General features: G+C 36.7%; 1 protein-coding gene across 1 annotated transcript in view; it reads left to right on the top strand.

Annotated features, from left to right (window-relative positions):
• Positions 1–143, top strand: part of LOC107647089 (uncharacterized) — a 1,259-nt gene extending 1,116 nt beyond the window's left edge. Inside the window, exon 2 of the mRNA XM_016351213.3 lies at positions 53–143. Coding sequence (XP_016206699.2) covers positions 53–82 — 30 coding nt within the window. The 3' untranslated portion in view covers positions 83–143. The remainder of the gene's footprint in view (positions 1–52) is intronic.
• The last annotated feature ends 144,036 nt before the right edge of the window (positions 144–144,179 follow it).

The raw sequence follows: 144,179 nt of genomic DNA, 5'->3' as shown, positions 1-144,179 counted from the left end.
TCTATACCTATTCTATTAATTTTCTTTTTCTTTCATGTGCCCTTCTTTTCAGCCCAGGAAAGCAGAGGAGAAGAAGCAATAGTCATGTATTGTTGAACCTACCAACAGCCAGAAAATGTTCCAATTTTCTCACACATTCTCTCCTTTCTTTTTGGCAGGGAGAGTACATAATGATCACGGCTGTTTTGTGCTTTGCTGTATTTTAGAGTTGAATTATTGATATTGATTAAACAAATATGCATATGACTCGTGTATAATTATTGTTTCTGAATGTAAAATTTTGAAACTGCAGTAATTTCATCCTAGAATTTGGTAAGGAAATATGCTCATGGTGTTCTGTTTTAATTAAGGAAATATGCTGTTATATGCAGAAGTTGTTTTGGCTCATGGTGTTCTGTTTTAATTTTGATTTTATTCTGATTTTGTAATTGTGCATTCTGATTTTTATGCATTTATAATATGATTTATGTTAATTTTAGACCCTCATTAATTTTAATTTTATTGATATAGGTGTTTTCGAATTACTTCATGGCTAGTAATGCTAGAGAAGACACACAAAGTAACAGTGTTGCAAACTTTTAATGATGATGAAGATGTTAAAAGTGATCAAGATTAAGGGTTGAAGCTCCCTTTATATCTAATATTGTAATTTCTTTATTATGGTGTTAAATTTGTAGTGGTCTAATAATTTTTTTTTAATTGCAAGTTATTTTAGCTAATGACATTGTATTAATTTTATGTTTGTATTTTAATTTGTCTATGAATTTTAAATTTTTGTCTTAGTTTACATATGAATAGGTAAAAATTAAAATATTTAATTTTTATAGGGGCGGGTCGGGGTGGGGCGGGTACCCGCAGGGGCGGGTTCGGGTTCTGTAATTTACTACCCGCGGGTACTGATGGGGCGGGTAGTATATGCATAACAGGATGGCGGGGCGGGGTCGGGTAGGGCAAAAACCCGCCCCTACCCGCCCCACTGCCACCCCTAGCCTGGTCCCATGTGTAGGCCCACTCCTACCATACCATAAATCTACTCCTATCAAATGCCATGTCCATTCAACTCCAAAAACAAAGCCATGTCTTGTTTACCCGTAACTATCTTATTTATAAAAAGGTAAAATATTAAATTGGTCTCTTACGTTTGGATGTAATTCTATTTTAGTCCTTAAAATTTAAAGTATTCTGTTTGAATCTAAAAAAGTTTCATTTAGCTTCAATTTAGTTTCACCATGAGGTCAAAGTTAAATAATTAACGAAATGTCCTCCATGATAGTATAAGAACAAAGTCGATAATTTGGAGAATAAATGTAAGCTCCAAAGGTACAAAATCAACCGTAAATACATCAATACATGTATTTATCATTTTCCTTAGTTTTATAGAAAATATTTCATTTAAATTATAAGAAAAATGATAAATAAATGTATTGATGCATCCACGGTCGATTTTGTGCCTATAGAGTTTGTACTTATTCTCTAGATTATCAACCTTGTTCTTGTACTGCTGTCATGGAGGACATTTCGTTAATTATTTAATTTTGACCCCATGGTGGGACTACATTGAAACTAAATGAAACTTTTTTGGATTCAAATAGGACACTTTAAACCTTAAGAACTAAAACAGAATTACGCCCAAACGTAAAGGACCAATTTAGTATTTTTTTCTTATAAAAAATAGCAAATCCCAAAAATCTAATTTCTAAAAAAAAAAAAAAACAGAGACTTTCATTTTTATTTTTTACATTGAAATATTGGCTCACTCATATCAATAATTGGATGTGTGAGACTTGTTGTATACATGGAAATTTTTTTTTAAATTAATAAAATATAATATTAACCAAAGTTTGCAACGTATACAAAATTTATTATTAAATGATCGTCCCACATCTGGAGTACATTGTCTTGAAAATTATTAATAACATAAAATGGGTATTGTGTATCCGAAATATTACACATTTTAAAAAATATACATAAAATGGATACTGAGTATTCGAAATATGGTCAGTATAAAATTAAAGCCAATATATTTGGGATATGTATATATTTATCTAGGTGTCTCTAAATCTTAGAAAATTACATAAAAAAAATCTTATATAAAAAGTTTTGTCTCAATCATTAGTCATACTACACCCATTTCTTTATTCTCTATTTTTCTTTATCCTTCTTCTTTATACACAGCTAATAATCCATCTTTTGGAATAAATTATTCCAATGGAATAATAAAAAATGGTGATGAATGAGTAATATTTGAATGCAATTTATCTGTAATATTGCATACTTACCATGTTAATTCTCTAAATACGATAAAGAATGTCATATTGAGCAATATAGGGACAACAAGTTTCAAAGAGTTTGAGAGAGTTGCATATAAATTTTTATTCGTGTTACCGAGATGAGGATTTATTAACAAGACATTTTGGGTCGAAATTGATCAGCAAGTGAGAGTAATGTTTGATGCGTGAGCATCTTTCCTTCATTTTCTGTTTATTTTAAGTTAGAATTTATTGAGTTTTAATTAAATTTTAGTATTTGAACCTCTTTGGATGCTACTTTGAGTTGCTTTGGTGTTTTAATCATTTTAGGTAAAATTTGGATCAGTTTGGCAGAGTTCGTGTGCAAGAAAAGAGAAGAAATTCGAATCTACCAAGGTGGCGCTAAACGCGGACTTGGGCGTTTAACGCCAGCAACTCAGTAACGCAAGGGAGCTTTCTGCCTACTAGGGCGCTAAACGCCAAGCCAGCAAACCAGAATTGAAAGGAGAGCTTCTGTCCCCTAGGGCGCTAAACGCCGAATCTTATGTTTAGCGCTAGCAATGTGGATCACACTTCACCAAAGGAGCATCTTTAGTTGGATTTTAACTTTTAATTGTTGTATATTATTTTATTTTAGTTATTTTTAATTACAAACAAAATCTTTTAGGTTTAGAATTTATTATTTTATTTTAGTTTTAAATCAAATTAGGTTAGTTATAAAAGGAAAAAGATTCAACCCTTCGTGGATCTTCTCGCTTATGCACTTTCACATTTTCTGAACCCTAGTTTTTTCTCTGAGTCATGAGCCACTAAACCTCCTCGGTTAAGGTTAGGAGCTCTGTTTATCTCTATGTATTAAGACTATTATTATTCTATTTTAATTAATGTATTGATTTAGTTTCAAGGATTACTTTCGTTCTTCATTTTATGAATTTAGGTATATCGGAAGAACAACCCTTATTCTATATGCATTCTTGTGATTCTTGAAAGAGTTATCTCACTTGAATACCAGCTTAAAAGTAAATTCCTCCTAAATTGCTAATTACTTAGACTTAACGGGATACGTGACATATAATCCTCTTATACTTGGGTAATTAAGATTTTTGTGGCTAATAAACTAGAATTTAACCTAACTCTTTAATCTACATTAAGTGACCAAGACATTGGCAGTTGATTAGGTTAGAGGAGACTAAATCACTAAGGAATTAGGGTTTAGTCAATTACAGTTTGCCATGAAATGAATCTTGCATGATTAAAATAGTTGGTAAGAAAACTTGATCCAGACGAATAAATAACTCCGAAACCTTAACTGCTTTCTCATATATATTTCACACCAATTTCACTGTTTGTGTTCTCTACTATCTGAATTACTGTTTAATGCTTTTGAACTCCAAAACACAACTTTCTGCTTGCTTGACTAAGTGAGTCATTGACTTTTGTTGCTTAGTCCATCAATCCTTGTGGGATTGACCCTCACTCACCTGAGGTATTACTTGGTACGATCCGATGCACTTGCCGGTTAGTTTGTGGTATTCAAAATCCGCGACTAAGTTTTTGGCGCCGTTGCCGGGGATTGACTGTGATTGACAACTAGCTGTTGTCTGATTGCTTAGATTAGGCATTTTTAGCTTTTGATTTTTATTTGTTTTGTTCTTTAAATTTTTGAAAATTTAAGCGTTATTTTAGTCAAAGTTTTCCCTTAATTTCTGAAATTAAGTTTGTTGTCCCCCTTAGTAATTCTATTTTATTTTTCTGATTATTTGTCTTTTCATTATTTTCAATTTTGTGGTCTATTTTTCTGTGTGATTTTCTAATTGTTAGTATTGTTTATTTAGTTATCTTATTGTATTTCTTTTACATAGGATACCTCACTGGGAATTCTCTACACTCTGGCATAGAGATTTTCACATTTTCTTTATTTTCTGTTGTTTATGAGCAGGAACAAGAACAAAGAACCTCTTCTAGGTTTTGATCCTGAAATTGAAAGGACCTTGAGACGGCGTTTGCAACAAGCTAGAGCTTACAAAGCCGGTGAAAATCTCAGAGATAATCTTGAGAAGGAAGCTGAAGAGCCCATCATGGAGGTCAACAATAACAACAACGCGGTTAATGTCAATGTTGTTAACCCTCCTAATATTCTTACACAACCGAGGAGAACACTTGACTCTTATACTGCTCCTAGCCCGGATTTCTATGAAAATAGCATTGTTGTGTCCCCTGTTACTGCTAACAACTTTAAATTGAAGTCTCAGTTAATTTCTCTAGTGCAGCAAAGTTGTCAGCTTTATAGACTCCCACAGGAAGATTCCAACTTGTTTTATCTCTAATTTTCTGCAGATCTGTGACAATGTGAAGACTAATGAAGTAAATCCTGATGTTTACAAGCTACTTCTCTTCCCATTTGCAGTAAGGGACAGAGTAAAGCAGTGGCTTGACACTCAACCTAAGGAGAGCTTGGATACTTAGGATAAGGTCGTCAACAGGTTTCTGACCAAGTTCTTTCCTGCTCAGAAGCTGATTAAGTTGAGGACAGATGTTCAAACCTTCAGGTAGAGAGAGGGTGAGTCTCTTTTTGAAGCTTGGAAAAGGTATAAGTTGATGATCAGGAAGTGTCCTCCTAATATGTTCTTTGATTGGATACAGTTGCAGATATTCTATGAGGGAGTCTTTGAGACCGCTAGGATGTCCCTAAATAATTCTGTAGGAGGGTCACTCCATATGAAAAAGACCACTTATGCTATGGAGTTGATTGAGATGGTTGCTAAGAACCAATATTTATACTCTTATGAGAAGACCTTAATAAAGAAGGGAGTCATGGAGTTGGATACCTTGGATGCTATTCTTGCCCAGAATAAGGCTATGTCTCAGCAAATTAATACTATTACACAATACTTGAGTGGAATGCAAGTTTCAGCTGTCAGTGCTCAAGACACTTCCTATGACATGAGTAGTGGCTTTCCTCAAGGTAAGAATTATGACTATGGCCAGTTTACTTCTGAACAAGTTAATTTCATGGGTAATGCCTCTAGATCCTCCAACAATGATCTATTTTCTAAGACATAAAATCAAGAGTGGAGGAATCATCCTAACTTTGGGTGGAGAGACCAATCTCAGAGACAATAAAACTTCAATAATTTTCAGGGTGGTTTTAATCAGAACAATCTCAACAACCATTAGTTCCAAGCCTCTTAGCCACAGCAAGCATGCCCTCAGTCTAAGAGTAACCTTGACTTAGCCTCTATAGTTGCAGAACTATCCAAGAATACTCATAGTTTCATGCAAGAGACCAGAGCTTCACTTAGGAACTTAGAGATACAAGTGGATCAGTTGAGTAAGCAAGTATCTGAGAGGCCTCCTAACACTCTTCCTAGTGACACAGTGCCTAATTCAAGAGAAGAGTGCAAGGCTATCACAGTAGCAAGTGAATCAGTGACAAAGAATCAGAGAAAACAGAAGTTCCAGAAAAGACTGAGGGTACCATAGTACACACCCCACCCAAGGCACCTGAGCACAAGCCAAAGATGCCATACCCTCAGAAGCTCCAAAAGGAGACCAAGGACGAGCAATTCTCATAGTTCTTAGAAGTTCTTTGAAAGCTGCAAATTAATATTCCTTTTGCTGAGGTTTTGGAACAAATGCCTCTCTGTGTTAAGTTCGTGAAAGGCTTACTCTCTAAAAAGAAGACCTTAAAAAGAGATGAAACAGTGCTCTTGACCAAGGAACGTAGTGCAATAATTCAAAGCAAATTGCCAAGGAAGATGCCAGATCCTAGGAACTTTCAGATTCCATGCACTATTGGGAACATAACCTTTGACAAAGCCCTATGTGATCTTGGTGTAAGTATCAATCTAATGCCCTTGTCTTTGATGAAGAAGCTACAAATCCAAGAGGCACAATGGTGCACGAATCCCCACACTTCGTACAACTGAACCAGCAAGTGCACTAGGTCGTCCAAGTAATACCTGAGCGAGTTAGGGTTGATCCCACGAGGATTATGGTTTGAAGCAAACTATGGTTATCTTGTAGATCGTAGTCAGGTGAGTAGGAGATGTAGGTATATTGTTTGAACGCATAAAAGGAAAAAAAAGAAAATGTTACTTAGAACTCAGAAGTTATATAAACTATGATAAGAAGATGGTTAACGCTTGGAGATGCTTTGTCCTTTTGGATTAACTCTGGCCTTACTGTCTTCTTCAACTGTGAATGATTTCTTCTATGGCAGGCTGTATGTGATCAATGCCGGTTGAGAGGTTGCCAATGCTCCTCCAGATCTGAACCCTAGGGTTAGTGTGGATCCATTCTGATTGAGGGTGAAGCTTCTGCAGTCCATTCTCCTTAATAAATCTTCCGGATCAGAGAATGCTGCGCCTTTGGGTTCTAGCCTCTACCACAAGGACTCTAATCTCCCCATACCTCGGCTAAACTGATATTTCGAGAAGTCCCCAACGAAGTCGTGGATTAGCCATCTAAGAGATGTATAATCAAGCTAGTGGCTCAATGCTCTCCAGTTATGTAGTCACACGAACCCAAGAAGAACACGGGTGGTTGTCAGGCATGCGATATTAGAATAAAGAATGAAGATACATCTTAGAATAGAGAATCAAACACGGATTGAAAAGAAACAGTAATACTTTATTAATCCATAAAACCCAGCAGGGCTCCTCCCCTCAACCTAGGAGGTTTAGAAACTCATACTGATAGAAATATAATATGGAAAATGTGTAAAGTATCAAAAGGTTCTGAATAATATAAAAGTTCTCAAATAAATACTAGGCTAATGATTAAGGATTACATAAGAAGGGTAAAACAGTCTTTTAGTGTTAAAATCCACTTCTGGGGCCCACTTGGTGAGTGTTTGGGCTGAGATTGATTGAGATCCACGTGCTAGGAGGTCTCTAGGGCATTGAACGCTGGCTAGGGGGTCCTTTATGGGCGTTTGGACGCTGGCCTCTTCCTCGTGGGCGTTGGACGCCAGAATAAGGCAGGAGGCTGGTGTTGAACGCCAGTTTTGTGCCTTTAATTATGAAGCAAAGCATAGACTATTATATATTTCTGGAAAGCCCTGGATGTTAGCTTTCCATAGTCTTTGAGAAAGCTCAATTTAGACGTCTGTAGCTCCAGAAAAGCTCTTTTGAGTGCAAGGAGGTCAGATCCGGACAACATCTATAGTGCTTTCTCTGCCTCTGAATCAGACTTTTGCTCCATCTCCTCAATTTCAGCCAGAAAATACTTGAAATTTTCTAAAAATACACAAAATCAAAGTAGAATCCAAAAATGTGAATTTTTCACTAAAACCTATGAAAACATAATAAAACTTAAACAAAACATGCTAAAAACAATATGAAAATGATGCCAAAAAGCGTATAAAATATCTGCTCATCACAACACCAAACTTAAATTGTTGCTTGTCCCCAAGCCACTAAAAAAAAAGTAAGATAAAAAGAAAAGTAAGATACAATAAATCTCAGAGTTTCCAATGAAGCTCAGTTTCAATTTGATAAGCAGGACGTAGTAGCTTTTTGCTTCTAAATAGTTTTGACATCTCACTATCCATTGAAACTCAAAAGTGTTGGTCTTTTTAGGAACTTAGAATCCAGATGATATTATTGACTCTCCTAGTTTAGTTCTTTTTTATTCTTGAACACAGCTTTTTAAAGTCTTGGCCGTGGCCCTAAGTACTTTGTTTTCCAGTATTACCACCAAATACATAAATGCCACAGACATTTAACTGGGTGAACCCTTTTGGATTGTTATTCAACTTTGCTAGAATCTCCAGATAGAGGTGTCCAGAGTTCTTAAGCACACTCTTAGGATCTTTGGATCCTTTTACCCTTGCCTTTTGGTTTAAAGGGTTATTGGCTTTTTGCTCTTGCCTTTTGGTTTAAAGAGCTATTGGCTTTTTCTATTTATTTCTTTTTTTTTCTGCTTTTTCTCTTTTAAATTTGTTTTTTTTTTCGCATGCATATATATTCACTATTATATATTTTTTTCTGTTATTGCAACATGCTTTTTCTTTTTCTTTTTGTTGCTTTTTCTTGCTTCAAGAATCAATTTTTGGATTTTTCAGAATACCAATAATACTTCTCATTTTTCTTGTTCTTTCAAGAGCCAACATTCATAAACTCCAATTTCAAATATGCACTATTCATTCATACATTCAGAAAATAAAAGCAATGCCACCATATCAAAATAATTGATTATTATTATTATGAAACTCAAAAATTTATGCATCTCTATTTCTTCTAAAAAAATTCACTATTTTATTCATGTTTAATGATGATAAGGGGAATATTTTATATCTAATTGAAAAATAAAAATTAATTATTACTAATGCTTATTTAATTCGAAAAATTTAAAAGACAGAAAAAAATTAAAATAAAGACTTAAATACTACTAGTGATCATGTAAACCTAATTATGAGAGACAGGAATTAGAATAACAGAAATATGAGAAATAGGAATTGGAATAGTCACAAGATTGAAACTCAACAACCTGAGGGGCGCTGGGCTCTTTAGGGGAGAGCTTCTGGCGCTTCAACTCCTCTATCTCATGCCCTTGCTTCTCTTGCTCTTTGACCAGTTTACAAATCATGCTAATATGATCTTTTTGCTCCTCTCTGAGTTGATCCAGGGTGGTCTGCAGGTGCATCACAGATGCTTTCAGCTGATCCCAATATTCAATTAGAGGGATCTCTTGGGGAGGCTCAGGTGCCTTCCTTTTGGGATGATCCTCTAGTATCTTGGAGCTTTCCATCACCTGCTTGATGATTGGGCTTTCCACTGGAATAAAATTGTCCATGTGGATCAGGACCTTAGCCTCTTAGCATAGGCGAAAGATAAGGTCTGGATATGCCAGCATGGCATGAGTAGACATCCTATTTGCCAACTTGTACATCTCACGGGGGATTATTTGGTGGACTTCTACCTCATTCCCCATCATGATGCAATGAATCATCACAGCTCTTTGAATAGTGACTTCAAAATAGTTACTGGTAGGGAGTATAGAACACCCAATGAAGCCTAGCCATCCTCTAGCAATTGGCTTGAGGTTCATCCTTTTTAGCTGGTTTGGCTTGCCTTTTGCATCCTCAATCCATTGAGTTCCAGGCAGGAAGATGTCCTCTAGGACTTGATCCAGCTTAGGGTTGGCTACCACCCTTCTATTGTAGGAATCAGGGTCATCCCTTTGTAAGAGTAATTTAAAGATCTCTCTCACCCTATCAAGATGAAAATAGATGATCTTTCCCCTGACCATAGTGTGAAAAGTATGGAATGTTGTTCCATCTTTCTTTTGCTTATTTGTCATCCACATATTTGCATAGAATTCATGGATCATGTTGAATCCAACAGTGATCTCAGGATTGGCTAGAATCTCCTAGCCTCTCTTTCGAATTTGCTCTTGAATCTCCGGGTATTCTTCTTCTCCTAGTTCAAATCTGACCTCAAGGATCACTGGCCTCTTACTCATTATTTTGTGATAGTATTCTTTATGTTGCTTGGTGTAGAATCTAACAGGTTTGAAAACAACTGTTGGGTCATCTTCTTTTTTGTTTCTTAGAGCGGTCTTGCTACTTCTTAGAGACATGGGATTCGAATCTCAATGAGAGAACAAGGCTCCTTCCATACCAAACTTAAAATGTTTGCTCATCTTCGAGCAAAAGGTAAGAAAGGAAGAAGAAGAAAGTGAAGGAGAAGAGAAGAGGAGAAGTAAATTCGAATGAAGAGGGGGGTGAGTGAGGGAGAGGGGAGCATGGACACATATATATATAGGGAGGGGGGAGGGATTTTCGAAATTAATCTTTAAAGAAAGATAAAGAAGTTTTGAAAAAGATAGAAAAGATAGGTTGTTAAACTTGAAAGATATGAAAAAGATATAAAATATATAAAAGATATGAAGTAAAAAAAGGATTTTAAAGTTTAAAAGATATGAACAAGAATTACTAAAGATAAGAAAAGATTTTGAAAGAATTTAAAAACTAGTTGGAAAAGATATGAGGTTTTGAAAAAGATTTGAAAAGATTTAAAATTGTTTTTAAATTTGAAATCAATTGGAATTTGAAATATTTGAAAAAGAATTGATTGAAAAGTCATGGGATTTCAAAATTGAAATTTAAAAAGATAGGTTGAATGAAAAAGAGAAGGTTTGGAAATTACCTCCCTTGCTGCCTTGCTGGCGTTTAAATGCCCAGAATGGCTGCATTCTGGCGTTTAACGCTGCTGCCTCTGCTTGCTGGGCGTTGAACGCCTAGAATGGCACCCATTCTGGCATTCAACGCCATACTGCCCTCCTTTTTGGGCGTTGAACGCCCAGCTAGGCTTCCTGGCTGACGTTTTAACGCCAGGCTTGTGTTCCCCATTGGGCGTTGAACGCCCAGCCAGGCTCCCTGGATGGCGTTAAACTCTAGGCTTGCTGCCTCCATGGGCATTTGAATGCCCAATTTCCACTCTTTTCTGGCGTTTAACGCCAGAGAGATGCCTTCTCCTGGGTGTTCTTCTTTCTGTTCTGCATCATTCTATCTCTGTTTAAACACTATTCATGATCACTAACATTAAAATCAACCCAATTAAAAACTAATTATAAGGAAAAACTAATGAAAATAGAAATAATAAGAAAATTAGAAAATAATATACGATTAATCATTGGGTTGCCTCCTAACAAGCGCTTCTTTAATGTCTTTAGCTAGACTTCACTGTACTTAACTTAGTAGCAGTGTTGAGCCTCCTGGTTCAATATCTCCTCCAAGGTAATGCTTGACCCTCTGTCCATTGACAGTGAACCTTGTGTTAGTATCTTTACCTTGAAGTTCTGTGTGCCCGTAAGGTGATACACTGTTAATCACATACGGTCCCGTCCAACGGGATTTGAGTTTTCCAGGAAATAATTTGAGTCTCGAGTTGAAGAGCAGGACCTTCTGTCCTGGTTCAAAGACTCTAGAAAATATATCTTTCTGTCATGCCACCTTTTTGACTTTTCCTTATTGATCTTTACATTTTCAAATGAAGCTAAGCGTAATTCGTCCAACTCATTTAGTTGGAGAAGTCGTTTCTCTCCTGCTGCTTTAGCATCAAGGTTAAGGAATCTAGTAGCCCAATAGGCCTTGTATTCTAGTTTTACTGGCAAATGACAGGATTTCCCATACACCAACTGATATGGTGATGTTCCTATAGAGGTTTTGAAAGCTGTTCTGTATGCCCATAGAGCATCATCAAGCTTTTTAGCCCAATCCTTTCTAGAGGCGCTTACTGTCCTCTCTAGGATTCACTTTAGTTCTCTATTTGAGACTTCAACTTGCCCATTTGTTTTGGGGTGATACGGTGTTGCTACTTTATGGCGAACTCCGTAACTACTTAAGACAGAATCCAGCTGTCTGTTGCAGAAATGAGTACCTCCATCACTAATCAGTGTTCTAGGGACACCAAATCTCCTGAAGATGTTCTTTTGGAGGAACTTCATCACTACTCTGGTATCATTAGTGGGTGATGCTATTACTTTAATCCATTTAGATACATAATATAATGCCCTTAAGGTCACTTATAGTCCACCCAAGGGCGGTCTTATGTGTCTTGAGCACCTGAATTAGTGCTTCTTCTTCCTGTGGCTCTAAGGCAGAGCTTATGATTACAGGATAAGTGTCTCCATCTCTAAGAAATGCATATTTCAGTGAAGATGGTAATGGCTTGAGCTCAAGCTTTGGAAGTTTCTCCTTTTCCTTAGGAGTTTCCAAAAGTTACCTTAAATCAGGCTGGACATCAGTAAGGATGTCATTCAGCCCTTCTTTGAGTCCAGCAGCCATGTTTACTTTTTCCACCAGGGAATCAATGAGGTCAATGCTCATGCATTCCTCTGAGGTGTCTGGATGCTGCATAGCCTTGATAGCATTCAGTACGAACTTCTCCTCATTGACTCTCAGGGTTACTTCCCCTTTTTCAACATCAATAAGTGTCCGTCCTGTAACTAGGAAGGGTCTCCCTAGGATAAGGGATGCACTCTTGTGCCCTTCCATATCCAATACCACAAAGTCAGTGGGAAAACCAAAGGGTCTAACCCTGACAATCATGTCTTCAACTACGCTTGATGGTATCTTAATAGAACCATCAGCAAGTTGAAGGCATATGCGAGTTGGTTTGACTTCATCAGTCAACCAAAGTTTCTTTGTTAATGAAGTAGGTATTAGGTTAATGCTTGCTCCAAGATCACATAGAGCTGTCCTTGTGCAAGCATTCCCTAGAGTGCATGGTATCATAAAACTTCCAGGATCCTTAAGTTTCTCTGGTAAGCTATTTTGAATGATTGCACTGCACTCTTCAGCGAGGAGGATTGTTTTTGTCTCTCTCCAATCCTTCTTATGACTTACGTAAAACCCAGTTAATTAATGACTAATTAACTCATAAATTAAAATTTGTTCTAGAAAATAAAAAATGTGATTTTTTATGGTTTAGTATAATAGAGAAAATTAAAACGAGAATTTCGACATTAATTTTAAAGAATTTGGCCCAAGACTGGGCCAAACCGACCAAACCGGTCGAACAGGATCCAAATCGAACCTGTGGGTCCAACCCACTCACTTTATTAAAGTGAGATCATATCTCTCACCCCATTTTGGGATGCTGAAACACGTTGGAGCAGCCACGGGATTAGAGAAGAAGAAGCAAACCCTCACTTGACATTCAATCCACCATAACTTTTGATCCGGAGCTCCGATTGCCGCACCATTTGTGGCCACACGACCATGGCATCGAGCTCTAAAAAGCCCACAACTTTATTTAGGAGGTAAGCCATGATTTCAGTTCAGTTTTCTCAGCCCTTAAATTCGATTTTTTGGATAAAAAGTGTTGAGATTTTGAGCTCTTTGATGTTATAGGATCTAATTAGCTTGAAGAGAAGGCTCAATCTCACCCCTTTGATTCTTGGGTATGGTAAGATCTTTAACCATAAGTGAAACACTTAATATTTTGTGATTAGTGAATAAGTTGGTATGTGTGGGTGTATGTTTTGTGTATTAAGATATGTATGTATGAATATTGAAGCTTGATTGAGATATTGGAAAGCTTGGAGTGGGCTTGTGGCACTAGAAATATGACTTTGGAGGTGTTAGAGCCTTGAAAATTGAGGAAAAAGTGAAATTTGAAGTGGTTCCGGGTTGAGCGAGGAATCGACCAAGGTATGGTTTCGGTTTCCTGTATCTAAAATGTAATGTGGTGTGAAAACTTAGGCTAGTGACCCATAGGATAGAAATTGAATTTGTGATGATGGTTGATTGGTTGTTGGAATTGTGGCATGAGTATGTGAATATTGGTTTTTGGAAGTTTGATGAGATTTTGTATGCAAGATATGTATGCCTTGGGGTGTGTTTGATGGTTAGTGAAATGGAGTTATTGTTGGTACCATGTTGATAGTGAAACTGATGATGAAATTGTCATAAGAGATTGATGAGGTATTTTGTATGTCGTGGAAATTCAAGATATTGAATGTGGTTGAAATTTGAATGTTGAATGTGTGTTGAGATTGAATTATTGAGTTGTGACTGATGAAGGATGAGAATTTGTAGGTTGTGGATTGGGTTGGGAAGTTGGAATATGCTTGATGTGAATGGTTGAGTTTTGATTGGTCTAAAAGAATTTGAAAGATTGTATGTTGTAAAAATTGAGGCTTATGGGTTTCGGATGGAAATTGAGGAAATTTTTTACTTTTATTGAAATTTTGTAAAAATGAACTTTTGATGAACTTCAACGGATCATATCATGAGCTACCGTTTTTGAAAATTAATGTATTTTATATCAAATGAAAGATAATCTAACAAGCTTTAAAATGGTTTAAGTTTTGTGAAAAACTAAATTCTGTAGAAGGAGATATGATTGTTGAAAGCTGGGGCTGAAATCTGAATTCTGTGAATTCTGCAGAATTTGAGATTTCTGGTTTGTGTGCGCACGCACACCCCGTGGACTTTTGAACTTGTGCGCACGCACAGCCTTGTGCATACGCACACACAGGGAAAGGGCTACTGATGGGAGGGCTAGCACGCCCTGTGTGCACACACAACCAACGAAGTTTCGCGAGCTGTGCGTACGCACACGTTGGGAATGATATCCTGTTGATGGCGCTAGCACACCTTGTGCGCGCACTCAATAATGGAAATTTTACTTTCTGTGCGTATGCACAAGTCTGTGCGCACGCACACTTTGAAAAATACTTCTGGGTGTGCATACACACCCCCCTGTGCGTACGCACACGACTCGGTTCTCTTATAAAGCTTTTGTTTTCAAGTCTTTCACATTCCCAACAAGCTTGTAACCTTCCGAGATGTTACCTCACACTTATAAACTCCCAATTTTATCCTTTAAACCTTAGATCAATATAAAATGCCTAGTGATTGAGAGGAAGCTATGGAAGGGAGTAACTTGTGGATGAAGAAAGGGGATATAATGAGAAGTTATGATTAATGATGAGGTTATGACTTGTTGAGGAGGATGGTGGAGCGCTGTGCATATGAAGTTAGCCAAATGGCTGTGCATAAGATATGAGCCGAATGGCGATGTATATGATATGAGCCGAATGGCTGTGTGTGATGATAGTTTATGGATGATTATGAATTGTGATTTAAGCTGGATGGCTATGATAAATTGTGATTTATGGCTGGAAATGAAAATGTGAATGTGAATGATTATTTTATCTTGAGTCCTCTTTCTCGAAAGTGCGACCCCAGAGAGATGGTCGAAGGTGAGGATCCCTTTCCTTGTTCCTCTTGGTTTTGTAAAATCGCCCCCAGCGAGATGGTGGGAGGTTAGGATCCCCTCCTTGGTTCCTCCTGGGCTTATGAGAATGTACCTCCTGGGTAGATGCAAGGGTTGTAGTTTTGCCCCACTTGCTCCAGGTTGGTTAGTATAGAGTCTCCCCGGGTGGATGCAATGGTTGTGATTTCGTCCCACTTATCCCGGGTTATGATGAGTGATGATATGGTTAGAAGGAATGATTATGGAAGGTGTATGGATGGATGTGAAATGATTATCTGAGACACGAGTTTTCCTGAGTGAAAGCACTGACTAGCCACCACGTGCTCCAGGTGGAGACTCGATACTCTGCTGACCCTATGTTGTAAGTGTAGCAGGACACTGTGAAAGGTCCGGATGAGCTCGCCCCCGTGATAAACACCAAGAGTGGGTGTTGTATGATTATGATTATGATTATGATTATGGTTATGAATATGTTATGATTGAGAATTACTCGAGTTGGGGATGCACAACAGAGGGACCGTCCAATGGTTAGCTACCAGGACTTGTCGGGTTGGCTCTATAACCGACAGATGAGGCTCATCAACCACTAGGACAGGCATGCATCATATGCATCTATATGTCTTGTTTGGATTGCCTAAGTGATTGCTTAACTAAATGCTACTTGATTATCTGCTATATTTGAATCCTATTTGTACTTTCTCTGTTTGTAATAACTGTGTTTGTTGCATTTGGTTCCGTTGGCGGTTGGGAAGTTTGGAGGAGTTGGAACGGGGAGTTTTAGATAGCTTTGAAGACCCTTAGCTAGTTGCCTATTTTAATTTCATGGTTTAGTTTTGTTTTAAGTTTTAATTATCTGTTGGAAGTTCTAGGATTGCCTTCGGCTTTCCTAAGACATTATATGTTACATATGTGGGCACTGTTACCATGCTGAGAACCTTCGGTTCTCACCCATGCGGGTTTTGTGGCTTTCAGATGCAGGACAGGTGACACCTCGCTGAAGCATGCTGTAAGCTTCTAATGTTGCGAAGATCTTTACCTTTTGGGTTTATTTTGGTTATTTGTATTTGTTTAGATATTTATTATCTCCACTTATTATATATATGCTTTATTAATTCCTCTTAGAGATGATTTTGGAGATTCAAGTTTGTCACTCTGTATTTTGTGTTTTCTTCTGGGTTTTTCCTATATATCTATATATGTATATACACTTATTCGCTCGTGCCGGTTTATCTTCACGAGCTGAGTCTTGAGTTTTGTTATATGTATTTTGGAACTCTTGGTATATTAACTCCTTAGCTTGTTCTACCTTGTGACGTCTGCTTTTATCCCTTCGAGAGTGTTACGCTTTTCAATTTAACAATTTTTGTTTTATCCCTTTCTTCAAAGGCTCCTAGTTATAAACCTTTGTCACTGTATTATATATTAAATTTTTATTTTTAGAGGTCGTAGCGCCTCGCCGCATCTGTTATACATCCTAGGTGTAAAGCTCTGTGTGGTAAGGTGTTACATTATGGTATCAGAGCAGTTCATTCCTGTAGAGCCTAAGAGATGGACTGACTATGCTTCTGACCAAACTCTGAGTCGTGTTTATGTGTTATTTAGGATATCTGCCTGATATACATAGCATAAAGTACATGGGCATGCATTTGGAACTTTGAAGCACTAGACTTGCGATATTGAGACTGATCACCTTGATATCACTTGTTTGAGGTGAACAGGAACCAAATGGCACCTCGTGGACGCAGTCGGGGGGCGTAATCGGGGTCGAGGACAGAGAGGTAATGATGTAATCATACCGGTAGGTACCTTGACTGATCTCATGACCGCGATGGCGAGTGCTGTTGCTGCCATTGGTGCTGTGGCTGCTGCAACTAGTTGATAAACCCCAATTTTGTGGTTTATATTGTGTAGAATTTGAGGGGTTTTGTCAATATTTCTCGCACTTATTCACAAGAAATGCATGGTTTTGTGTTCTCTTCCTAATATTGCTTCATGATGAAAAACATGCTTATTTTGCCTTAAAATTACCATATTTTAATCCTCTTCTACTGCCATTCGATGCCGTGATGTATTTTTTGAGTGATTTCAGGAATTATAGGTAGGAATGGCCTAGAAGAGAGAAAGAAAGCATGCACAAAAGGGAAGAACATGAAGATTTAAATTTTGGGAAAATCAGCATTGGCGCGCACGCGCACTCCACGCGCACGCGTGGATGAGGATGGTTGGAAGCGGCGCGCAAGGATGGATGCATCCGCGCGCATCAGATTATTCCTATCGACGCGCACGCGCACTTGGCACACACGCGTGGATCACAAAAGCAATCGGCGCGCACGCACGCATGGCGCGCACACGCGGGAAGTAGCACGTGACCTCATTAAATGAAATCGTGCTTGGCGATTTCTGAGGCTCATCAGGCCCAAATTCAAGTTGTTTCTGCATGGGAAATACCCAAGGATGCTAGGGGAAAGGGGGAGATCAATTATTTTACACTAAGACATAATTTTTAGCTAGTTTTTGGTTCTTTGCTCTTCTAGAGAGAGAAACCCTTGTTCCTCTCTAGATCTAGTTTTAATTTGATCTTCCCTTGTTGAATTCTGAATTGGATCTTGTTAATTACTAATTTTGATAGTTTAATTTGAATTTCTTAGTATAATTTTGCTTAGATCTTGTGTTAGTTTTATGAATTCTTGTCAATTGTCATTTTATACCCATTTCATGCATGTTGTGAATCTTGACTTATTGATGTTACATTGATGATTTCTATGATTAATTGTGTTGTTTGGATGATTGTATGTTGATAATTGTTAGTGGGTACTTGTGATTTCTATTTGATTGCAATTTGAACATGTCTTTTATTAATGCTTACCATGTGTTCGATGAATTGTTTACTTTGATTATGGAGTGGTTCTCTTTACTCTTGGCCTAGGCTAAGGGAATTGGGTAACTTGAGTCATTGGGTCTAATATATTTGATGATTTGGGAGCCCTTAGTGGTCAATTTGATAGCCATTGATGCTAACCTTCTATTAAGTCAATTAGTAGTGAGGTTAGAACTTATGGGTTGATGTTGACCAAACCATTTGACGTATTTCAAGTATAGAAGTAGACTTAATGAGTTTGGTTCCTCATAATTGTCAAGATATGGTTATTAGACAAGGATGGTGACCCCAATTCCCATGCCTAGCCAAGAGTTGCTTTCATTATTCATATTTGAAAACCCAAAATTCTTGATTACTTGTCTTAGTTATAGTTACTTGTTTAGTTTAGAATAGAATCATATTGGATGTTACTTTGTTAATTTGGAATTGCTCATGTCTTGCTTAGTTATTTGAATTAGTTTCTTGCATTGTGAGATTGCTTGCTTGTTAAGATTCCCATTTATTTTCTTGCTCACGACTTACAACCCCGGAATTCTAACCAATGTTGAAGCACATGTTTGCCCATTCCTTGTGAGACGACCCAAGGTTTGAATACTTCGGTTATTTCTATTGGGGTTGAACTTGTGACAACAAAATCCCTCTCTAAATTTGATCCTCGAGGATTGTTGTTGGTAGAGCTATACTTGCAACGCAACTTTATTGAGAAAATCTTTACCGACATAGTCCACGAGCGCACATCAAATTTTTGGCTCCGTTGCCGGAGAATGGTTGCAACATATGCCTTGATAATGGTTATGTGAATATTGTAGATATTTTAATTGCTTTTAATACTTAGCTATAGTTTAGATTTCTTTAACACTTGTGCTATGACTTTCAAGTTTGATGACTCGGTCTCAACCGAATTCTAGCCTAGCCGATTTTGATCCCGAGATTGAAAGAACCTTGTTGTATACTCGGCAAGCTAGACGACGGTTGGATTATACGGCTAGTACTTCGGCCTCTCTTGAGGAACATACCGAATCACTAGGCAGTACCGAGAGTGACTTGGAGTCCGCTACTTCCTATTCTTCTATTGGCACTAATAATACATCTTTACATCCTACGGGTGAGCTTCACATGGCGGAGCCACGACGGATCACTTTGTATGAGCAAGGAGCTCCAGATATTATACTTCAACCGTTGCAAGCAGGTATCCTAACCTTGATCCAAACTTTGAATTGAAGAGTAGCTTGATACATCTACTTCCTAAATATCATGGGTTGCCGGGTCAAGACCCCATCCGACATTTAAGAGATTTTCAAGTTGCTTGTTCTACGGCTCGAAGGCATGGAGCCGATGAGGTGGCTATCATGGTTTTTGCCTTCCCTTTCTCTCTTGAAGGGCAAGAAAAGACATGGTTTTATTCGCTACCGGATGAGATTGTGAATAATTGGGATTTCTTGAGGAGAGAGTTTCTAGATAAATTCTTCCCACCGGAGAAGACCGACTACATCCGGAAGGAGATTTCGGGCATAATGCAAAGAGACCAAGAGAGTTTGTATGAGTATTGGTCTCGGTTCAAGAGGCTATTGGAATCTTGTCCACACCATGGAATGAACACTCACTTGCTCATTAGCTACTTCACCAGAGGTCTTTGTGTGGAAGATAGAAGATTTCTCACCGCTTCTAGTGGTGGTTCCCTTTCGAAAAACAAGACGGAGGGAGAAGCTTGGAATTTGATAAAGGATGTTGCCGAGGCTACACAACATACAAGGGTGAGAAGTAATCCTCTCAAGGGTGTGGTAGAACCATCCCCTTCCAAATCAAGCCTAACCAAAGCACTTGGGGATATGACCACCATCCTTACACAAATACAAAAGGATCAAAAGGAATACTACTCCATCCAAGCCGTCTAAGCCCCACCTCTAGTTGCTCAACTTGAAGGCCCTCCTAGGATTTATGGTTTGTGCTCTAGCACCACACATTACACCGATCAATGCCATCAAATTCAAGAGGAACATGCTCTTGTAGTAGCCAATGTGAATTACAACAACCGTCCACCCTATCCTTCTCAAGGCCAAAATAATTACCCCCAAGGTGGTAACTAACATAAAGGGTAGAGAGTAGTGCACGAAATTGTGATCATCAATGGTGCCAACAACTTGGTACGCACAATTGTAATCTCAACTCTTTGTCACAACTCCGCACAACTAACCAGCAAGTGTACTGGGTCGTCCAAGTAATAAACCTTACGTGAGTAAGGGTCGATCCCACGGAGATTGTCGGCTTGAAGCAAGCTATGGTCATCTTGTAAATCTCATTGAGGCAGATTCAAATGGTTATGGGGTTTAAGATAATTAAAAGATAAATAAAACATAAAATAAGATAGAGATATTTATGTAATTCATTGGTGAGAATTTCAGATAAGCGTATGAAGATGCTTTGTTCCTCCTAAACTTCTGCTTTCCTATTGCCTTCTTCCAATCATTCATACTCCTTTCCATGGCAAGCTTTATGTTGGGTTTCACCATTGTTGGGTTTCACCATTGTCAATGGCTACCTCCCGTCCTCTTAGTGAAAATGGTCCAAATGCGCTGTCACCGCATGACTAATTATCTGTCGGTTCTCGATCATGTTGGAATAGGATCCATTGATCCTTTTGCGTCTGTCACTACTCCCAACACTTGCGAGTTTGAAGCTCGTCACAGTCATCCCTTCCTAGATCCTACTCGGAATACCACAGACAAGGTTTAGACTTTCCGGATCTCAAGAATGCTGCTAATTGATTCTCGCCTATACCACGAAGACTCTGATCTCATGGAATGGAAGGCTCGGTTGTCAGGCGAGGCAACCATGCGTCATGAACCAGGAGGCTAAGAGATACGCACTCAAGGTATTGCTAGTAGAACGGAAGTGGTTGTCAGGCACACGTTCATAGGTGAGAATGATGATGAGTGTCACGGATCATCACATTCATCAAGTTGAAGAACGAGCGTATATCTTAGAGAAGAAATAGGCTTGAGTTGAATAGAAAAACAATAGTACTTTGCATTAATTCATGAGGAACAGCAGAGCTCCACACCTTAATCTATGGGGTGTAGAAACTCCACCGTTGAAAATACATAAGAACAAAAGGTCCAGGCATGGCCGTGAGGCCAGCCCCCTAAACGTGATCAAGGGATCAAAAGATGATCAAAAGATTTATGAAAGTATGAAAATACAATAGCAAAAGGTCCTATTTATAGAAAACTAGTAGCCTAGGGTTACAGAAATAGGTAATTAATACAGAGATCTTCTTCCGGGCCCACTTGGTGTGTGCTTGGACTGAGCATTGAAGCTTTCACATGTAGAGACTTTTTTTGGAGTTAAACGCCAGCTTTTATGCTAGTTTGGGCATTTTACTCCATCTTTTATGCCAGTTCTGGCATTTTGACGTTAGAATTTTTATGCTGACTTGGAACGCCAGTTTGGGCCATCAAATCTCAGGAAAAGTATGAAGTATTATATATTGCTAGAAAGCCCAGGATGTCTACTTTCTAACGCAATTGAGAGCGTTCCAATTAGGCTTTTGTAGCTCCAGAAATTCTACTTCGAGTGCAGGGAGGTCAAAATCCAATAGCATCTACAGTCCTTTTTCAGCCTCTGAATAAGATATTTGCTCAGGTTCCTCAATTTCAGCCAGAAAATACCTGAAATCACAGAAAAATACACAAATTCATAGTAAAATCTAGGAATGTGATTTTTATTTAAAAACTAATAAAAATATAATAAAAACTAACTAAAACATACTAAAAACATACTAAAAACAATGCCAAAAAGCGTATAAGTTATCCGCTCATCAGAGAGATAATGCACAAAGAAGTAATCAAAACCAAAGATGGAATAACTCTTGTTCTCACCACAACAACAACCAATCTTCATCCCAATACCACTATAACAACACCAACTTCCAAGCCAACCAAGGCCACTCCAACCAAAACCAAAACAACTACATAAAGTACCAAACACCACACCATAGACAACAATCCAACCAAACTCCTCCATCTTCCAACAATCAAGTTGATGAGTTTTGAGCCGCCATGGAGAAAAGAGATGAGAGCAACAAGGCTCAATTTGATGCCTTGGGCGCTCAATTGGCTAACCTCACCAACATGCTTTCAAAGATGACCATGTCAAACCCACCATCAACTCCCAACAACACCAACCAACCCTCAAGCTCTTCTAACCTTCCATCCCAATCCCAATCAAACCCAAAGGGCGGTCTCAATGCCATCACTCTACAATCGGGGACTACGTTGGAGGAGATACCTCCAAGGGTCATGGGAGACATTTATGAGGAAGAAGTGGTTATTGAAGCTCCACATGAAGAAGAGGTGGTAGAAGGAGTAAACCTCAAGGAACCCAAGGGGAAAGCTATAGTGGATGAGTCCATTCCTATTCCATTCCCTTCCATGGTGAAGAAGGCAAAGAAAATACCGGAATTTGATTTGAACATGCTTCAAGTGTTCAAGAAGGTTGAGGTAACCATACCACTTCTTGATGCTATTCAACAAATTCCAAATTATGCAAAATTTTTGAAAGACTTGTGTACACACAAAGATAGGATAGGAGAATTGGAGACATTATCATTGGGTAGTTCAATTTCTTCCTTGATGGAACCTATTCCAAAGAAATGTGGTGACCCTGGACCTTGTTTAGTGTCTTGTTGTATTGGTGGGCGCACTTTTCATGATTGTATGTGTGACTTGGGAGCTTGTGTAAGCATCATGCCGCTTTCTATCTATGTGCGGTTGAATTTAGCTCCATTAAAGAAGTCGGCGGCGAGGTTTGCCTTAGCCGATAAAAGTATGATCACGGTGATGGGAATAGCGGAAGATGTACTTGTGGCGATCAAGGATTTGGTTTTTCTGGTTGACTTTTACATCCTTGAAATGCCTCCAACAGAAAGTAGAAGCTCGTCCTCTGTTCTACTTGGTAGAACTTTCCTCAAGACCTCTAAATTCAAGTTAGATGCCTTCACCGGCACATATTCCTTTGAGGTTGGAGACAAAACTATCAAGTTCAATCTAGAAGAAGCCATAAAATATCCTCCCGAAGAACATTCCGTGCTCCGATGTGATGTAATTGATGAAGTGGTAGCAGAAGTAGAAGAAGAAGACCACAACAAGTTGTGCTACCCTATTGTTGAGGAGACGAATGACCAAGAGGATGAACATGAGAAAGTTGTCAAGAATGAACTCCATGAGCTTGATGAAAAGGAACCTCAGCTTGAGGTAAAGAGTGAACTGAAGCCCCTTCCATCTCATTTGAAGTATGCTTTCTTAGAGGACAACCAAAGGTTTCCAGTCATTATTGCTAGTGAGCTTTCAAGTGAAGAAGAAGAAAAGCTCCTAGATGTTCTAAGAAAGTACAAGAAAGCAATAGGATGGAGCCTAGCAGATATTGTGGGAATTGACCCCCGCAAGTGCATGCATAGGATATTTCTCCAAGATGGAGCTAGGCCGGTTAGGCAACCGCAAACGAGGCTCAACCCGACCATCCTCGATGTAGTGAAGAAAGAGGTCACCAGATTACTGGATGTGGGTATCATATACCCAATCTCCGACAGTGAGTGAGTGAGACCGGTTCAGGTTGTTCCCAAGAAGTTGGGCATCACGACGGTAAAAAAGGACGACGGTGAAATGGTCATTAAAAGAGTACAAAATGCGTGGCAAGTGTGTATTGATTACAGAAGATTGAACGCCGCTACACGGAAGGACCACTACCCCTTGCCCTTCATCGATCAGATGTTAGACCGTTTGGCGGGTAAATCTCACTACTGCTTTCTTGATGGATTTACTGGCTACTTCCAGATTCATATTGCTCCTGAAGATCAGGAAAAGACCACGTTTACTTGTCCATTTGGCACCTTTGCCTATAAAAGGATGCCATTTGGACTATGTAATGCACCCGCTACTTTTCAGCGGTGCATGACGAGTGTCTTCTCCGATCTAATGGAGAATTGTCTGGAAGTCTTTATGGATAACTTCAGCATTTATGGTATTTCATTTGATTGTTGCCTAGAGAACTTGGCCAAGGTCTTAGCTAGATGTGTTGACACTAACCTTGTCTTAAATTTTGAAAAATGTCACTTCATGGTACGACATGGTATAGTGTTAGGACATGTAGTATCTCATGAAGGCATTTCTGTAGACCCAGCCAAGGTCAATGTTATCACCACTTTACCTCACCCCTCATCTGTGAGGGAGGTCCGCTCGTTTTTGGGACATGCAGGATTCTATAGGCGCTTTATCAAAGATTTCAGCAAGATTGCTTTGCCATTGTCGCGCCTACTCCAAAAAGATGTGGATTTTGAGTTTGACAGTGAATGTGTGAAAGCTTTTGAAGAGCTAAGGAGAGTTATTACCAGGGCACCGATTGTGCGAGGCCCCAACTGAACGTTGCCATTTGAGATAGTGTGTGATGCGTCAAACCATGCTGTAGGTGCCGCGCTTGCACAGCGCGATGGTAAACTCCCTTATGTCATTGCTTACTCTTCTAAAACACTGGATGCAGCGCAATCCAACTATACCACTACTGAAAAAGAACTCCTAGCTATTGTTCATGCTTTAGATAAATTCAGATCTTATTTGCTAGGATCAAAGATAGTGGTATATACGGATCACGCAACTTTAAAGTACTTATTGACAAAGAATGAGTCAAAGCCTAGACTCATACGTTGTATCTTGCTTTTGCAAGAATTCGACATTGAGATTAGGGACCGGAGTGGATCTCAATACCTAGTTGCGGATCATTTAAGCCGCATTGAGAATTTGAAATTTGATCCATTTTTGATCAATGACTCATTCCCATTGGATAGTTTGCATGCTCTGTCGGATAGCTTTCCTTGGTTTGCCCCAATGGCGAACTACTTGGTTGCGAAAATCTTCCCTCCCAACTTTTCGAAAAACCAAAGGGAAAAGTTGAGGAGGGATTCCAAATACTATATTTGGGATGACCCTCACTTGTGGAAGAGGGGCGTGGACCAAGTGATTCGAAGATGTGTCCCAGAGTCTGAAATCCAACCAATTCTTGAAGCTTGCCATTCGTCCGAATGTGGTGGCCACTTTGGCCCACAAAGGACCACTAAAAAGGTGTTGGATTGTGGATTTTGGTGGCCAACCTTATTCAAGGATGCTAGCCGGTTATGTGTGTCTTGCCATCAGTGTCAGAAGTCGGGAAACACATCCCAAAGGGATGAAATGCCTCAGCAACCTATGTTGTTCTGTGAGATATTTGATGTATGGGGCATTGACTTTATGGGACCGTTTCCCAACTCTAGTGGGTATCTATATATTCTGTTAGCAATTGACTACGTGTCAAAGTGGGTAGAGGCCATACCTACCCACCTTGACGACGCTAATACCGTTGTTTCTTTTATTAGGAATAACATTGTATGCCGTTATGGGTCGCCACGAGCAATCGTGAGTGACCAAGGATCCCACTTTTGTAACAGGAAGGTAGAGGCATTGCTCAAGTGCTATGAAGTATCGCATAAGGTTGCTACTACTTATCATCCACAAACAAATGGACAAGCAGAAGTGTCCAACCGGGAAATTAAGAGGATTTTGGAGAAAGTGGTCAATCCACAAAAAAAGGATTGGAGCCTCCGGTTAGGAGATGCACTATGGGTGTATAGAACGGCCTACAAGACTCCGATAGGGATGAGCCCCTTCTGGATCGTCTATGGTAAGGCATGCCACCTTCCGGTGGAGATTGAGCATCGAGCCTATTGGGCGGTAAAGCAGTGCAACATGGATTTAGCCAAGGCGGGTGAAGCCAGGAAGTTACAACTAGAGGAGCTTGAGTGTTTGAGGAACGAGTCATATGAGAATGCCCAGATTTACAAAGAAAAGACTAAAGTATTCCATGACCATCACATCCGGAAGAAGGACTTTCAAGAAGGTGATGAGGTCCTCGTCTACAACTTGAGGCTTCGATTCATGCCTGGCAAGCTCCATTCTAGATGGGAAGGACCTTTCAAGGTGAAGGAGATAAAACCCTATGGAGTGGTGGAGTTATTTGATCCCAAGAGTGAAGTAACTTTCAAGGTGAATGGGCATAGAGTGAAGAAGTACCATGGCTACAAGCCCCCAAAAGAGCTAGAGGTGCTCCTGTTGAAGGATGCACCAAGGAGAGAGAAAGCTTAAGAAAAGGACCGTCCAACTTAAGGACGTTAAAGAAAAGTGCTTGGTGGGAGGCACCCCACCGTGGTAAGATCTTCCTTGTGTATAACATCTAGTTTGTAACCCTAAATTCTTGTGAATTTTGTGATTTCTTGATGATTGATTGATTGCATAGGAATGCTTGTTTTGTTCTTCTTGTTAATAGATAGGATGTTCATATAGTTTTCATCATTTTGGTATGGATGGATTGTTGAAGTAGGGAGAATGCTATGTTTAGGATAATGCATGAAATTGTGAATTATTCTCTTTGACTACTAGCTTAAGCACCTACCAAGAATGTGTTAGAATAGGTCTTGTTATGTTGAAAAAAAAAAAGAGAGAAGAGAAAAAGGAAAAATGGGCACCGACGCGCCAGCGCAATGTGCATGGGCGCGCCGGTGGTGCACTTCCTACTCTTGGGCCAAAAACCCGAGAGTCATGCCCACTTCATGCCCATCTCGTGCCAGGCACTCACGCGTCTGCGTACTTGCCGCCTGTGCGCACCTTTGTAATTCACCCATCGATGCGCAAGCGCACTGTGCGCGCGCGCCGATGGCGCTATGTGGACTCCCTGGTACAAAAACCAGAGAGTTATGCTACACTTATGCCACACTTGTGCCCACACCGACGCGTCCGTGCACTGTGTGCGTCCGCGCCGGTTGCCAACTGACTCAAGCACGCGCTTGCGCACTGTGCACGTCTGCGTGCCTGCGCCACTCACCAACTCTGGTACAAATTCCAGAGACTCATGCCAACCTTGTGCCAGTCTTGTGCCAGGGGCACAACAGACCTCGCGCGTGCGCGCCACTGATGCGCACGCGTTCCTTGCCAATATTTCACCGATGCACCAGCGCACTGTGGGCGCGCACGCCAGTTGCGCGAATCAGTTTTAAAGCCTCACGCCTTGTTCTGTTCCCCTTTCTCACCTCCTTTCATATCTTCTTTCTCCTTCTTCCTTCTCCATCACTTCTCCTTTCTTCTTCTCCTTCCACAATCCACCACCGCCGTCTTTGGCCACTCACCGGCGATGACCACCTCTTTCGGTGGCACTACATCTCTCCTATTTCTTTCTCATCTTCACAAAAGAAAATTCAACCATGTTCTTTTATATTCCTCAAGGTTCTACTTCCTCCATATCTCATCTATTATTTTCTTTGCATTATTTCTTCTTCTAGTTAGATTCTTCTTATTGCTTTACTTAGTTTCTCTTTTAGTTGCATGATGATATTCCTTACTTTTGTTTGCTTACTTTTCCTTTTCCTTATTTTTTTCCATGGATGTTGAATTTGAGTTTAATTTGCTTTAATAGATCTTTTGTCATTTTTTTCCTTATCTTTGCCAATATGTGATGTTTATGTGATGATTGTGTTTCATTTTGGGTTTTAAATTGATTGAGTATCTTATAATTGCTCTTTGCTTGATAATTGCACGCCAAGTGTTCGAGGAAATGCATGAATGCCATTTTGATTTCTTTTTATAATTTACTTTCAATTGGGTGCTTCTCCTCATTCACTTGTTGTCTTCTATACGCATTGAGTCCACTTTGCTTGTTGATTAGATACTCATTGAACATGACTTGCTCTTTGTTATGGATGCTTGAGACTATACTTCTCATGCCATTTTGCATGCTTCACTTCCTCTTGCATCCCATGCCAAGTGTTATGACCCATGTCTTTATGACTGGATTATTGTAATGTTCCTTTTGGGCTCTACCTTTCACTTGCATGTTTTTGTTAAAATGATTCTTTAGGTTTAATGTTTTCTTATTTCCCTTCCTTTCTTAGGATGGCCACCAAGAAAGGCAAGGCAAAAGCTCCAAGGAAATCGGCCGCAAAAAGGGCACCCAAAGATCAACTCCTAAGACGCACTCTTCATTGGGAGCCAGACCCCTAACTAAGAAGGCGAAGACACCCACTCCTATTGATGAGAATGAAAAGAGAAAACCGGCAAAAGATTCTTCAAGGTTCCCCAACCACTTCTGTGAACCTATGTTCCCCTCCATAGCTGTACGGAACTATCATCTTGAGCATCTACTTGCTCCGCCGGACAAGTTTGCTCCTTGTATTCTACCTCGCATTGAGCGGTGAGGATGGAAGTTTCTTTTGAGAAAACCAAGGGAGATCAACCTCTCTTGGGTGGAAGAATTCTACACTAACTACCATCTCTCCTCTCTTCAATCGGTATACATGCGCTGGAAGCAAGTCTCGGTTTCAGAAGAGGCTATTCAGCAAGTGCTTAACGTCCTACCGGTACCAAGTCACATGGATGGCTAGAAGTCTTACGTCAGCGAGAGAAGTTTGGATTTGATTGGGACTCGATTTTCCGAGTCATTGTTGAACCAGAGGCATTTTGCATCCATGGTCGACTCCGGATGAGGCCCAAGAGCATTGATGCTCACTTCCTCACTGTAAAAGCTAGAGCTTTGGCCCAGATCCTATCCCACTATGTGCTACCTAGCACCCACAAGTCGTCCTTCACGGCGGATCTCGCCTTGCTTGTTTGGTGTGTTCTCACGGAGAGGCCGGTGAACATTCCGTTTCTTGTCAATCAAGCGATGAGTCAAGTCCACGCCCGGGGTAATTTGCCATTTCCAGCATTGGTATCTGATTTAGTTGCTGCTGCGGGTGTTCCTTGGGAAGCCAAGGACAGGAAGATTATAGTTCCAGCTAAGGTCGATGTGGTCCCAAGCGGAAAATACTTACATCTTCCCATGAACAACCCAAGCCTTGACATAGCCCTCCCATCTACTATTCCTTCCAATTCATCATCACCACCATGGCAAAGATCCACACTTCAAAGGATAGAAGATCTACACCGGAAGCTTGATAGATATGAGTGGCGCAATCAACACCGATACACTTACATCAAGAAGCTTCTGCGTTGTGTTACCCCTAGCATGGAGGAACCCAAAATATTCACATCCACCTCAAACCCAAGTGATGGGAGCTCTGAAGGAGAGGATAGTGACGGTTCCGGTCCCGACCGCCCTTTGTGCATTGTTCGTAGCACGGAGGACCGTGCTAAATTCTAAGTGTGGGGAGGTCGTTCGACCGATCTCCATGGGTAACAATCTCTTCTTTTCAATACCCATGGATTTATCTTTTGCTTAGTAGTTAGTACATTGTTAGTACATTGCATGTGTAGTTAGTTTTGCTTGTAAATACTCCTTGCATGATAATTAGTTTCTATAGAGTTGCTTTGTTAAAATAATAACTTCTTCCCCAAGAAACTGTGTTTTGGGGTACCCTACCAAATTTTGAAAAATTTCTTGCAGTAAACTTGCTTTAAGAATGTATTTTGGAACATAGTGATTGAGCTAAGAACACAAGTATGTAAGTTTTGAGCCTATTGCATGGTTACATCTTCTAACCATTAATTCCCATTCTTGTGTGCATATCTCTCTCTCTATGATTGTGATCCTTGCTTTGTCTGATTCTATATGTCCATTACTTTGTGTATGAATGAATTTACATGATTGCGGCCATCATTTCAATAGTCACTTTTTCCAAATGGCCTTAACCCCTTTTATCTACCATTGCTAACCAATTTTGAGCCCACGATAATCCCTTTTTGTTCTTAAATAGAGCACATCAACAACCCTAAGCGAAAAACCATGAATGTTCCTAAATTTGGATCCTTGATTAGCTTATGTAAGTTAGGATGTGTATCATTCAATTAGGAGGGTATACTTGGGAAAATTTGGGTAGATATATAGGTGTGTAATTGTAGTGTAATTGAAATTCTAGGATTTGGGAACATGCTCATGTATTGAATGATTGAACTATATGCATTGAAATTTTTGTACATAAAGTCCCAAGAAAAGGGGATAAAAAAAAAGCAATAAAAGGGGACAAAGAAACCCCAAGACAAAGTAACAAAAACAATGCATATGGAATGTGAAGTGAAAAGAATGCATGAGTATGCAAAAAGTGAAACTCAAGGGTAGCTAGGTAATGTTTTATAGCTGTATAGGTTGTTCTATATGTCTAGTGAGATCCTAGGTTAATCAAGGACTCAAATTTTAAGCTCACTTGGCCATATACATCCTTACCTTCACCCTAGCCCCATTACAACCCATGAATAAGACCTCATGATACTTGTAAGCATGCATTAAGTAATTGTTGATTGTTAGATGAAAGACAAATCTTGGAAAACATGATTAGGAGAGGATTGAGTGACGAACCCTATACACTTGAGCGAATAGAGCGGATACACTTCCAGTGAGGGTTCGATGCTTAATTCTTTGTTCCTAGCTTTCACAAGCGTTCATCTAGCAAGTTATATGCACTCCTTAGTGATGTTAAATTTGGTAGGATTCATGAGCTGCATACTATTTTCACCCTATATGCTCACATGTGTTCTTGGAGGATAGATTTATCCTTGACCAAGTAGGTAAATGATTTTACATTAGTTGCATGCATTCACTTAGGTAGTTTGCATTTCATAAACCCTTTCTCACCATGATCTTTATCTTTTTATTCTAAGCATGAGGACATACTTGGTTTAAGTGTGGGGAGATTTGATAAACCCTAATTTTGTGGTTTATATTGTGTAGAATTTAGGGGGTTTTGTCAATATTTCTCGCACTTATTCACAAGAAATGCATGGTTTTGTGTTCTCTTCCTAATATTGCTTCATGATGAAAAACATGCTTATTTTGCCTTAAAATTACCATATTTTAATCCTCTTCTACTGCCATTCGATGCCGTGATGTATTTGTTGAGTGATTTCAGGAATTATAGGGTAGGAATGGCCTAGAAGAGAGAAAGAAAGCATGCACAAAATGGAGGAACATGAAGATTTGAATTTTGGGAAAATTAGCATTGGCGCACACGCGCACTCCACGCGCACGCGTGGATGAGGATGGCTGGAAGTGGCACGCAAGGATGGACGTATCCGCATGGATCAGAGGATTCCTATCGACGCGCACATGCACTTGGTGCGCACGCGTGGATCACAAAAGCAATTGGCGCGCACGCACGCATGGCGCGCACGCGCGGGAAGCGGCACGTGACCACATTAAATGAAATCATGCCTGGCAATTTCTGAGGCTCATCAGGCCCGAATTCAAGCTATTTTTGCATGGAAAAGACCCAAGGATGCTAGGGGAAAGGGGGGATCAATCATTTTACACTAAGACACAATTTTTAGCTAGTTTTTGGTTCTTTGCTCTTCTAGAGAGAGAAACCCTTGTTCCTCTCTAGATCTAGTTTTAATTTGATCTTCCCTTGTTGAATTCTGAATTGGATCTTGTTAATTACTAGTTTTGATAGTTTAATTTGAATTCCTTAGTATAATTTTGATTAGATCTTGTGTTAGTTTTATGAATTCTTGTCAATTGTCATTTTATACTCATTTCATGCATGTTGTGAATCTTGACTTGTTGATGTTACATTGATGATTTCTATAATTAATTGTATTGTTTGGATGATTGTATGTTGATAATTGTTAGTGGGTACTTGTGATTTCAATTTGATTGCAATTTGAACATGTCTTTTATTAATGCTTACCATGTGTTCGATGAATTGTTTACTTTGATTATGGAGTAGTTCTCTTTACTCTTGGCCTAGGCTAAGGGAATTGGGTAAACTTGAGCCATTGGGTATAATGGATTTGATGATTTGGGAGTCCTTAGTGGTCAATTTGATAGCCATTGACGCTAACCTTCTATTAAGTTAATTAGTAGTGAGGTTAGAACTTATGGGTTGATGTTGACCAAACTATTTGACGTACTTCAAGTATAGAAGTAGACTTAATGAGTTTGGTTCCTCATAATTGTCAAGATATGGTTATTAGACAAGGATGGTGACCCCAATTTCCATGCCTAGCCAAGAGTTGCTTTTATTATTCATATTTAAAAACCCAAAATTCTTGATTACTTGTCTTAGTTATAGTTACTTGGTTAGTTTAGAATAGAATCATATTGGATGTTACTTTGTTAATTTGGAATTGCTCATGTCTTGCTTAGTTATTTGAATTAGTTTCTTGCATTGTGAGATTGCTTGCTTGTTAAGATTCCCATTTATTTTCTTGCTCCCGACTTACAACCCCATAATTCTAACCAATGTTGAAGCACATGTTTGCCCATTCCTTGTGAGACGACCCGAGATTTGAATACTTCGATTATTTTTATTGGGGTTGAACTTGTGACAACCAAATCCCTCTCTAAATTTGATCCTTGAGGATTGTTGTTGGTAGAGCTATACTTGCAACGCAACTTTATTGAGAAAATCTTTACCGACATAGTCCACGAGCGCACATCACTAGCCAAGCAAGGGGTAGGGCGAAACAACAAGTTAGAGTTGGCAATGACAGTGGTGATGGAAATGAAGGCAGAAGTGATGTCCCGAGTATAGTGGCACTAGTGGAAATAGTGAGTTATCCAGAGTTAACTAACACGGGTCAAATAGCGGGCGAAAGCTCAAGAAGAACCGAGTTGGCTAGGAGTGACTGCCGAAAATCTTTCACCAAGAAAGAGGGAAAGAAGACAACGATTACACCAAGGGGCCAAAGTTTCAAGAGGGCCGTTATGCCACTTCACATTCTCAACGCCCAAATAATGACCGAAGGAACGACAACCGTCAGGAGTCCGGATTCAGAAGGACAGATTAATACTCAACCGGAAGACTTAAAGTGTCGAAGATGCAAAAAGTATCATCCAAATAGACCATGCAGGGCCGGACTAGGTGTATGTTACGAATGTGAGAAGCTGGGGCATATAAATCGAGATTGTCCACACAGGAAACGCTGGGAGGCAGCCGAATCTGATTCTCAGACCCAAGGTAATTGCAAATTAGCAGTTGAATCTTTAACTACATTGCATACCATTGACATGTAACATTCATTCGTGATGCATGACAAGTTTTGTTAATTGTGAAGTCCAAGTTGGCAATTAGTCGACGACTATTAGTTGTTGAGACGGAGCGATATTTAGTTAATTTAGAGGAGTGACTAGGCTCTTGAAGGTTAAGAATCAGAGTGACGAAGCAGAAGTGGGTTGGATTGCATCTAAGGGATCAGAAGTGTTGAAAACTGTGCGGAGTTATTATTCAAAACCCAGTGATAGTGAACTGCGAGGAAGAGGAATGGAACGATTCAACCTTTAGTTGCTAATCGTTTGAGAAGCGAGTGAAGATGAAACCAAATCACTATTGCGAGAGAGTTCTGAGACAATCCTGAAGGTGTACCAGAACCTCCATCTCAAAGAGAAAGTGAGTTTGTAATATACTTAGTGCTGGAAGCTGGATCAGTTTTGATCGTGCCATAACTGAAGACACCATTGTAATCGGTAGAGCCTAGGATCAAGTTGAAGGGAATAACTGCGGTGGATTCAGTATCGGGGGCCAGATCGGTTCCGATTGCATCACGTATAACAAAATTATTATAATCAATAGTATTTAGAAGCTAGATGAGGTGAGTAATAGAAACAAGTCCGTTCAGTTAAGCGTTCTCAGTGTGGAGCACCAGTTATGCCAGTGAAGAAGGAAGAGAACAACAAAAGACTTTCGATAATCAACTTACCACACATTTTAAATACAACCGTAGCCGTTATTTGTAAATACCCCATGTGTGTTTCATCTGATTAACTAAAATCTCCAGCAAACACTCACATAGAGATACGATCGTGTACTTGTTCTCAACTCACAACGCTTTTTGGCATAGTTTTCACATAGTTTTCAGCATATTTTATTTAGTTTTTTTTTTAAGTTTTTACAGGTTTTAGTGTTAAATTCATATTTTCAAAATCCACTTTGAGTTTGTGCATTTTGCACCATTTCAGGTGTTTTCTGGCTGAAACTGAAGAGCTAGTGCAAAAGTCTGATTTAGAGACAGAGAAAGCACTGCAGATGCTGTCCAGATCTGACCTCCTTGCACTTGGAAGTGATTTTCTGGAGCTACAGAAGTCCAAATGGAGCGTTCTCAATGGCTATGGAAAGCTGACTTCCAGAGCTTTCCAAAAATGTATAATAGTTCATATGTTGATTTTGGATTAGAAGGCCCAAAACTGGCGTCCAACACCAGCTTCCTGCCCTTTTCTGGCGTCCAGCGCCCAAGGAAGTAGAGCCCAATGTCCAAACGCCCAGAGAGGACTCCCTAGCTGGCGTTCCATATCCAAGAGACCTTATAGCACGTGGATATCATCAAGCTCAGCCCAAACACTCACCAAGTGGGCCCTAGAATTGGATTTTAGCACTAAAAAGACTGTTGTACCCTTCCTAGTCATTAGCTTAGTATTTAAGGGATTTTATTTATGTTATTCAAAGAAGACAACACTTTCACCATCATACACGTTTTACTTGTGTTTTTACTTCAGTATGAGTTTCTAAACCTCCTAGGTTGAAGGGAGGAGCCCTGCTAAGTCCTATGAATTAATAAAAGTATTATTTCTTCTTCGATCCGTGTTTGATCTATCTCTAAGATGTATATCCGATCTTCATTGTGGTGAACAGGATGATCTAACAAATCAGCTCTGTTCATCACACTAAGATGAACGTGCCTGATAAACACCCGCGTCTACTTGGGTTCATGTGAATAGTTGGAAGGAAAGCACGAGCCAACAGCTATGTTTATACATCTCTCAGATGGTTAATTCATGACTTTGTTGGGGACTTCTCGAGGCACCAGTTTAGCCGATTTTCGGGGAGATTAGGGTCTCCGTGGTATCAGCTAGATCTAAAGAAGCAGCGTTCTCTGATTCGGAAGATTCGACCTTGTGTGTGGCGTGTTGAGTAGGATCGCCAGGAGAATGATTTGTTAGAGCTTCACCCTCCGTTAGATTGAATGACCAAGTGCCCCGGCGTTCATTCTGTAGTAGAGAAGATCAATGACCACGGTCAATGGCTTTGATCACATACAGCCTGCTATAGAGGAACATCATTTACAAGCGAAGAAGATAGTGATACTAGAATTAATTTAGAAAGGAAAAGCAACTCTAACTCTCAACTCTATTCCCAGCATATAATTCCTATCAGTATTTTCTACCTCTTTTGCTTTCATAGTTTCATAATCATCATATTTCAACCAACTCCATATACAACCTTCTGATTCTGCCTGACTAAGACCTGCAAGACAACCATTGCTTGCTTCAAGCCACAATCCTCATGGGATCGACCCTGACTTACTCAGGTATTATTTGGACGACCCAGTGCACTTGCTGGTACTGCTGCTGTATGAAAAGTGTGGGGTTAGCATACACGCGCACCACCTGGCATTTCTCTGTTATCTGCTTAGATAACTGCTGCCTTGTTTGACTCAGCTGAGCTTCTACATTCCTATTAGAAGCCTAAGTTTCTCGCAAAGCCTCCTGCAATTCCGGTAGTTGTTGGGCAAATGGGTGCAATTGCTGAGTCAATGGGCCATCTTGTTCTGGAGGGTTAGGTTCAATAGATATTGCTAAGTCTCAACAGATGAGTACAGATGCTGATTAGTGAAAACTGTCTTAATAAGCTCGTGAGCCTCTTCAATGGTCTTTCTCATGTGTATGGAGCCAACAACAGAGTGGTCCAAAGACATTTTAGCCATGTCTGAAAGTCCATAGTAGAAGATGTCTAACTGTACCCATTCTGAAAATATTTCAGTGGGACATTTTCTTAGCATCCTTCTATAGCTCTCCCAGGCATCATGAAGAGATTCATTATCTCCTTGTTTGAAGCCTTGGATGTTCAGTCTCAGTTGGGTTATCTTTCTTGGACGAAGGTATTGATTTAAAAACTTGTCTACTAACTGTTTCCAAGTTTTCAAGCTAGCTTTAGGCTGGTTATCCAACCACCTCTTTGCTTGGTCCTTTACAGCAAAAGGAAAGAGTAATAGTCTGTAGACATCTTGGTCTACTCCCTTTTTGTGTACTGTGTCAGCAATCTTTAAGAAATCTGCCAGGAACTCAATAGGTTTTTCCTGTGAAAGTCCAGAATACTGGCAGTTTTGCTGCACTAGAGTAATGAGTTGAGGGTTTAGTTCAAAACTACTTGCTCTAATGTGAGGTATACTAATACTTCTTCGATAGAAGTCAGCAGTGGGGTTTGTATAGGACCCCAGAGTTCTTCTGAACTCTTCATTCCCATTTGGGTTCATGATGAAGAAAGGTAAGAGAAGAAGAAGAATTAAGGAATAGGATGTAAATTATGGTTAAAATATTTTTGTTTTTATTTTATTTATTAATTAAATTAAAAATAAAGGTTAATTAATTAAAAATAATTGAAAATTAAATTGTGAATTTCGAAAATAGAAAGGAGAGAAGTAGAAGAGAATTTTTGAAAATAAGAGAGAGAAGAGTTAGGAAGTTTTGAAAAAGAAGAAAGAGAAAATAAGTAACTAATTAAGAAAGATTTGAAAACAAGATAAGATAGAAGATTAGAAAAGATTTGAATTTAAAATTTGAAAAAGTCAACAAGATAAGATAAGAATTGAAAAGATTTGAAAAAGATTTAAGTTTAAAATTTAAAAGAAGATAAGATAGAAAAGATTTAAATTAAAGATAAGATAAGTTAGGTAAGAAAGATAAGATAAGGAAGTTAAGAAAAGATAAGTTTTAAATTAAAAAGATTTGAAATTAAAATAAAAAAGATAGTTTCTAATTTAAAAAGATTTGAAATTTAAAAATTTAAAAGAAAGATAAGATAAGAAAGAAATAAATTTTAAAAGAAAAGATTTGAAAAGAAGTTGAAGAAGATAAGATTTGAAAATTTAAATTTTAAATTTTAAATTTTGAATTTTGAAATTGAATTTTAAATTTTGAATTTGAAATAAGATAAGATAAGATTTTTAAATTTTGAATTTTAAATTTTTGAATTTTGAATTTGAAACAAGATAAGATGAAGATTTGAAAAAGATATGATTTTTGAAAAGATTTGAATTTGAAATTTGAAATGAAGATAAGATAAGATAATAATTTGAAATTAAAATTTGAAATTTTTGTTACTTTTTCGAAAATTCAAGTAAAAGATAGAAAAGATATTTTATTTTTTTGAATTTTAAATTTAATGAAGAAAGAGAAAAAAAACAAAAAGACACCAAACTTAAAATTTTTAGATCTAAGACACCTAATATGCGAAAATTGCAAAGAAAAACACAAAGAGACACCAAACTTAAAATATTTTAAGATCAAAGCAAGAAGAAAAACACGAACACTTTGAAGATCAAGAAGAACACAAAGAACAAAACTCAAAGAATTCAAAGAAAACAAGAACTTGCAAAAGACACCAAACTTCAAAATTTTGAAAACTAAGGGCACAATTTTCAAAAATTTAAAGTAAAGACACAAGAAGACACCAAACTTAAGATTGATACAAGACTCAAACAAAAGACACTATTTTTGAAAATTTTTAGAAAAAGACCCAAAGAAATTCGAACAAGAACAAGAACAAGAACAAAAGACTCAAACCAAAAACAAAGATTAAATAAAGAAAAGAAAAGGTTTTTGAAAAATTTTTGAAAAGAAAATAAAAGACTCAGATAAAATAAAACTAAACCTGTAAAGAAAAAGGAAATTTACCTAATCTAAGCAACAAGATAATCCGTCAGTTGTCCAAACTCGAACAATCCCCGGCAACAGAGCCAAAAACTTGGTGCACGAATCCCCACACTTCGTACAAATGAACCAGCAAATGCATTGGGTTGTCCAAGTAATACCTGAGCGAGTCAGGGTCGATCCCACGAGGATTGTGGTTTGAAGCAAGCTATGGTTATCTTGTAGATCTTAGACAGGTGAGTAGGAGATGTAGGTATGTTGTTTTAACGCATAAAAGGAAATAAAAAGAAAATGTTGCTCAGAACTTAGAAGTTGTGTAAACTATGATTAGAAGATGGTTAAGGCTTGGAGATGCTTTGTCCTTCTAGATTAACTCTGGTCTTACTGTCTTCTTTAACTGTGAATGATTTCTTCTATGGTAGGCTGTATGTGATCAATGCCGGTTGAGAGGTCGCCAATGCTTTTCCAGATTTGAACCCCAGGGTTAGTGTGGATCCATTCTAATTGAGGGTGAAGCACCTACAGTCCATTCTCCTTAATGATCCTACTCAAAACTCCATAGACAAGGTCGAATCTTCCGGATCATAGAATGCTGCACCTTTGGGTTCTAGCTTCTACCACAAGGACTCTAATCTCCCCATACCTTGGCTAAACTGATATTTCGAGAAGTCCCCAACGAAGTTGTGGATTAGCCGTCTAAGAGATGTATAATCAAGCTAGTGGCTCAATGCTTTCCAGTTACGTAGTCACACAAACCCAAGAAGAACACGGGTGGTTGTCAGGCACACGGTCTTAGAATGAAGAACGAAGATACATCTTAGAATAGAGAATCAAACACGGATTGAAAAGAAATAGTAATACTTTATTAATCCATAAAACTCAGCAAGGCTCCTCCCCTCAACCTAGGAGGTTTAGAAACTCATACTGATAGAAATACAATATGAAAAATGTGTAAAGTGTCAAAAGGTTCTGAATAATGTAAAAGTTCTCAAATAAATACTAGGCTAATGACTAAAGATTACATAAGAAGGGTAAAACAGTCTTTTAGTGCTAAAATTTACTTTTGGGGCCCACTTGGTGAGTGTTTAGGCTGAGCTTGATTGAGATTCACGTGCTAGGAGGCCTCTAGGGCATTGAACACTGGCTAAGGGTTCCTTTATGGGCGTTTGGACGCTGGCTTCTTCCTTGTGGGCGTTGGAAGCCAAAATAGGGCAGGAGGCTGTCGTTGAACGCCAGTTTTGGGCCTTCAATTATGAAGCAAAGTATGGACTATTATATATTTCTGGAAATCCCTGGATGTTAGCTTTAGCCATTGAGAACGCTCCATTTGGACGTCTGCAGCTCCAAAAAAGCTCTTTCGAGTGCAAGGAGGTCAGATCCAGACAGCATCTGTAGTGCTTTCTCTGCCTCTGAATTAGACTTTTGCTCCAGCTCTTCAATTTCAGCCAGAAAATACCTAAAATTGTCTAAAACACACAAACTCAAAGTAGAATAAAAAATGTGAATTTTGTACTAAACCTATGAAAACTTAATAAAACTTACACAAAACTTGCTAAAAACCGTATGAAAATGATGCCAAAAAGCATACAAAATATCTGCTCATCACACAACCAACAAGGATAGCACTACAAATGGATGACAAATCTGTGAAACAGGCACATGGAATAGTGGAGAATGTCATAGTCAAGGTTGGAGAATTTTTTCTCCCTGCAGATTTTGTAATCCTTAACATGAAAGAGGATGAAAATAACTCTATAATCCTAAGAAAACCATTTCTGGCTACTGGGAGAGCTCTGATTGATGTGAAAAAAGGAGAATTGGTTCTGAGGATGCATGAGCATTAGTTGGAATTCAAGGTTTTTAGACCCTTACATCACTCTGGTGAAGGAGGCACTTGCATGAAGAGTGAACTCACCAACCCAAGTCTCGAAGGATGCCTGACTGAAATAAAACAGAGTTCAAAACTCAAATCTCTTTTGGTAGGAACCAATACAATTCCCCTTGACATCAAACCTATGTTTGGTGTTGGTGTGCATCATCTCCCAAGGAGGAAAGTCCTAAGAGGAAGGTACCCAAGGGATGGACAAACAAGAAGATCCCCACTAAAGATTTCTCAACAAGAAAGAAAGTGGTGTTGACCAAAAGTCCAATCTTGCCTCATACAGTGAACAAGATCCTCTCTCTTGAGCATATAGAGTTAATCCACAAGAACATTGGAAAAAGATTCACAGTTAGAGGTGAGGAGCTAAGACCCTATGACCACCCCTCTCTTTAGCAGAGCTGACCATCAAGCTAGTGACGGTAAAGTGAAGCTTGTTGGGAAGCAACCCAACCCTGAGTATCCTTTGGTTTTTCTTTCATTTTGATTTTTCTTTATTTCTGATTTTTATTTATATTTTTCCATGGTTTTATGATGTTTATGGTCATGCAAAGTGTTTAGAACAGGAACGGAGGAGTCTGGAAGAAGAACCGAACACCCTGGAGAGGATTTCAATTCGGGTGCTCTGGCGCTAAACGTCAGAATGGGCGTTCAGTGCCAAAAAGGGCACTAATCTCAAGAAGCTCTCTGATGGGCGGCGCTAAACGCCAATGTAGGTGTTTAGCATTGAGGAGCACGTAAATCAAGGTAGAGTTATGTCGAGTTAGGCAATAAACACCAGGCTGGGCGTTTAGTGCCAGGACTGGCAGCCAGGGTGCTGGCATTAAACGCTGGGAGGGCGTTTAACGCCCTGGATGGCACAAAATGCAAAGCTTCCATGCTTCATAGTGCGCTAAATGCCACCTGGGCGTTTAGCTCCAGACTATTGTCCCAAAAAAAAAACATATTCAGTACTAGTGTTAAATGCCAGGGAGGGCGTTTAACGCCCCATATCGCACAAGTTATGCAATGTTCTGGTGCTAAACGCCGAGGCTTGTGTTTAGCGCTAGCAACACAGATTTCAAATTTGAAGAAAGGGTTTAACCGTTACCAACAGTTAACCCTGCACCCCTCCCCTTTGACCATTCAACCCCACTCTCTCTTACCCCCTACCCAGTTTTCCATCCCAATTATTCACCCATATACCAACCACCCTTTACATCACCAAATCATCTCCCATTAATCCCACCAACCCTCACTCTTACATTCAGAGGGTCAACACTGATCAGAGACTGGACCAGGTCCTCACAGATATATGCCTCCTCGGAGCACAATGGAGGAGGGATGCTAGAGGTCAGTCGTACCAGCTGGGAAGGCATGATCTAAAGCTGGTTATTCAAGGATTGTTGGAGTTCATTCAGCGCTCCATCATCCCTACGAGTAACCCGTCTGAGGTTACCGTTGATCGAGCTACGATGATTCACTGCATCATGCTAGGTAATAAGGTAGAGGTACAGGGTGTGATCCCTCAGGAGCTATACAGCATAGCCACGAAGGCCTCCACCTCTGCTAGATTGGCCTTCCCTCACCTCATCTTTCGCCTGTGTGAGGCCACCCAAATCTGCATTGATGGATATACCCCTATTGATATTGATAGACCGATTACTAGGAGGGGTATGGAGTATGCCAAGGAGCTTTGACAAGCACCACCTCAGAAGCCAATTCCCCCTCTTTAGCAGGAGCAACCTGAGATGCCTCAAGGATATTATTTCCCCCCTCGTGACTATTGGGATCAGTTGACTACATTTATCAGACAGCTGACGTTGTCTGTTGATCAGCTGAGGATAGAGCATCAGGACCACTTTGCCCCCCTTCATCAGCTGTTGGAGGAACAGCAGAGTTAGAGGCAAGAGTTGGAGTAGCTGAGGTGCCTGAGAGGATTCCCAGGAGTGAGCAGCCACTAGGACTGAGGTGATTGAGTTTCATTATCTGCTGCTTTATTTATTTTGTTTTTCAATATTTTATCTTATTTTATGTTATCTATTTGAAGCCTTTGCATGATTATTAGTAATGTTTTATTGATTTCTAGCTTAGTTATTTAATTTGATATTTTATGTTTATTTTGAAAAGTGTCTCATGTATTGCTCACTGAGCGTGAAAAAAATCAAAAGAGAAAGAAAAGAAAAACATAAAATGCATGAGACTTGAGTTATACATTCTGAGTTGTTCTAGTTACTTTGATGTGGTGGTAATATCTATGATTTTGAATGTATGAACTGAACTGAGCATAATTGATATTGAAGTTAAGAGTGTTGATTCCTGAGGTACAAGAACTTAGAGAAATATTATGGATTCTCTAAATTGAGTAAAACATTGATCCTTGAAGCAAAATAAATAGCAAAAAAATAAAAATAAAAATCAAGGTCCAAGTTTCTGAGCATCAATGGTTAGGAAGGTCAAACATGACTAAAAGCTCAAAGAGTTGTTTTCCTAACCATATGCTTGTGGTGTGAAAGTATCAAGTAACCCTTAAGACAGAGCACTAAAAGTCAAGACCAAGTGTAATTATAGAGTATGCCAAAGGCTCTGAGCACCACTGACTGGGAGGAATTAAAAAAAAGATTAGAACTCAAAGAGTTCCCCAGTTAAGTGCTTGTAGTGTTGCTGTGTCAGGTTAAGCCTGAGACAAAACACTTAGAGTCATGGCTAGGCTCAAGGTGCAAAGCACCAAATAAAAGAAAAGAAAAAGTTGTGTTCAAGGATCAATCAGAGCTTAAGGAGGAAGAGAATCCATAATCTCATCCAAGTTCTAGTTCTAAAGGATATCAACATTTCTGAGTTTCAAAGGATAGTAAGATGCCAAACCTATTCAGAATCACATTGGCATTAACCCCACTCAGTAACTGGAGTGGAGCTTAAATGAATACTCAAGTCCTAAGTATTTTCTCTTCTTAGTCCTATACTATTTTTAGTTGCTTGAGGACAAGCAACAGTTCAAGTTTGGTGTTGTGATGCGTGAGCATCTTTCCTTCATTTTCTATTTATTTTAAGTTAGAATTTATTGAGTTTTAATTAAATTTTAGTATTTGAAACCTCTTTGGATGCTGCTTTGAGTTGCTTTGGTGTTTCAATCATTTCAGGTTAAGTTTGGATCGATTTGGTAGAGTTCGTGTGCAAGAAAAGAGGAGGAATTCGAATCTGCCAAGCTGGTGCTAAACGCGGACCTGGGGTTTAGTGCCATCAACTCAACAATGCGATGGAGCTTTCTGCCTACTACGGCGCTAAACGCCAAGTCTGGCGTTGCGCTAGCAAATCAGAATTTAAAGGAGAGCTTCTGTCCCTTAGGGCGCTAAACGTCGAATCTGGCATTTAGTGCCAGCAATGTGGATCACACTTCACCAAAGGAGCATCTTTAGTTGGATTTAGCTTTTAATTATTCTATATTATTTTATTTTTATTATTTTTAATTACAAACAAAATCATTTAGGTTTAGAATTTATTATTTTATTTTAGTTTCAAATCAAATTAGGTTAGGTATAAAAGGGAAAAGATTCAACACTTCACGGATCTTGTCGCTTACGCACTTTCACATTTTCTGAACCCTAGTTTTTTCTCTGAGTCATGAGCCACTAAACCTCCTCGGTTAAGGTTAGGAGCTCTATTTATCTCTATGGATTAAGACTATTATTGTTCTATTTTAATTAATGTATTGATTCAGTTTCAAGAATTACTTTCGTTCTTCATTTTATGAATATGGGTATATTGGAAGAACAACCCTTATTCTATATGCATTTTTGTGATTCTCAGAAGAGTTATCTCACTTGAATACCAGCTTGAAAGTAAATTTCTCCTAAATTGCTAATTACTTGAATTTAACAGGATATGTGACAGATAATTCTCTTATATTTGGGTAATTAGGGTTTTTGTGGCTAATAAACTAGAATTGAACCTAACTCTCTAATCTACATTAAGTTACCAAGACATTGGCAGTTGATTAGGTTAGAGGAGACTAAATCACTAAGGAATTAGGGTTTAGTCAATTACAGTTTGCCATGAAATGAATCTTTGCATGATTAAAATAGTTGGTATGAAAACTTGATCCAGAGGAATAAATAACTCCGAAACTATAACTGCTTTCTCATATATATTTCAAACCAATATCACTGTTTGTATTCTCTTCTCTCTAAATTACTGTTTAATGCTTTTGAACCCCAAAACACAACTTTCTGCTTGCCTGACCAAGTGAGTTATTCAACTATTGTTCCTCAGTCCATCAATCCTTGTTGGATCGACCCTCACTCACTTGAGGTATTACTTGGTACGACCTGGTGCACTTGCTAGTTAGTTTGTGGTATTCAAAATCCGAGACCAATGTTCAACGTACATGCTAGGCTAATACCACAAAATATGATAGAGTGGTATGTTGCGGTTCGTGACATAGGTGGTGGTTGTGGGCCATAGTCTTCAATCCCATAAGCAGTCCCAGTAGTGGCAAGACTAATTCACTTCGCCAAACTTCGAGATAGTGTCAAAGAAGATGAGAGTGAGTCTGAGTCAGATTATGTTGCTAGAATCAGGTTGTCTAACAAAAGTGATTCCTCTAAAGAGTTTATGCCAGAGATTCCAACTAGTGGCGGTGCTTGGATGATCCTTTTAACCTTGGCAGAGGGGAAGATTACAAAGCGGATGGCGGCATTAAAAATTTTGGGTGGGCCATAAGTTTAGAAGTAGAGATGTTGTTCTGATGGCAATGAAAAATATAACACTCGAAGGAATAGTGAATACAAAATTTTGGAGTCGAATAGGCTGAAATACCATTGTCCCTATCACGCACGTATTGTCGGGGAGCCATATATGCTTCAAGTACTAAACTGAAGGTGTAACAAAGTTTCCAAAACTTAACAAATAATTAAAGATCTGAGTTGCACCCATTATATGTAGTCACTTATGCATATCTCAGGTACTAAGACTCCATTTCTATTGTGCACGTATCCCAGATACTATGTACCTGGGTATATCATATCCCAGGTGCACTTGAAATCTTTGTTATTTTGATGTGTCATATCCTGGTGACTGGGTACTCAAAATATTTATTTTACTTGATTTGGGATTCAGTACCTGAGATGTGTAACAATGCATATATCAATACATATTCTACATTTTATACGTTTCAGTAAGTATTATAATGTATTAATTCAAATAAAAAACCGTTATAAAAGAGAGTAAATTAGTTAAATTTTAAAGTAAGAATTTAATTTTTCATATAATGTTAATGTAAAACAAAATTCCACACAGACAATCACTTGTGCATTATTTCATTAATAAATATAATGAATTTTCAAATTCACTACTTGAAAAAATAATTATACGTATGAATCTAATTAAATGACTGTGTAAAATTCGTAAAATTAAATTCTGAAGAGTCAAAATAGTAACAACAACATCGCATTTTGTTACAAGTTATTTACATCAATCTCTCTCTCTCTCTCTGCCACACAATTAGCTCAAGGGTATTCTCTTTATATAAGAAAGAATATGTAGAAATTAGGATCATGCTTGTAATACACACAAACTTCTACGACAAAGAATAATCATACTATCATGCATTTACTTTTCTGTATTTTTTCTCAAAGCTTTTCACCATTCTCCCTAAGGATCATGTTCAATAAGAAAAGGTTCCTCTAAATTCAGCACTCTAGCAAAAGAAATGACTTGGACAAAATATGGAAAATACAAGGAATGGAGGGTTAAGGATCATTATCCATTACATGGTTACTCACATACATGGATTCTTCATTCAACAATAAAATGCTTGATTGTACTTTTGCATACCAAGTATAGGAAAATATTCAGGAGCATTTTGCTAATACTTCCAAGATTCAGATCAAGCAATTGAGCAATTGAAACAGACGAAGAAAGTAAGTCTCATAGCTTTAGAGTATTTGACAAAAATTCAACAAGTAATGGATTCTTTAGTTTCAATTGGATATGTTCTTCCTGTTGATGACCATATTGAGGCCATTTTTGAAGGTCTTAGTAATGATTATGCGATGTTTCTCTCTTCTGTAATGTTAAAATAAAATTTTATCACTCTTCTTGAGGTTGAGTCTCTTCTTATTGGCCATGAAGATATGTTTGAAATATTTCAAAAATATGATCATGAAATCATTCAGGCTAACTTCACTCAAACATCTTCATAGTCTACAGGACTTGGTAGAAGAATTTTTGCAAGAAGGAGGTGTGATTCAGTTAGAGGTTATACACGAGGCGGTCTCTTTTCATCTTAGTAGAACTCAAGACTTGAGTGCCAAGTGTGCAGAAAATCTGGACATGGCTCTTTCTCACTTTCATCAATTTAATCATCAAATTTGACCATAAAATTTCTCATTTAATTCTTTGAATAATTATCATGGTTTACTTCCTCCTCCACTATTTTTCCACGATCTAAGAGCTTACATGGTAACTCCTTCCACTATGAATGAAAGTTCCTTATTCTTGGATACAGAAGCTTTACATCGTATAGCTCATGATTATTCAAATCTAATCACTATCTCTAAATGGACTAGAATTAAATGACTGGAAATAAAAACAAAATGACAACAAAGTTTAGAAATGAATTAAGAACATAAGCAGTTAATAGATCTCAACTGCAGAATTAAATAATGAAGTAAAGAAAAGCAATAGTAATAAGAAGATAAGATAAGATAGAATGTTAAGGATCAGAGATGTTAAATCCTCCAAATCAATAAGTTTCACCTCTATCTCAATCATGCAGATCTCAGGCAAATCATAGGTAATAGAATCCTAATTCCTTGGGGATTCAATTTCCCTTAACCTAATCAATTACCAATTCCTTGATCAACTACTCATGAGAATAGATGAAGAGCATTCTCTGATTTGGAACCACACAATTCTTAAGATTTGAATTTAGTTAATTCACTATCACACATCAAATCAAAATTCAAAACCATAAGTATTGAGAGAGAGGATCTTCAGGCTCAATTCCTATATTCAATTTTTCAATTGATCATGAAAATAAACTCAGATTCAAACCATTTTCCAATGGATTTCAATCATTAAAATGAAGAACAAAAATTCTCTCTTAGAAACAATAATGCAATAATCAAAGATAGAGAAGAAAGACTAATTAATCCATTAGAAATAACAGAGCTCTTCTCCTCAACAAGAGAGAATTAGTTCCTCATTGCAAGGCAAAACTAAATTTCAAAAGAAAGAAAAGAATTGTGAAGAAGAAGAGAAGTTCAGAATGGGGTGTCGAGCTTCCCATCTCTGATTGTCTATCCCCTATGCTATCTCAATCCCTATTTATAACCTATTACAAATTCAAATGCCAAATCAAATTCAATTCAAATTACATTGAATTCAGAACTAAATTGAGCTTGATCCAAGTCCAATTCAACTTATGGGATTTAGTAGTGTCAATTCCTCCCATAGCCTCACCAAATTAGTTGAATTATTCAAGCATCCAGGGGTTGGAAGTGATTCTGTTACCTTTTCCCGTGGGGAGCCAAAAATTAGCCATCGAATGGCATGCAAATTTTGCTTCAATTGTAGCCCAGTGTGCTTCTACTTGGGTCCACCTTCCAACGCTATAAAGATGTCGTTGAAGGGTAGAAATTTTCATCCTAAATTGGCCCAAGTTTGTTCTCTGTTTAATTCTGCCGCTGCACGCACAATGAGGACAGTGGAATGCCTACTTCTATGCTCCAATTTAGGTTTTAATTGGCCTAATTAGCTCTCTGTCTTTCTTCAGCCGTTGGACGCCGAAAATTTCCCATTGGATTCAAACTGGGAATCTTGCATACACATGTGTTATGCGTACACTTGATCCCCTTATGGCACTGCTTGTGCGTACGTGATGCGTGGAAGAAGTTAGAACAGTTAAGAGATTATAATATAATAGAACAGCGTTGCGAGTATAGCTCTTAACCAGCAAAAATCTGCCTCATCAATTTAGAAAGGTTGTCACAAAAAGTTTAGAATAAAAATACAGGGAGTATGAGTCCCAGGTCGTCTCCCAACGAGTTGCTAGAAAGGATGCTAAGTTATTAATCAGGAGTTTTCCGAGAATTTTGAGAGTTGAATGACAGAAAATAAATAATTGTAAATTAAAAGAGAAATATATATTCTAATTAAAAAGCCTTGACTGGGAAAATGATTAACTGGAAGTTCTATCCTTGTTAGAATTTTCTCAAGTGTAGTATAAAGAGGTTGTTATTTTCACTTAGTTAACCCTTACTAAATAAAAAAAAGACAAGTGATTGAGCTAACTCTTATTCGCAAATCCTAGTCCTCTCCCTTGGGAAGGTCTAGCGTTAGTAAATATAGAATTAGCCAACAACTTCCAATTTAACTAACCACTTGAGCATTCCAACTCAAGTGTCTCCTCCTAATCAACCCCCATGTCAAGTAGGGAATCTACTCTATTGACATGGATACCATCTTTGTTACTGGGAGTTTGGAATAGAAAAGAGACATGATAATTTAAATAAAATAGAGATTCAAATTAATTAAAAGTAAAAGTAATCCTTTGCATTAACAATCCATAAAAATAATCCTAATCCAATTATAACTTTAAACAAGAATTAAGAATATGGAATAAATAAAAGAAGTAAGAAAACAAACTAGAATAGTATCTTCAACGGAGGTGATGACTCTTCAATATCCAAAAGCAAAAGCATAAAACTAATAGACTATGAATGTAAAGAGAACCTAGAGGGAGAGTAATTTCTCTCTAGATTCAAATCAAAAATCCTAAAAATATCCTAATGAGAATATGTGTATGTGTCTGTTGAGTCTCTACATGTTCCCTGGCTTTATTCTGTGTTTCTGGGCTGAAAACTGGCTCAAAACTCGGCCCGAAATCGCCCCCAACATTTTCTGTTAATTCTGGAGATCGCGCAGGTCACGCGTACACGTCAGTCACGCGTGCGCGTCATTTGGCAAATTTCCTTGTCACGCGTACATGTCAGGCACGCGCACGCATCATCTTGCAGAACTACAATCCATGCGTACACGTCAGGCACGTGCATGCGTCGATGCAAATTTCTCCATTCCGCGCGCTCGCGTGAGCCATGCGTGCGCGTCGGTGCTCACTGGTCATCTCCTTAGTTTCTTGTGTTCCTTCCATTTTTGCAAGCTTTCTCTCCATTCTCTAAGCCGTTCCTGCCCTATAAAGCTTGAAACACTTAACACACGGATCACGGCATTGAATGGTATAAAGGAGAATTAAAATACACAAATTCAAGATCTCTAGGAAGCAAGTTTTCAATCATAGAACAAAACTAGGAAGGGATTATAAAATCATGCAAATCATATGAATAAGTGGGTAAAGACTTGATGAAACCACTCAATTAAATACAAGATAAACCATAAAATAGTGGTTTATCAGTACGCATGTGGGATAAGTATGCACAACACCCCTTTTATGCCAAAAAAGTGCGTACGCATGTAGGATTTGTATGCATGTAGGATGCCTATGCATGACCTTTTCTGCTGTAGTTGTGCGTACGCATGTAGGATGCATATGCATAATTCCTTTTTTGCCGTTGGACGCCACTTGTTTGGTGTTGGATGGCAAATGAGTTCAGGGGCTTCAATTTGATGAATTTGAGCTTCAAAGTGTGTCCTAACCTTTGTCTTTTGTTCTTTTTATCCTTGTTTTGTCTATCTCCTCCTTTGTTATTGCCTAGCATCTTTTAATAATTTTCCATACTTATCAAAGCACAAAGTAAACTCCAAGAAGCATTTATCAAAGCCAAAAAAAATCTTAATTAAAGCAAAGAAAATCTCTAATTTAGTTCAAGGAAAGAAAAAAGCATGAAAAATCTTAATAAAAACAGGATATCACAACCTTTATTCAAAGAAATAATAACTAAAAATTACTAAAGATGTTCATGCATCACAAGACAACACTTAAGATCTTGTTTGTTTCAAAGTAAGAAAAGAACCATGCACAAAGGATTTCCTTGATTGGAATGGTTGAAGAATTTCATGTGATGTTTTAGTGGGTGAAGTGATTAAGTGATAGCGGGATTTACTCCAAATTGTATGCTCATGCAAGGATTCCAGTGCTTATTAGTCCTTACATTTGGAAGTCTTAGAACTTAGGAATTTCATTCGGATGATATTATGGAAGTCTCTTTATAGATTGTCACCTTGAAGTAGCATTCCACTTTCTTGCATCATTGTTTTCTTTTCTTAATTATTTTTGCACTTTGGCCTTGACTCTAAGTGTTCTGTCTCAAAGCGACTTTTAAGATAAGCTTTCAATCAACACTCCCAAGCCAGTTGGTTCAAGGTGTTACGTGTTAAAGCATCCCTTAGGGTTTATTTGCTCAAGTCTCTCTCTTTGACACAAGTTCACCACAAGCATTTAACTAGAACAATAACTCTTTGAGTTCTTGTTTTTTTTCTTAATCTTCCTAGTAATTGATGGTCAGAGTCTTGGGCCTTATTCTTTGTTTTTCTTTTTCTTTCTCTTTTCTTTCGTTGCTGCTTCTTGGTTATATACATTTTTGAAAATCTCCATAATACTTCTCAAAACTTTATTCCATGTCTTAGAGCTCCCATGCAAGTTTTACAAGCATGAAGCCTCATTACACAGTCACACTTTCAAAACCTCCTCTTATCTTAATCTTTACTTGTCCCAAATTTTTAAAAACTTCTTCAACTTTTTACTTTCAAAAGTTATTTGTTGGATAGGGCGACATGAAGATAAATGAATCATGATTATCAACCAATGACAAAAACATATATAAAAAATTAAAGCTAAAAAAAGTGTTACCCTCTTTTTGTCCTTCTAGGTGATGTTCTACATAGTCTCTAACACCAAACTTAGAGTGGTTGCTTGTCCTCAAGCAACAAAGAACAACAATGATGAGAAAATTATGAATAATCAATATTATCAATGAATGATTCAAAAGCTTATTCAAATGAAATAAAAGAAACTAAAGATTTTTTTTTGAAATAAAAAACCAAACTTATTGTCATAATATGCATGGAGCAAGCAGGATGCATGAAGTAAAATTAGCTAAAGAAACAATTAAACTAGACCAAGATACATGCATAAGTGTGAATGTGTGCAATGGTGTCAAGTTCCAGTAGACTTGGTGTGTACACCAAACTTAGTACCTTAGGAAATATGTAAATGCATCCATACTTACAACAATAGAACAGATGATCATGAGATCTTTGCATGCATATAAACACCAAATGAAAGCCTTGTATGCATGCATATAAACACCAATAACAATTAAGAGCCCTGCATGTATGAAAATTCAAGGAACAATTATGATGAAAATTTTTGAATATTAGAGACCACTAAAAAGTAACTAAATAAAAATAGAAGATGCAACTAATCAATGTGATTGTATAAAATAGAGATGCACAACCATGGACTACTTTGCATGAAGGAAGGGTGGCAACTAACACCATACTTGGTGTGGTGATACTAAACTTAGTGATGCACATTCAACTTGAATTTGTGCCAAGTACCCAGTGAGGATGAAATCTCATATTATTGTGTGCTAACACCATCTTATTCCATACAATAAACATCAAGATTAATTGAACACTAAAAGAGAAGAGTGAGAAAATGAGTTACCAAAGATTGGGTTGCTTCCCAATAAGTGCTCTTTTAACGTCATTAGCTTGAGTTGTAGTTCTTCAATTTTCTTCCTCTTCTTCTAGTTAGTTAAGAGAAATAAATTTAGTAGATATGAGGAGAAAAAGGATACCCACAAAAAAATAACCCCTATATAACTTGCTGATTCACTAGGACCAAGAAAAGCATATTCAAGTGTTAGGGGGAGAGATTTCAATTCAAATATGGCTAGTGCATTAAAATTTTTCTTCCTAGGAGCTTGCATGTGTAGAGTTGAAGGAGTTTATAAGGCATCCTCCTTATATGTTAGAATGTGCATGTATGGAGTGTGCATGGTATTCTCCTTTGGTGGAATGGATGTAGAGACTCTTTCCTCCTATTGGTTGTTGACTCTCTCAATGACCTCAACTTGTTCTTCATTGCATGTATCCTCCTTCTCTACCATCTTACTATTTCTTAGGGTAATAGCTTTGCATCCTTCTTTGTGGTTAGGATATGTACCACTAGAAAATGTATTAGTGGGTTTCTCAGAAAGTTGCTTTGTAATTTTTCCTATTTGAAATTTAAGATTCCTAATGGAGGCTTCTTGGGTTTTAAAGTTGGCTCTTGTTTCTTAAATGAAGCTATTGGTATTTTGCGCAAATGAAGTGGTAGATTGAGAAAGTTGTTCTAAGGCTAGCTCAAGCGATGAAAGTTTGGAAGAATTTTGTGGAGGTGTAGGTGCTGTGTTGAGGTTGTTTTGGGAGGTATGAAAGGTGTTTATAGTTTGAGAGAGTTGTGTTAAGGCAAGCTCAAGTGATGAAGGTTTTTGATATGAATAATCAGGAGATGAGGCTGAAATATTTTGCTAAAATGTAGCAACTATTTGTTGTAGTATTTTCATGGCAAGATCAAGAGATGATGGTTCTTGATGGATGGGATACGGAACACTAAAGTTTTCTTTCTCTTGAGTTTTCCAACCACAATTTAGATAGTTCCTCCATTCAGGAAAATGTGAATCATTTTATGGTTGTGATTCAAACTTGGTTCCTTATTGTTGACTCTCCCAACTAAAATCCAGATAGTTCCTCCATCTATGAAATAACACAAACAGGTAACCAACCATTAACTAAAAAAAAAAAAACAAGTAAATAACAAAAATAAAAAAAAAAAGTGTCTACTCTGGGTAATCAATTAACCAGTAATTTGTTAATCACAATTAATCCCTGGCAACAGTGCTAAAAACTTGATATGAAATTTTATAATATCTGCAAACTACCACCAAGTGCACTGGATCGTATCAAGTAATACCATAGTAAGTGGGTTGTCATTTCCACGAGAATCAACGGATTAAACAAACAATGATTAATTGATTATTATAGTTAGACAATTCATAATTGAATGGTGATTTAATCAGCGAATATAAACAAGGAATTAAATACTGGATAGTGAAATAAATGGACTAGAATTAAAGGACTCGAAATTAAAACAAATGACAATAAAGCTCGAAAATGAATTAAGAACATAAGCAGTTAATATATCTCAATTACAGAACTAAATAATGAAGTAAAGAAAAGCAATAGTAATAAGAAGATAAGATGAGATAGAATGTTGAGGATCAGAAACGTTAAATCCTCCATATCAATGAGTTTTACCTCTATCTCAATCATGCAATTGTTGATCTCAGACAAATCATAGGTAATTGAATACCAATTTCTTGATCAATTGCTCATAAGAAGAGATGAAGTGCATTCTCTGATTTAGAGCCACACAATTCTTAAGATTTGAATTTAGTTGATTCACTATCACACATCAAATCTAAATTCAAAACCATAAGTATTGAGAGAGAGAGGATCTTCAAGCTCAATTCTTATGATTCAATTTTCCAATTAATCATGAAATTCAACTTAGATTCAAACCATTTTCCAATGAATTTGAATAACTGAAAGAACGAAAATGATCTGTTAGAAATAATGATGCAATAATCAAAGATGGAGATGAAAGAACAATTAATACAATAGAAATAACAGAGCTCTTTTCCTCAACAAGGAAGAATTAGTTCTTCATTGCAAGGAAAAACTAAATTTCAAAAGAAAGAAACGAGTTGTGAAGAAGAAGAGAAGTTTAGAGTGGGGTGTGGAGCTTCCCCCCTCTGATTGTCTATCCCATTTTCTCTCTCAATCCCTATTTATAACCTATTACAAATTCAAATGCCAATTCAAATTCATTTCAAATTACATTAAATTCATAACTAAATTGAGCTTGATTCAAGTCCAATTCAACTCATGGGCTTTAGTAGTGTCAATTCCTTCCATAGCCTCACCAAATTGGTTGAATTATTCAAGCTTCCAAGGGTTGGAAGTGATTCTCTTAACTTTTGCTGTTGGGAGCCCAAAATTAGCCGTTGAACGGCATGCAAATTTTGCTTCAATTGTAGCCCAATGTGCTTATATTGGGTCCGATGTCCAATGCTCTAAAGATGTCATTGGACAGTAGAAAGTTTCATCCTAAATTGGCCCAAGTTTTCTCTCTGTTTAATTCTACCGTTGCACGCACACTGAGGACCGTGGGACGCCTGCTTCTATGCTCCAATTTTGGTTTTAATTGGCCTAATTTGATCTCTGGCTTGCTTTAGCTCTTGAACTCCCAAAATTTGCCGTTGGACGCAAACTGGGAATCATTCATACGCATGTGTGATGCGTACACATGATCCCCCTTATAGCACTGCTTGTGCGTATGCATGTGGGAACTGTATGCACAATACTCCTTTTATGCCAAAAATGTGTATACGCATGTAGGATTTGTATGCATGTAGGATGCATATGCATGACCTCCTTTTCTGCTGCATTTGTGCATTTGCATGTAGGATGCGTACACATGATTCCCTTTTAGCTGTTGGACGCCACTTATTTGGTGTTGGATGGCAAATGAGTCCAGCGGCTTCAATTTGATGAATTTGATGTTCAAAGTGTGGCCAAGGGCTTCAAAGTGTGTGATAAGCGGATATTTTATACGCTTTTTGCCATCATTTTCATATAGTTTTTAGTATGTTTTGTTTAAATTTTATTAAGTTTTCATAGATTTTAGTGAAAAATTCACATTTTTGAATTCTACTTTGAGTTTGTGTATTTTTATACAATTTCAGGTATTTTCTGGCTAAAATTGAGGAGCTGGAGCAAAAGTCTTATTCAGAGACAGAGAAAGCACTGCAGATGCTGTCCGGATCTGACCTCCTTGCACTCGAAAGAGCTTTTCTGGAGCTACAGAAGTCCAAATGGAGCATTCTTAATGGCTATGGAGAGCTAACGTCCAGAGTTTTCCAGAAATAGTTAATAGTTCATACTTTGCTTCAGAATTGAAGGCCCAAAACTGGCGTTCAATGCCAGCCTCCTGCCCTATTCTAGCGTCCAACGCCCATAAAGGACCCCCTAGCCAGCGTTCAACGCCCTAGGGGAGGATCACATCTTGTTCAAGATGCCTCACCCTAATTCTCCCTCTGAGAAAAGAGAAATAGCTGTGCAACACTTAGTGTTCCGACCATCTCTTTCAGTGCAGAGCTTTACTAAGCCCCCAAACATCAATTCTAAGTTTGGTGTTGTGCAGCCATCAACAAGCACTGTGAACAAAGGTACTAAGAAGAAAGTACCTAAAGGCTTGAGGGGCAAGAAAGTCCCCACTGAAGGCCTCTCACCTGGCATGAGAGTTGTCTTCACCAAGAAGCCAGTCATACCACATAGAGTGAGTCGTGTCTTGTCTCTCGAGCATGTAGAGCTCATTCATGAGAAGACAGGAAGAAAATTCACTGTAAGGGACAAAATTCTGAGCCCATATCCATCTCCGTAAGGAGCTAACCGTCAAGCTAATAACGTTAAAGAAGCGCTTGTTGGGAGGCAACCCAATCATATTTAGTTATTTCTATTTCTTTTAATTCCTTAAGTTTATTTTCTTTAAGTTATTTCTTTAGGTTCATGATCATGTGCAGCAGTCAAAACAGAGATAGAAAGGTTCAGTAATGAAAACAGAACACTCTGGATGGAGTGTCTTGCTAGCGTTGAACACCAGCCAGGGAGCACTGGCTCGGGGTTCAACGCCCAAATTGGCAGCATAGCTGGCGTTGAACGCCAGCTAGGGAGCACTGGCTGGGCGTTCAACGCCCAAAATGGCTGCAAAGCTGGCGTTGAATGCCAGCCAAGAGCATAGTATTGGGTGTTCAATGCCCATGCAGAGGGCAGAAATTCTGAATTCCCTAGCTTCTCAGGACCAGTGGGTCCCACAGCATCTTTACCTACCCTACTTCTTAACTCTTTTTTTCACACTTCCCCATACACTCTTCCCTATAAACCCTACCCAATCACATCGATATCACTTCCCCAAAACCATCATAATTCCCACCAACCCCCACCTACTTCAAAATCAAATTTCCCTCCCATTTACCCCACCCATGACCAAAACCAACCCTAGCCTACTGCTATAAATACCCCATCTTACTAACCCTTCAAACACACACTTCATACACTCTAAAGCCCCTTGGCCGAATTGATTTCTCCCTCCTTCTCCATCTATTTTCTTCTTCTTCTTCTACTCCATTCTTCTCTTTTATTTATTTTTGCTCGAGGACGAGCAAAGCTTTTAGGTTTGGTGTGGGAAAAGCATTGCTTTTTGCTTTCCATTACCACTTATGGCACCCAAGGGTTGAGAAATCTCTAGAAAGAGGAAAGGAAAGGCCGTAGCCGCCACCTCCGAATCTTGGGAGATGGAGAGATTCATCACCAAAGTCCACCAAGACCACTTCTATGAAGTAATGGCAGAGAAGGTGATCCATGAGGTCCTGATAGAGCATAGAATTATTGTTGATCTAGAGTTTCATTGATAGAAAGTCATGTCATAGTATAGTCCTAGACCAACATGTAATCCTACCAATTAAATTTAGAATTATGGTTGTCACAAAGTCAACCCCAATATAAAGTAACCGAGAGTATTGGTCTCGGGTTGTCCTCAAGGGAATGGGCAAACATGTGCATCAATATTGGTTAAAATTCTGGGTTGGGAGTCATGAGCAAGAATTTAAACTATTAAACTTAACATGCAAAGAATCCTAAAGTACAAGAAACTAAATCATGTAACTAAGGCAAGGTATGAGCAATTTCAATCTAGCAAGAGAATATATAAGCTACTTCTATTCTAAGGCTAAGTAAACAACTAAACTAGCTACAACAAGAATTAAACAATTGGGACTTTTAGATTTCAAATATGAATGATCAAAGGCACTCTTGGCTAGGCATAGGAATTGGGATCACCATCCTTGTCTAATAACCATATCTTGACAATTATGAGGAGTCAAGCTCAATAAATTTATCGCTATGCTTGAAGTACGTATAATGTCTACTTCCAAGCTTGAAGTACGTTAAATGGCTTGATCAATCTCAAGTCATAAGTCCCAATCCAACTACTAATTGACTTAGTAGTAGATTGGTGTCAATTGGTATTAATTTGACCACTAGGGCTCTCAAATCACCAAATCAATTAGACCCAATGACTCAACTTTCCCAATTTCCTTAGCCTAGGCTAAGAGTAAAGAAAACTACTCTATAATCAAAGGAAACATTTCATCAAACACATGGTATGCATCAATAAAAGACATATTCAAATTGCAAATTAATTGGAAACTACAAGTACCCACTAACAATTATCAATAGAAAACAACTTAAATAACACTATTAATCATAGAAAACATCAATGCATTAATAGAAATTCTAGATCCACAACGTTCATAAAATGAGAAGAAAATAGGAAATAACAAGAAAATTCAAATTCAAACACAAGATCTAAACAAAAATTATACTAGAGAATTCAAATTAAGTAATTGAAACTAAAATTAACAAAACAAATTCAAAATTTCGACAAGGGAAGATCAAATCAAACTAGATATAGAGAGAAATAAGAGTTTCTCTCCCTAGAACATGAGAACCCCCAAAAACTAGCTCAAATTGTGTGTAAAGTGTAAAATGATTAATCCCCCCTTTCCCCCTTCAGTTCCTGGGTCTTTTCCTTGCAGAATCAAGTTGGATTGAGCCTGGAGCTCCTCAGAAATTGCCAGCCACGAGTTCATTAATGATGTCACGTGCCGAGCGTCACGCGTGCGTGTCATCTGAGTTTTGGAATCCACGCATACACGTCGGTGGGATTTCTGTTCAGCCACACAAATGCGTCAACTTTTGCGCGCCAATCCTAGCAACATGCTCCCACGCGTGCGCATCGGCCACGCGTGCGCATCGCAGCCAATTCTCCAAAGCTCAATTCTTCATGTTCCTTCCACTTATGCATACTTCCCTTCCATCTTCTAGGCCATCCTTGCCCTATAGATCCTGAATTCACTTAACAAACACATCACGGCATCGAATGATAATAGAAGAGAATTAAAATATAGCATTTTTAAGGTAAAAGAAGCATGTTTTCAACCATGAAGCGAAATTAGGAAGGAAACACAAAATCATGCAATTTATATGAATAAGTGTAGAAAATATTGATAAAACACCCCCCAAATTGTACACAAGATAAACCACAAAATTGGGGTTTATCAGGTCCCTTTAAGGCTTAAGAGGAATGAGTATCCGGAAATTCGGAGAGAGATCCGGAGAAGAGGTTGGTAAGTCCTAACCAATCCCATTCAAGAAGTTGGGATCTTATTGGTGCAAGAGTTCTATGCTAATGCTTGGGTCACGAAAAACCATGACATTAGTGTGAACCCAAATCCCAAGAATTGGAGCACCATGGTCCTAGGGAGAATCTTGGACTTTAGTCCGGAAAGTGTGAGGTTGGAATTTAACTTGCCTTTGATGCAAAAAGATCCATATCCTTACACTAGAAGAGTCAACTTTGATCAAAGACTGGATCAAGTGCTCTCAGACATCTGTGTGGAAGGAGCATAGTGAAAAAGGGATTCCCAAGGCAAACCCAGTCAACTAAGAAGGCTTGACCTCAAGCCTGTGACTAAAGGATGGTTGGAATTCATCCAACGCTCTATCATCCCTACTAGCAATCGGTCAGAAGTGACCATTGACAGAGCCATCATGATTCATTACATCATGATTGGGAGCGAGGTGGAAGTACATGAGGTGATACCTCAAGAATTATACAAGATAGCTGAAAAGCCTTCCACCAAAGCAAGGTTGGCATTTCCTCACCTCATATGTCACCTATGCAATTCAGCTGGAATTTTCATAGAAGGAGATGTCTTCATTGAGGAGGACAAGCTCGTCACTAAGAAGAGGATGGAGCAAACTAGAGAGCTGCAGCCGCCTTAACATGACATCCTTGAGATGCCTCAAGGGATGTATTTTCCTCCTCAAAGCTATTGGGATCAATGGCATACTTCTGTGGGAGAATTAAGCTCTAACATGAATCAGCTGAGGATGGAACATCAAGAGCATTCCACCATCTTCAATAAAATAAGAGAAGATCAAAAGGCTATGAAGGAAGAATAACAAAGACAAAGGCGTGACATTGAAGAGATCAAGCACTATATTGGATCCTCAAAGAGGTGTACTAGCCGCCATCACTAAGGGGGATTCGTTCTCTTAATCCCCTTTTCTTATGTTATTTTTTTATTTTCTGTTATGTTTTATTGTTTGTTCTCTTGTTCTTGTTGCATGATTATCTATGTCTTAAAGTTATAAAATGTTCCATATATCTCTCACTTTGCTTAAAAGAAAATTTTATTTGAAAAGAATTGAGAGATACATGAATTTCAAGTTTTATAATAAGAATATTCAATTATTTTGATGTGGTGGCATTGCTTTTATTTGCTGAATGTATGAATGAACAGAGCATATTTGAAATTGGAATTAAGAATGTTGGCTCTTGAAAGAATGATGAAAAAGGAGAAGTATTATTGGTAATCTGAAAAATTAAAAGAGATTGATTCTTGAAGCAAGAAAAAGCAGCAGAAAAAAGCATGTTGCAATAAAAGAAAAAAATATATATGCATGCAAAAAAAAAAAAAAGAGAAACAAAAAGCAGAAAAAGCCAATAGCTCTTTAAACCAAAAGGCAAGAGCAAAGAGCCAATAACCCTTTAAACTAAAAGGCAAGGGTAAAAGGATCCAAGGCTTTGAGCATCAATGGTTAGGCGGGACTAAAAGAGGCAAAATCTTGGCCTAAGCACTTCAAATGAAAAGTGTCCCTAACTATATGTTTGTGGTGTGAAGGTGTCAAATAAAAAGCTTGAGACTGAGCAGTTAAAGTCGTGATCCAAAGCAAAAAGAGTGTGCTTAACAACTCTGGACACCTCTATCTGAGGATTCTAGCAAAGCTGAATCAGAATCCGAAAGGGTTCACCTAGTTAAGTGTCTGTGGCATTTATGTATCCGGTGGTAATACTGGAAAACAAAGTGCTTAGGGTCACTGCCAAGACTCTAAAAAGCTGTGTTCAAGAATCAAAAAGAACTAAACTAGGAGAGTCAATAATATCATCTGGATTCTAAGTTCCTAAAGAGGCTAACACTTCTGAGTTTCAATGGATAGTGAGATGCCAAAACTATTCAGAAGCAAAAAGGTACTAAGTCCCGCTCATCTAATTGAAACTGAGCTTCATTGAAAACTCTGAGATTTATTGTATCTTACTCTTCTTTTTATCCTAATTTATTTTTAGTTGTTTGGGGACAAGCAACAGTTTAAATTTGGTGTTGTGATGAGCGGATATTTTTTACGCTTTTTGGCATCATTTTCATATAGTTTTTGGTATGTTTTGTTCAAGTTTTATTAAGTTTTCATAGGTTTTAGTGCAAAATTCACATTTTTGGATTCTACTTTGAGTTTGTGTATTTTTATGCAATTTCAGGTATTTTCTGGCTGAAATTGAGGAGTTGGAGCAAAAGCCTGATTTAGAGACACAGAAAGCACTGCAGATGCTGTCCGGATCTGTCCTCCTTGCACTCGAAAGAGCTTTTCTAGAGCTATAAAAATCCAAATGGCGCTTTCACAATGGCTATGGAAAGCTAACATCCAGAGAATTCCAGAAATATATAATAGTCTATACTTTGCTTCAGAATTGAAGGCCCAAAACTGGCATTAAACGCCAGCCTCCTGCCTTATTCTGGCGTCCAGTACCCAAAGGAGAAGAGACCAGCGTCCAACGCCCATAAAGGACCCCTAGCCAGCGTTCAATGCCATAGAGGCCTCCTAGCACATGGATCTCAATCAAGTTCATCCCAAACACTTACCAAGTGGGCTGCAGAAGTGGATTTTAGCACTAAAAGATTGTTTTACCCTTCCTATGTAATCCTTAGTCTTTAGCTTAGTATTTATTTGAGAACTTTCACAGTTTTAAGGGGAGGATCTGTCATATTTCGTTTATCATTGTATTTTCTATCAGTATGAGTTTCCTAGGTTGAGGGGAGGAGCTTTGCTGAGTTTTATGGATTAATAAAGTACTACTGTTCTATCTCAATTTGTGTTTGATTCTCTATTCTAAGATGTATATCCGTTCTTCATCATTATGAATGCGTTGAACCGGAACAAGGTTATCTCATACTACAGGGGTTCAGAATGAGTCTTTCATCGGACAATGTTGAACCACCAGCTTGATCATACATCTCTTAGACGGCTAATCCACAACTTCGATAGAGACTTCTCGAGACACTAGTTCAGCCGAAGTATGGGGAGATTAGAGTTTTTGTGGTAGATGCTAGAACCAAAGGTGCAGCACTCTTTAATCCAGAAGATTCGACCTTGTCTGTGGCATTTTGAGTAGGATTACTAAGGAGAATGAACTGCAGGAGCTTCACCCTCAATCAGACTGGATCCGCACTAACCCCGGGGGTTCAGATCTGGAGAAGTATTAGCGATCTTTTAAAAAAGGCGTTAATCACATACAACCTGCCATAGAAGAAATCATCCACTATTGAGGAAGACAGTAAGACCGAATTGATCTAGAAGAACAAAGCATCTCCAAGCCTTAACCATCTTCATTGTATTGCATTCACCATCAACTGAGTAACATTTTATTTATTTTTCTTTTATGCGAATTAAACAAACAAACAACTCTTCTATCCACCTGACTAAGATCTACAAGATAACCATAACTTGCTTCAAATCAAAATCCTTGAGGGATCGACCCTGACTCACTCAGGTATTACTTGGACGACCCAGTGCACTTGCTGGTTCACTAGCGCGAAGTGTAATTCCGCGCTACCAATGTGTCCTAAGCTTTGTCCTTTGTTCTTTTGATCCTTGTTTTGTCTATCTCATCCTTTGATCTTGCCTAGCATATTTCAATCATTTCTTACACTTAACAAAGCACAAAGCAAACTCCAAGAATCATTGATCAAAGCACAAAAAAAAATTCTCAATTAAAGTAAAGAAAATCTCTAGCTTAATTCAAGGAAAGAAACTTCAAGAAACAGTGATTTAAAGTCTGAAAAATCTTAATAAAAATAGGATATCACTACCTTTATTCAAAGAAATAATAACTAAAAACAACTAAAGATACTCATAAATCACAACACCAAACTTAAGATATTGTTTGTCCCCAAGCAAGAAAAGAACTATGAACAAAGGATTCTCTTGATTGGAATGGTTAAAGAATTTCTTGTGATGTCTTAGGGGGTGAAGTAATTAAGTGATAGCGGGGTGAACTCCAAATTGTATGCTCATGCAAATATTCCAGTGCTTATTAGTCCTTACATTTGGAAGTCTTAGAACTTAGAAATTTTATTCGGATGATATTATGGAAGTCTCTTTATAGATTGTCACCTTGAAGCAGCATTCCACTTTCTTGCATCGTTGTTTTCTTTTCTTAATTCTTTTTGCACTTTAGCTTTGACTCTAAGTGTTCTGTCTCAAAGCCACTTTTAAGATAAGCTTTCAACCAACACTCCCAAACTAGTTAGTTCAAGGTGTTAGGTGTTGAAGCACCCCTTAGGATTTAGTTTCTCAAGTCTCTCTCTTTGAGACAAGTTCACCACAAGCATTTAACTAGGATAATAACTCTTTGAGTTCTTGTTTCTTTTTTAATCTTCTTAGTAATTGATGCTCAGAGCCTTGGACCTTATTCTTTGTTTTTATTTTTCTTTCTCTTTTCTTTTGTTGCTACTTCTTGGTTATATAGATTTTTGAAAACCTCCATAATATTTCTCTAAACTTCATTCCATGTCTCAGAGTACCCATGCAAGTTTTCACAAGCATGAAGCCTCATTACACAGTCACACTATCAGAATCTCCACTTAACTATATCTTTACTTGCCCCAAATTTTAAAAAAATTCTTCAACTTTTTTCTTTCAAAAGTTCTTTGTTGGATACTTAAAGATATTGGGTGGAAGCAATTTGAAAAATAAGGTGAAATTAAGATAAATGGATGATGATTATCAACAAGCAACAAAAACGTAAATAAAAAATTAAAGCTCAAAATAGAGTTACCCTCTTTTTGTCCTTCTAGGCTATGTTCTACAAAGCCTCCAACACCAAACTTAGAGTGGTTGCTTGTCTTCAAGCAACAAAGAACAACAGTAGTTAAAAAAATTATGAATAATCATGATTATCAATGAATGATTCAAAAGCTTATTCAAATGAAACAAAAGAAACTAAAGATTTTTTTCTTTAAAATAAAAAACCAAACTTATTGTCATAATATGCATGGAGCAAATAGGATGCATGAAGTAAAATTAGCTAAAGAAACAATTAAACTAGACCAAGATGCATGCATAAGTGTGAATGTGTGCAATGGTGTGACAAGTCCTAGTAGACTTGGTGTGTACACCAAACTTAGTACCTTAGGAAATATGTGAATGCATCCATACATACAACAATAGAATAGATGATCATGAGAGATTTGCATGCATGCATGAATATATATATATATATAGCACCAACACCAAATGAAAGCCTTGTATGCATGCATATAAACACCAATAACAATTGAGAGCCTTGCATGTATGAAAATTCAAGAAACAATTATGATACAAATTTTTGAATATCAGAGACCACTAAAAAGTAACTAAATGAAAACAAAAGATGCAACTTATCAATGTGACTTTGTGGAATAGAGATGTACAACTATAGAATGATTTGCATGAAGGAAGGATGGCAACACCAGACTTTGTGTGGTGACACCAAACTTAGTGATGCACATTTAACTTGAATTGATGCCAAGTACCTAGTGATGGTGAAAACTCATGTTATTGCGTGCTAACACCATCTTATTCCATTCAATACACATCAAGATTAATTGAACATTAAAAGAGAAGAGTGAGAAAATGAGTTACCAAAGATTGGATTGCCTCCTAATAAGCGCTCTTTTAACGTCATTAGCTTGACATGTGGTTCTTTAATTTTCTTCCTCTTCTTCCAGTTAGTTAAGAGAAATGACTTCAGTGGATATGAAGATAAAAAGGATACCCACTAAAAAGTAACTCTCATACAACTCTCTGATTCACTAGGACAAAAGAAAGCTATTCAAGTATTGGGGGAGAGACTTCAATTCAAATGTGGGTGGTGTATTAAAATTTTTCTTTCCAGGAGCTTGCGTGCATAGAGTTGAAGGGTCTGTATGGCATCCTCCTTAATTGTTGAAATGTGCATCCATGGAGTGTGCATGGTCTCCTCCTTTGGTGGAATGAATGTAGAGGCTCCTTCTTCCTCTTTGTTGTTGCCTCTCTCAATGATCTCAACTTGTTCTTCATTGCATATATCCTCCTTCCCCACCATCTCACCACTTCTCAGGATAATAGTTTTGCATTCTTCTTTGTGGTTGGGATTTGTACCACTAGAAAATGTATTGGTGGATTTCTCAAAAAGTTGCTTTGCAATTTATCCCATTTGAAATTCAAGATTCCTAATGAATCCTGGTTTTTAAAATTGGCTCTTGTTTCTTGAATGAAGTTGTTGGTATTTTAGGCAAATGAAGTGGTATATTGAGAAAGTTATTCTAAGGCTAGCTCAAGGGATGAAAGTTTGGAAGAATTTTGTGGAGGTGTAGGTGCTGTGTTGAGGTTAGGAGGTATGAAAGGTGTTTGTAGTTTGAGAGAGTTTTGTTAAGACAAGTTCAAGTGATGAAGGTTTTTTATATGAATAATCAGGAGATGAGGCTAAAATATTTTGCTCAAATGTAGCAAATGTTTGTTGTAGTATTTTCATGGCAAGATCAAGAGATGATGGTTCTTGATGGATGGGATATAGGACACTAAAATTCTTTTGTTCTTGACTTTTCTAACTACAATTTGGATAATTTCTCCATTCATAGAAATGTGAATCATTTTGTGGTGATGGAAAGTATTCCACGTAGGGTGATTCAAACTCCATTTCTTATTCTTGACTCTCCCAACCAAAATTGGGATATTTCTACCATCCATGAAAATATGAATTATTTTGTGGCTATGAGTAGTAACTCATGTGGTTTCTCTCAAAAAACAAAAGCACCAAGAGAAAGAGGAGTTGGAATTCTCCACGTTAAAGTGAAGAGAATCCCAAGTGAGGCAATAACACAAACAGGTAACCAACAAAAAATTTATTAACTAAAAAAGACAAGTAAATAACAAAAACAAAAAGAAAAAGTATCTAATCTGGGTAATCAATTAACCGGTAGTTTGTTAATCACAATTAATTCCTGGCAACAGTGCCAAAAACTTCATACGAATTTTTACAATATCCACAAACTACCAGAAAGTACACTGGATAATATCAAGTAATACCACGGTGAATCGGTTATCTTTCCCGTGAGGATCAACGGATTAAACAAATAATGATTAATTGATTATTCTAGTTAGACAATTCATAATTGAATGGTGATTTAATCAGAGAATATAAACAAGCAATTGAATACTGGATAGTGAAATAAATGGACTAGAATTAAATGACTCGAAATAAAAACAAACTGACAACAACGCTCAGAAATGAATTAAGAACATAAGCAGTTAATAGATCTCAATTGCAGAACTAAATAATGAAGTAAAGAAAAGCAATAGTAATAAGAAGATAAGATGAGATAGAATGTTGAGGATAAAAGATGTTAAATCTTCCATATTAGTGAGTTTCACCTCTATCTCAATCATGCAATTGTTAATCTCAGGCAAATCATAGGTAATCAATTACCAATTTCTTGATCAATTGCCCCTGAGAAGAGATGAAATGCATTCTCTAATTTGGAGCCACACAATTCTTAAGATTTGAATTTAGTTGATTCACTGTCACACATCAAATCTAAATCCAAAAGCATAAGTATTGAGAGAAAGGATCTTCAAGCTCAATTCCTATGATTCAATTTTCCAATTGATCATGAAATTCAACTAAGATTCAAACCATTTTCCAATGGATTTGAATCATTAAAATAAAGAACAAAAATTCTCTTTTAGAAATAATAATGCAATAATCAAAGATAGTGATAAAAGAACAATTAATCCATTAGAAATAACAGAGCTCTTCTCCTCAATAATGGAGAATTAGTGCCTCATTGCAAGGCAAAACTAAATTTCAAAAGAAAGAAAAGAATTGTGAAGAAGAAGACAAGTTCAGAGTGGGGTGTGAAGTTTTCCCCCTCTGATTGTCTATCCCCTGTGCTCTCTCAATCTCTATTTATAACCTATTACAAATTCAAATGCCAATTCAAAGTCGATTCAAATTACATCGAATTCAGAACTAAATTGAGCTTGATCCATGTCCAATTCAACTCATGGACTTTAGTGCTGCCAATTCCTCCCATAGCCTCACCAAATTGGTTGAATTATTCAAGCTTTCAGGGGTTGAAAGTGATTCTCTTAACTTTTGTCGTTGGGAACCCAAAATTAGCCGTTGAACGGCATGCAAATTTTGCTTCAATTGTAGCCAAATGTGCTTCTGTTTGGGTTCGCTGTCCAACCCTATAAGCATGCCGTTGGACAGTAGAAATTTTCATCCTAAATTGGCCTAAGTTTTCTCTCTGTTTAATTCTGCCATTGGACGCACAATGAGGACCGTGGGGCGCCTGTTTCTATGCTCCAATTTTGGTTTTAATCGGCCTAATTTGCTCTCTGACTTGCTTCAGCCATTGGACGCCCATAATTTGCCATTAGACACAAACTGGGAATTGTGCGTACGCATAATCTCTCTTATGGCACTGCTTGTGCGTACAAATGCGGGATGCGTACGCACAACACCCCTTTTATGCCGAAAACATGCGTACGCATGTAGGATGCGTATGTATGAATCCTTCTTTACTGTTGGACACCACTTATTTGGTGTTGTACGGCAAATGAATCCAGGGACTTCAATTTGATGAATTTGAGCTTCAAAGTATGGCCAAAGGCTTTAAAGTGTATCCTAAACTTCCTCTTTTGTTCTTTTGATCTTTGTTTTGTCTATCTCTTCCTTTATTCTTGCCTAGCATCTTTCAATCATTTTTTATACTTATCAAAGCACAGAGCAACTCCAAAAAGTATTGATCAAAGCACAGAAAAAATTTTCAATTAAAACAAAAAAAATTTTTAACTTTATTTAAGAAAAAAAAACTGCACAAAACATTAATTAAAAATATAAAAATCTTGATAAAATAATAGATACTACCTTTATTCAAAAAAATAATAACTAAAAATAACTAAGAATGTTACCTGCATCAAGAATAACCGATTTCTTGGCAAAAACACATGCTTAAAAATTTATGATAACATAAAAAGGGGGAGGGGGTATTGTATTCCGGCCGTTTATGAACATATGTTGTAATTCGTTTATGGTAGTTTTATGCATGTGACCTTTATAGAGAGCATCTTATAAAAGCTACAAGAACAAGAAATTAGTCTCAAATGTATATCAACGGAAATTTTTTTTTTCTTTAAATCATCCCTCGTAATTAATTCTTTAGTCACAGGTCAATTAGACAATAACCACTTAAAAACATATAGTTAGTCATAATATATATTCTTTTTTACGTCTAAAATAAGGTTTGAATTTTATTTTAAAATCTTAATGAATTAATAAGGTAATTATTATAATAACCTAAGACTATATACCCACATAATCATATATTCGATAGTACTAGAAAGACAAAAAAAAAATCAATCTAAATTTATCTTATTTAACATTTATTTATTATATAATGTATTAAATAAAACTAAAAATAGTAAATTTGATAATTTTTTATTAATATTTCTTAGTTACTAAACATTTTTCTAATACATTATATATGATAATTTAATATTCAACGGATTTAAATTTCATCAAGAGCAACTAACAAAAATCTATATTGCTAGATGATCTTAAAGCACGATACTAGCTATTTCAAATTTAACTTGGCCTAAAATATTATATATATATATATATATATATATTCAAAATTAATTTAATAAATTTAATATTTATAATTTTGTATATTTAACATTTAAAATGACATATTTATTATATCTAATTTTATATATTTATTTTAAAATAATTAAAAATTATGAAATAAAATAACTACACTGATTTGTGATCATTTTTGTTATCTCCCAGACATTTTAGGTCAAACAAAAATATAACACTAAATGTTGTTTTATGGAGGTTAACAACATATATTTAACCTGTTTTTTCAACTAACAGCTGTAGGGTTCCAAAGAAACATAAAAGAAATTAATGATAGTATGCCGATATATAAAATATGACATGAGCACTACACGATTTGACTTGCATGCCTACAATTGAATGCTATAAACACATAATTAGTGGTCTTTCCGATGACCCGGCCCAAATCATTACTATATGGATAATCATCATCATAATCAGACATCACAAGGGATTATTAACAGGAATTCGAGGCCACCTGCTGATCATCATCATAATAACCACAAATAGTTCAACTATAAAACTTCCATAATGAAATGCATTATCTTATTATAAGCGTACACTACTATTGTTTTGTTCAATGTTCTTAATCATGGGTAATAATTATCGATCAACACTTTGAATCATCTCAAGTTAATAACCTGTGTTCATAGCCCTGCCATTTAGCGTGCTAAAATGCACTCTATATATCTTATTATATACCTATTTTTGTCTTTAATCGGTTAATCTCATATTACTATTATGGATCAAATTTGCATGCATACTTGGAATATGTTGCTTTATATTGGTATATATACTCAAGTGTTTCCTTTACTTTCTATTTATATGTTGCTAACTACACCAAACTAATTATGAAGATAACTTTAGTTGTTAAATAATAGAAGAAATAATCATTACAACAAACAGTATTTTTGTGACGGTTTTTCTTAATGCTTGACGACAGTTTAACCATCACTAAATGTTTTCGCGACGGTTAAAAAAAGGTCATGGATTTGAGAGTCGCCAATTAACATAATGATGGTTTTAGAGCACCTTAATAAAGAGTGTCGCTAAACTGTTTATGACGGTTTTTGAAGTATAAAACTGTCACTAATTTATAACACTTGTTAAGGTGTTTTTTATGTTGTATTTCGCAATGTTTTGAAATTGTCATTAAATTGGTATATTTCGTGACTGTTTTAACTGTCGTAAAATTTTTAATGACGATTTAAAACTGTCACTAAGTTACTAGTTCCTATGACCTCTTTTAGGATATATATATATATAGTGACTATTTAAACCGTCACAATATTTTTAGTGACGGTTTCTCAATTTAAAATTGTCACTAAGTTATTAATTTCTATGACAACTTTTTCCTATATATAATAACTGTTTTAAACTGTTATAATCTCTTCAACATCAAAGTTTTCTTTTATTAATTATTGCAAAAATTATTTCTATTAAAAATAATAAGTTATATGCATATAAACACTACAACATCAAAACTTCCCTTCTTAATAAAATTTTCTACATCAAAATATTTATACAATCATAGATCTAATTCATTGTTCATTTAATTTGATTCATAATTCTTGTATCTGTAAAGAGTAAATACTACCATACACAATAAAAGTATTGACCCTATAACATAATTCGTATATCTAAGTGCTAAACAAATATATCATATTCGGCTCTTGATGGTCCACTTGTAGTAGCAGGTTACATAAAATCTCTTGTGCAAGAGCTTTTCAAATTCAGCTTCAACTTCAGTGATTCCCCCTCTCTGAAATATACCTCTGACAAAGTAAGATTAGCTCATAAATACTAGATTTATAAGATGGGAACAAAAATATCTTAAGGGAATAATGGAAAACAACTAACTTACTGGTGTTGCTTCAACTGGTTCAAAATGAAATGAGTCAGAGTCAATCTCCAAAGATTTAGCCTTCCATGGAAGGTTTTCCTTATAAATATATTGCTTACGCAAATCTAAGCACTCTCTAATCATCTTGAACACTTCCTCTTCTTCTATGTTTAATGCTCTAAATACTTTTATAAAGGAGAAAAATGCATCAAATCACTGTGAAAGAATAAAATCGGAAAAATGCCAAACATAAGAATCATAGTATAGATCATGATACAAATATGACGTTACTGTTCACTGTGTTTCTTTTAGGAAAAACATTACTGATAAAAGCAAGGTCTTTTTCAGCAGAATGTGCTAAATTTGAATACACTGTTCTATCAGTATTCATATCGCAACTGGCTTTTCCTTCTTTTGAAACCTCTCCAGACATCTGGTTGTAGAGTTTGCATCATCAAGCTTGAAAGCAACATCGGATAAATTTCACATATTTGGATTCAGTCTTTGCAACAACATAGTAAACTATTTAAAACAATATACAATGAACAATAGCGTACCAACATCAAGCAAGGAAGGATAATTGATGGTCATCCACCACACTTGATAGCTTATGATTTTTCAACCTTGAACAGATTATTTAGAGCAAATTAAAATCTGGTAGTTTCAATACTTACTACAAGGGTTCCATTACCTGATGTAAGAGTTTGTTAATCATTGGGAAACTTCTGCTTTTGTTATAGATGAGTTATAAATTTTTAAAAGATTCATTAAATTAATAACAACCATAAATGTTTGGCAACTCACTTGGTTACCTTTAACCCAAATACTTGCATGAAGGATATGTCCCGTTCACATTTCAATATTATGGTAGGTAATAATTTTCATATGTAAGAAAAAACAAACATGTTCCCCAACTAGGCCCCTAATAACTAGGGAAAAGAAGAGGGATGAGAATTGAAAATAAACAACATTCACAATTCCAAAAGGTAAGAAAACATCTTCTCACATGATTATTTGAAGAATATCTAGTCCTAAGGTAGAAAGGAATGCGACTGTTATCACCAAGCTGTGTTCATTCCTCATTAGAATCTTCAGTACTTTCAAAAGCAGTCCCCTCCCCCCTCGAGCGACCTCTAGGTCATGATTTTACCAAAATATGTTATTCTCTAATAAGAACTCGAATGCTGAGTATTCTCTCCTTCACAAACCCAAAAAATAAACATAATTTAATCTAGAATCCATAAAAGAAAAAGAAACTCAACTTCTACCTCACACTAGTTTCTACTTTGATAGAGTAAAATGAATCATCAAATTACAGATAAGAACACTTAATATAAGCACCCTCTCAAATGAAATAGACAGAAAAATAAATAAATAACTAATTGAGAATTGAATCAAAACGACTTCAACTTCACAAAAAGTTAAAAAACCCTTAGACAAACTTGAAACAAGTTCAAGCTCAAAAGTTTGAATTCGTGCTAGTGGTGGATCATGTTCGAAGAAAAGGAAGCCCTAGCAATGAAAACTTGAGATTATCAAGCGACAAGACATGGTTCCGTGCAATGTTCCTAAACTTAGGGTCCTCTGGGAACCAATCTGCCGCAGAAGCCACGTTCGGCAAAGAAGATGAAATCTTATAGCTCCGAAGCAAGCTCTCGTCCATGGACCTTGTCAGGCTTCCCTGATAGTGTGTTGAAAACTTAGGAAAGAAATGAGAACTAGAATAATACAATGTTTAATAACACAACCAAGCAAACATGTAATAGAGATCTCACCTCTTTGCCCAGCTCTTCAACTTTTGGTAGAGAACTAGAGTTGCTTTCTTACTATTTTTCCAAGCACCAATAGTAGGTAATTGGTTCTGACCTCTGTGAAGAAGACGAATCAAGGTTGTGAAACCTCTTGCCTTTTTATCCCCCGATAAATCCAATGGTAATATATTTTTTACTAATAATTAAATGAATAACTACCGGTGAATTTAACCCACGGTAAATCCGTCGATAAACTTGAATTTTAAATTTTTGAAAACCATCCAATCCAATTTCAAGTGGTGCAGTTTGGATTGGATGTGCGATTTTTTAAATAATGATTTTAACAACAAGAAATAAGTCTTAATACAAACATAAATCTAATAAATTGACATTTAAATAATGGACAAAAGTGTCAATTACACTCACTGCAGTAATATAATGTAATTCAATATTATGGAGACTTATGCGAAAGACATTATATTCATTGGGAGGGAAAAAAATACTTGATACACTTGCAATGGAGACTAATGGGAAAAACAAAGAAATTATAGCTTAAATTCTAGAAATCACATCATGAAAATTTTCAACTTAGCTTGAATGGACTTGTACCACTTAGCACAAAGCAAGTAAATCACAAAATCAAAAAAAGCAGGTAAGCCAACAAGGGGGAAAAAGATACTATCCAGATGATTAGTGTTCAAGTTCTAAGGAATCCACCCTCCATTGGAGCCCTTGCTTGTGATCCTCATCACCATATTAACTAGCATGATATTAAATAGACCAGAACCAGATTTAAAACAAGGATCAGTGAAACTGTAGGGACCAACAGAATAATTAAATAGACCAAAAGAAACAAGAATAATAGATATAAAACAAGAGACAAAAATCAGAGAAAATTTAACAAAAATCAGAGGCAACAATGTCTAGGATAACTAAGGTGGTTGAGTTCCTTTCATTTTTTATTCCTTCCCGCTTTTACTATGTTATGTTCCAGTTTTCTGCTATTTTGCTTTGTTTATTGCATGATCCTTTATTAGTTAGATTCCTAGATTCTAGTTTAGTTTTCTGTTAATTTGCTTTAATTCTGAAAGATGCCTCATGTATTACCCACTGAGCTTGAAAAAAAAAAGAAAAAAAGAAAAAAAAGGGGTGTAATGCATGAGAAATTGAGTTAATTTTAAGAGTAGTCTTATTCACTTAAATGTGGTGGTATTTCCTGTAACTTTGAATGCATGACATGAACAGTGCATATTTAAATTTGAATTAAAGAATATTGATATACAAGGAACAGGAATTTAGAGAACTATTATGAAGTCTCTGTAATAAGTAAAAGTTTAATCCTTGAAGCAAAAGAAACAACAAAAAAAAAGGCAGACATAAACAAGGTCCAAGGCTCTAAGCATTAATGACTAGGGAGGTCAGACATGATTAAAAGCTCAAAGAGTTGTTTCCCTAGTTATATGCTTGTGGTGTTCTTGTGTCAAGTAATCCTTGAGACAAAACATTTAGAGTCGAGATCAATTGCAATTAACAGAGTATGCCAAAGGCTTTGAGCACCACCGTCTGGGAGTAACTGAAAAAAAAATCAGAACTTCAAAAGAGTTCCCCAGTTAAGTGCTTGTGGTGTTTCTATGTCAAGTAAAACTTGAGACAAAACATTTAAAGTCACGGCTAGGCTCAAGGTGGAAAACACCAAAGAAAATAAAAATTGCTGTGTTCAAGGGTTAAATTGAGTTACAAAACATCAGAAAATTCATAATATTATCCGGATTCTAATTCCGAATGACAGTAACATTCCTCTGATTCAAAGGAGAGTGAGATGCCAAAACTATTTAGAGTTACAATGAATAAACCCTATTTTAAGAATAGACTTGAACATAACTCAACTCTCACTTCTCATGCAAATTCACATCGTAATCTTGCACTTACTTTGGTTGCTTGAGGACAAGCAACAATTCAAGTTTGGTGTTGTGATGTGTGAGCATCTTTTGTATCTTTTCCTAGTGAATCTGATAAAGAATTAATTATCTTTTAGCCAATATGGATGCTACTTTGAATCTTGTGCAATTCTGTTTATTTTAGGTAGCATTCAGCTGGATTTGATGGAGTTTCTGCAGAAGAAGAGATGAAGGCGAATGATGCCGTCAACCCTGACCTCTCTGCACTCAAACCTGAATAACGCGAGCTACAGAGGTCCAATGGACGTGATTCTAGTGGCGTTGGAAAGCTAACTTCCAGAGCTTTCCAACGATATATAATAGTTCATACTTCTTCTCTGAACTCGCTGCCAAGGCTGCGCCTAACTTGAGATTTCTCAAGTTAGGCGCAAGACACAACAACAATACGCGAGATTGGTCCTGCCCACTTCAAGTTAGGCGCACTAAAGCCCAAGTTAGGCACGGATCCTAGTGAAACCAAGTGGTCCCCATCCATCAATTGAAGATTTGCTGATTGCTATAATTAATTCTAATTTAAATTCAAATTTTAAAAATAGGAAAAGATATTTTTTTTTAGTTTTAGAAGATAGATTTTAAATTAATTAGGATTAGATATAAATAGGGGGATACCACCTCAACATTATTCGATTCCAGACTTCCAATTCTATATAAATTTACATTCCGTAATCCTAGTTTTCTACTCTGAACCATGAGCAACTAATCCTCCATTGTTAAGGTTAGGAGCTCTGTCTATTTGTATGGATTGATTTTATTGCTTTATCTATTTTAATTCATGTATGGATTTATAATTTAAGAATTATTTTCGCTCTTTATCTTATGAATTTGGGTGGAACAGAAGTATGACCCTCTTTCTATTTGAGTTCTTGTATAACTTGGAAAAGCTCTTTACTTGAACAACAGCTTGAAAACATATTCTCCTAAATTTTAATTATCTGGATTTAATGGGATACATGACATATAATCCTTTTATTTTTGGGTAATTAGAGTTTTTGTGGCATATAAACTGGAATTTGATCATGTAGCTTCTAATTGGAATTAATTGACCAAGGAATTGGCAGTTAATGAATTTTAGAGGAGACTAGAAATGTCTAAGGAATTAGGGTCTAGTCACATATAGTTTGCCATAAATTAAATCCTACATAATTAAAATAGTTAGTAAGAAAAGTAAATCCGGAAAAATAGATAACTCTGAAGCCTTAGCTGCCTTCTCAATATTTTATTTCCAACTTATTTATCTGCATATCTTTAATATTCTAAATTTACTGTTAATGCTTTTAAACTTCCAAACACTATTTTCTGTTTGTCTAACTAAGCCTATCAAACACTATTGTTGCTTAATCAATCAATCCTCGTGGGATCGACCCTTACTCACGTAAGGTATTACTTGGTACGACCCGGTGCACTTGCTGGTTAGTCTGTGGTTAGAAAAACCACACCAGTTGCCAACACAATGCTAGGTTCATTGTGGTAGGAAGCTCACGGCTGAATTATCATGGTTGGAAGAATACTGAATTGTATGGGTTTAGGAAGCTGTTTGGATGCCTCAGTGAGATTTCGGATTGCTTACCACCCAGTTGGAACAAAGATGGTCAACAAGAAGACGGGTGCAAAAGCAACATTTGGGACCCCGAAATTCAGTCTAGCAATCAACACTCTTGGGGCCTTGTCACTTGCTTAATCTTGCTTGAAGGCTCTTTGCGCCTAGTTTGGAATCCCGGAGGCTACTGGAATTGCAAACATTGGTGGAGATTCTTGGAAGAGTTCAAGCATAAGCCGCCATGATAAGGAGCTCACTAATTGTCCAACTTAAGGACTTTAACTAAAATTGCTAGGTGGGAGACAACCCACCATGGTATGATCATTCATCGTCAGTCTTAGTTTTATTTTGTTTTATTTTATTCTTATTTTTTTTCTATTTTTCTTAGTATTCATTCATAATGTCTGCATCAGCATCTACATTTTTGCATTCTGCATACTGCATAAAAAAATACGCGCGTCCCACGCGCACGCGTCACATGCGGCGCTAAACCTTACAGAAAGTTACGCGGGAGCTGTGCAGGAAGGGTGCCTTGCCCACGAGCCAACCCACGCATACGCGTGGGCGATGCGTGCATGTCACCCGTATTTTAGTCACCCCACGCGTAAGCGTCAGTGACGCATACGTGTGGATCACCATATCCGCGTTAATGGGTGATTTGGCCGAGAGTTGTGCTGCCTTGGTGCTGGTATTATGCGTTTAGCACAACTAGTGGTCACGCGTACGCATGACCGATGCTCACGCGTCACTAGGATTCTTGCTCACCCACGCGTAAGCGTGGGCGACGCTTACGCGTCGCTTCGCAGTTTTCATTCTTCTCCTTTTCTCCCTCTTTTCTCTTTCTTTCTTCCTCCTTTCTTACTTTCTTTTTCTTTGTTTATTTACTTTCTCATCATTATTCTCTTTCATTCTATTTTTCCTATTGTATTTGTATACTTTCATTCACTGCATTTTAATTTTGTGCATATTTTTATTTTCTTTTCTAAAGTTATTCTTTTTACATTGGTGTCACATGTTCTTATTCAACTGTTGTGTCTTTTCTGGTATTATTTTGGTGCTTAGTGACTTGTTTTACATTTATTGAGTGATATTATTTATTTGTCAAATGCCAATTTTTATGATACCTGTGCTCCTTTTGCATTGACATGAATTTATACTTCCTTTTCCCCATTGCTGCAACTTTTGCACTATTGATATGCCATTTGCTTCCACTATTTTCTCACTTGCATGTTGTAGCTACCATATAATTGAGACCCTTATTATTTGGCATTAACACCCATATTTTATTTGTTTTCTATCTTTGTTTCTGAGTTACTTTTCTTCTTTTACTCTTCTTTCAGGATGGCCACCGGAAAGGGAAAGGAAAAGAACTTCTATATGGGGAGACAGACAAGTCCACCTGCATAATCTTTGGAGAAAAGCATTAGTTGAAGCAACCCATCCACTTGCACATTGACGTGGCGGAAATTGGCGAGTTAAGAAATTATTATAAGAGATACGTTGCAAGTACAGTTCTTAACCAACCGAAAATCCGCTTATCAATTTAGAAGGGGTTGTCACAAAATTAGAATTAAAATACTGGGAGTATGAATCCCAGGTCGTCTCCCAACGAGTTGCAGAAAGGTGTGTTATTTTATTAATCAGATGTTTTCTAAAATGGTTTGAGTTGATAAATAGGAAATTAAATCAGAGAATTTACGTAATTTAAATAAAAATCTTGACTGGGAGTAGATTAGTTGGAAGCCCTATCCTTGATGGAGTTCTCCCAAGATAAAAGTGATAATTGAAGGTTGTTCTGCTTAGTTATCCTTTACTAGGTAGAGGAAAGTCAAGTAAGTTGGAAGGCAATTTCTATTCACAAGTCATAATCCTCTCCTTTGGGAGGGACTAGTGTCAGTGACTAGAGGGCGATCCAACAATAAACCCAATTACAATTTTTTTCTTGAGTGTTCCAACTCAAGGTTCTCCTTTCAATCATCTGCCAATCAAGTTATGGAACTACTTGCTCATTATGAATGTAAATTTCACAAAATAAGGAAGAGAAATAAAGAGAAACAAGATAAATAATAATAATCAAAGAGACCAATTAAAGATAAAAATAATTCTTGTATTAATAAATTCTAAAAATAATCTAATAGTAACTCTGAATAAATTAAGGACATGGAAGAGTAAGAGACAAGTAAGGAAACAAACTAGAATGACGAAGTCTTGGCGGAGGTAATAACTCTTCTCAATATCCCAATCCAAAAAGCAATAAAAACGAAATCCTAAAAACTATGAATGTGTAGAGAGAAAACCTAGAGGAGGAGTAAAGTTGGATTTAAAACTAAAATTATGCAGAATGAATGTTGTTGTTGGTCTCTCCATGTTCCCTGGCTCTAATATGCTTTTCTGGGCCGAGAATTGGGTCAAAATAGGGCCCAAAATTGCCTCCAGCAAATTCTACAGATTCTGCAGATCGCGCACGTCATGCGATCGCGTCATCCAGGCGTTCGCGTCATCCAGCGTTTTGCCTTGCCACGCGTGCGCGTCATCCATGCATTCGCGTCACTTGTGCAGTTTCCAATCTATGCGTTCGTGTCAGGCATGCGAGCGCGTCACTAGAATTTCCTCTATTTCGCGCGGTCGCGTGAGCCATGCATCCGCGTCACTTCTTGCTGGTCATCTTCTCTATTTCTTGTGTTCCTTCGATTTTTGCAAGCCTCCTTTCCAATCTCCAAGTCATTCATGCCCTATAAATCCTGAGACACTTAACATACAGATCACGGCATCGAATGGAATAAAGGAGAATTAAAATACATATTTAAAAGTCTCTAGGAAGCAGTTTTCAACCATGGAGTAATTTTAGGAAGGAATTGTGAATACATGCTAAATTAATGAATAAGTGGGTAAAGATTCGATAAAACCACACAATTAAACACAATATAAACCATAAAATAATGGTTTATCAACCTCCCCACACTTAGACATTAGCATGTCCTCATGCTTAGTTGAAGGAGATAAAATAAATGTGTAGGAACATGTAAAACTCATGCAATGCAATGCAACCTATATTTGTGAATGCAACTATATGATTCTTGTCCACTTGGTCAAAAGTAAATAAGCTCTTCAAGACAATCACAAATCAAATTCCACTAATTCAATTCTTATACAGTAGCAATAGATAAAAATGCAAGAAGGTAGCTCATGAAAGCGGAGAACATAGAATTTAAGCATTGAACCCTCACTGATGATGTATGTGCACTCTAGTCTCTCTAGTGTATAGGGTAATCACTCTATCCTTCTCTAATCATGCTTTCTAATTTTTGTTCTTCTCCTAACCAATCAACAACATTTAATATACCAATGCAAACATCATGAGGTCTTTTCAAGGTTGTAATGGGGCCAAGGTAAGGGTAAGGGTACATATATGGCTAAGTAAGCTTATAAATTGAATCTTTAATTAACCCAAGCTTTCACCTAACACACATATATTTTCTTTATAACTTAAATTTCACACCTAGCTACCCAAAATTTTTTTTTTCACATTCCATACTCATGTATCAAGTTTTATTTTAATTTTATCATATATGCATTGATCTTTGAATTTTAATCTAGCATTGGGGTAATTTTGTCCCCTTATTTAATTATTGAATCTTTTTGGATTTTTTTTTAAATAAACACAACTTATCAATGCACATAGATTTTTAATTTTTCTTTAACAGTTTCACATGAGTAGGTACCCAAATTCCCATTATATTATCATGACACATTCCATTATTATCTTTTATTCCCACAATCTTTCCATACTCAATTAACACACAATTCTACCTCAAGCTAACCAAAGATTTAATTGGAAAATTATTTTTCCGCTTAAGGCTAGTAATGTGGTAAAATAAAGAACAAATGGGATTTAAAGGCTCAAAGTGGCTAACAAAGGTAACTTAAGGGGTAGGCTTAATTTGGATAAGTGAGATAAACAAATAATGGCCTCAATCATATGCAAGCATATAAATATATTAAACATTGGACATATAGGATGAAACAAAATATAGATTACAATCATAGAGAAGTAAACACACAAGAACAAAATAATTATGGTTAAATAATGTAACCATGTGTTTAGGCTCAAAGTCTCATAGGTTGTGTGTTTTTTAGCTCAAAAACCATGTTCCAAATACAACTTCAAGCAAATTTAACATAAAAGTTTTAATTAAAATTAGTGAAATTTTGTTCTAAAAATAGGGTCTTAGAAGAAACTTACTATCTTTTCAATCAAGTAGAACATGCATGCAACTAACCTATTACTATGCAATTTATCCTATTCTATAAAAGAAAAACTAACTAAATATCCTATTTTATTGGTGTTAAGGAAGAGAAATTACCTCCGGAAGTTAGGTACTGACCGACCTCCCTACCCTTAAGGCTTTGCACCGTCCTCGGTGTCATCTGTCAGGAAAAAAGGTGGGCTGGTAGCAGTATCTCCACAGTCGAGACTGTCATGGCTCCCTGTGCTGGTAAAGGAAGTGGAGTCTGGGGTGTCTGAGTCTCTGTATTTTCCTTTAAGTAGCTCCTTGAGGTATGTGAATCGGCGTTTGTTACGGCGCTCTCTTAGCTTTGCTTTGTGTTCCTGCTGATCCAACCTCTCAAGTATCTGATGGAGCAGTTGGTTTGTTGTAGGTGCTTGTGGTGTTGAAGGAGGAATGTCTTCAGTTGGTTTAGTAGGATGGCTTGTAGTGGCTGCTGGAAGTCTAATATATTTTCCGTTAGGGACGTACTGATCATCCTGTGAGAGCATGACTTTGGTGTCTCCAGCTCTGTAGGAGACTCCGGCTGCTGAGACGAGATCTGAAACCAAGGCAGGAAAAGGTAAGTTACCCGCAATCTGAACGTGTCCCATTGCATTCCGAATGTGTCTTGGTAGGTTCAGAGGCTGGTCTGTAAGGATGCACCATAGTAGAACGGCCATGTCTGAAGTGAAGGAGGACTCGTGGGTGCTCAGAAAGACATAATGGGACATAATCTATGCCCATATGCGAGCCTCCAAGGTAAGTGCGGAAGCCGATATTTCCTTAGGATGGGAACGATGGTATCCAAAGATGCATCTGCTGCCAGGTACTGCGATAACTCTGAGAACAGCGTCCCAGTCAAATTGGTACATCTGGCGCTTGAGTGCGGCCTCTTGAAATGCGTCGAGTCCTTCTGGAGTAGGGGGAAGATCTAAAGTTTGTTGAATGGCCTCTTCTATAATAGGGATTTGCTTCTGACGGACATAGACAGACTGCAGGGTTGGCATGTGGAAGTTAGAGTAGAACTTTACTACCCAGGAAAGATTAACCTGCCGTGGCTGTCTCTGTAGGAAACTCCATTGTCTTCGTGCAATTTGCGGCTCAACAAATTCAGCAATATGGGTCGAGAGGATAAGAAGGTATTCGTTGTCGTAACTCCTTTCTGCCAGGATGGGGAACTGGTGCACGAATTGTAAATCACACTTTTCACAACTCGTACCACTAACCAGCAAGTGCACTGGGTTATCCAAGTAATACCTTACGTGAGTAAGGGTCGATCCCACGGAGATTGTCGGCTTGAAGCAAGCTATGGTTATTTTGTAATTCTTAGTCAGAAAATCAATGATAAGAGTGATTGTATTTATGAAGAGTAAAAAGCATAAATTAAATAGTACTTGTTATGCAATAATGGAGAACAGATTGAGGTTTTGGAGATGCTCTGTCTTCTGAATCTCTGCTTTCCTACTGTCTTCTTCTTCACGCACGCAGGTCTCCTTCCATGGCAAGCTGTATGTTGGTAGATCACCGTTGTCAATGGCTACCATCCGTCCTCTCAGTGAAAATGGTCCAAATGCGCTGTCACCGTATGGCTAATCATCTGTCGGTTCTAACTCATGTTGGAATAGGATCCATTGATCCTTTTGCGTCTATCACTACACCCAGCACTTATGAGTTTGAAGCTCGTCACAGTCATCCCATCCCATATCCTACTCGGAATACCACAGACAAGGTTTAGACTTTCTGGATCTCAGGAATGGCCGCCAATAGTCCTAGCCTATACCACGAAGACTCTGATTATGAACCGAGAGGCTAAGAGATACACACTCAATCTAAGGTAGAACGGAAGTGGTTGTCAGGCTCGCGTTCATATGTTGAGAATGATGATGAGTGTCATGGATCATCACATTCATCATGGTTAAGTACAAGCGAGTATCTTAGAATAGAAACAAGGGTGATTGAATAGAAAACAGAAGTAATTGCATTAATTCATCGAGACACAGTAGAGCTCCTCACCCCCAATCATGGAGTTTAGAGACTCATGCCGTAGAGATACAATGTAAAATGTGAAAATGTCATGAGGTCCAAAATAAATCTCTAAAAGTTGTTTAAATACTAAACTAGTAACTTAGGTTTACAGAAAATGAGTAGACTATGATAGATAGTGCATAAATCCACTTCCGGGGCCCACTTGGTGTGTGCTGGGACTGAGACTTGAGCTTTACACGTGCCTAGGCTGTTTCTGGAGTTAAACGCCAGGTTGTAACCTGTTTTGGGCGTTTAACTCCAACTTGTAACCTGTTTTTGGCGTTTAACGCCAGAATAGGGCAGAGAACTGGCGTTTGAACGCCAGTTTGCGTCATCTAAACTCGAGCAAAGTATGGACTATTATATATTTCCGGCAAGCCCTGGATGTCTACTTTCCAACGCAATTGAGAGTGCGCCATTTGGACTTCTGTAGCGTCAGAAAATCTATTTCGAGTGCAGGGAGGTCAGAATCCAACAGCATCTGCAGTCCTTTTTCAGCCTCTGAATCAGAATTTGCTCAGGTCCCTCAATTTCAGCCAGAAAATATCTGAAATCAAAGAAAAATACACAAACTCATAGTAAAGTCCAGAAATGTGAATTTTGCATAGAAACTAATAAAAATATACTAAAAACTAATCAAATCATACTAAAAACTATGTAAAAACAATGCCAAAAAGCGTATAAATTATCCGCTCATCACAACACCAAACTTAAATTGTTGCTTGTCCCCAAGCAACTGAAAATAAAATAGGATAAAAAGAAGAGAATATACTATAAATTCCAAAATATCAATGAAACTTAGCTCCAATCAGATGAGCGGGACTAGTAGCTTTTTGCCTCTTGAATAGTTTTGGCATCTCGCTTTATCCATTGAAGTTCAGAATAATTGGCATCTATAGGAACTTAGATTTCAGATAGTGTTATTGATTCTCTTAGTTTAGTATGTTGATTCTTGAACACAGCTACTTTATGAGTCTTGGTCGTGGCCCTAAGCACTCTGTTTTCCTGTATTACCACCGGATACGTACATGCCACAGACACATAACTAGGTGAACCTTTTCAGATTGTGACTCAGCTTTGCTAAAGTCCCCAATTAGAGGTGTCCAGGGTTCTTAAGCACACTCTTCTTTTTGCTTTGGATCTTGACTTTAACCGCTCAGTCTCAAATTTTCACTTGACACCTTCACGCCACAAGCACATGGTTAGGGACAGCTTGGTTTAGCCGCTTAGGCCAGGATTTTATTCCTTTTGGGCCTTCCTATCCGCTGATGCTCAAAGCCTTGGATCTTTTTTATTACCATTGCCTTTTGGTTTTAAGGGCTATTGGCTTTTTGCTCTTGCCTTTTGGTTTAAAGAGCTTTTGGCTTTTTCTGCTTGCTTTTTCTTTTTTTTTTCCGCCATTTTTCTTTTCTTTTTTTTGCAAGCTTTTGTATTCACTGCTTTTTCTTGCTTCAAGAATCAATTTTATGATTTTTCAGATTATCAACAACATTTCTCCTTTTCATCATTCTTTCAAGAGCCAACAATTTTAACATTCATAAACAACAAATTCAAAAGACATATGCACTGTTCAAGCATTCATTCAGAAAAAAAAAGTATTGTCACCACATCAAAATAATTAAACTAGTTTCAAGGATGAATTCGAAATCATGTACTTCTTGTTCTTTTGTAATTAAAACATTTTTCATTTAAGAAAAGTGATGGATTCATAGGACATTCATAGCTTTAAGACATAGACATTAGATACTAATGATCATGTAATGAAGACACAAACATAAATAAAGCATAGAGAATGAAAATAGAAAAAAAAAAATAAATAGACAAGGAGATTAAGGAACGGGTCCACCTTAGCGAGGGTGGTGTCTTCTTCCTTTTGAAGAACCAATAGTGCTCTTGAGCTCCTCTATGTCTCTTCCTTGCCTTTGTTTCTCCTCTCTCATAGCTCTTTGATCTTCTCTAATTTCATGGAGGAGGATGGAATGCTCTTGGTGCTCCACCCTTAGTTGTCCCATGTTGGAACTTAATTCTCCTAGGGAGGTGTTAATCTGCTCCCAATAGTTTTGTGGAGGAAAGTGCATCCCTTGAGGCATTAGTGGTTATGGAAAAACAAAAAAGCAATAATTTTTCCACACCAAACTTAAAATGTTTGCTCGTCTTCGAGCAAAAGAAGGAGGAAAGGAGGAGAAGGAGGTGTGTGGTGGGTTCGGCCAAGGGTGGGGGAAGTGTGTATGAAAAGGTGTGGCAGGTGGGGATCCTGTGGGGTCCACAGATTCTGAGGGGTCAAGGACTTATCATCCCTACTCCATTGAGGCTTGCAAAAATGCCCTTAGTGTGCAATCCTGGTGTTTAACGCCAGACTGCTGCTTGTTTCTGGCGTTAAACGCCAGCTTTTCTCCCTTTCTTGGCATTAAACGCCAACTTGATGCTCTGTTCTAGCGTTAAACGCCAGTCTGGTGCTTGTTTTTGGCGTTTAACGCCAGCTTGATGCTTTTTTCTGGCGTTAAACGCCAGTCTGATGCTTCTTACTGGCGTTTAAACGCCAGTAAGCTCTTCCTCCAGGGTGAGCTGTTTTTAATGCTGTTTTTCATTCTGTTTTTGATTTTTCAATTGTTTTTGTGACTTCACATGATCATCAACCTAAAGAAAACATAAAATAGCAATGGAAAATAAATAGATATAATTAAATAACATTGGGTTGCCTCCCAACAAGCGCTTCTTTAATGTCAATAGCTTGACAGTAAGCTCTCATGGAGCCTCACAGATAATCAGAGCAGGGTTGGGGCCTCTCAACACCAAACTTAGAGTTTGGTTGTGGCCTTCCAACACCAAACTTAGAGTTTGAATGTGGGGGTTTTGTTTGACTCTGTATTGAGAGAAGCTTTTCATGCTTCCTCTCCATGGTTACAGAAGGAGAACCTTGAGTCTTATAGTTTGCAATGTGTGCAAACCACAGAGCTTCCTGAATAGCAAACAATTGCTCATCCGAAAAGGTTTCAGAGATCTCAGTAGGAAGGAGGGATGCTCCTGCTACTGGTTCTATCCGGGACAGGTGATCAGCTACTTGATTCTCTGTCCCTTTTCTGTCTCTTATTTCTATATCAAACTCTTGCAGAAGCAACACCCATCTTATGAGCCTGGGCTTTGAATCCTGCTTTGTGAGTAGATATTTAAGAGCAGCATGGTCAGTGTACACAATCACTTTTGATCCTACTAAGTATCATCTAAACTTGTCAATGGCATAAACCACTGCAAGCAGCTCTTTTTCTGTGGTTGTGTAATTTTTCTGGGCATTATTTAAAACATGGCTAGCATAATAAATGATATGCAGAAGCTTGTTATGCCTCTGTCCCAATACTGCACCAATGGCATGGTCATTGGCATCACACATTAGTTCCAAAGGTAATGTCCAATCTGGTGCAGAAATAACTGGTGCTGTGACCAACTTAGCTTCAGAGTTTCAAACGCCTGCAGACACTCTGTGTCAAACACAAATGGCGTGTCAGCAGCTAGCAGATTGCTCAGAGGTTTTGCGATTTTTGAAAAATCCTTTATAAACCTCCTATAGAATCTTGCATGCCCCAGAAAGCTTCTGATTGCCTTAACATTGGTAGGTGGTGGTAATTTTTCAATTACCTCTACCTTAGCTTGATCCACCTCTATTCCCTTGTTCGAAATTTTATGCCCAAGGACAATTCCTTCAGTCACCATAAAGTGACATTTTCCCAATTTAAAACCAGGTTAGTCTCTTGGCATCTTTTCAGAACAAGTGCTAGATGGTTAAGACAAGAGCTAAATGAGTCTCCAAATACTGAGAAGTCATCCATGAAGACTTCCAGAAATTTCTCTACCATATCAGAGAAGATAGAGAGCATGCACCTCTGAAAGGTTGCAGGTGCATTGCACAGACCAAAAGGCATTCTTCTGTATGCAAATACTCCAGATGGACATGTGAATGCTGTTTTCTCTTGGTCCTGAAGATCTACTGTGATTTGGTTGTAACCTGAATAGCCATCCAAAAAGCAGTAGTATTCATAACCTGCTAGTCTTTCTAGCATCTGGTCTATGAATGGTAAAGGGAAGTGATCCTTCCTGGTGGCTGTATTGAGCCTTCTGTAGTCAATACACATACGCCACCCTGTAACTGTTCTTGTAGGAACCAGTTCATTTTTTTCATTATGAACCACTGTCATACCTCCCTTCTTAGGGATAACATGGACATGGCTCACCCAGGGGCTATCAGAAATAGGATAAATAATCCCAGCCTCTAGTAACTTAGTGACCTCTTTCTGCACCACCTCCTTCATGGCGGGATTTAGTCGCCTCTGTGGTTGAACCACTGGCTTAGCATCATCCTCCAATAGGATCTTGTGCATGCATCTGGCTGGGCTAATGCCCTTAAGATCACTTATAGACCACCCAAGAGCTGTCTTGTGTGTCCTTAGCACCTGAATTAGTGCTTTCTCTTCCTATGGCTCTAAAGCAGAGCTTATGATTACAGGAATAATGTCACCTTCTCCCAGAAATGCATATTTAAGGAATGGTGGTAGTGGTTTGAGATCGGTTTTAAGAGGTTTCTCCTCTTCCTGAGGAGTTTTCAGAGGTTCTTTTATTTCCTCTGGTTCCTCCAGATCAGCCTGAACATCTTTAAAAATTTCCTCTAGCTTTGATTCGAGACTCTCAGTAATATTGACCTCTTCCACTAGGGAGTCAATAATATCAACGCTCAGGTAGTCTTCTGATGTGTCTGGATGTTGCATAGCTTTGACAACATTCAACTTAAACTCATCCTCATTGACTCTCAAGGTTATCTCCCCTTTTTGGACGTCAATGAGGGTTCGTCCAGTTGCTAGGAATGGTCTTCCTAGAATGAGAGTGCACTCTTATGCTCCTCCATTTCCAGCACTACAAAGTCAGTAGGGAAGGCAAATGGCCCAACCTTGACAATCATGTCCTCAATTATGCCTGATGGGTATTTAGTGGAGCCATCAGCAAGTTGGAGACATATCCGGGTTGGTTTGACTTCTTCAATTAAACCAAGCTTTCTGATAGTGGATACAGGTATTAGGTTGATGCTTTCCCCAAGATCACATAAAGCTGTCTTGGTGCAATTTCCCTCTAATATGCATGGTATCATAAAACTCTCGGGATCTTTAAGTTTTTCTGGGAAGCTTTTCAGAATGACTGCACTGCATTCTTCAGTGAGGAGAACTCTTTCAGTTTCTCTCCAATCCTTCTTATGACTCAAGATCTCTTTCATGAACTTGGCATAAGAGGGTATTTGCTAAAGTGCCTCTGCAAAAGGAATCTTTATTTCAAGAGTCCTGAGATAGTCTGCAAAGCGGGCAAATTGTTTATCCTGTTCCGCTTGGCGGAGTTTCTGAGGATAAGGCATTTTGGCTTTATATTCTTCAACCTTAGTTGCTGCAGGTTTATTTCCTACAGAGGCAGGTTGAGAAGCCTTCTTGAGGGAGTTATTATCAGCACTTACAGGTGTCTGATCCCTCACTGGCGTTTGAACGCCAGAACTGAACATGGATTGGGCGTTTAACGCCAGTTTTTCACCCTTTTCTGCCGTTTGAACACCAGACTTATTCCTCTCTGGGCTCTTACTGTCCTCAGAGAAATTTTGGGTAGCAGGTTGCTCATCCTCTGTCAACTGTTCTTTTCTTGGTTTTCTGCTGCTTTGAGTTGAGGTATTTAATGTTTTCCTACTTCTTAATTGAACTGCTTGGCACTCCTCTGTTATCTATTTTGATAACTGCTGTTTTGTCTGATTCAATTGTGATTCCATATCCTTGTTAGCATTTTTGGTTTCTTGTAGCATCTCCTTAACTTCTGCTAACTGCCTTGTTATAGAAGATAGTTGCTGATTGAGTTCAGCAACTTGTTCCTGAGGACTAAAGTCAGTTGATACTGCCTTAGCTTCTTCTTTCATGGAGGACTTATTACTTATGTACAGATGCTGATTTCTAGCAACTATATCAATAAGCTCTTGAGCCTCTTCAATAGTCTTTCTCATGTGTATAGATCCACCAGCTGAGTGGTCTAGAGATATCTGAGCTTTTTCTGTAAGCCCATAGTAGAAGATGTCTAATTGCACCCAGTCTGAAAACATTTCAGAGGGGCATTTCCTTAGCATCCCTCTGTACCTCTCCCAGGCGTTATAAAGGGATTCATCATCCTCTTGTTTAAAGCCTTGGATGTCCAGCCTTAGCTGTGTCATCCTTTTTGGAGGGAAATATTGATTCAGGAAATAAAATAAACAAAAAAAAAGATATGAAAAAGATTTGATTTTATGATTTGAGATTAGAAAAGATAAGATAAGCTAGGTAAGAGAAGATAAAGAATTTAAATTAAAAAGTTTTGAAATTTGAAATTTTGAAAATTGAAATTTGAAAATTTGAATTTTGAAAATTGAATTTTGAATTTTCAAAAAAGTCAACAATATAAGATAAGGATTTGAAAAAGATTTAAATTTTGAAAAGATTTTATTTTTAAAATTGAAAATTAAATTTTGAATTTTAAATTTTAAAATTTGAATTTTGAAATTTTGGAAGTTAAAATTTGAAATTTGAAATAAGATAAAATAAAATTTTGAAAAAGATATGATTTTTTTTTGAAAAAAAATTTGAATTTTGAAATTTTTAAAACTAAGATAAGATAAAATTGAAATTTTAAAATAAAAATCTGAAACTCTTATGTAAATTTCGAAAATTAACTTAAAATAAAGAGAAAAGATATTTTTTTGAATTTAATGAGGAAAGAGAAAAAGAATAAAATGACACCAAACTTGAAAATTTTTAGATCTAGGATCTTGAGTTTTCGAAAATTTGAAGAGAAAAACAACTAGAAGACACCAAACTTAAAATTTTAAGATCAAACAAAAAGAAAACACAAGAACAACTTGAAGATCAAGAAGAACACAAAGAACAAAACTCAAGGAACTCAAGAATATAAAAAGAACACCAAACTTAAAATTTTTAGAAAACTAAAAATAAATTTTCGAAAATTAAAGAAAAATAACAAGAGAACACCAAACTTAAAAATTTGACATAAGATTTAATCAAAGAAAAATTATTTTTGAAAAGTTTTGAAAGGAAGATACCAAAAAAATTTGAAAATTACTGTAATTAATAAACACTGAAACTCAAAGAAGCAATAGTTACAAAGAACATAAGCACAACGCTCTAACCAACTGAGTTATGAAAGAAAGAAAAAAAATAATATTTTCTTGAAAAACCTTTTTGAAATTTTTGAAAAAATAGAGAGGGAAAATAAAGATAAGAGACTCAAAGACTAATCATAGATTAATAAAGAAAAAAAAAATTTTTTTAAAGAGTTTTGAAGAGAAAATAAAAGACTCAAATTTAATGACTCTAAATTAAAAAGATAAATTTTTCCTAATCAAAGCAACAAAATAAACCGTCAGTTGTCCAAACTCGAACAATCCCCGGCAATGGTGCCAAAAACTTGGTGCATGAATTGTAAATCACACTTTTCACAACTCGTACCACTAACTAGCAAGTGCACTGGGTCGTCCAAGTAATACCTTACGTGAGTAAGGGTCGATCCCACGGAGATTGTCGGCTTGAGGCAAGCTATGGTTATTTTGTAATTCTTAGTCAGGAAATCAATGATAAGAGTGATTGTATTTATGAAGAGTAAAAAGCATAAATTAAATAGTACTTGTTATGCAGTAATGGAGAACAGATTGAGGTTTTGGAGATGCTCTGTCTTCTGAATCTCTGTTTTCCTACTGTCTTATTCTTCACGCACGCAGGTCTCCTTCCATGGCAAGTTATATGTTGGTGGATCACCGTTGTCAATGGCTACCATCCGTCCTTTCAGTGAAAATGTTCCAAATGCGTTGTCACCGCATGGCTAATCATCTGTCGGTTCTCACTCATGTTGGAATAGGATCCATTGATCCTTTTGCGTCTGTCACTACACCCAGCACTTATGAGTTTGAAGCTCGTCACAGTCATCCCATCCCAGATCCTACTCAGAATACCACAGACAAGGTTTAGACTTTCCGGATCTCAGAAATGGCCGCCAATAGTCCTAGCCTATGCTACGAAGACTTTGATCATGAACCGAGAGGCTAAGAGATACACACTCAATCTAAAGTAGAACGGAAGTGGTTGTCAGGCACGCATTCATAGGTTGAGAATGATGATGAGTGTCATGGATCATCACATTCATCATGGTTAAGTACAAGCGAGTATCTTAGAATAGAAACAAGCGTGATTGAATAGAAAACAGAAGTAATTGCATTAATTCATCGAGACACAGCAGAGCTCCTCACCCCCAATCATGGAGTTTAGAGACTCATGCTGTAGAGATACAATGTAAAATGTGAAAATGTCATGAGGTCCAAAATAAATCTCTAAAAGTTGTTTAAATACTAAACTAGTAACCTAGGTTTACAGAAAATGAGTAGACTATGATAGATAGTGCATAAATCCACTTTTGGGGCCCATTTGGTGTGTGCTGAGGCTGAGACTTGAACTTTACACGTGCCTAGGCTGTTTCTGGAGTTAAACGCCAGGTTGTAACCTGTTTTGGGCGTTTAACTCCAACTTGTAACCTGTTTCTAGTGTTTAACGCCAGAATAGGGCAGAGAACTGGCGTTAAACGCCAGTTTGCATCATCTAAACTCGGGAAAAGTATGGACTATTATATATTTCTGGAAATTCCTAGATGTCTACTTTCCAACGCAATTTAGAGTGTGCCATTTGGACTCTTGTAGCTTCAGAAAATCCATTTCGAGTGCATGGAGGTCAGAATCCAACAGCGTCTGCAGTCCTTTTTCAATCTCTGAATCAGAATTTGCTCAGTCCCTCAATTTCAGCCAGAAAATACCTGAAATCAAAGAAAAATACACAAACTCATAGTAAAGTCCAGAAATGTGAATTTTTCATAGAAACTAATAAAAAGTATGCTAAAAACTAATCAAATCATACTAAAAACTATGTAAAAACAATGCCAAAAAGCGTATAAATTATCTGCTCATCAGGAACATCTGCTCACAGTAGCGATTGGTAAATCGCGCAGTGTCCTTTGCTGGGAAGGCTTTCTCTTTTTCATCAACCTTTATAATCCTCTTAATCCTTTTTGTTGAGGGCTTAACTACAGTTGAAGATGGCTCTGCCACTAATGCTCTTTTTGTTCCTCTTCTTGCAGGTGGTTTGGGAGTAGCTTTCTCCTTGCCTTTCTTGGTGGCCATCCTAAAAGAAAGAAAAGAAAAAGTATGTTAAAATGTCAAGGGTTGGAGCAAGGAAAAGGGCGGAAAAGGTGGTAATCGATGCACATTAAAAGATGAATGATGTTAACACATGGTCATGACTACATGTGAGAAACAACAATGGAAATATAGCAAGTGCATATGATGACAAATAAATGCAAGGTGTTTATTGGCATGCAGGCAAATGCATGAGTAGCATAGATCAAGCATTCAATGTCTAAGTTAGATTACCAAGTCTGTCATACTAACAATATGTTTGTATTAACAATTATATTTAACTAATAAAATATAAAAAAGTATTTTATGAAAAGCAAGCATATAGAGTAGTAGATTAAAAGAAATCTAAAAATAATGCACAATGCCATACGGGCGTTTTCACAAACACATAGCATGCATGATAAATAAGCTAACGAAAATAATAAATTGAACATGCAAGCAACCTTTAAAAAATTAATATATAATTGCCAAACAAGTCCTTAACAATCCACAAGCAAATCATAAGGAATAATAATGACCCTAATAAATTTCCAACACCAATTAAAAGAAAAAGAAAGAAAAGAAAAACAAGGATAATGCAGGTAAAAAGAAATAGAAAAGGAGAAGAAAATATAAAAATAAAAAAGAAGAATAGAAAAGTAAGGAGGGATGAAGAAAAGAAAAACCTTGATAATGGTGGTGAGAGAGAGAGAAAGTAGAAGGTGAGAAAGAGGGAAGAAGGAAAAAAAAGGGAAAGAAAGAAATAAGGAGGGAAAAGAAAAAATAGGATTTAGGGGGGAGAAAGATAAGATATTTTGGCAGATTAGGATAGGCTGTGCGGCGCAAGCGACGCGGACGCATGGAGTACGCGTTCGCGCGGAAGGCGCTTATAAGAATCGACGCGGTCGCGTCAGTCACGCGGACGCGTGACTCGTTTTGTGCTACTGGCGCGAGGGCAGCCTCGCGCTCGCACAATTCTCTGTTCGAAACTCATTGTTGCCAAATTCCAGGGTGACGCGTTCGCAAGGTGGACGCGACCGTGTGGGTGGCCAATATGGGAATACGACGCGGACGTGTGGGGTACGCGTTCGCATGGTATGGCTTGTGCGGCTAGCACCAGTCCAGCACCACTCTAGCACAACTTTCGGCCATGCACCCTTTTTGACGTCGATTTTCAGGCCACACATCTGCATGGGTGATGCGGATGCGTGGGAGGCATTTTACCCATATGACGCGGACGCGTGGGGTGATTTGTGCCAAAGGCACGCCTCCAGCCACACTCCTGCGTGACTTTTTGTTCTATTTTATTTTTCTTTCTGAGTCACCTGCGACGTGGACGCGTCGGCGACGCTGTCGCGTCGCATGCCCCCCCCTTTTTTTATTATGCAATATGCAAATGAAGATGTAAACTATGGGCACTAGTACTGAGAAGAGTTATTGAGAAAGGAAATAAAGAAATAAAAGAAAGAAACGATCATACCATGGTGGGTTGTCTCCCACCCAGCACTTTGCTTTAACGTCCTTAAGTTGGACGCTCCACTAGCTCAGTCTTCTACTGTGGGTGGATCCTCCAAGAGGAAGATTTCTAACTCCTTGTTTTTCGTCACCTTCTCACCTTCTCTACTCTATATGGACCTTCCCATTTTGATCTCAACTTGCCTGGCATGAGCCTCAGTCTAGAGTTGTAAAGGAGGACTAAGTCCCCAGGTTGGAACTCTCTCCTCTTGATGTGCTTATCATGCACAACCTTCATCTTTTCCTTGTACAGCCTCGAGTTCTCATAAGCTTCTAGGCGAAGGCTTTCCATTTCTTGCAGTTACAACTTCCTTTCAACTCCGACTTTCTCAAATCCCATGTTGCACTCCTTTACTGCCCAAAAGGATTTGTGCTCTACTTCAACCGGGAGGTGACAGGCTTTTCCATAAACTAAGCGGAAGGGACTCATCCCAATAGGTGTCTTGTATTCTGTTTTATATGCCCAGAGTGCATCTTGTAGCCTGGTGCTCTAGTCTCTTCTATGAGGTTTGACTATCTTCTGTAATATACGCTTTATCTCTCTGTTTGACACCTCGGCTTGTCCATTAGTCTGAGGGTGGTAGGCTGTTGCTACTTTATGAATTATCCCATGCTTCTTCAGTAATCCTGTTAGTCTCCTGTTACAAAAATGGGTGCCTTGATCGCTCACGATTGCTCGTGGTGATCAGAAGCGACAAATAATATGGTTTCTAACAAAGGAAACAATAGTGTTAGCATCATCAGTGCGGGTAGGAATTGCTTTCACCCATTTAGAAACGTAATCTACAGCTAACAATATATAAAAATAACCATTAGAATTTGGAAATGGACCCATGAAGTCAATGCCCCAAACATAAAAAATTTCAGAGAAAAGCATAATTTGTTGAGGCATCTCATCCCTCTTGGATATATTGCCAAACCTTTGGCATGGGGAACAAGATTTACAAAATTCAGCAGCGTCTTTAAAAAGAGTAGGCCACCAGAATCCACAGTCTAAAATTTTTCTAGCTGTTCTTTGAGGGCCAAAATGTCCTCCACTCTCAGATAAGTGGCAGGCCTCTAAAATGGACTGGAATTCTGATTGAGGCACACATCGTCTAATTACCTGGTCAGCGCCACATCTCCATAAATATAGGTCATCCCATATATAATATTTGGACTCGCTTTTCAGGTTGTCTCTTTGATGCTTAGTAAAGTTTGGAGGAAAAGTGCGGCTAACCAGATAATTAGTTATAGGTGCATACCAAGGGACTACTTCAGATACTGCTTGCAGGTTATCAAATGGGAAATTATCATTTATAGGAGTGGAGGTATCCTTAATGTGCTCAAAGCGACTCAAGTGGTCTGCCACTAGATTTTGGTTACCACTCCTATCTTTAATTTCTAAATCAAATTCTTGTAGTAGCAGTATCCAACGTATAAGCCTTGGTTTGGACTCCTTTTTAGCTAATAAATACTTTAGAGCTGCGTGGTCTGAGTACACTACTACTTTAGTACCAAGTAAATAGGCTCGGAATTTATCTAGAGCAAAAAAATAGCAAGAAGCTCTTTCTCAGTAGTAGTGTAATTAGACTGAGCAGCGTCTAAAGTCTTAGACGCATAAGCAATTACAAAAGGGTCCTTACCTTCAGGCTGAGCCAGCGCTGCTCCTACTGCATGGTTGGAAGCATCGCACATGATTTCAAATGGCTGGCTCTAGTCTGGTCCTCTCACAATTGGAGCTTGAGTCAGGACGGTCTTCAACTTATCAATCCTCACTGAACTCAAACTCAAGATCTTTCTGCAGTAGTCTGGATAAGGGTAGTGCTACCTTACTAAAGTCCTTAATGAATCTCCAGTAAAAACCTGCATGGCCAAGGAACGGACGGACTTCCCTCACAGAGGAGGGGTAAGGTAAACTAGAAATAACATCCACCTTTGCTAGATCTACAGAAATGCCCGTATTAGACACAACATGTCCTAGTACAATCCCTTGTTTTACCATAAAGTGACATTTTCCAAAGTTCAATACAAGGTTCGTACTGACACATCTATCTAATACTCTAGATAAACTATCTAAGCAAAGGCTAAAGGAATCACCATAAATGCTAAAATCATCAATAAAAATCTCTATACAGTCCTTAATAAGGTCAGAGAAAAGATTCATCAAGCACCTTTGGAAAGTAGCTGGTGCATTGCACAAGCCAAAGGGCATTCTCTTATAAGCATAAGTCCCAAAAGGACATGTAAAAGTAGTATTTTCCTGATCTTCAGGAGCTATATGAATCTGGAAATAGCTTGTGTAACCATCTAAAAAGCAATTATGTGATTTACCTGACAGGCGATCCAGCATTTGATCAATGAATGGAAGGGGGTAGTGATCCTTACGAGTGGCTTGGTTGAGACGCCTGTAATCAATGCAGACCCTCCAGGCGTTCTATACTCTGGTTGCCATGAGCTCTCCATGCTCATTCTTCACTATAGTGACTCCAGACTTCTTGGGCACCACTTGTACTGGGCTTACCCATTCACTGCCTGAGATGGGGTAGATAATATCTGCCTCAAGTAGTCTGGTCACTTCCTTTTTGACAATCTCTAAGATAGTGGGATTCAGTCTTCTCTAGGGTTGACGAACAGGTCTTGCTCCCTCTTCTAAAAATATTCTGTGCTCACAAACTTGAGGGTTGATGCCTTCTATGTCTGCCAAGCTCCATCCAATTGCTTTCTTGTGTCTCCTCAGCACATTGAGTAGCTGTTCTTCTTGTTGGGAGGTGAGTTCCCTTGCAATGATGACTGGAAACTTCTACTCGTTCTCAAGGTATGCATACTTGAGGTGTGGAGGAAGGGGTTTTAATTCTAATTTCTGCTCGTGGTCAGGCTCTGGATTATCTGGAGCTGGTGATAATGGTAAAGTGCTCTCATTGTCCTCTGAAAATATCCCCATACTTGGACCTTGTCCTATGTACTTCTCTTCTAATTCCTCCTGGTGAACTTCAGCTATAGTTTCATCAATAATATCACACTGGAAGATAGAATAATCTTCCGGAGGATGTCTCATTGCTTCATTTAAGCTGAACTTCACTGCTCTGCCATCTATCTCAAAGGAATAAGTTCCTGAGAATGCATCCAGCTTGAACTTTGAAGTCTTCAGGAATGGTCTTCCAAGCAGGATTGATGATGGCCTTCCTGAGTCATTAGGGGGCATTTCCAGGATATAGAAGTCAATGGGAAATGTGAGTCCTTTAATGCTCATTAATACATCTTCAGCAACTCCAACCACTGTAATAATATTTTTATCTGCTAACATAAAACACAAAACGAGCTGCCGACCTTTTTAAGGGAGGGAGCCTCAAAGTATCATATATAGACAAAGGCATTATACTAACACACGCTCCTAAATCACACATGTAGTCAGAAAATATCACACCACCAATAGTACAATTAACCATACATGGACCTGGATCACTACACTTTTCAGGTATACCTCCCATTAAAGCAGATATAGAACTACCTAAAGGAATAGTTTCTAATTCATTAATTTTGTCTTTATGTATGCATAAATCTTTTAGAAACTTTGCATATTTAGGTACTTGTTGAATAACATCAAAAAGGAGAACAGTTACCTCAACCTTTTTTAATATTTCTACCATTTTGAGATCAAGTTCCATCTGCTTCCTGGGCTTCCTTGCAATTTGTGGAAATGGAATAGGAAGGACGTTTTCTGCAGGGTCTGCATCCTTTGGTGCTTCCTTCTGTGGTTGAGCTTCTTCTTCTTCAGTCATGTCTTGTATGTCCTCTTCTTCTTCAGCATCCTCTACTTCCACCACCTCATCAGCTGAGGCGTCTTCTGATGGGATTGGCTCCTCCTGATTCCTCTCTTGCAGTGTGGTTCTGGACCTTAGGGTGATGGCATTGATGCCACCCTTTGGATTAGGCAATGGTTGAGAGGGGATTCCACTAGAGCTCAAAGGCTGGTTGTTGGAGTTATTTAGTGATCCAATCTGTGAGATAAAAGCTTGCAAGGTAGAGTTCAGACCATTTAGAGTAGAAGTAAGGTTGTTTTCCATGGCCTGCTGTCTCCGATCAATAGAATGTAGTAACTCATCATTAGAAGATGAAGAGGGATAAGTGATCTGAGAGGTCTGCTGTTGGTTGTGCTGTGGTCCTTGGGATTGCCTCAGGTGAGGTACTCTGTAAGGCTGGTTCTGGTTCTGCTGCCTGTTGTTGTTATTATTCCACCTCTGATTTCCCTTATTGTCTTTGTCTCCTCTATTATTGTTGTCCCTCCAACCCTGGTTAGAATTATCTCTCCATCCTTGGTTGAAATTGTCCTGCCATCCATGGTTGTAGCTGCCACCTTGATTGTATCCTTGATTGGGGCGGTCATAAAAGTTATGAGTGGCTGCCACAGTGTTGTCTTCCTGCTGGAGTTGCGGACATTCATCAGTATAGTGGCTATAATCAGCACAGATTCCGCACACTCTCTGTGGGACTAACTGTTGGCTTTGCTGCACTTGTTGTTGATTCAACTGCATCTGCTTCAGTTAGTTGGTCATTTCACAAATACTCTGAGTCAGAGCAGTAGTCTCTTTGCTAGAAGATATCTCTGCAACAGCTTTTGACCGACCTTGTTTCTGCCTATGATTCCTAGTAGATTCAGCCAAGTCGCTGATCAATTGTCATGCCTCATCAGTGGTCTTGTACTTTTTCATAGACCCATTGCTAGCACTTTCCAATGTGGTCTTATCTTGGGGCCTCATGCCCTGTGTGACGTAGCCGAGCAACACTATCTTGTCAATCATATGGTGGGGGCATGCTTCCAGAAGGTTGTTGAAGCGCTCCCAGTATTCGTAGAGAGTCTCGGACTCGTCCTGAACAATCATGGAAATGTCTTTCCTCAGTTTATCAGTAACTTCAGCTGGAAAGAATTTTTCCAAAAATTCTCTTCTAAGCATGTCCCAGTCAGAAATAGTTGTTGCGGGTTGAGTGTAGTACCACTCTCTCGCCTTTCCCTTAAGAGAGAATGTGAAGGCTTTTAATAAAATAGAAGTTTCATCTACACCATCACGCCTGACAGTAGAACAGGCTGCCTGGAAATCCCTAAGGTGCTTGATAGGCTCTTGAGCAGGTAAGCCATGAAACTTAGGCATCAAGTTGAGTAGTGCAGTTTTTATTTCAAAATCTGTAGCCACCGATGGGTGATGCGCTTGAAACGGTTGCAGTATGAAATCAGGGGCTCCAGCCTCCTGGATAGTAACTCTCCTAGGTGCTGCTATGTCACCTGCACGTAAATCAACCGAATCAGTAGAACGGGGGCTTGTTTCTTCCCTACGTGACGTTTCAGATTCACCCTCGGGGAGGACTAACCGACGCCGAGCTTGCCTTATACGTGAAATAGTTCTTTTGATCTCAGGATCAAATACTGGCAAGCTTGGATCAGAAAGTGAACGCGTCATTTAACGAAAGAAACATGCAGCTCATAGTAGCAAAATAAAATAAAATGCAAATAAATAAATTCCAATCAATAACTTACCACTCTATTGCAACTCCCCGGCAACGACGCCAAAAATTGACGTGGCGGAAATTGGCGAGTTAAGAAATTATTATAAGAGATACGTTGCAAGTACAGTTCTTAACCAACCGAAAATCCGCTTATCAATTTAGAAGGGGTTGTCACAAAATTAGAATTAAAATACTGGGAGTATGAATCCCAGGTTGTCTCCCAACGAGTTGCAGAAAGGTGTGCTATTTTATTAATCAGATGTTTTCTAAAATAGTTTGAGTTGATAAACAGGAAATTAAATCAGAGAATTTATGTAATTTAAATAAAAATCTTGACCGGGAGTAGATTAGTTGGAAGCCCTATCCTTGATGGAGTTCTCCCAAGATAAAAGTGATAATTGAAGGTTGTTCTGCTTAGTTATCCTTTACTAGGTAGAGGAAAGTCAAGTAAGTTGGAAGGCAATTTCTATTCACAAGTCCTAATCCTCTCCTTTGGGAGGGACTAGTGTCAGTGACTAGAGGGCGTTCCAACAATAAACCCAATTACAATTTTTCTCTTGAGTGTTCCAACTCAAGGTTCTCCTTTCAATCATCTCCCAATCAAGTTATGAAACTACTTTCTCATTATGAATGTAAATTTCACAAAATAAGGAAGAGAAATAAAGATAAACATGATAAATAATAATAATCAAAGAGACCAATTAAAGATAAAAATAATTCTTGTATTAATAAATTCTAAAAATAATCTAATAGTAACTCTGAATAAATTAAGGACATGGAAGAGTAAGATACAAGTAAGGAAACAAACTAGAATGACGAAGTCTTGGCGGAGGTAATAACTCTTCTTAATATCCCAATCCAAAAAGCAATAAAAACGAAATCCTAAGAACTATGAATGTGTAGAGAGAAAACCTAGAGGAGGAGTAAAGTTGGATCTAAAACTAAAATTATGTGGAATGAATGTTGTTGTTGGTCTCTCCATGTTCCCTGGCTCTAATCTGCTTTTCTGGGCCGAGAACTGGGTCAAAACAGGGCCCAAAATCGCCCCCAGCGAATTCTGGATATTCTGCAGATCGCGCATGTCACGCGATCGCGTCATCCAGGCATTCGTGTCATCCAGCATTTTGCCTTGCTACGCGTGTGCGTCGTCCATGCATTCGTGTCACTTGTGCAGTTTCCAATCCATGCGTTCGCGTTAGGCATGCAAGCGCGTCACTGCAATTTCCTCTATTTCGCGCGGTCGCGTGAGCCATGCGTTCGCGTCACTTCTCGCTGGTCATCTCCTCCATTTTTTGTGTTCCTTCCATTTTTTCAAGCCTCCTTTCCAATCTCCAAGTCATTCATGCCCTATAAAGCCTGAAACACTTAACACACAGATCACGGCATCGAATGGAATAAAGGAGAATTAAAATACATAATTAAAAGTCTCTAAGAAGCAGTTTTCAACCATGGAGTAATTTTGGGAAGGAATTGTGAATACATGCTAAATTAATGAATAAGTGGGTAAAGATTCGATAAAACCACACAATTAAACACACTATAAACCATAAAATAATGGTTTATAACACATCTTAGCATGCACCGAGGACGGTGAAATCTTTAAGTGTGGGGAGGTTGATACCGACTTCCGTGGGTTAGTTATTTTCTTCTCAACACCAATATTTTACTTTATTTGTTAGTTCATTGTTGCATTTGCATGTTTAATTGCATGTTTGTTTGATTTTATGCATTTAGCTACTACTTGGTTAGAGTAATAAGTTTCTTTTCAAGATCCTATTTTACAGTATTTCACTAATTTAAATTAAAACCTTTTTGTTAAACTTGTTTGAGGATTGTAATTTGGAACATAAATTATAGCATAGAACACACAACCTGTGAGAATTTGAGCTTAATTACATGGTTACACTATTTAACCATAACATTTTATTCTTGTGTGTTTTCTTCCCTATGATTGCAATCTTTGCTTTGTTCCATTCTATATGTCCAATGTTTAGTGTATTTACATGCATGCATATGACTGAGGCCATTATTTGATTATTAGCTCACTCATCCCAAATAGCCTACCCTTCTATTCACCTTTGTTAGCCACTTTGAGCCTTTTAATCCCCTTTTGTTCTATATTTTACCACATCACTAGCCTTAAACGGAAAAACAATTAATTACCCCAAGTGAATCTTTGGTTAGCTTAAGTTAGAGATTGTGTATCAATTAAGTGTGGAGAACTGTGGGAACTTGGGTTGATGAAAGTGTACAGTGTTTTATTGATAAAAGTATTGGGAATTTGGGTGCATATTCATGTGAGACCAGAAAAATTAAAAACCCATATGCATTGATATGTTATGTTTGCTTTTATGATTCAAAAAAAATAAAATAAAATAAAATAAAAAAAGAAATAAATGAAAAGAAAATATAAATAAATATTACAATGTATATAAATAAATAAGGGGATAAAATTAACCCAGTTGCTAAGTTTAATAAAAGATCAATGCATATGTGGTAAAACTTAAAGAAAAATTTAGTACAAGAGTATGTGATATTTAAATGGGAATTATGGGTAGCTAGGCATGATTTTAGAGTTACATAGAGTGTGTGTGTTAGGTAAGAGCTTAGGTTAGTCAAAGATTCACATTATAGCTCACTTGGCCATACATATATCCTCACCCTTACCTTAGCCCCATTACAACCTTGAAAATACCTCATGATGTTTGCATTGGTATACTAATTCTTTGTTGATTGGTTAGATGAAGAACAAAGTCTAGAAAGCATGACTAGAAAAGAGTAGAGTGATTAACCCTAGACACTTGAGAGATTAGAGTGCATATACACTACCAGTAAGGGTTCAATGCTTGATTCTATGTTCCCTGCTTTCATGAGCTATCTTCTTATAAGTTTACTTGTCTTTTACTGTATGATTTGAATTAGTGAAATCTAATTTATATTTGTCTTGGAGAACTTGTTTACTTTCAACCAAGTAGGTAGAAACATCTTAACATTTAGTTGCATTCATATAGATAGGTTGCATTTTATACATTCTACCATTCCTCTTCACTCCTTTATAGCTTCTCTTGAGCTTAGCATGAGGACATGCTAATGTTTAAGTGTGGGGAGTTTGATAAACCACTATTTTATGGTTTATCTTTTGCTAATTTGAGTGGTTTTTATCAACTCTTTACTCACTTATTCATATAAATTGCATGGTTTTACATTTTCCTTCCTAATTTTGTTCTATAATTGGAAACTTGCTTCCCAAGCCTTTAAATTACCAAAAATTAATTCCCCTTTATACCATTCGATGCCGTGATACGTCTGTTAAGTGATTTTAGGATTTATAGGGCAGGAATGGCTTAAGAGGATGGAAAGCAAGCATGCAAAAGTGGAAGGAATATAAGAAGTTGAAGAAATTGCTAAGCTGTCTAGCCTGACCTCTTTGCACTCAAATGGTCATAACCTAAGTTACAGAGGTCCAAATGAGGCAGTTTCAGTTGCGTTGGAAATTTAACATCCGGGGCTTCGAAATGATATATAACTTGCCATAGTTTCTCTCAAGAAAAGTGACGCACACACGTGAATCTACGCGCATGCATGGTTTTGCAGAAAATCCAGCGACCTGTACGTACCAGAAATTGCCCCCAGCGATTTCTGGGCTGTTTTTGGCCCAGTTCTCGGCCCAGAAAACACAGATTAGAGGCTATAAAGTGGGAGAATCCATTCATTTAACAATACAACATTCAATATTTATAATTTTAGGTTTTAGATGTAGTTCTTAGAGAGAGAGGTTCTCTCCTCTCTCTTAGGATTTAGGATTTAGGATTTAGGATTTCTCTTAATTTTAGGATTGTTTCTTCTCAATTCCAGGTTCAATGTTCCTTTAATTTGATTTCTCTTCTAATTTAATTTGTTTCTTCTCAAATTTATTATTTATTTAATTGCTTTCAATTTTATTTCCATTATCATGTCTCTTTTCTATTCCAAACTCCCAACAACGAAGATGGTATGCAAGATGGCAGAGTAGACTCCCAACTTGACAAGGGGGTTGATTAAGAGGATACACTTGAGTTGGAATGCTCAAGTGACTAGTTAAATTGGAAGTTGTTGGCTAATTCTATATTTACTAATGCTAGACCTTCCCAAAGGAGAGGACTAGGATTTGCAAATACGAGTTAGCTCAATCACTTGACTTTCCTTTATTTAGTAAGGGTTAACTAAATGAAAATAACAACCTTTTGATACTACACTTGAGAAAATCTAACAAGGATAGAACTTCCAATTAATCATTCTTCCATTCAAGGCTTTTTATTCTAATTACGTAAAACCTCTTGTTAATTTTCACTGCTTTAATTTATAATTATTTATTTTTCCATTCCTCATTCCAAAATTTCTCAGAAAATTTATAACCAATAATAACTACACCTTCCTGCAATTCCTTGAGAGACAACCCGAGGTTTCAATACTTCAGTTATTATTTTTATTGGGTTTGCTTAAGTGACAAACAAATTTTTATACGAAATGATTCTTTGTTGGTTTAGAAGCTATACTTGCAACGTGAAATTAATTGTGAAATTCTTTACTGACAGAAAATCCGTTCGTCACTAGTATAGTTTTTAAACCAGCAAAGAATCCTTCCATACAAAAACTTGTTTGTCACTAAAGAAAACCCAATAAAATTAAACCAAAGTATTTAAACCTCGGGTCGTCTCTCAAGGAATTGCAGGAAAGTATGTTACTATTGGTTATGAGATAGTATCTTTTTTTTTTGGGTTTTCGAAATAAGGAACAAGGAAATAAAATGGCAAGAAAGTAAATTAATAACTAGAAAAGCTCTTAGCAAGGTATGGGAACTAGAAGTCCTATCCTAGCTATCCTTATCAATTGTGACATCAATTGTCCATTGCTCCCACTTAGTTAACCCCTAACTATGAAGGAAAGTCAAGTGGATGAATCAATTTGATTCCTTCCACTTTTTCATGCTTCGTTTCCATTCTCTAAGCCATTCCTGCCCTATAAATCCTGAAATCACTTAACACACATATCAAGGCATCGAATGATAATAATAGAGGATTAAAATTAGCAAATTTAGGCCAAAGAAGCATGTTTTCAATCATAGCACAAAATTATGAAGAAAAATGTAAAACATATGAATTCTATGAATAAGTGTGAATTTAGTGGATAAAATCCACTCAATTAAGTATAAAATGTACCACAAAATAGTGGTGCATCAAATCTTCCCACACTTAAACATTAGCATGTCCTCATGCTAAACTCAAGAGAGACTATAAGAGTGAAGAGGAATGGTAAGACTTATTAAATGCAACCTATCTATATGAATGCAACTACATGCAAAAATGATTCTACCTACTTGGTTAAAAGTAAACAAATTCTCCAAGACAAACATAAACTTGATTCCACTAATTCAAATCACAAAATAAAGTACAAGTAAGCTTGCAGAAGAAAATAGCTCATGAAAGCCGGGAATAAAGAATCGAGCATCGAACCCTCACCGGAAGTGTATACACTCTGATCACTCATGTGTTTAAGATTCGATTCTCTCAAATCTCTACTCAATTAAGTACAAAATGTACCACGAAATAGTGCTACATCACTATGTAAATCATTCCTAAGTTTGGTTTTATGTCACACTCCACCTTATATTATTTCATGGCTTGAGCTGTTGTCATATCAGGTTGTAATCTAAGTTGTCCATCTAACATTTCAGCAACCTAAGGCTCCTTCATAGATCTTTTTTTATTCTTTCTAGCACATGTGTGATTATTCACAAGTGTCTTAATTTGATAAACCTATAAATACTTCTTTCTTGAGAAATAAACTTTCCAAGGACTTGTCTCTGAATAAGATATAACTCTAGCTCTATGAGATTTCCTCTTTATAAAGAAACCTTATAAACCAAATCTAATATTATATTTTCTTACAACAGTCTTGAGTTATTGCATTATCTCAAAGACCATCCCAACTTTAAGACTGACTTCAGCAATTGGAGCATTTGGGTTGGGTTGTGAAAATACATGCTTCCTATTCTCACTCTCACGCAAGCGACGAAGCCAACAACAATGATCAAGGTGTTTGGGTGATATGAAATTTGTACTGTGAGTTAATCGAAGTCATTCGAAATATTGAGAAGTGAATTTTCTACTAAGGTTTATTTATATCACACCTGGCCAAGGATAATATGCTAATCTCACTATTATCCTTCTATGTAAGCTAAGCATTATTTAACGTGTCATATAGCATTTTCGTTAAGGAAAAGTATATGGAATTAAGAGGTTACAAGCCAAAAACTAAATAAAACCATATTAATAATTAATTAATTTTAAATTTTTTAAATTCAAAATTTAAAAAATTTAAAATAATTAAACCTAATTAAAACCTATAAAAACCTTCATCTTCTCTTTCACATTAACCTACCCACCTCCAACAATCACATAAGCAGATCTCTCTCTCTCAATGTAATCGCGGCGTTTTCTCCTACGCCGGCTAGCCCAATCAACACTCTAAACGTCATTGACGATCAAAACCTCTTTGCCATCAACTATGATGACCCTGCGTCGTCTACTTTAAACCTCCTTTCGTTGTCCCTAATCCACCAAAACTCTGTTGCGATCGTTGATCCGGAAGGCAAATTCGTCGGGGAAATCTCACTGTTCATGTTCAATTCTTGTAACGATACCGTTGCGCCGGCACTGGCCACACTCTCAGCTGGGGACTTGATGGCCTATATTGATTGTGGTGGACCTCCGGAAGACCTTGTGCAAATTGTGAAGGAGAGGCTGGAAGAGCAGAATCTTGGTGCGGCTTTGGAGCTGCTTGGAGATGAAGGGGGGCTTTCATCTTGGTCATCATTTTGTTCAAGTTCATCAAAGGATGATGTATCTTCCGGGAAGAATTGGAAGCTTGGAGGGTACTCGGCGAGGGTAGTAAGGAGGTCAGAGGCCATTGTTAAAGGAGTCCTTGAACAATTACAGAAATATAAAAAAAATATTCATTTATTATAAAAAAAAAACATCCCAATACTTAACAAAAGAAACTTTCAGTTATATTTTAGCAAAAATAATTAAATATCTATAAAATTTAAAAAATTATGAAATTCTTAAAAAAATAGAGACATTCACATTTGTAATACAAAAAAAATCGAAAAATATATAAAAGAACATCCATTTAGTATGAAAAGAAACATTCTAATACTTAGCAGAAGAAACATCCATATATATTAACTCGTAGAGATTTTGAATTCACCCAAAAGTATTTGGCTAATTTTTGGCTAATACCCTTTTGGTTCCCTAGCATTGCTCTTTCGTTAATGTTCATCGTTTGTGGGTAACGTTCAGGTTAACTTGTCAAATAAAAAGAATGAAGAGTCATTTTACCGAACATAAATGTTAAAACTTATTGTCAAAAATTGAATCTTTCATGTATTAAAATGACTATTTATTCTAAATAATATTTTAAAAGTGCATGCAATGTTACTTTATATTTGCTATATACTAAAATGTTTTCTTTACTTTCTATTTGTATGTTGCTACCTATATTGAACTAATTATGAAGATAAGTTTAGTTGTTAAATAATATTTTAGAATTATAGAAAATATGACAAAAAAATGAGACAAAAATTTAAAAAAAAATGCGTATTTCTCGTTCTTAATTATTACGAATTTTTTGGTAGAGAAAAATATTAAATAATTCTTTATCTGAAAAAATATTTTATTTGAATTTAGTTTTTATGTATTAAAAATAAATAATTTTATATAATTATTCAATTAGACTCATATATTTAAAAGATTTTTTAAATAATAAAATTTGAAAATTAATTATTTTTGTTGATATGATATATATAATTGATTTTTATGTAATTTGTAAAATTCGCAAAATTAGTAAATAATTAGTTAATAAATTAATTATTAATCAGGAAAATTAGAAAATGGATTTTATAATTTAATGAGGTAGAGCTAATTAAAATAAGAATTTTGACTCTAATTTTAAAGAATTTGGTCCAAGATTGGGCTGAACGGGCCAAACCGGTTGGATCGGGTCCAAATCGGGCCCAAGGCCCAACATATATAACTTCACTTCAGCCATTTTTCCATTCATTTGTTCCCTTTCAGCACCAAGAAGAGAGGTTGAAGAAGCCATCAAAACCTAACCCCTTTTCAATTTTCAATTCATCGTAACTTTCAATTCGGAGCTCCGATCGCTGTAACGTTTGCGGCCACGCGACCGCAGCGTAAAGCTCTACAAAGCCCAGACCTTGATTAGGTATGGAATCCACTTCTCATTTTCAGAACTCTCCTCCCCAAATTTTGAAATTCAATGAGTATCTATGTTAAATTTTGTTTAATTTCGATGTTTAGGTTCGAATTAACTTGCGGGTATTATCAGATTTAGCTCATTAGAGCTGTGAGTTAGGTAAGCACCCTCAAATTCTTTTGAAATATTGAGTTAGTGATCCTTACATTGATTGTGATGATAATTGTGTTGTTAAATTAAAATTGGTTGTTGATTGGAGTTGATATGAGAATTTGGAAGCTTGTGATCAAGCCTTGGAGGCTGGGTTTTGCTTGGAGAGGAGCTGAAATTTCAAAGCTTGGGGTGTGGTATATAAGAGAGGTATTCCGGGTTTATCGGGAAATCGGCCAAGGTATGGTTTCGGTTTCTCATATCTAAAATATAATGTGTCGTGAAAACTTAGGCTAGACGACCTAGGATAAGCTGAATCTTGTGTTTGATACATATTATGTTAATTAATGTGTTATGTTTGATTGATGATCACTGTTCATGAGGGAAGTTGATGATGGTGGAAAGATGATATTTCAAGTGTATGTTGATGTAGGTATTGATGAGTATGTATATTATATTGAACTTGAATTGCTAGATATGATCATGATGATGTATATTAAAGATGTTGTGTTAAACATGGGTTGTTAGATTGAAAACTTGATGGAGATGGTAAATTAGTGTGTTGAGGGATGACGTGGTGCAGTTGAGTTTGGTTTTGAGCTACTATGGTAAGATTTGGTATGTTTTAAAGGGGTTGGGATTGAAATATTTTAAAAGTTGAGGTTTGGCAAAATTTTGCATAATATATTTTCTGGCAGTAGCGTTGGACGCTTTATGGAAATGATCTAACCATCAGAATTGGATGAAATTAATTTTTCCTTGATCTCTGTAATACGTAGATCAATCCTACAATATTTGGTTAAAGTTTAACGGTTGTTTTAGGAGATATAAAGTTTTGAAGTTTGTTACTTTAAAACTGATTTTCTGATGCTGCATAATCAAACCAGAATTTTTCCAAGCTTATATCTCCTAATCCTGACCATAATTTTGAGTGGGACCAAAATGACATTGATACTGGGACTATTTTCTTGTTTTTGTAGAAATTTCATACTTTCATAAATTGTTTTCAAGAAGTTGTGCTTGTTTTAAAAATAGAGCTCTTAACTATTTTGAAAGAAAAACTAGTTTTTTGAAGCAAACTTATAATCAGTATAGCTCTCTCCAGAAAAATGTTTTTTCAATGAAACTTTGACTAATTTAAAGCTCTATAAGTCTATTTTATTTCTGGAAAATTTCAGATATATCAAGTGAAAATATGATTTTTGGTGAATTTCCTAAGATTAGGGTAGCTTACTATCTTTGTGCAGAGCATTCAAACTTGAAACTAATTTTTGCAAGAGAAGATGGCTTTCTTTTTATTTTATTCAACTTAACTATTTCAAATGGGCTCAGATCTCTAGGATACTTCCGTTTTGAGTCTAGAGACATAGAATTAGGCTTGTAATCTTTTGTGGATGGATTTTTTGGATAAAATGAAGTGTGTGAAAATGATGATAATGTTATGAATGATGACCAAATTGATAATCAATGACTAATTATGAATAGATATGAATGAATAATGTATAATGAATTTGAAAATGAAGTTGTTTAAGCTTGACCTGGCAAGGTTCGTGGTGGTTTACCGCTTGCCTAGTGTAGAGAAGTATGTGAGGTTCGTGGAGGTGTACCGCCCACATGTTTTTAAAAGTGAATGCTCTGTGGGGTTCGTGGTGGTTTATCGCCCACATGTGAGTGTTGTTTTTCCAATTGAAGATCTTGCGAGGTTCGTGGTGGTGTACCGCTCGCAATAGTGGGGTTCGTGGTGGTGTACCGCCCTCCAGGTGGGGTTCGTGGTGGTGTACCGCCCACCGGTTTTCAAGAGAACGATATCCGGGTTAGCTACCGAATGTGTCGAGTTTTGGCAAAATAATCGACATGTGAGCTCACGGCCAGTAGGAAAGGCATGCATCATATGCATTTATGTGACTTGTTTGGTTTGTATTACTTGGGTTTGCTTATTTGAATATACATGCTTATCTGCTATATTTGCTATATTTGAATATCTACTTGTGTTTGTCTTGTCTGCTTTGTTTGTCTATGCATCGGTGTTTTCGGAGGATTGGAGGAAAGGTGATGAGCTTAGGGATTAAAATAGAAATTGAGATAGAACCAACAATCCTTAGACCCCTCACCATTTTTATGGTTTAAAATGTTAGTTTTAAGCTTGAATTTATTGTTGGAAGTTCTAGGATCGCCTTCGGCTTTTCCGGGACCTTATATGTTACTTATGTGGGCACCGTTATACCATGCTGAGAACCTCCGGTTCTCATCCCATACATATTTTGTGGTTTTCATATGTAGGACGTGTGGCACCACGCTGGGGCATGCTGGAAGCTTCTAATAGTGGAGATCTTTGTTTTTGGGGCTTTACACTACAAGAATTTGATAAATTAGCGACAAATTTTTGCGAAAAATATTTTTTTCACTAATCCGCCACTAACTTATGAGGAATTAGTGACGCACTAATGACAAAATTAATGAGCGGTCACAAAATACCCTAACTTGAGAAAAGCGACTGATTAGCGAGAGATTTACGAGTAACTTTGTTTCCCGCAGATTGACTTTTGTAGCTAAAAAAAGAGCGGAAAAAATTTTCTCGCTAATTTGTCACAAATTAATTAGTGAGTGACAATGTTCTAGCAAATCAGTCACTTAGGGGTTCAATCGAATAAAAGTAAAGTAGCGAGAGATATTATTGTCACTATTCCGTCGCAAGTGTTTGATATACAATTAGCGAGAAATAGTTCGCACACTAGTTCGTTGCTAAATAAACTGTGCGAAAAGGCTAATTAGTTAGGAATAATGTTATTAGCTAATCCGTCACAAAGACTTGAAATGCATTCTGCGATGGACAAATTCCTAGCTAATTTGTCACCAACATTTTTATTTTTAGCGAGCAACTAGTTTCTCGCTAATTTGTTGCATAATATTGTAAAAATTCAAACTTAGGATAGCGACAAAAAATAGTCGTCGCTAACTCGTCGCAATGGATAAATCATTCATCTAGGAAAGTATTCCTTGCCAATTAGTCGCTAAGTAGCGAGAAATTTGTGACCGTTTAACAACTGGTATACTTCGTTCGCTGATTTCAAGTCGCTGATTAGCGGGCGAAATATATTTGTCGCTAACTTGTCGCAAGTTTAATTTAGCGAGCGACTTGGCAATTGCAATCTTGTCGCGAAGCAAAAGCTATATCCTACCTATTTTGTAGCAAATTACTCGCTAATCTCGTTGGAAATCCGTTGCAGAGTTATAACAAATCCAAAACTAATAGAGAAAATTTTAGAAATAACTGGTCGCAATTGAGGCACTAATCAAAAGCTTATTTAGTGAGGAATTAGCGACCTTTTAACAACTGATAGACTTTTCTTGCTTATTTCATGTTGCTACTAATTTGTCAAAAAAATGTTAGTCCTTATTTTGTCCTTATTTCATATTGCTACTAATCACTAAACTCTATATAAATCCATGAAAAATTCATGAAAAGTTTGAAGCAAATTTACCAAGCACGCTAATATAATTACAATTTTATCACCAATCTAAAGCAATTTTAAACGAGAGAATAATTAAAGTCCCAAAGTTGTGACTAATAATTAGCAAGCTAATTTTTAATAACTAATAACTTACAATATTCTAGCAAGATGTCAATTTTCAAAAATTTCACAAACAACTCAAATCAAAAGCTTTTCCTTAAAAAAGGATTATTTTTTCCATTTAAATAAAAAATTTGTTGTTATTTTAATGGGAAGTTTGCTATTGATTTGAATTGAAGTTTAAAATTAATATAATTTAAAGACAAGTTTAAAAATTCAATATTTTTAGGAAATATGAGCATAATGTTTGATAATTTTCAATCACAAAATATATTAGAAAAATATATAATAGAAAAAATGATTAAATTGTTATATATGAGGATTTATTTGCATATGATCGTATAAGTTTTATTATTAATTAGAATTATTTAAGAATTCATTCAATAAAGATTAAACCGAGCTAGCTCTTGAATTAATTAGGATCGTCAAAATAGGCTAAATCTGTCAGACTAGCTCGTTTACCTGACTTACATAGATGGGTATTTGACTCTAAAATCAAATTCGTAAAAATGCAAGTCTAAACGACTTAGTTTGATTAACCAGAAAAAATAGCGAATTAAGCTGGTTGACTCTCAAGCCAAACGGATGCCTTTTTTTTCTACAAAATGAACTAGTACATTTTTTGTTTTTTTGGGACCCGACCTGAAATCCAATTAAACAGATAAAAAAAGTAACATGGTTAACTTAAAAGTATTTTGTTTAACTAATATTATTTTTTTTAATTGCTCACCCCAAAAAAATTGGAGTTTTTCCAATATTTAATAAAAAACAAAAAAAATTAATCGAGTTGGACTCTGGTCATAAATTGTTTAGGATAGCTAAAAAATTGAAGCCTATAAATAAAGAATTTTCAATAACTAAACTACATTGATACAAGAAATAATCAATACCTATATATAGAAATAGATTAAAGAATATATATATGATCATATTTACATTTATAATTAAATTTAATAAATAATACTAATAAATATATTAGAGTATACGAGTTAAATTTAGATAAGTTATTAAATATTTTATATAAATGATTAAGATTAAACTAAAAAATCATAAAATATTTTAAAATGGCTGTCCATTTATCATATATACAGACTGATGACAAGTCATCCTAGCCTATTTTAGCTAGTCTTTTTCTCTTGTTTTCATTAGAATTATGCACTTTCTTGAGCTACAAGCAAGCTAATTGAGTAGATTTTCATGTTTCCCTTGATTGAACCAACCATATATGAATTCATGCCATTTCATGAGGTTTTATGCTATATTTGTTGCATATTATGAAAGAATGAATATCTCATGGTTTTGAGCATAGCTTTGATGAGTTTGGTTGATTAATGATAGGTGAAGAAAGCTTGGAGAAAGGTTGAAGCAAGAAGGAATGGCTAGGAGTGAAGAGAGGACAATGGAATAAGTGAAATTGAACCAGGAAGCAAGAAGCTGGACCTAAAGTTAGCATCAAACTTTTGCACAAACTTTTGGTTGAAAAGTTAGCTCCAACGTTAGCCCCCTAACTTGGAGGCTAACGTTGGAACTTGAAAATTCTCCCCTGGGCTCCAAAAGTTTGTGCCAACGTTAGCCCCCTAACTTTGAGGCTAACGTTGGCACATGAATTTCTCCCCTGGGCACCAAAAGTTTGCGCCAACGTTAGCCCCCTAACTTGGAGGCTAACGTTGGCACATGAATTCCTCCCTGGCCATCTAACGTTGGCACATGAATTTCAATGGGGAATGAGCAAAAGTTTGCGCCAACGTTAGCCCCCTAACTTGGTGGCTAACGTTGGCGCCACTAGCACACAAGGCAAGGCCAACGTTAGGGTCAAAGTTAGACCCCTAACGTTGGCACCAACGTTCATACCAGCAAATTGTGCTGGCTGCTATGAAAAGTTGGAGCCAAAGTTAGACCCCTAACTTTGGCTCAAACTTTTGGTCCAACTTTTGTTAACCTCAAAACCGGTTCAATTGGTTCACTTTGGTTCTTCTCCAAACTTCAAGAGCAATCAACCAAGGCCTCTTTCAACCCAATTCCACCAAGAGCAAAGGCCCAACTCAAGGCTTGAAGATCATTTGAAGAAAGTGTATAAATAGGATAGAATTCAAGTTCTTCGGGGAGCTTTCCTTTTGGAATTTTCATAATAGTTTTCGGAGAGCTTTTGTTATTGAGTGAACTTTAATTTCTCAGTTTTATTGCTTTAAATTTCAATTACACTTGTCTTGGATCTTGGATTGGAGAATTGAAGAAATTCTGTTTCAATCTCAATCTTGGATCTCTGTTTCTTTACTGCTAATTGAATTTCATTTCCGGTTAATTGCTCTTCATCTATTTTCCTTGCAATTTACAATTTCCTTGCAATTGCTCTTGTTGGATCTAGGAAGGCATTGAGATCTAGACTTGGTTTTCTAGTCTCTGGGTCCTGAGATCTGAATTTCCCATTTCACTTCTCTGTTTACTGCCTTCTACGTTCATTTACTTTTCTGCTTCATATCCGGTTCAATCCCAATTCCCTTTCCCTCTTCTGTTTGATGCAATTTAATTTTTCCTTGTTTAATTTCTACAAATCCACATCCCAATCCCCTTTACATTTCAAGCAATTTACATTCCTTGCGCTTTAAGATTCCGCAATTTACATTTCTTGCACTCTAAGCTTCTGCCATTTAATTTCTTGTTCCTTAAGATTCAGCAATTTAATTTTCTGCACTCTTTACTTTCATGCAATTTACATTCTGCAAATCACAAATCACCCAACCAACACTCGATTCGCTTGACTAAATCAACCACTAAACTAAAATTGCTCAATCCTTCAATCCCTGTGGGATCGACCTCACTCCCGTGAGTTTTTATTACTTGATGCGACCCGGTACACTTGCCGGTTAGTTTTGGGTGTTTTTGGAGAAATTTATTTTTCAACAAAATACTCATCAAGTTTTTGGCGCCGTTGCCGGGGATTGATTAGATTGACAATGATTAAGTGAGGTGGTAATCTAGATCAAGCACTTTTTCTTTAATTTTGATTAACCCACTAACTGTTTGATTTTTTTGCTTAAACTAACTAACACTTCAATCTGGCAGTAAATTGAAGTGTCACTGGTTTTGTGCATTTCTCATGCTCTGCTTGTATGTCAGGTACAAGAAGAACCATACCCAATTTTCATGAACAAGACGAAAGAACTCTCAGGAGGTTAAGAAGAGCTGAAAGAGGGAAAAATATTGTTGGAGAAGAGGAATCAGACGAAGAATTCCAAGAGATGGAGGAACATTTAACCAATCCACCAGGTGGAGAAGACAACAACAATGGCAACCCACCCCAGAGGAGAGTTTTGGCTTCCTATACCTTTGCAAATCCTAGACATTGTGGGAGCAGCATCTTGGCTCCGAATGTCAATGCCAACAATTTTGAACTCAAGCCACAACTCATCACTTTGGTTCAGAACAATTGCTCTTTTGGTGGAGGACCACTTGAGGACCCACACCAACATTTATCCACTTTCTTGAGGATATGCAACACTGTCAAAACTAATGGAGTGCCCCCTGACAGTTACAAACTGATGCTATTCCCATTTTCTCTCAGGGACAAGGCCACTCAATGGTTGGAATCGTTTCCAAGGGACAGCATTAACAACTGGGATGATTTGGTAACTAAGTTTCTTGCCAAATTTTATCCACCTCAGAGGATTATAAGGTTAAAGGCTGAGGTACAAACATTTACACAAATGGAGGCCGAACCCATCTATGAGGCATGGGAGAGGTACAAGGCTCTAATCAGGAAATGTCCCCCTGCCATGTTTAATGAGTGGGAGAAGCTTCAAAACTTTTATGAAGGCTTGACACTGAAATCCCAGGAAGCTTTGGATCATTCAGCTGGAGGTTCCTTGCAACTCATGAAAACTGCAGAAGAAGCTCAAGAACTCATTGATATGGTGTCCAACAACCAATATTTCTTTGCTCATCAAAGAGGCCGCCAACCATCACAAAGGAGAGGAGTAATGGAGCTAGAAGGAGTGGATTCAATCCTGGCTCAAAACAAATTAATGCAGCAGCAAATTCAACAACAATTTGAGCAAATGGCCAAGAGGATTGATAGTCTCCAAGTTGCAGCAGTTAATACTAGCCAACCACCAACCACATGGGGACAGAGTGAAGAAACTCAAGAAGAACAACAACAAGAGCAAGTACAGTATATGCACAACCAAGGACCAAATGAAGTGTATGGTGATACATACAATCCATCCTGGAAGAACCACCCAAACCTCAGATGGGGAGATAACCATACCCAAAACCAACAACCATGGCAGAGGAACTCAAACCAACACAACCCAAGAAGCAACCAAAATCACAACCAGCAGCAGGCTAACCAAAACCCCTACAGAAAACCTCAAAACAACTACCCTAACCTCAACCAATACCAATCTAATAACCAAACCACCAACCAAAATGCCTACCATCCACCACCCACATCTCATAACCCACCTCAAATATCACCTGAAGCCCAAAGAATCACACACTTGGAGGCCATGATAGACAAAATGTTGAAACACCAGGAAATGGTAACCAAGAATCAGGAAGCCTCCCTGAAGAGCCTAGAGAGACAGATGGGGCAACTCTCCAAGCAAGTATCTGTTGAGAGACCTTCAAACTCACTGCCCAGTGACACAATTCCAAATCCCAAGGAAGAATGCAAGGCAATACAATTAAGGAGTGGAAGAACATTGATAAGCAACAATGACACTACAAGAAAGCAAGCAGAGAACATCAAAGAACCAACAGAGGATGAAAAGCAAACAAAGGCAGATGAGGCTAAGGAGCAAGTTGTGATGCCAAACAAAAGCACTGAGAAACTTAAAGAGAAGAACAACCAGCCACATAGCTCGAAGGAAGTAGCTCAGGGGCAGCAGCAATTAGAAAAAAACATCACGCCTCCACTGCCATATCCCCAGAGGTTTAATAAAGAGGTTAAAGACCAGCATTTTCACAAATTCCTTGAGATTTTTAAGAAGCTGGAAATCAATATTCCCTTGGCTGAAGCACTTGAGCAAATGCCTCTATATTCCAAATTTCTGAAGGATCTTATCAACAAGAAAAGAAGTTGGGATGAGAAAGAGACCATAATGATTTCTGAGGAATGCAGGGCCTTGATTCAAAAGGGGCCTCCTCCCAAGCTTAAGGACCCAGGAAGCTTCCTGTTGCCTTGCACCATTGGGGAATTGACAATCACTAAAGCAATGTGCGATCTCGGAGCAAGTATTAACTTAATACCATCCTCCTTGGTGAAAAAGCTGCATATAGAGGAGGTCAAACCAGTACAAATGTCTCTGGAGCTGGTAGACAAGTCAATGGTATACCCCAGGGGTGTAATTGAAAATCTTTTGGTCAAGGTGGACAGTTTTATATACCCTGCTGATTTTGTGGTTCTAGAATCAAACGATGATGATGGTGACTCTGTTATACTGGGAAGGCCATTCTTGGCCACTGCTAGAGCTATCATAGATGTAGAGGAAGGGGAATTAACTTTCAGGATGCATGACCAGAGTGTCACTCTGAAGGTATTACCTGAGGCACAATTTAGCAAGGAGAAGAAAGACTATATGAAAAATGACCAGGAAAGTCACAGCAACATCCCAATGCTAAAGATTGTGCAGACTGATGAAAAAGCCCAAGAGGATATTAGAGTATTAGCCACTGAGAAGAGAGGTCCCCAAGGAAAACCTACGGCCAGAAAAGAAAGAACAACAAAAGGGAAGATGAAACGAAGAAACAAAGCAAAAAGGGGTTGGAAGAACAGAAAGATTCCAACAGAGGGGCTTTCCAAAGGTGACAAAGTGCAACTGATATATCAACAGCTGGGGGCAAATCAACAAACCGAGGATTACTACACTGTCAGCAATATACTATCATTAGAGCATGTTGAAATTGAACACCAGAGAACAAAGAAGAGGATCACAGTCAGAGGAGACAAATTGAGGCCCTACAAGCACCAACCACCATAAAAGAAAGCCTCAATGTCAAGCTAATGACAATAAAAGAGCGCTCCATGGGAGGCAACCCATGCTTTAAGATTCATGTCATTTTAAATTCAATAAGTTATGATCAATTGAGCATGAATTCTTTTCTCTTTTCATGAACATGTCCATTGACTGCATGCACTATTTTGAAACATATGCTAAGTTTAGTGTGCCTTCAAGCACACTAAACCAATGTTACAAATAATTCCATTTTGCATGCTTGGAGTATCTTAACAAAGCATATGGCCGAACACTAAGTTTGGTGTCCACATAGCTTCATGAAAAGTAGAAACTCATGCATCAATAATCATACAATTGTTGTTCTTCAAAATATTATAAATGAAAAAAATTCTTATTCGGTAATGAAGGCATTAATTGTGATGTACCCTTTGACAAGAAACAAGTTTGGTGTTCATCAAACCTTGATGCACCGATTCAAGGATACAATTAATCCTTCATGAAAAAAAAAAAGAGAAAAAGAAAGTGTAATGGAAACAATTCTTATGGACATTTAACGTTTGAACTTCACTAATTGGAGGAAAAGACTCATTTTCTTTATACATGACCAAACATTAAGTTTGGTGTCCTCCAAAGAGAGTATCACGGTTCAAATGAGATAAGAATTGATGGTTCACATAGTATTACTAAAAAGAACACTCTTGCTACGGTTGGATAAGACTAATATATGTTGTCTTGTTGTGATGACTAGGAGGTCAAAGAATCTTCAATGAAAAAGACAGGACAAAAGAAAGCATAGCATAAGGACAAAATCCCATCACATGCTTCAAGAAAGAAATCTGCCACTCCTTGAGAATGATCACGGCAAAGGCAAGGGAAGGAGCAAATTTTGTCTTCATTCATCCATACATGCACACCTTTGATCCCCATAGTGTCTAATTGCATCCTAGCCCTTCATTGATCATTTAAAAGCATACCACCTTCAAGCCATGCACATGACCGAATCACTCCTCAACATAACAAGCTTTGTGCAACCTTTCTCTTACTTTAAACTCCAACCACTTAAACTTCTCTTCATAATTTCTTGTCATAGCAAGTCCGGTCCTAATTTCTTTTTCCTCCAAACACACATTAAACTCTCCAACACTCTTCACATTCCCTCTCAACCAACCAAGTGATCATGGCATCCTCCTCAAGAACCAAACGACGAAAAGGAAAAGATCCAATAGTAGAGGAAGAAACACATGAATATGACCAACGGAGGTTCAAGTCTTGGTTTCATCAAATGCAAATTCAATGGATGAACGAGAAAAGAATCTATCCTGAAATTCCATTCATGTTGCCGGATGATGGATGTCAAGAAATGAAGAACAAAATCCGGAAGAGGAGATGGGAGGAACTTACATCACCAGCCACCCGAATTAATACCAATATCATAAGAGAGTTCTATGCAAATGTCCCAAGGCTTGACATGCATGAGCCCCCAACGTACAAGAGCTATGTGCGTGGGGTGGAAGTAGACTTTAGCCCGGACGCAATCAAGAAAGTCTTGAAACTAAAGTCAGTCCGCTTTGATGAACCGGGATACCAACAAAGATTGAATGAAGATCAAGATTATGAGGAGATTGCGAGAGATATTTGTTTTGAGAACTCAGAATGGGAAGGAGATAACAAGAACAGATACAAGTTCCTGAAGAGATGTAACCTCACTCCGGAAGCAAAAGGATGGTATGAGTTGATGAAAAGATCAATTCTGGGCACAGTGAACACCTCAGAAGTTAACAGGGAGAGAGCCGTGATGCTGCATTGCATCATTGTGGGAGGAGAGATAAGAGTTCATGAAATCCTTGCAAGAGACATTCAAAAGCTAGCTGAAAAGAATTCGGCCGGATCTTGGTTGTACTATCCAAGTACCATTTGGAGGTTGTGTGCAAAGGCTAAAGTTCCATTGGAAGAGGAGAATCCAATGTGGTTAAGCCAAGGCATGCCCATAACCATTGAACGAATGATGATGCCCCTTGAAGCACATCAAGGCCGAAGACCACATGGAGGAAGGGAAAGAGAAGAGCCAATGGAAGAAGATGAGCCACACATAGAAGAAGAGCCACAAGAGGAGGAGGAACAGCCACACTTTTTCCCACATGGTAATATGGATATGACTCAAATGCAAAAAGCAATAGAAAGATTGTCTCAACAGTACACGAGAATCCAAGAAAGGCAAGAGGAATACCATTCTCTGTACATGAAGAACCAACAAGCACAAGAAGAAAGAGAGCTAAGAATAATGAGCAAACAAAGTGAATTCGAGTCAAGATTCCTTGTGATGCAAGAAGAACATGCCTTTCAATCTCATGAATCTTTTGGAAAGTTGGAACAAATGCAAGCTGAAAGTTTGAAGGCTTTCAAGGAGTTCACAACACTCCAAGATGCAAGGTATGAAGTACAAGCCGATTACAACGTCAATAGCCAAATCAAACTAAACTATATTGGAGAACATTTGCACAACATGGATCCGGCGTTCCCAACTTTTGATGAATTCTTCAAAATGAGAAGTGAGGTAGAAGTAAGCAGGGCTATGAGACTTGAAGATAGAGTGGAGGAGGCTATGAATAAGGCTGGCTTTTGGCAAGATCAACAGGCACCAAACAAGGATGGTGGGAACACTAGCAGCCAAGTGTATGAAAGGAGAAAGAAAAGGCATGACAAATGAAAGGTGGACTTGCTCCTTATTCATCACTACAAAATCTACCTGTTCTAAGTTGTCTTTGCATTTTTAAGTAGTCATTTAAAAGTCTTTGCATTATGTTTGTTTCTTTTAAAATAAGTAGGCTAGTTTATGTGTGTGCTTGTGTGTTTATTTTCACTTGACAAGAAGCATGTGTTGTCCCCTTCATCTTTAAATTCAATAAAAGAAAAAGTTTGAATGTGAAGTGAAATGGTCTCTGTTAGATAGAAGTAGAATAAAAGTAAGTGGTGGTATGTGTGTGAGTGTATAATAGCTCACTTTTAGTGAATAAAGAGCCAGGATATCTCCTTCTAAGTAAAGAGTGGCCTACTGTCTATGAATCTCAATTGAATTAAATTCCTTGGTTAGAAAGAAAAACAAAAAGAAGGAAAGAAAAAAAAAAAGATAGCCAAAAAGTGGCAGAACAAAAGAAAAACAAAAAGAAACAAAGCTGGACACCAATAGCTTGAACTTTGAAATATATGCCTGTGATGTCTTTGTACTAGGATCTGCTTGGATTAGTAAGCTCTTAGGAGTGCCTCAACACTCGGTGACTTGGGTTAACTAATCCGGGATCACCAGCTGAAAGTCCACTATCAAGAGCAACCTAACTACAAGGCATTTAGTAACCCAAAGAGGTACTGGGCATCAATGTTTTAAGAAGGAATGTGAGCCAAGTGTCTATGGTGAATAATGTGTCAAGTATAAAGAAAAGAAAATGAACTTGCTACACATGACACTCAAATAAAGCTTATGAACAAAGTAATAGCCAAGGATAAAGGAATAATGAGAGGTCATAGCAGTATGTCACTTGAAGCTTGAAGGAGACTTTCTAGGCCTAGGAGTCAATAAGAAGTGAGTATTGGCATATCCACACAAAACCCCATGAACTATCAATAATACTCTGCTAGCATGAAAATCCTCTTCTATTTCATTCTTTCTTCTCAATAAATCTTTTCTTGCTTGGGGACAAGCAAGCTTTAAGTTTGGTGTTGTGATGACAAGTCATCCTAGCCTATTTTAGCTAGTCTTTTTCTCTTGTTTTCATTAGAATTATGCACTTTCTTGAGCTACAAGCAAGCTAATTGAGTAGATTTTCATGTTTCCCTTGATTGAACCAACCATATATGAATTCATGCCATTTCATGAGGTTTTATGCTATATTTGTTGCATATTATGAAAGAATGAATATCTCATGGTTTTGAGCATAGCTTTGATGAGTTTGGTTGATTAATGATAGGTGAAGAAAGCTTGGAGAAAGGTTGAAGCAAGAAGGAATGGCTAGGAGTGAAGAGAGGACAATGGAATAAGTGAAATTGAACCAGGAAGCAAGAAGCTGGACCTAAAGTTAGCATCAAACTTTTGCACAAACTTTTGGTTGAAAAGTTAGCTCCAACGTTAGCCCCCTAACTTGGAGGCTAACGTTGGAACTTGAAAATTCTCCCCTGGGCTCCAAAAGTTTGCACCAACGTTAGCCCCCTAACTTTGAGGCTAACGTTGGCACATGAATTTCTCCCCTGGGCACCAAAAGTTTGCGCCAACGTTAGCCCCCTAACTTGGAGGCTAACGTTGGCACATGAATTCCTCCCTGGCCATCTAACGTTGGCACATGAATTTCAATGGGGAAGGAGCAAAAGTTTGCGCCAACGTTAGCCCCCTAACTTGGTGGCTAACGTTGGCGCCACTAGCACACAAGGCAAGGCCAACGTTAGGGTCAAAGTTAGACCCCTAACGTTGGCACAAACTTTTGGTCCAACTTTTGTTAACCTCAAAACCGGTTCAATTGGTTCACTTTGGTTCTTCTCCAAACTTCAAGAGCAATCAACCAAGGCCTCTTTCAACCCAATTCCACCAAGAGCAAAGGCCCAACTCAAGGCTTGAAGATCATTTGAAGAAAGTGTATAAATAGGATAGAATTCAAGTTCTTCGGGGAGCTTTCCTTTTGGAATTTTCATAATAGTTTTCGGAGAGCTTTTGTTATTGAGTGAACTTTAATTTCTCAGTTTTATTGCTTTAAATTTCAATTACACTTGTCTTAGATCTTGGATTGGAGAATTGAAGAAATTCTGTTTCGATCTCAATCTTGGATCTCTGTTTCTTTACTACTAATTGAATTTCATTTCCGGTTAATTGCTCTTCATCTATTTTCCTTGCAATTTACAATTTCCTTGCAATTGCTCTTGTTGGATCTAGGAAGGCATTGAGATCTAGACTTGGTTTTCTAGTCTCTGGGTCCTGAGATCTGAATTTCCCATTTCACTTCTCTGTTTACTGCCTTTTACGTTCATTTACTTTTCTGCTTCATATCCGGTTCAATCCCAATTCCCTTTCCCTCTTCTGTTTGATGCAATTTAATTTTTTCTTGTTTAATTTCTGCAAATCCACATCCCAATCCCCTTTACATTTCAAGCAATTTACATTCCTTGCGCTTTAAGATTCCGCAATTTACATTTCTTGCACTCTAAGCTTCTGCCATTTAATTTCTTGTTCCTTAAGATTCAGCAATTTAATTTCCTGCACTCTTTACTTTCATGCAATTTACATTCTGCAAATCACAAATCACCCAACCAACACTCGATTCGCTTGACTAAATCAACCACTAAACTAAAATTGCTCAATCCTTCAATCCCTGTGGGATCGACCTCACTCCCGTGAGTTTTTATTACTTGATGCGACCCGGTACACTTGCCGGTTAGTTTTGGGTGTTTTTGGAGAAATTTATTTTTCAACAAAATACTCATCACAGACTCACTTTTTGTTGACAATATATATATATATATATATATATATATATATATATATATATATATATATATATATATATATATATATATATATATATATATATACCCCTTACTATTTTTTGTTTTTCATGTTATTCCTTAGTCTGACAAGTTAAGAATTAATGCGCTATGAATTGAAACTCTATTTAACAGGTTGTCTCTAGCAAATGAATGGTTACATACACAGAGATGAGATTTGTGTAAGACCCAGAACTTTTGAAAAAAAATTCTATTTTAAGTGAGAGTTAATTAGCAAATTGATAATTAAATTAATATTTTAAAGTAATTTAAAGGGATTAAATTAGATTTTTAATGAAATACTCTATCCCCTAATTTAATTAAAATTACAACTATAATTACCAAATTGGGAAAACCCTAACCCTACCCTGAAACCCTAACCCAATTACCCTTTCTCCAAACCCAGTAGTCGCAACCCCCTCTTTCCCATCAAAACACACACATACACATAGAAGGAAAGGGAGGGGGGAAATGTTGCGAAGAGAAGGGGGACAGAGCCAGCAGGCATCACTGCCACCGCGCCGTCGTGTCGCCGTTAAAGGGGACGAAGCCATGAATAGAGAGCTTGGAATCGAAGAAGAGAGAGTCGCGCCCAGCCACCGTCCAGCTCTGCCGCGCCTCCCGTCTGCATCAGATTCGTCGTCACCGTTTGTGGAGTCACGAGGAGCACCACCGCCATCGTCGTGGTGTGTGGGCTTCGTGCGGAGAGAAGAGACAGACCGCGACGGGAGAGGATGGGGGACCGTTTCTGCCGTTGTCGTGCCATGAATGCCACCATGGTTGATGCCGTCGTCGCTGCCCAGGTTCCTATGGTCCAAGTCACCATTGATGGAGAAGACGCCATTGAGGAGCAGAAACCTCTATTTCGTGCTAGTCATGACGAAGCTGCCACGGGTGTTGTTGTCTTACTACCACCGAAGGTCCATTGCCGCCAATCCGCACCGCTGCTGATGATGGTAAGCCATACCGTTGTCCTTGTTGCCGGAGAAGACCACCGGAGTTGCTGTTCTGCCTCTGTCTTTGGGTTCTGTGAGTTGCTGGAGCCCAGTGTCACCAGAGTTGCCCAGAACCACCACTGTGGCTGCTGTTGGGATTGTGAATGGAGGGAGAAGAAGCTGATTCTATTACAGCCATTCCCTGAGGAGAAATTAGCCGCGCCACCGCGCCTTTGGCATTGGAAAATGCCATTACCGCGGCCGAGGTCCACCGCCGGTAAGAGTTTTGAGTTTGGTTACTGTTCTTTTGATTTCGGGAAGATTATTGTCACTGCGTGGTTGTACAGCTGCTATTATCAGAGATTCGGGCCACTGCCATCACTTGTGGTAGTTGTCGGAATTGCTGTCGCTCTGTTGTCTCATTCCTCTTTAGCCATAGTGAGTCATTCTAGCCTTGAAACCCTTATTGCTAGTATTCAGCTATAAATTATTAAGAATTTCGCGATGTTCATATCCCAGGGTCAAATTTCAGAAATTGTATAATTAAAATAAAAGCCAATGCGGTGTCGTCTTGCTTCATTTCTCGGGGTGAGTCTATTTGGTTCCGTTCCTTTTTACCGCAATACTTTATTGACAATTATGTTGTAATTTCGTTTAATATCCATTTCGCGTTAATTCCAATTTTACGTCAGATGAATTGTCGTTGCTGTGAACCTTGATTATCACTGTCGATATTGCCTGGGAATCAATGAGGTTGCTGCCGCGAGTTAAGGATAGAAAGAGGACTCTTGATGCATTAACCCATAATGGGTTCAACTTTGAGGTAGGGTTTGTTTTAATAAGAAAATGTTTTTGGTTTTAAATATCTGATGAGTTTAGTAGATTAATGTAAACAAATTGATGCCTGTGATGTGAATGATTTTTCTGTTGAGATTGATATATTGTGTTGCTATTGAATTGGTTGATTTCTGGATTTTTGGATGAAATGAGTGAATCTTTGGATTTTGATTTTCTTTGATTTAAAATGATAATGATTGGTCTTAAATGATGGATTTGAAAATATTGACTTGAAACGTTGATTTTTGTTGAGTTGAAGTTGAAAATAAAGGACCCGTGATGGGTGGCAGACTCCAGTTTTTAGGGGAGGTGCTGCCGAAATTCTTTTAAAGAATTTGGAGTTGATTATTCATGAATTTTTGGTAAAATTGATTGAATGCACTAATTTTGGAATTTGGATAGAAATTGATAATAAATGGTTTTGAATAATGGATTTGGAATTGTTAAATTGAAAGGCTGGTTTTTGTTGTGTTGAAGATTGAAAAGAAAGGACCTGTGATGGGTGGCAGACTCTAGTTTTTAGGGGAGGTGCTACCGAAATTTTTCTAAGGATTTGGAGTTGATTTGGTTAAGATTTCAAAAACGGATGTTTTGAGGGATTTCAAAGAAAATTGGATTTCTATGATTTGATTGATTTATGATTTTAACTTACTCGATTTTTCATAATACCGAAAAGAGATTTTTGTTAACTAGTCAGAGACTTTAAAACAGTAATTTAAATATAAATTCAAGGGATTGGGAATAGGAGTGTGAGTTTGAAGGTTATGCTGGAGACTAAGAGTGATTGTGATGATGAATAGTAATTAAATATGATGATGAAGGATGACGATAGGCGAGTTTAATAATATTGAGATTGAGAATGAGATTGAATATGAGAATGAGAATAAAATTGAATACGAGATTGAGAATGATATTGATTATGATTATGAAATGATAATGAATATGATTTTGATTGTGATGCACCTACTTGGGTAGTAGCAAGGGTTGTGCTTGTTAGTGAATTATGGCTGTGTGTATTATGTTGTGAGCCGGATGGCTGTGATACATATTGATTTATGGTGTAGTATGTATATGCATATGATTGAATGAGATAGAAATTTCGGGTAAGAGGCGGTGAAAATGACCACTCGCTCTGGGTATATGATAAAGAAGTGTAGAGATGTTGAGAATGTATGGAAAAATGAATTAATGAATGAATGATTATGAAGGGATTGGAATAATAATGAAAATGAACTTGAATTTGATTGTGGTATGCCTCCGGGTAAGACGCAGTGGTGTAATCCACCTCTTCCAGTAAGAGGCAAGGACACCGGGTAAGATGCAGTGGTGTTATCCACTTGATCCGGGTATGAATTGTGAATGAATTGATGTATGAAGATGTATTGTAATGATAATGAAAATGTGTTTCTGAATATGACTCCGGGTAAGATGCAGTGGTGATACCCACTTGCTCCGGAATAGTTCGAGGCTTCGGGTAAGATGCAAGGGCTGTGTTCTGTCGCCGCTTGCTCCGGGTCGAGAACTGTAACACTGCCTGGGTAAGAGGCACTGGTGAGGTTGCCCCCTGCTCTGGGTACACAGGTAAGATGCAAGGGTTGCGGCGTTGTCCCACTTGCTCCATGTTTGGTGTTCCGTCCACGGTTAGCTACCAGTACTTATCGGGTTGGCTCTATAACTGACAGATGAGACTCAACAGCCATAGGGCAAGCATACATTATTTGCATATGTTTGAATTATTTGGGTTTGCTTAATTGTATTGGTTTGCCTAATTGTATATGCCATACTATGTGATTATATGCTATTTGCCTTACTTGAATCTATTTGTGTATTACTTGTCTGTATTGTGTGTGTTTGTACAGCTGAGAGATCCTTCATGCTGGCGGTGATGATGCTGAGGGTTGTACTTGATTTTGAAAATGAGATGTTTGTTGGAAAATTGAGTTTAATGCTGAATTGCTGAGTTATATACTGGTAGTCTGTGGTAATGGAAATAGATAGGCTATACGAAGAGTTGGATAAAAACTTGAGAATGTATGTTGTAGCTATACCCAGTTTCAGATTTGAATGGGGTAAGTTTTTGGGTAGGAAGCCCTTTTGACACGCTGGTGGTCCTTTTCAAATTTAAACTAATCACCATACTATTTTGTAAACTAAAGAAGTTCTTTGTGGCCTTTCAAGGTAATACTTTCCATAAAGCATTATTCAATAAGTTTCTTCAAGGATAAACTGCTTTAAAAAAAATGAATCTAATTCTATTTGTAAGTATTTCTTTGCTTTGATGGTATTCCCCTCCCTACTGAGAATGTGTGGTTTGTTCTCACCCCAATATCTTCCACCCTTTCAGTGACACAGGTTCGAAGACCCAGTCTGAAGCTGCGGGCGATTATCGACTTTACTTATGAGTCAAGTTACTTTCATAGAGTTCCCTCACTTGTTGCTTAAATTTCTTATCTTTCATAGAGTTTCATTCTCTCTGTTTGTGACATCATCAATTCTCCTCTCTACCGCTGTGGCAATTCTCATCTCCGCAAGCTCGTCCATTCTCCTCTCCGCTGTGCGTCCTATATTTCGTCTTGAGTCTACTGCTCTACGCTCTACTTTGCACGTTTATCGCCCGCTCACATTCAATAGGAAGGAGCTGCCATCTGCCGTTGATAGCATCTTGCCGCAGCCGTGGGTTTTCCCTCCTCCAGTCCTCCTCCACTTCCACTTGGTTTCAGGTGTGATACTCTCTCCTTCTCTGTGAAATCTATTGCACTTAGGTTTATCCCTCTCTGTAATTTATTGTAGTTTTTGTGCTTGTGTCATAGTATATAAATCATAATCTGGGCTTCTATGTATAATCACCTTCTCTGTATAAATCTTGGTCCTCCCTGCTCCAACAGTTGCCGTCGTCCTCCATCCACAACAGCAGCATGCACCAGAAATAGAGCCTCCGTGTTAGGTTGGTTATATTTTCTATTGTTAATTATTGTTCTTTTATTTCTTCACTGATGGATGCTGCTAATTTTTTTGAAATTGTAGTGATGATGTAGGGCTTGATTTTTGTTCTGTTTATTTTATTACTCCATTTATATTTTGTTCTGTTTATTAGCGTTTTTATTTTTTTAATCCTGTTTTGAATTTCTGTTTCTATGATCCTAATTCTTGATGTTCTGTTTGTAAGTTTGTTGTTTCGATTCTGATTATGATTCTTGAATTTGTTTTATTCTGATTTGTTTTTTGTTCTAATTTTATTTGTTCTTTCTGATTCATTTTGGTTTTATTTCTAATTCGGTTGCTTGCTTTTTTTTTTGCTTGATTATTTTTGAGTCAGGTTGATTATGGTTCCATATGCACTTGCTATTTTTGTAAAATTGTTAATGATTTTAACTTGTTTCTGTGCTTCTACTAATTTTTAGTGATTTCTGAGTCAGGTTGATTGTTGTTCTATCCCTTTTGATTTCAGGTTTGTTTGTTAGTTATTGTGATGTATGATTTCATGTTATGACTTTGTGAATAAGTAGGATGTATAATTTCTTTGCACGTTATAGTGTGATGTATGATTTTTTTTGCACAATATAGTGTGATGTGCATCCTTTGAATAATTAATCTCCAAATGTAGTCACACTGCAAGAATTTTCCATGCTAAGTGTTTTTATAACACCACCGTCGAGCAAAGGTGCCTCATCCACCAACGCATCTCCAGATCTAGTAGCAACCCCTAAACCACTGAGATTGAGAGAAAGCGCCTCTTCGTGAACGACACTGTCGCTGCATTCAGCTCTGCCATTGCCTCCTCTTCGCAACACTGCACCTCCACGGCTTGCATCGCCACCGGTAGATCTTCTCCCTTTATTTTTTTAATTTTTTGTTTATCATTTTATCATTTTTCTAATTCTAAAATTCAGCAGGATTTTGTTGTTGTCACCGTCACCAACAATTATTGCTGCTCTTCTGTTTCTATCTGGTGGCCAAACTTGTTGCTCGTTGCTCAGTTTGCTCTCCATGGCCGCCATTTGAAGAAGGTAACGATCACTACTTCTACCTCTCGGCATCTTTTTTTATTTGTATTGGTACTTGTAACTAATTATAATTGTTTAGTAGGGAAGAAATTAGTGACTAAATTTGTGTGGGGCTTCTACTTAATTTTGGTACTGTAAAACAAATGATACTCTTAAGAATCTGCTCTCTAGTTAGGTGTTGGTGATATATTAGCTTAGCAGAAGGCAAAAGTTTTTACGGTGTGTTCAGTATATGATGATCATCTGTAGTAGAAAAGCTCCCTGTTCTTTACAAGACCATGTAATATGTAGTTGTGTTTCACTCTTGCAGCTGCAAATGGTGTAGTCATTGTAACAGAGAAGACAATGACATCTATATTGGTTGATGAAGCTTCAGTAAGTTTGTTATTTGTTAAAGTTCCCTCTTGTCAGCTATGCCTTGTGGTTAGTGACGAACGGATTTTTGTGTGGTCTAGAATTTCACAAATAAATTCTCGTTGCAAGTATAGTTCCTAAACCAACAAAGAATCCTTTCATACAAAAACTTGGTTGTCACTAAAGCAAACCCAATAAAAAATTAAAATGAAGTATTTAAACCCCGGGTCGTCTCTGAAGGAATTGCAGGGAGGTATGTTACTTATAATTGGTTATGGAAAAACATCTTTTTGGGTTTTTGAAATAAGGAACAAGGAAATAAAATGGCAAGAAAGTAAATTAATAACTAGAAAACGGCTCTTGGCAGGGTATGAGAATTAGAAGTCCTATCCTAGCTATCCTTATCAATTGTGATGAGAATTGTTCATTGCTCCCACTTAGTTAACCCTTACCGAATAAAGGAAAGTCAAGTGGACAAATCAATTTGATTCCTCAAGTCATAGTCAACTCCTAAGGAAAGACTAGCTTTAGAGGGATCTAAATCAACTAGCAACCTTCAATTAACAATCAACAAAGGAATTTGATAACTCAAAAGTCTCCAATTACTCAACCAAAGCCAAAAGGAGAGAAATCTACACTAAAATCCAACCAAGCATTTTTTCAAACACTTGAGAGGCATAACATAAAAGCATAGAAAAGTAATAAGAGATAATAAATCTAAAACCAACAATTGCAAGCATCAATGATAACAAATAAAGGAAGAAGCAATAAATATGAAATACCTCAAATTGCATTAAATAGAAAACTGAATCTAATATAAGAATTCATAAACCAAATTGTCAACATAAAATAATCAACAAGAAAAATAAATAAACTAGAATGCTAAAACAAATAAGAGTAGAAGAGAAACTAAATTGAAATAGACTAGAAGCCTAAAACCTAAGAGAGAGGAGAGAGCCTCTCTCTCTAGAAAACTACATCTAAACCTTACTAATGTGTAAAGTGAATGAATGATTCAATGTATGTTGAGTCTCTGCTTGTCCCCTGGCTTTAGTCTGCATTTCTGGGCTGAAAACTGGGTCCAAACTCAGCCCAAAATCGCCCCCAGTGTTTTCTGCGATTTCTGCAGGTAGCGCATGTCACGCGTACGCGTAGGTCACGCGTGCGCGTCGCTTGTCTTCTGCGCTAGGCACGTGTACGCATCGCCCATGCGTGCGTGTCGCTGCCAGCTTCTCAAAACTTCTTTTTTGCACGTTCCTTCTACTTTTGCTTGTTTCCTTTCTAGTGCACGAACTGTAAATCACAATTTTCACAACTCGTACCACTAACCAGCTAGTGCACTGGGTCGTCCAAGTAATACCTTACGTGAGTAAGGGTCGATCCCACAGAGATTGTTGGCTTGAAGCAAGCTATGGTTATTTTGTAATTCTTAGTCAGGAAACTAGTAATAAAAGTGATTGGGTTTATGAAGAGTAAATAGCATAAATTAAATAATACTTGTTATGCAGTAATGGAGAACAGATTGAGGATTTGGAGATGCTCTGTCTTCTGAATCTCTGCTTTCCTACTGTCTTCTTCTTCATGCACGCAAGGCTCCTTCCATGGTAAGCTGTATGTTGGTGGATCACCGCTGTCAATGGCTACCATCCGTCCTCTCAGTGAAAATGGTCCAAATGCGCTGTCACCGCATGGCTAATCATCTGTCGGTTCTCACTCATGTTGGAATAGGATCCATTGATCCTTTTGCATCTGTCACTACGCCCAGCACTCGTGAGTTTGAAGCTCGTCACAGTCATCCCATCCCAGATCCTACTCGGAATACCACAGACAAGGTTTAGACTTTCCGGATCTCAGGAATGGCCGCCAATAGTCCTAGCCTATACCACGAAGACTCTGATCATGAACCAAGAGGCTAATAGATATACACTCAATCTAAGGTAGAATAGAAGTGGTTGTCAGGCACGCGTTCATAGGTTGAGAATGGTGATGAGTGTCACGGATCATCACATTCATCAGGGTGAAGTCCGAGTGAATATCTTAGAATAGAGACAAGCATGATTGAATGGAAAACTGTAGTAATTGCATTAATTCATCGAAACACAGCAGAGCTCCTCGCCCCCAACCATGGGGTTTAGAGACTCATGCCGTCAGAAATACAATGAAAAATGTGAAAATGTCATGAGAAGCAAAATAAATCTCTAAAAGTAGTTTTTATACTAAACTAGTAGCTAGGGTTACAAAAAATAAGTAACTAAGTACAGATAGTGCAGAAATCCACTTTCGGGGCCCACTTGGTGTGTGCTTGGGCTGAGCATTGAGCTTCACATGTGTAGAGGCTTCTCTTTGAGTTAAACGCCAGGTTGTAACCTGTTTCTGGCGTTTAACTTCAGAATAGGGCAGGAAGTTGGCGTTTGAACGTCAGTTTGTGTCGTCAAAACTAGGGTAAAGTATGGACTATTAAATATCACTGAAAAGCCCTGGATGTCTACTTTTTAACGCAATTGAGAACGCGCCCATTGGGTTTCTGTAGCTCCAGAAAATCCATTTCGAGTGCAGGGAGGTCAGAATCCAACAGCATCCTTTTTCAGCCTCTGAATCAGATTCTTGCTCAGGTCCCTCAATTTCAGCTAGAAAATACCTGAAATCACAGAAAAATACACAAACTCATAGTAAAGTTCAGAAATGTGATTTTTTGCATAAAAACTAATAAAAATATAGTAAAAATTAACTAAAACATACTGAAAACTACCTAAAAACAATGTCAAAAAGCGTATAAATTATCCGCTTATTACTTTCCATCCTCTAAGTCATTCCTACCCTATACAGCCTGAAAACACTGAACACACAGATCACGGCATCGAATGGTATAAAGGGGAATTAAAAATATGCAATTTAAAGGTCTAGGAAGCAAGTTTTCAATTATAGAACAAAATATGGAAAGGAATTGTAAAATCATGAAAATCATATGAATAAGTGTGCAAAGACTTGATAAAAACCATTCAAATTAGCACAAGATAAACCATAAAATAGTGGTTTATCAGTTAGTGCTTACATATGATTTTTAATTTTGTTATTCTCAAACTTCAGATATTAATTGCCAATTGAATTATGTAAGTATCTTTTGAATGTTAAGGGAACATGCAAAAGTGTGGCCATTAATTTGAAATTTGATCTTAGTTCTTTGTTCTATTCCATTGCAGGTCCAGAAAATTCAGTTATTAACACCAAATATAGGGGTTGTATAAAGGTTTGTTTCTTTTTATGTATTTAAATATTTCAAAGTTAAATATATTTTTATGATATCATTGATAATGTTTATCTGATGTCTTCTTAACCATGAGAGGCCACTTAAAGTTTATCTTCTTTTTTTTTTTTTTTGCTCTTTTCTACAGGTATACTAAAATAGATTATTCTCCTCATATTTTGTGCACAGTAATAAAAGGGAGGGATGATAGAAGAAACAATATTTCTATCTTGCGCAGCAGTATATTAGTAAATTAACCATGTTTGCGAACATAGATACTGACGTAGATATCTACAGTTTTGAAGAAGCAAGTATGCAGTTTAATACATTTACCTTACTATATCAACTACTAAGTCGTAGGTGGTGTTTATTTTTATTTTTTGTTTTTTTGTTTTTTAATTTTTAATGTGCAATGAGAAATTGAGATGTATAATATATAATGAATTTTATGGAAGTAGGAGCACATTTGTGCATTGAGATTGAAACATCTCTAAATAAGTGCATGAATACTTACTTTTACGTGATATTGTAATTAAGCTTTTTTCTTTATTACTTTACTAATTAAGTCATGTTTTTTAGGGTATTGAATAGATAGAATAGGCATTTGATCAAGTCCAAGACTTGGTTATTATTAGGTTAAGTTTTAATATCCAAATTTTTTAAATATGTATAATTTTGATGAATTAATTATATTTGTATGCGTTAATCTTTTAGTTAAATGACTAAAATAAAAAATAATTTGAGGTTTATTTTAGTATACTGAAAAAATTGGTATTCTAAATTTGTCGATGATGGTGACAAATCAAAGATGATTTTGCGATCGAAACATTGTCACATACCTATCGATTTGTTACTAGTTTAAAAGGAATTTGTGACGACATTTGCATTGTTGCAAATATATTATTTCTTAGCACATTAGTGACTACGTAATTTTGCTTTCTCATTTAGAATAGCTTTGGTTTAGTGACAAAATTCCTGCAAATTTAATTAAAGATTTTCAAAGATTAGCTATAAATTTGCTACAAAATGTGGTAGATTTGCGATCATATTAGCGGCCAACTTGCGGCGAGTTAGGTTCAGAAAAATTTCTCGCTAATTAGCGTCAACTAAACATTTCATTTTGTCTACGAAGTTAGCTTGGATTTAGCGATGAGTTTGTTGCAATAGAGTTTGTCGTTAATTAGCGACTATCGTTTAGTATATTTCTTCTATGAAGTTAGCTTTTACATAAATGATGGATTTGCGACTATCTATTCGGTCGCTAAAAAAACTTTCCGATGAATTAGCGACTGTTATGTTTGCCTCACTGATCTGCGACTTGTAATTAGCGAGGAAAGGATTTGTTGTTAGGCGGTAGCTAATCCATCACAAATTATATTTTGCGTCAGATTAGCGATGATTTTACAACTCTTTTTGTGGTAGCTAATCAGCCATATTCTTGTAGTGTTATTTTAGGATATATGTATATATGTAGATACTTTTATCTCCACTGCTTATGTAGTTGATGCATTACACTCCTCTTAGAGGTTATTTTGGAGAAACAAGTTCTGTAAACTATATTTTTGGACATGTCTTTTGGGTTTCTTGTGTGTGTGTGTGTGTGTATATATATATATATATATATATATATGTATGCTCTGGCTGGTTTAAACTTCACGAGCCAAGTCAGAGTCTTTGTTATCTATATCCTGAAATTCTTCCTTTATGTATTTATATTTTGTTTTACTCTTATCCTATCTAGTTTACATTTATCCCTTGCGAGAGTGACACGCTTTCCTATTTAACGCTTTGATTTTAAACTTTTCTTCAAAAGGCTCTTAGTAGGTAAAAATATCCTTGCTATATTATATAAATATATTTTTTACTTTTAGAGGTCGTAACGCCTCGTCACTTCTGTTTTATATCCTAGGCGTAAAGCTCTGTATAGTAGGGTGTTACATAACTAAAACTCTTTTACATTAACAATATATAAAAAATAATTTTTTTTATATCTATTTTATTATTTAGTTAAATTTGTCTCTTTTAATATCTTTATATTTTTGTCATATAAAATGCTTCTTAAAAGAAATTTTAATATATCTATAGAAAGGTTAGTCCAATAATGCCATTTCATAGTCCGACGGTCCCTACCTATTAATCTGACACACTGCATTATTAGTGTATAATATTCAAAGCTAATGGGTCTATAACTCTATATTAAACCGATGCAGGACAAAGTAAGCTTTACATATAGATATTATTATTTATACTAAATGAGTAGGGTCACCACCGATAATGGGGGTGTTCAAGCTAAGGATCTAATTCAAAAAATTTATATGAACGACATGTATGAAGCAATGTTGAAAAGGGTTCTTTTTTATATTTTTACTTGAAAGGGATTCGATTAATTTACAATGTTAATGATGCTTTTGTTGGAGACTAGTCGGGAGAATAGGGTCTCACACACATACTTATAATTGAGTGCATCAGGGACGTTGTAGTATTTCAAATATATTTTAATTAAAGAGAACCGTCCAAATGCAAACATATTATTATATGTTTAATGATTAATAATATTAATATAGGAAAATGATCCGGTATAGCTTTTTAAATGAGCGAAATATTATATGCCTCATACGAATAAGTTGCCAACAATATATTTGTCTTATAGTGAATGATAAAAGGACCAAAATAACTCTGCTTTTATGAATATATTCTCACATATAATCAGCTCAAAAATGAGTTTGGAGTTGTTGGACATATACTATTTTTTTTTGGCTTAGTAGCTAGCTTGTAGGTGTAAGTTTGGGGGTGGTGTCCGAGGAGAGGTTGAGATCATCTCCAGTAGAGAACTCATCCCAGTTCTTGTTTATGGTCCATCTGTCATAAAAAGTAACTCCACATCAGCTTTTGCATCATAAACAGTAAATAGGAACTCAAAACATCTCTCTCTTCTCCATTAGGAGAAACTAACTTTAGTTTCTGTTGTGGTCCCACTTAATTAATTAATTAAAATACTTGTAATTAATGTAATTAATTTTTTTTTAATAATGTAATTTAAATATTTAAATTTAAAAATAATTCACTATTAAAAGATATTAATATTAAATAAATTCATATATAACAATAATACACAATAGATGAATTCGGGGTTACACTAATTTTGATTTTGCGGTTGGAATATAAGAAATTGATTATTATAAGGAGTTTGAAAATTAAAATTAGAGAGATTGTGTGGATTTGGATTTTGAAATGTATTTGGTAGTATGAATTTTTGATTTGGAACTTGAGAGTTTGAGGTTTGAGATTGTTGGGTATTTGGAATTTGAGGAAAGTTTTGTAAGTAATTGAAGAAAGAGTTGAGTTGGTTTGGATCCATTTTTTCGAACAAAAAATAATAGTAGCAGAATTTTGATTTTGTAAACTTGGAAGAAGATGAAGAAGAGTAGTAGAGAGTGTGAGAATACAAGTGTATCTAAGTGGTATATATAGAGTAAAAAAATATTAATTTATTAATAATAACGGTAACATAATAACGGCTAGTTTCTAACAGCTATTTGTACAACGGTTATTTTTACAACGGCTAATTTAATATAATAATATAAATATAAATAATATTTAATATTATTTTTTATATAAATAATTAATATAAATTATTAATTAAATAAAAATTAATTATTTAATCTAATTAATTATTATAATTATTAATAAATTAATTATAATTTAACTATTATTTAAATAATTAATATAAATCATTAATAAATAAAAATATAATTACTTAATATAATTAATTATTATAATTATTATTAAATTAATTATTTATTTAAATAATAACTTGCCAAATGGCAAGTTATTATTTGTTGCTCTCAGTCCCCGTTCATAGAGACTTTGTCCCATCGGTCCTTGTGCAAGGTTCCCACTCCATTTTGCTCCAACGGTCCCAGTTCCCCTTTTGTCAGAAACAGGGCCTCATCATATGCCCAGAAAAATTTTTGTGTTAGTTATCCCAACAATGCTTTTTCAAGAAATTTTTTCATTGAATAATTTATTGAAACAATTTTTGGATTTTTTATTTTAATATTGGAGAGTGAATTGAGTTTTATGTTAATGTTACAAAAAATGGGTTTTACAGTATTCTAGAGATGTCGTTCTATGCAAGCACAATACACAGAACACGTATTGCACTGACAATACGCGGTTTGTGTATTTATAATACACAGTCTGTGTATTATAATTCAATATTAAAATAATATAATTCGCAGTCTGTGTATTGTAATTTACTATTAAAATAATATAATATGCAGTCTGTGTATTGTTTTTATAAATTAAAAAAAAATCTGATTTGACAATCTACCCTCTACAAATTCTACAGTCTCCATAATTTTGCAAAATACTATAACTTCTAATATCAAAAATTACATCCATTCTTATCTAATATCTAAAAAAATTAACCATAATTTTCCTTTCTGTTTATCATTTTCAGAATTTTTAATTTATAATAATAATATTATTGTTTTTTCCAGCTATATGTAATAAGGACAATATTAAACAAGTTTTTATTGTTTTTTTTCATGAAACACTACAACATTTTTGAGCTATTGCAACATATAATATAAACAACACTTAAAAAATGTTGTTTAAAATAGTCAAAAGCAATACTTAAAATTTATTGCAAAAAAATAAGACTATTACAACTCTTTGTTAATAAGCGTTCTCTTTGATAGATTTAAAGAATATGCGAAAAATGTTGTTTTAGTGAATTAAACAAACAATATTTATAGTATTCATATATTACACCTTATAAGAGTTGCTTTTAAATATATAATAAACTTATGGTAGTGAACATTGCTTAAATCTTTTTCATCAAAATTTTAATTCCCTCCAAATATTTTAATAAAACTTACTTTCCTTGCTAAACCAAAAACAAGAAAGGAAACACGAGCAATAATTGATTCATCACCTTCCTCACTAACATGAATTCAAGTATACTTAGAAACAGAACTCAATTCCTACCATTTTAGAATCAAAATCCTAACCCCAACCTTAGCTCAATTTCCCCAATTTCACGACATTGACTCGCGTTCTGTGTTCCTTTCTCTCGACGTCATGGTATTCTTCACTGCTCTGCTCGCGTCATGTTCTGCTCCGCTGCTTGCATCACGTTCTGCTCTGCTCTGCTTTGCTCGTGTCATGTGCTTCTTCTCACATCGTGTTCTACTCTACTCCGCCATGTTCGATCTTCAGCTCGCGTCATTCTGAAACATTCGCTTTGCTCCGCCGTAGTGTCGTCCACATCTTCCTCTCAAGTCTCTCAAGTATGACAACAATTTCTCTCAAATTTTACTTACTAGTGGTTAATTTGGTTGAATTGTTGAAATAACAAAACTACTCCAACTACTTTGAATTTTGATTGATGTGAGATTTACTCTTTTCTCTTCGTGTTCCTTATCACTGCTCGCGATTTACTCTTCTCTATTCGATTTCCTCGTCATTGCCTGTGTTCTTCATTGCCGGCGTCGCTGTTGGCGTCTTCGTCGTGTTCATTGCTGCTAGCCTTGCCTCGCCGTTGGGTTCGTCCCTCTTCGCGTTGCTATCTATTCATTGCCTACTGCTTAATTAATTCTGGTCCTGTAAAATCACTACAATGTTTCATTGTTATGATATATTTATCTGCCGCTGCTTTAATCACTAAATGATGGCAATTTTAGGGCTTGGAATTTAATTATTGTTGGTGGAATCTTAATTGGGAATTTAACCGTGGATTCATTGTTATTGTAGGTGTTGGAGTTGGCTGGGAATTCTTTCAGTTCAATTGAGTTAGCGCTAAGTTTTTTGCCATGCTTCCAATTACATTCACTTCTTTTTTTTTTTCTGCTTCTCTCTTTGCAAATTAGGTTTGCTTTCATAGCTACAATATTTGGAAAATTCTTGGAAGCTTTGTTTTGGCTACAGCTGCCTTAAGCGCTTAAACATTTGATGGTTTTTGTGTGCAATGGCTATTTCAATGGTTTTATCTTGTAAAGTTGTAAACAATGGTTTGACTGCTTGATGGATTTTCTATGAAATATCTATTTCAATGAAAAACTTGTTTTACTACTTCAACTTATAAAAAATAATTTAACTTCAACCTGAAGGCTGCTCATTGTGATCATTGATCAGTTTGAAATTTACAAATATGCTGCTATTTAGTATTTTGTAATCTATATATTATTTGATTAGCTGAGTAGTTGTAGGGTCAAATCTTGTTCTGTTTCCTTTTTTAGCTAAATTGTGTCTCCCATTTAAATATGGTAATTAACAAATTATCCAATATTAATTATGTAATCCACTCTTAAGGGGCCAAGTACTAGTTATTTCAGTTAATTGGATGTCCTTTTAATGTTAGAATTTTACTGCATGCTGATCTATAATTTGGACAGCACAGGCTTTGCAATTCTTTTGCAGTTTCATTTAAGCTCTATGATTTGGACAGCACATGCTTTATAGAATGCCAAGAGGTAGCTATTCTATTTATTTGATGCTTCAGGATGTAAGTAAGCTATTTTTTTATGGAGGAAGAGGTTGATAGATTCCGCAAAGTTCAAGAGAGTTTCTTGCCAAGTTCTTCAACTCTCAGTATACTTGAATTCATGTTAGTGGTCAAAACATAAATGTGGAGCCAATTGAATTGTTGCAATTGTGAAAAATATGATGCTGTAGTGATTTTTTATTTGAATTTTGGCAGATTGCTGATAATGGCAAAACTCTGTCGTTGTTCATAGAGCTTCAAACCTTAGGTGACAGGACATGAAGAAGCTGGCATTTGATCACATAATTCATAGTATTAAGTGAACCAGAAGTATAAGAAAAAAGCGAAGAACCATGCTCTGAAAGTGTCTTGTTTTCAATGCTATAGGTCTCATTTAATTTCAGTTGAACCTATTGGTTATGTTGGCTGTGTGACTTCCTCAGATGGCTGTGCTTATTGAACAATTTGAATGAATGTTTGTGTATGTATTTGTTCTTTGTCTGTTTTCAAAAGGAAGAGGATGAAGCATGAGTTAAGAAAGCGCTTGTGACACTATGTGAACTTCACAGAAGAAAAGATTGGTTTCACGAGAGAACAACTAATATAATGTTCACTATTTGTTTCCATCCAGCACCAAGGATTTTATTTTCCCCTTTATATTTTGTGATTGTGCGTCTGTTTTGAAATTCTGATCTTAGGCATAAAGATAGTTTTGGGTGTTATCAGGATCATGAAAGCATCTTTATGAACAAGACTAAGCAGCTAATATGAACAAGACTAAGCAGCAAAGGTAGGATTTGATTCACAAAGAGGCGATGGGTGTGATTCTCAAGTGTCAGATCATTAGTAATTTGATTTTCTAATGTAACAGTATAGCTTTAAGATAATTCTGTTATGGTGAAGAGATTTTATGCATCTCAATAATAAAAACTAAGCTTCATTGATATATGTGCAGGTTACTTGTGGTAGTGGCTGAGGTAATAAGTGGATACGTTGTCTTTTGCCTTCCTTTCTTATATGTGCTATCAATAAATTTAGTCTGCTCCCACTTATATGATTTTCAAATCGTATAATGTTTTTGCTTCTTGTGTTGATAACATCAAAAACTCATGATGGACAACGAAGAATTCATTCTTTTGGGTAGGTCAGACACTAAAGGTGAATATCACAAACCCTGAGCATATTAAAAAAGTTCTTACCAATAACCGTTACTTCATGGAAGAAAAGCCTAATCTGATGCGTCTTGCCACATTAATGGGCTCTGGATTTCCAAACTATGAGGACCAACAATGGCACACACATCGAAAGATCATCAACCCTGCTTTCCATCATGACAAATTAAAAGTTGGTTTAATTTGCTTTTTATTCAAATAAATTCTCTTATATTTATGTATGTTAAGCATTGCTGACTCTACTACTAACTATGTATATAGGTTCTAACATCTACAATGATCCAATGCTGCGAGGATGTGATTACTAAATGGGAGGAGATGCTGTCTTCAAAGGGTAAATGCGATATTGATGTATGGCCTTCCATCCAAAATTTGGATTGCGATGTTATTTCCAGAATAGCCTTTAGAAGCAGTTACCAAGAAGGAAAAAGAATTTTCGAACTCCTTACCAAGCAAGCTAGACTTGTAATTTTCTGTGGCAAGGACTTGAGTGAACTTTGTAACTTAAGCAAAAAATTTTTGATGTCTGAATTTGTGCAATTGTAGGAGTTTTATTTATTTATTTATGCTTGTCTCAAGTTACTATAATTCTTAAGAATTTTACTTGAGGTTTTATCTCTTTTCTAAATTTTATTTGTACAAATTTATTTAATAATTAAATGATTATACATGTTTGTTTTGTATTTTTACTGCAAAAATAATCTTTATTTTTAGCCAAAAAGACAACCTTTCAATGGTTGCATATTTAGTTTAAAGGCAACACTCATTTGGGTTGCATATTTAGAAGAATAGGCAATGCTTCCAAGGGTTGAATATCAAACTGATAGGCAATACTTTTAACAAGTTGTAAATTCAAATAAATAGGCAATATTTTTAACGGGTTGCATATTCTAAACAATAGACAACACTTTAACGTGTTGCATACTCAGAAGAAAAGGCAACGCTTTTTGTTAGTAACTGAAGCATGACAACTAAAGAAACATGTGTAAAGTGTTGTCTAAAATACAGTTCGGAAGTGTTGTCTATTTTAAAGAATAAGCAACGCTTTTAAAGAGTTGTCTTCAAAAACGTTGCTTTTGAACCAAAAAAGCGTTGCCTCAACCTAAGGCAACGACCGCATCTGCAAGGCCCCCAAAAACGTTGCCTCAAGTATAAAAATGTTGCTATAGATCAAAGGCAACATTTTATGAACCTTTAGGCAACACTTATTAAATGTTGTCTCAGCTCTAAAATGTTGTAGTGAAAATTAAACTCTAATATAGCATGCATGTGAACATTGGTTATCACTACAGTGATTGGTTGCTGCCTTTATTTGTATGCTTAGCATCTCTTCCTAATGTTAGCCGAACTTCAAAAATATTTTATTGTGATTATAAATTTTTCTTATTTTATGATTTTTTATCATCTATTTATGAAATTTTATATTCATTTATTTAGGCATAAATATTTTTTTAATATATATATATAATAACCTAAAAAAAATTAATTAATGACTTAACATATCATATATTTTTAATAAATATTTTTTTACTAATAATATTAACTATTCAAAATTTATTAATTATTTTTTATGAATTCTTATTGCTTGTTTGTTGTTAATTTTTATGCTATTACTTAACAATTTTTGCTTATAAAACTATCAACTATGTAATATTATGGTTTAGTTAATAAGAATAATGACATTAATATTTTTTTCCAAGTCTTGTTATTAATTATAATTATAAAAGGGGCATAAATAAATATATTAGGAGTGGCAAACAGGCCGAAACTCGTCGAACCAACTCGCGTAACTCGAAAAACAAAATGACGGGTCGGACTAAAGAATTAAGTCCTCTATAATAAAAAAAACTCACTGAACCCGCACTTCCTAATTCACGAATGGTGCGGGTTTCGGCAGGCATGACGGACTTTTGGCTTTAAGATGATAATTGAATTTGGCACGTTACTTTTGTGCTTGTATTTGGAATGTTTGTTCATTTTACTTTGAATTATAATGTAGACTATGTTTAATTGATTAGAGAATTGGATAATGTTAATTATATATTTTAGACAATACTTGTTTTGCTTTAAACAATGATGGTTTTATTATTTTGTTTTAAAAAAACTTGGTTGATCATTATGTTGATTAGATATTTAGAATTATAAATACTTTAATGTTTGTGAATTTAAAATTATAATTTTTTATGTCTTTAGAAATTATAAGTTTATTGAAATACTCATGAAATTATATATTTTTTATATTTCATGATTTAATAATTTTTTAAAAAGAAAAAAGAATTAACGGGCTTAACCCGCCAAACTGTCATTAGATAGGACGATATTGAAATTTAGGACCATCTCAATAGACGAGACGGGACGGACTAGCCTGCTAAATAGCGAGCTTTTGGCGGGACAGAATGGGGCGGGATGGTGCTTACTTGAATAATTATATTTAGATTCTAATGATATTAAAGTCAATCTATTTTATTGTCTTATGCCTTCAAAAAATTCATAAGACTGACATGAAAATCTAACAAATTATATATTTTACTAATAATGTACCCCAATAGTTGATCTTCTAATATTTAAAATAGTAAAATATTTAAATATGTATGTTATTTTTTAAAAATATTAAAAAGACACAAATTTAAAATTAACTTTTAATATAAGAATTTATATTAAAAGTAGTTTATAAATAAATTATTTTATAATTAATTTTGTAATCATAAAAATATTTATTTTAAAAGAAGAGAGAAAATTTTTTATTATAGAAAAAATTAAATCATTTTTTTAATACCATGATTTGCCACTTATGTAATTTAATGATTTATTCATCTTAGTGATATAACCGTTAACCTTTATTGACATCGGAATATAGTATTTTTATTTAGTCATGTTTATGATATGTTATCATATTATTTTTAGTGGTAAATTTTTACCGTTATTAAAAATAATTATTCATTCTTTTTTTAAACTATTATGATATCTAAAAATTAATAAATTAAACAAATAATTTTTTTATCATACACTCAATTATAATTTACAATTAAATACTATTTAAATTTATAAATATAAATATTAAAATTTGTAATTGGCTGCTTTGATTTATATCCAATTAATTGGAATTCAAATGGTTTTCGTTTAATCATTGATTTCTTTTAGTTTAATTTTTTTTTCCTAAGACCAACTAAATTTAATGTAATATGATTTTAATTTGTGAACTTATGAGTTGATTCATTTAAGAAACAAAGAAGGATAGATGTTAGGAGGGATAGAGGGAAATTGATGTATATGAAATGGAAAATAATTTTTTAATAATGATGATGATGATGATAAGTTTAGTTAACCCAAAAAACGGCTTCGCTTAAAGATTATGCATTCACACATCTATCTTTTATCGGACATGGGTCATGGATAGAAGCGACATTGTGTGAGTGTATATACTTGTCAATTATAAAATTCATTGCAAATTTACCGTGAACTCCTCGTTTTTACGTACACTTAAAGTAGTTTATTAAGATTCTGACCGTTCATATTAAATTATGTTATATCTCTAGGGTCAAAATGAGAAGAACACCACATTCTGTTACGTACATTGCCATACTAGAACAGCTTCTATTAATATATAGTCTGGAATATGATAAACTACACTAAAATTCTAACAACTCATCATATATATATATGCATGTGTATGTATTTTAAAATTATAATGTTAATTAACTATAAGACTCAAGATTATTCAAGAAGAAATTGATTGAATGTTATAAAAATTTACGGAATTAGTCTTAATAAGTATTTTGATCTCTGGTCTCTCATATGAGAATATTTATAAGTTTTGTTCACCAGAAAAGCACTACATACGTTAGAAATAATAAAGTGAATATCTCTACATGCTTCACTTGTAGAATTGTGGAGACAACGTATTCCAAAGGTCTAATGGTAATTTTGATTAGAAGTGAGAAGAAGAAGATTTCTACAAATAAAATTGATGTATAAATATTATAAACGAAACTTGGAGTAAATAATTATTTCTATTGAATATTTGAGTATTGATAAAATTAATTATGAAAAAATAAAATTAATACATATTTATAAAAAATGAATTTAATTTGACAAAAATAACCATTCATTACTTTAAATTTGATTCTGTTAAAAAAATTTCAAAATTTTTAAATTACTCTTTTTATCTTCCTCAATTTTTTAACTTTTTAACTCGTCCCAAACCTTCAACTTCTTCTACCACCATTACCAACCTTCACAGTAGCTACATTCCCATTCCAAATCATGTGACAGATTTTCTCCAACAAAATCCAAACATTCCAAAATATTTTTGGATCAATAATCATTTTCGAAGGAAGAAAGCCATTCTAGTTGCAGATGCTTTCTTTTTCATTGGCTCTGTTATCATGTGATAAGAAACAAAAACGAGGAATAAAAGACATAACGGAAACGAAAAAATAAAGAAAAAGGAATAGTTAGATGGTAGTTTTTTATTAAACCTCTAAAAATCTGGTTTTAGCAACTTAAGTCAATGGAAGAGTTTTTTTTTTACTAAACTTTTAAAGAATTTGTAATTGATAACCTAGGGTCTATTTTTAGTAAGCTTAAGTCTTTTGAGCTTTTTTGATATGCACAATAAATTATTTACAAATATGAAAATGTTTGGTAACCAAAGAAAATTATTCAAAAATAGCTATAACTTGTCTTATTTATCATTTATTAATTGTTGCGACAATTAATGAATACGAAATAAGGCAAGTTCTGGCTGTTTTTTTTTCTTCCTAACATTACCGTTACAAATATGACCCATATGAAGTTTAATAATAATTATCATTATTTTACATTTACCCCAAATATTTTATCATTCATGAGGGATAAACCTAATTTTTTTTACCATTAACCTCGTTGCCTCTCTATCCACTGAATCACCACAACCTACTCCACGCTTATTTGTTCTCTGCCATCATCGTGCATCCAGCATTCGCTGCTGGTCTCAAACCTTCTCCCAGTGTCGTTCTCATCCTTTCTCTCTTTGCAGCCTAGCACCTCATTGTCTCATTCGTGTCGTTCGTCTTCAACCTCAGAGCGGTGGCATGGGTCTCAGAGAGTCAACACTGTCGTCTACGCCGTGATGCTCTGTCTCCCCCTTCATTACTCCACTTCCAGTGTTCTAATGGAATCTCAGCCTCAGGTATGAATTTGCTTCATCATTTGGCTCATTTTTTTATCCTTTTATGTTCTACTGTATGAATCTATTTCGTTGAAGTCATTTAATTATTTTTTTGTTCTACTTATTTTTGTTAAGGTTTTTTGTATGAATTTATTTCATTCATTTCATTCAATTGGTTGTTTTGTTATGATTATTTGGTTGTTTGAAATTTTTGGGTTCTATTTATGAGGGTTAAAAAATTTAGGTATTTATTTTTATGCTTCTGATTTCAATTTCTGAGTTTATGTTTCTATTCATGATGTTATATTTTTTATTTGGTATTGTTGTTTGATTTCTGTTCATGATTTTAATTTCTGGATTTATGTTTTTATTCAATTTTAGTATTTGTTTTTATGATTCTAATTTCAATTTCTGGATTTATGTTTCTGTTCATGATGTTCTATTTTTTTATTTGTTATTGCTATTTGATTTTTGTTCATGATTTCAATTTATAGGTTTATGTTTATGTTCAATTTCAAGTAAAACATGTTGAAACCCCTTTTGCAAAAGCTTCTCTAATGTATTTTTTGCTGGTATCTGTTTACACCCATGATAATAGTGCAAAGCTTATGAAAAGAAAAAAAAAATCATATTTTTAGATGTTATGAAAATAAAAATCATAATTTTACTTGTTAATGTAGAGTTAATAGTGTGTTTTGTATTTGGAAGTTGATTTCGGGTTTGATCAATGAGTTCCTGGATTTGTCAATTGCATAGGATTTTTCAATTAAGAACTTAAAGCTATTAAGAAAAATGGTGGAAAGTAGTTGTGATGTTTTTCTGTATTTAATAGATTATTTTTCTTGTTTATCTTGAAAATTAAAATTAAGTTGTTTTCTCTTTTAATATGTGTTGCAATTTGTAGTTTTTCAGGAGTATTTCTTCTATAGTAACTTGATCATTAACATGGATTTGTGCTTTGTTGAATGTCATAATAGATATTACTTTCTCAAATTTTGCAGGTACAAATTGAAGCTTAGTTTGGTTCGAGGTATAGCTTGATGGCATAGTTTGAAATAAAATCAAGTGCGTTGGTTACTTTGCAAGAGCTAAACCATTCGTTGCCATTTTTCAAGCAAGGAGCATCGCTTAGAGTAACCGGAAAGTGAGTGGTGTGATTCAAGTTATACTTCTTGTGGGATTTTTCACCATAGTAATGACAGGACATATTTCAGATGATGTTGAAATTCCATGCCATTTGAATTTTGCCATAATTTCATTGATCTTAGCTCTCTTGTTCCTAAAACTATATTGCCTTGGTTATTTGTGTAGCATCAAATTTGAGGATGTGAGTAACGTAGCTTTATTTTTGGATTAATAAAAATTGATGTATGATTAGAATTTTGTATATATTTTAAAATCACGCCGCTGGCCATGATGGTAGAAAATTATTGTTCGTTAACATATTTTAAGCTTCCTACAGGTTGCAGGAATACACAACAATGAGGTATGCTCTTCTTAAAATCCGATCGGCACATTGAACAAATTCAAAATATCATACGTATATACAAATATAACATTAATAGATATATACAAATACCAAATGTCTTACAAAAACTCCTCATTCGTTCATTCTTCTTCTGATAGATTATGTGATCACTACAACAATGACTTCTTAAAATTGCATGATGAATTTAAAAATGAATTCACTTA

Source organism: Arachis ipaensis, chromosome B6 (assembly GCF_059453495.1).
Source record: "Arachis ipaensis isolate K30076 ecotype BB chromosome B6, ASM5945349v1, whole genome shotgun sequence".
Classification (NCBI taxonomy): domain Eukaryota; kingdom Viridiplantae; phylum Streptophyta; class Magnoliopsida; order Fabales; family Fabaceae; genus Arachis; species Arachis ipaensis.
This window is presented reverse-complemented; position numbering and strand designations above follow the sequence as displayed.